Genomic DNA, 126863 nt, shown 5'->3' on the forward strand with positions numbered 1-126863 from the left:
TAAATATTTGCCATCATTACTGAGGTTGAAGGAATTTTCCCAAGAGGACAATGGAGCAAGTCAATCACCAAAGCAACTATGTTATGTAGCTCAAAGAATATCATGGCAGCCTCATCAACCTAATATGATGCAAGAACATAATTCACAATTTCAAGGTTATGTACATCCATCTCCACTAGTAGAAAATGGCTAATTAGTTACTAAAAATATGACTAAAATTTGCATATAAACAACCATTTTTCAGTCTATGAGCAATAGTGGCTAATTTACAATATCTTATAATGCGACAAACTTTTAGTCGTATTTAGCATAGTCATTAATTGATTCTCTTAATTTTATCATCTAACAATATATTTAGTCATAAATTTGGCCATTAATTTAGTCATTGATTTAGTCATTAATTGTCACAATTAATGACCAAATACACAACAAAATATACTACATGATCACTTGAGAAAATAAATTAATGACCAAAGAAATATGACCAAAATGTTGGCCACATTATAAGATACTATAAATTAGCTACTAATAGTCATATACATGCAAATTTTAGTCATCATTTGAAACCAATTAATGACCACAATAATATGACTAAATTTTGATCATGTTAAAAGATACCGTAAATGGGCTACTAATAGTTGTATATATGCAAAATTTAGTCGTCATTTGTAATCACAAATTTATCATTTATAGTAGTCATTTATCTTTTTTTGGTAGTTTCATATTCATTATATAAACAACTGATTTAGTAGTTTATATTCATTTTATTTACTTTTATTAATAATCATTATAAACGACTAATTTAATCATTGTATATTCATTTTATTTGTGTTTATAATTAATCAATTTAAACTACTAATTTAGTAGTTTTAGATTCATTTTATGTGATCATTATTAACCAAAATAAATTAATTAGTATGATTTTGCGACTAAATTAAAACAAGAGGCACAAGTAGCATGTCACTACTTTTTAGTATACATGAATTATATGGTTTTTTAGCTTATTGATTGGAAACATACAATTTTTCTTCCCTTGTTTACTTGATCTTTAAACTATGTTCACGATTAGCGTAGAGATAAGATGTAGCCAAAGAGAAAAGCCAATAGGCTTGGAGTGCATCATATTATTTAAGATGCATGTTATCAAATTATAAAGGTATGCATTTTTGCATGGATAGGAATTAAGCATAATTTCCAAACTATCAAAATCCCCATAGTATGATAATGGTCAAACAATCCATCATGCATGTTCAAAGTGGTAAATCGGTTTTTTATAACCCATACAAGGAATTAAATATGCTCAGTACACACTGTGAAACTGTTACAAACTACAATTATAGTCATGTTATTTGACTTCAATATATATCATGTTTGATACAAGGCCTCACGAAGTATAGGCTCCCAAAAATATGTCTATTTTCCAAATATTGAATTTTCCATGACAATTAAAGTTTATAATTTATTGAATTGGAGCTTATTTGAACATGGTAAAAAAAATGGTTTTTAATGTTATTATAACAATAGGCATCTAATAATAGAAAATCAAATGAAAGTTGTACATATGCAGTGGTTGGTTACCCTTTCAACACTTAAAGCATTGCATCAATACCTGGAAAAAGGTGCAATAGATATTAGCTTCAACTATTGCATTATACCCATCCAACATAAGCAATGAAGCCTTGTTTTGGTAAATTTAAAAAAAAAAATCAGACGGTTAGTAACATATTGTATACCTATCACATAGAGAACTATTCCTCTAAGTAAAATTGAACCCCTTTGTGAATCTCTTTTGAAGTAATAAAAGATGTATTTGGGATAGAAAGCTTAGAGGACAATTGTATCATACTTGGCGATCTTGTAGACACCAATGAAGGCAATAAAGGAGTACCATATCAAAATAATTGGAGCAAATGAGTAGTGAATTTTTCGAGTTCCAAATCTTTGTACAGTGAAGGGAATAATTAAGATCTCCGCAAATATCCTAGCTATCATATCTACAAAACCAATTGCAAATTAAATTTCCTTATTTCCATTATAATTTTTAACAAAAACTCAAAAAGCACCTTGATGAGTACTTACCCTAGTTGATTGAATTGTCAACTTGTTGTATCTCTTAATGAACTATTGACAGAACTATTGCATGGAAATAATATTAGCTTTCAATATCAGGAAAAAACAAAAAAAAATTAAGCAAAATATGGTGTTTATAATGCAGATGTTAGTAATCCAACAATGAATAAACTTAGTAGTACCAAAACCATTAGGTATGAAAGCCATTTTGGATAAAATTTCAGTCAGTAAACTAGTTTATACTATATAAAATATAGAGAATTATTCCATGCTAAATGCGTTTGATTGATGTGCCTCCACATGATACCTATGCATTAGAGTAACGTGTGAGAGTATTGGCAGTTAGAGAAATGACTCATCTAAAACGAATTTTTGAATGTTCTTTAATAAGAGAGAATGTCGATGCATCAAACATATTTCTTCATTACATGTGTTTAAATGTATATACACACATTTTATCTGATTCAATGTGTTTAAGTTGTTTCGTGTACAAAATGAACTTTAATATTTTGGAAAACATGTTAAGATATGGCACCAAATTTTCTAAAGGAAAGACCAGATCTAGGAACCTCATCTAAATAGAAGGTATTCATTTTACCTTATGAATGATTATAATCCATTACATACATAAGAAATGATCCATGGTTACAACCTAACAAAGTTTGGAAATTTTGTGGCTTACCTGGAAATTGCAATACAATTTCAACCAAGATGAATCTATTAAGAAAGGAACAAGAAATCATTGACATATAATTGATACAGACACAAGTATGCCTCGGCTAGCATTAAGAGAAGCTCTTAAGAAAGAAGAAAGAATGTTGCCATATCATTGATAGACCCTCTACTAAATAAAAATTAAGTCATAGGCAAACAATTTTGTCCTATGTTTTAAATTGTAAGGGATTTTGGTTGAGCATACTCTCTCCATAAAGGATTTCCATCTTTATAGTGTATCAAAAGTTGCCAACGGATTTAATAGGGAGGGATCTATAGGGAAGTTAATACCAGTCCCTTACAAAAATTATTTTAGACTATTATATTCTCCTAGTCATAATTTTGTAATTGCATAATTGCTCTTCTTCATTAGATGATAAAAAGGGTCACACATCTTACAAAATTTTCATATTATATGTAATAGTATTTGTACCTATAGCTTAGCTATTTTATTGCCATCTATGTTCATAAAGCAAGAACATGATGAGAAACCTATAATGACCATTACAGTAAAAGATCCTATTGGTGCCATTACAAAACCTACAAGAATATTCATAAGTTTAGTGCATGGTACAGTGAAAAAAATCATAATATAGACTTTCAAAAAGTATAGGTATTCTTACCAAAGAAGGGAATTGAAAGAGATACAATCAATGTTGAGACAACAAGACACTTCCTAAAAATGATAATATAGACTTTGAAATTATAGGTATTCTTACCAAAGAAGGGAATTTAAAGAGCTATAATCAACGTTGAGAGAGCAAGGAACCTCCTAATAATAAATGAGATCCACTCATATTTTATTATAGTTTTTATTACAAGTTTCTCCATACTTAGTGCTAAGTAGTGATGGTAAAATTTTCTAATTATTTTTCCTCTCCATTCTCATTTGTGAGACTCTATTGCACTTATTTGTTGAGATATTACAGTGCCACACAATTTGAGTTTTACTCAGTGTTGTTACAATTAACCTAACAGGTTCTAGTTTAATTAGACTACAATAATATGGTCACAAAAATGCAAGTAAGCTTCTAAAACTAAAAAGAAGAATCTACAAATACAAAGTCTACATAACATAAAACATATTGATATCAAATATTAAATGATAAGTTTCTACTAAATTATTGTATATTAGTCATAAGGTTTCTTTAAAGAATTTAATTATCCATCCCTAGTAGTTTGAAAGATTTCAGTGGCCCTTAGCAACCCCAATTTTTTAGTCTTTAGGGATTGCATGAGGATAATATTTCCATTGACTTGAAATATCTCCTCCAAGGGAAGAGGTAATTTCAAATAACACAATGAAAAATTGATTGTCGTATCTACCTAGATTTTCAAATTACAGTTACAAAAAAAGGATACTCTTGAATATGAAAGGCTACAGGGAAACACAAGAGGTAAATATCACCTCTGCTTCAGAAATGGTTCTAGCAACACTCTTTGTTTTTTATCTCCTTCTTCCAAGATAAATATCTCAGGTTCGAATTCTGAAAATAGACACTTTATATTTTAGATAAATTAAAAATTGTTCTGACAGTTGAAGTCTCTTCTCTAAATTAATCATAGGCAGAAGCCCCATCAGTATAGATGCTTTGATCTAATAAAATTCAATATTCCTTACCATTTTCCTTTAGTCCAAACTATATCTTTTCACTGATTTCAGAGCATTCTTTTGAGAAAATATTGATATTAGCTAAGGATGACAATTGTTCATTTGTATATTCATTTCCAACTGACTCTCCTATGTGTACATTATGCAATGTTTTTTAGTTAGGGGTTAACACAGGTTTAAAAGGTGTGAAAACGCACCTAATAAACATTTATTTAAATTGTTTTATGGTTGAATTGAAATAACCCATAGAATATTCTATTTGAATTTCATTAATACAACTGATTTTTTTATTATAATTCACATACAACTTAGTTTTGTTTAGCAAGGATGATCTACCCTACCATCATAAGAAATTACTATATCTCATTGTGGTCTATATACAAATTGGTAAAGAAAAATAAAGGAGGGGGCTACTAAAGGCCCAAACAATACATCCTAAATGAAAATAATCACTTTAAATGGAAAGAAGTATCATCGTGCATTATCTCTACATCTAGTAGTCAAATTGAATTCATTTTCCATCTGAACATGGGTCATAAAACTCACTATGGCAGGTAGACATCCTATTCTTCTAACATTTGAACTAAAAAGTTCATTATTGGGAAGAGCTCCCTTAAGTAGGGAGGCATAGTCTCTTCTTCTAGCATCTGCACTACTTTGTTCATTATTGGTCATTCTTTAGGGTTTGGTGATATCCACCTGGCTGCAATTTCAAGAATTGTATCAATAATATCCCGTGGTACAGAAGCACATGTTGGATCAACAATCTCCTCCAATTTACTCTCTCTCATGTGTGTCTTTACTTGAATTTATGACTAGACATGATTTAATAACAATATTGAACTTATATGACATAAAATGAAGAAGAAATGGCCATCTAAAAACTTCATAATAGGTTGTACTCCACAAGTAGTTTGAAAACCAAGTATCAAGTATCAAGGAAGTTTTAAGACAAAGAACTATAGTATAACATTCATGTCGATACATAATTAAATTAATGGGAAACACAAATTCACGTTTAAAAATGAAAGGAAATGTGGATTTAGACTCACCCATCCTGCCAAATTCACTCCCTCATTCATAACGGAAGGATAATTTGGTCTTATTCCACTAAGAAATTCCAGCAATACTACTCCAAATATGTACACATTTGATTTATTTGTTGATCTCTCACTTTGCAAGTACTTTTTTTTGACATTGGAGGACAAGAATTAGTGTTGTAATGCATATAATAAATATGAATAAACTCAAGCTCATATGTAGAAGAAAGGGCAACATACCTGGAGCTAAGTATCTAAGTGTACCTACAACAATGGAGGTTATATGTGTTTTTCCATCTTCCGAGAGCTTTGCAAGTGTTGTATTTGTGGGGCCTGATCCAGGTTCAATGTTAGTTAGCCAAACAAATCCCTACACTATTGGCCCTTTCGGCATCAACTCGTGGAGCGCGGACCAAAGTCTCACCCGAAGCAGTATGGGGGGATGCTGGAACCAAGTTTCCACACCCTGATATGGTTGTGATGTTAGTTTTTACCCTCAGCCCCTACCTTCACGCAAGTCACTAAGCCTTAGGGCTCTATCAGTCTACCCCTTTATTTCACCCTTCAGTACCTCCACGAAAGTGTAAGATTGACCTTCGCGTAGCCTTAACCTATGATCTAGGTACTTCCGCACAGCTATGATAACATACTGCATAAGTTCCCAAGTTATCTTAAGTGTTCTACTTATCTTACTAATCAATCACAGTTAGCGCCGCGTAAACTGACATTCTTACTTGCATTCAATTAAACAATACAATCACATATATTCACGCATCACATAAACATTGTAAATTAAACCCAAAACACAATAAAAGAAGATGCATTAGCAAGAACTAAAAACACGGTAGTTCCAAAATACTTCTCTTTATTGATATATTTAAGTTAATACAAACTCTATCCACCCTACGCACTTAGTTGTAGGGGTCTGCGCACTCACCTGCAGACTTCCACCCTAGGCCTCTACACACTCAGCTGCAAAGCCTCTACCTACGCTAAGACCCAAGAACACTTAGACTCCAATGCTTAACTCCTCACTTCATTCTTCACTATCTCTTTAGAGCTTGCTTACTTAGCTCCTTTTTATACAATCCCATGGTTCGTGGACCATGGGTGGATCTTTACAGCTGACTTTACACTTTACAAAATAAGGGTGGAAAACCATTTATGACTCTTGACACCTTCGCGCTCCGTGACCATAAAATGCAAAGACTTTACAACTTTATTACAAAATTGTCCCAAAACATGGGCTTTTAGCCCCAAAATTGTCCTTTGGGGAACCCATTCCCAACAAGCCCCCAACACAAACATGGTGACCCGCCCTCGAGTCACTCTGTGTGCATGGATATCTTGGCATGAAGACCTCCCAGCTCGACCTGTATGATGAAAAGCTCGGCAGTGCACTATGCAGTCGCCTCGCTTCTTCAACTAATTGCTTTGTCGTTGGTCTTGAACTATTAACCTGAATCTTCTGCTGAGTTCCTTGCAGATTAGAAATATTACCTTCAATAGAGGTTGTGACCAAATAAGCATCATCCAACCAGGGCTTCACGCACCTTCAGCACTGCCTCTTTGTGTTGTGTTGCATCTACCTATTCTTTCAGTGCTTTGGCCTCCTGCAGCTTCGCCAATCTCTGCATGAGAGCGATGTGCGCACTGTACCTTTTACTTCGTCATAGCATTGCTGCAGTTCTCTTGCCTCTATCTCTAGCCATTGTACATTAGGTTCCTGTTGCAGGCATGTCAGGACCTCGAATGACTGTTCAAACAACTGTGTGAATTCTGCTACTGCAGTGTCTACCACTGTTATCGCCTCTGTGACAGTGGTTTCACGGTGCTCCTTTAAATTTGGCTGAGTTGAAGGCTGGGCCTTCAACTGTGAATCTGCAATCTGTAGGTTCAGCTCCATCTGAGCCTTAGCCATCTATGTGCGAGCATCATGCACCCCTATATCAAGCTTGTGAACATGCACCTCAACTAGTTCTCCCTCAGGAATGGCCAACTCCGGGACCATTCGGCATGCCTCCTCCATGACCTAAACTATGCATTTGTTTCGGTCAGTTACCTTGGTCACAATGGTGATGGCAGAGTCTCGTTGTAGGGCCAAATGCACATTATTTATCTATTTTTCACCGATTACCTGCATAGCGTGATGTTCATGAGCGCTCAACTCCATGACCACTCCATCCTACAATAGGTGGAGCGCCTCACAAGGGAGCACTGCCAAGTTCAACCCCACTCCCTTGAGGGCACTAACAGTGGGTCTATCAGCTTCATTTTATGTGGTCAGTGCTCCATCCGGCAGCACTATCGCTCGGGAGACCTTCGCACGCAGCATCTCGACAGCTTCTGAAGTACCGATAGTGAGGCTGGTGGACATCATGCTAGCCTATGATGTGTGGGTCTGCAGCTCCTGCAGACCCGTCTGGATGGCCCCCAATAGTAGCTGTTACTGCTGCTCAAACTGCTGTAGTGCCTCCGTGGTGACATCCCGCACCATGTCTCCAATGTCATGCAAATCTCCCTCTGTGAGGGTGATTGGGTCTAGCGATGCCTTACTGGCCTTGGATTTCTTCCTCGACCCCACTTTTTCTTGTTCCCTTGGATGCTTGATGTAGTCCAACGTCATCTGCAGGTCTGCGCTATGATGCTCTATTTTCTCGTCCGTTTCTTCCTCTCTTTCGAGCAAATACGACCTCGCGCCTTTGGCACAACCACACTCTGTGTCACTTGCCTATTTTTCCATCTGTTGGGCAGCATCACACTCCACCTAGGCCTTGTAAGTAGCCTCCTTTTTCATTTTCTCGACTAGTTGCGCCATCTTGAGCTTGGCCTCCTCCTTTTTGCATTGTGCGACGAACTTTCTCGACCCCACCGCCAAGTCTAAGGTAGTGCGCCACTCCGCTGACCAGCGGTCAAGAACTCCATCAATCGCATCATTTGTTGCTAAGTAAGGCAAGTCATACCATGTCTACTCAGCATCCTTATGTGTCGTGATTGATACGCGGTGAAAGTCTGCATTGAACTCTGTGTACTCATGCAGTTTGGTAAATACAGTAGGCAAAAATCGCGGTTTGCGATTGATAGCCATGTGGATATTCATTTCCATCGAGATCCATAAGATATTGTTGTCCTTGATGCACTGAGAATCCTTGGTTGCCCATAGCGAAGCATACTTCGCTGCTTCTGGCAGGTCCGGCGCGACTCATGGGAATTGGCTGTCTTCCGGCAACTCCTAGGCTACCAGCACAATAGACAATAAGAGCCACGCATAGTGGAAGGTCTTGCTAAGCTCCTATGCCTCGCGAAAGTTCGCAAGGAACTCATCACAAAGATAACGTGCCTAATTAAATTAGACTCCTTCGGCGCATTAGGTTGCAAGATCAACAACTGGTGCTAGCACTTCATCTGCATGACACTTCCTCATAACCTTTCCTGCCAAAATCTACATGGCCACCTTGACTATAGGTTCATAGATACTCAAGATGGCATAGCCTCACGGATTCTTTACGAGCTTGAATTTCTCCTTCATGGCCTCCGTGAGAGCATTCTCACCACCTTTTCCACCAAAAACCACGGTTGTATTTTTCCCTGTGTAGGGAAGTTGCGTGATCCTTTGGATCAAGCTATCGGTGATGGGTATTGACTCCTCCAATCATATACATCCATCGTGTACCAATCATAGTAGCTTCTTGATGACCAATATTGTAATGGGGGTGCGATTGTAGTGCAGCACCCATAGCAAGTTGAGCAGCCCTGCCTTGTCTACTCCCCTGAGCCACTTCCACAGTTCCAATGCAGTCATCCTGGTGGTTGTGTCAACAACACTGCACATTAGATGCTTTATCACCAAGTGCGGGAACTTCTCATGGTCAGCTAAGTCCAAATATTCTAGTTTCAATAGAGGAATTTTCCCCAATCACAGTCCTTCAAAGACAATTTCATCTGGTAGCAGAGGTGTGTGCAAGGCGACCTTTCTTTCGTCAATGTCCTTTGGCACTTTGGTCTTACCCTTGTGCAGAGGGATGTATTTGGGAAACTTAGTGATAGGGTCAAAACCCTTGACTTCAACTTTCTCCACTTCCATGCCAAACTCCTCATCATCCATCAGGATGTCCTCAATTTCTTCCTCCTCCGACTCCAGGTTAGTGGCTTTGCCCTTTTCCTATGCAGTGGGCTTGTCCTTCGATGGGTTTCTTCTTGGCAATGCACTCACTGGTATCACAGCCTGCTTGCCCTTCTTATCCTTTACACTCTCCTTGGTTGGGGTCAGCTTCGGTCTAGGTGCCCATGGTGATTTGGGAACTTCAGCTACCTCTGTAATCTCTAGAGAAACTCCCTCTACTTCCCTAACAACTTCTGGCATAGCCCCCTCAGTTGTTACTGCTTCGGTGTCCATAGCTTCGGATTTGGGGATAAAATCATGGATGAATTTGCAGTTGGATTCTGGGAATTGATCAAACACTAGGCAGTCGAGAAATGCTTCTGGGAATATCTGGATCATGCACATCTAAGAGTTGACCAACGCAATGTTCAAAATTCGAAGTGTTTTTTGTTGGGCCTCCACCTATAATTTATAGGGCATTTTGAATTCAAATCAGACCGTTCCCCCCACATTCGATTCATTAATGTCGGATTGACGGAAGATTTTCAAGGATCTTACCCATAAATTTTATCTTAAATGCTGGTCGCCCACTCCATTTGGCCGCATTCCTACCATCAAATCATGAACAATGACTTTAATGATCACTTTTCGGCTATCCTGCATGATTTCCCCCTGGGTAGCGTAGCTCTCTTCATGTTGTCGCGAACCTTGTGACATTTCCTTGTCCTGCACCATCCTCCAATCACGCAGTTCCCCAACCCGAGCAGTGTAGTTTATAGTCCTGCACCTCCTTTCAGCTGCCTAGAGCGTTAAGACTATGCTACCCTCATATAGTCACCTGGATGGATCACCAGTGTATGGCTTCAATCGGCTGCCATTCACCTTTCCTAGGAAGGGATCTCCATTCAATTTAACCAACTGAACTGCTCCGCCATTAGTAATCTCCTTAATGACATAGGGCCCTAACCAATGCATCCTGAACTTCCCTAGAAATTTATCAAACTTACTATCATATCACAAAACCAGATCATTTAACTTAAAATTGTGCAGCTTAATGTGTCGATCATGCCATGCTTTTTCACGCTGCTTTTGGACCTGTGGGTGAAATCCAGCTAGAAATCTCTCTTCCTCAAGCTCAATAAGTTGTGCGAGCCTCTCTTTCAGGGCTCCGTGATCCATCATACCCATGACTACCGCTATGCGCAAACTAGGGACAATGTATTCCATGGGCATCACTGCTTCAACACCATATACAAGCCTAAAGGGTGTCTATCCAGTCAACTTTTTGCATGTCATCCGATAGGCCCATAGTACTGCAGGTATGCGTAGGTCCCAATCACTTCGCTAAGCATTGCAAACCTTGGTCAGTGCATTCTCCAACACCTTATTGAATGATTCCACCATCACATTAGCCTGTGGGTGATAAGGTGTGCTTTTCTGGTGATATACCTGAAATTCCTCCATCAGCACCTGATCGTTTTGTTCAGAAAGTGCATACCATGATCACTCATCAAAATCTTTGGACACCCAAATTGCGTCAGTACATACTCAAAGAGGAACTTCACATAAGTCATGCCTGTGCAATCCTTCACAGGTTGTGCCTCTACCCATCAAGTCAAATACTTAGTTGCAGTGATAATATACCCTGCTCTCGTCTTTTTTCCTTGGGGCTGAATGGGTCCCACAAAATCTATCGCCCATTTCTCGAAAGGTTGCAAAGTCAGGGTTCAGAGGTGGCTCATCTCTCCGCGATGGTCTGCCAGTCCTTTGACACACATCACATGCCTTGCAGTAAGATTTTAAATCTTGATGGAGGGTTGGCCACCACAACCCTGCACGTACAATCGTTTGCATGATCGCCCTTCCTACATAATGTCCTCCCGCTGTGCCCCCGTGAGCATCCACCAGGATACTGCTCCTTCCAAACTCCAGTACATATCGTCGTAATACTTCATCAGATCCAATTTTGTATAGATGTCTGGCAATGATAGAAAAGTCTGTCGCGCTCACCACTAACTCCTTCTTCTGCTGGACAGTGTAGCCTTTCGGGGCAGTTCCTGTCGTTAGGAAGTGTATGATGTCTTCAAAGTGACCATCTGCGACGTGCACTGCAAATAGCCATGCGTCAGGCAATCCCTCCTCCAAATTAGTGGGCTCTTCCCCCATTTCGATGTGCGACAGATGATTTGGTCCAGCATTCAGTCGTCCAGGCTTCACAATAACCTCAAAATCATACTCCTAGAACAATAACAACCACCTACAAATTCTCCCCCCCAACATAGGCTTATTGACCAAGTATTTCAACGCAGAATGATCTGTATACATCTTAAAATTTCCACCCAACAAATGGTGTCTAAACTTTTGGAGCGCGTATACCATGGCTAACCCTTTGCGCTCAGTGGTGGAATAGTTCTTCTCAGCCTTGGATAACCTCTTGCTTGCAAATTCTATAGGATGGTCCAATTCTCCTCTGCTAGCCTGTGTTAGTACTCCTCCCAGTGCTATACATGATGCGTCTACATGTACATGAAACTCCTTCTTCCAATCCAGGAAGACTAAAATCTGTGCGGTGACAATTTTTCCTTTTAATACATCTAATCTTTTCTGACAATCCTCATTCCAACAAAATGTGACATCCTTTTTCAACAACTTCTCCATAGGCGCAGTGATCTGGGCATAGCCCTTGATAAACTTCCTGTAATACTTAGTATTTCCTAAGGTTGCACGTAGCTGTTTCACACTCCTCGGCGCCTCCAAGTTAAGTATCACTGTGATCTTCATGGATCTACCATTAGTCCTTATCTATAAACCACATGACCCAGCAGAGTCCAAAAAGGATCATAAAAAATAAGCATTTCTTCAGATTGAGCGCAATCTAGTACCTTCGATAAGTATCTAGCATCAGGCGCAAACTTTCCACATGGCATTTTACCAACCCAAACACAGTCCAATCGTCAAAGTACACCTCCAGAAACTTATGAGTGAATTCTTTGAATGCAATAATGACTATGCACAAAAAAATCACAGACACATTCTTCAATCTGAAAGGCATTACAGTGTACTAAAAGCATCCCCACTCAGTCGCTAAGGTCATCTTGCTTCTATCCTCAGGTGCGATTTCGATCTGATGGTACCCAGAGAACCCATCAGTGAAGGAGTACACTTCTTGTCCACCTACATTATCCAATACCTCATCAACGAACGAAGTCGGGAAGGGATCATGTACGCAAGAGTCATTCAACTTCCTGAGATCTACACATATCCTTATTTCATCCTTTTGCTTCTTTTCCTGTACCACCATTGGTCTTACCCAATCAGATTCTTCTATGGGCTTAATGATGTCTGTCGCAATCATCATGTCTAGCTCTAAGTTGACCTTCTCCTTATACTTCAGATTGAGATGGTAAGGTCTTTGTTTAACCAGCTTTGTGTCAGGTTTTAACGTGATCTTCATAACGCCCAGGTATCCTATTATCCCCTTTAACTCCATGAACTTGGTAGGGAAAAAATCCTGGTATTTGTGGAGAAATTTGGTGACCTTCTCTACTATCGCGTCATCATAGTAATCTCAAATCTTCACGAATTTGGGCTTCACCTCCATAATAATATTTACATGTTTTGTTTTCAGTGACGCAATTATATCAGGATTCTCAATCTGCGGCCCCTCGACCTCATGGCGACACTCGGTTTTACGGATATTAATATTTCGTGGATCCTCATCTTCTTCTTCAGCAGTCACAATATAGAATTCCAGTGCGTGGCTCAGCTGAGTAGTCCAATCGGGTTGAATCAGATCCAAAGGATCCTGTGGTATCCTAGAGATTGCTACTTTGACTTCTTGTAGCGCTTTGTGAATATAGTCAAACTCGTCTTCGAAGTTGAACGTAATTATGAATCCTTCACGTAGAATACCCCATTCACCTATACCATGGAGGAGCTCTGATTCCATGTACCAATTCATCGGGATGTCATCCAAGGTGTGACAAAACAAGTGCACCCATTCAGGTTGGGGTTTGCTCCATAAGCCTTAGCCCATTTTTCCAAGTGTGTGCACGGATCATCCTTCCCATCATATTTGTCTATCACTCGTACCTTCGGCTTCCCAAAGCATGTTCGCATCATCCTCCTACACTCGCACCAATCGTCAAAGCTACCCTTGTGCATACCCCACCATCTCGCAGGCGTAGCGCGTAGTGCCCAGTCCAAATCATGGAAGTGTTGCTTCTTTGGTACTTCCCTCTTAAATACATCCAAAAATACATCTACATCATACAAGCCATCATAAGTGGGTATATTTCTTATCTCTAACAATACACAGTGCAATGACTGGGTCATCATGTTACAGCCCAGCATGGTTACTTCATGTAGCTGATTCTGTCAGCGCTCTAATTCTTCATTAAAGTCTAAGGCATAGGAACTCTCGCTATCCCATGTAATCTGTCCATCTGCTATTGGATTCACCCAATCTTGGTCTTGCGTTGTTATTTTATATATGTAGTCCAAATCGTCATCACTTTCGTAATCACATACTAGTTCAGTATAGCGAGATCCTTTAGTAAGATTTAGGGGTACTATTACACAAAGAGATTTCTTTTCAAATATCATCTTTCACTTCTTTAGGTTGATTACCCCATTCATGTCAGTAGCCCAATTAATGCCAAGGAGCGTAGGGTAGTGGTAGTTTTCATCCACAATTTCTATCACTTCAAAGTCAGCCAATGTGCTCGTGCCTTCAATATCTACAATTACTCCTTGTAGCCATCCCATGGGGATGATATTCCGCTAATTTTCCATCCTTAACTAAATTGAAGACCACTATAGCGCGGGTCTTCCCATCCGCTCCCAAGTCTACTTTGGTAAAACGTTCGCATCTGACCCCATATCCAGAATAACCTTATCCATTTGATATTCTCCTATTTGTGCAGTCAGTCTCATCTCTCATCCTGTCTTGCTTTATCCTTGCAAATATTCCATACAACATGCAGTTCACCTAGAGTGTTTCCAGCGCATCTATTTATAAGCTCTTGTAACCCCTTCATAACCTTGCTATTGCATAGCAGCTTCATGCAGGTCTCTAGAAAGGTCGAAAGCATAGAAGGGTCCATTTCTTGATCAGGCTTATCCCTGCTCCCTGAGGTAGAGGCCTCGGCGAAGCTCTTCTTTTCTTCCATGAACGTTTCGCGTGCGCACTCCAAATCAAATTTAGTCTCCTTTGCTAAAGCTTTGTGAACCGATGCACTACCTTTGAGTCGTTTCCCCTTATCATCACTCGTTTCAATTCCACTTCGGAGCACTATATTCACATTCAGACCCTCTTCGCGAGGCTCAGCCCTCATCATCTGCAGGTTTTGATTCGGCTAAGGTGGTAGCACCCCTTTGTCATGTATCCTCAATATCAGCATAGGACAGTCCTTTGTTTGATGATCAAACCAAGTACAATATTTGCATGATGGACACGTTGGGTTAGTGCATTCATGGGCATAGTGTCCTGGTCCTCCACAATTACAACAGATCAGTTGTCCCCAACCTCTACCAGGTCCTCCTCCGCCTCGGCCTCGCTCACGCCCCTGAAAGCTTGTTTGCGCCATCCCAACGCTTTGGTCAAGAGGTCGCATTTCTCCCTGGACTCTATAGGCAGGTGTTCTGTCCATCATCAATTCATAACTTTGGCAATTGCGCTCATCATGCCCTACCAACCTGCAAAAGTTGCAAAACAGTTGTTGTGGTGTTTGTATAAACTTCTGCAGCAAATGGAAATTATCAATTGTATGTGTCCCTCCTACTTGACATATAGCGCACCACAACACAGGCCCCACACTCAGTCCTGCTTGGGATTTTGGCCTCAAAGGCATCGATCCTCCTCCTGCAGTATAGTTCGCAAAGACTGAGTAGTGGTTTTTGTCATGCCCCTGACCTTTACATTTAGGCACCATATTTCTTCATGCGCCTCCAATCGAACTGTTCTGTCATGCTTCAAACATTGCATTTCAAGGAAAATATTTTGCAACTACGCATGGATCTGTTGAACCCTTAGATTTGGATCTTGCATCAGCGTTTCATGTAGTCTTACAACAATCTCCAAGGCCTCTACCTCAATCATAATCTTCTGTTGTGATAGTGCAACCCTTAGGTGCGGCAGGATTGAAGCCATAAACCACTCATGGTTTTGTCCATATGTTAAGTTCATATTGACTTCACAGATTTTACACTTCAATCTCTGATTCAATTCCCAAGGTGTCTCACCTAGTTTCATCATGATTTCCTTGAAACCCACAATCGACTATGCCTCGGATTTAGGCCTACTGAACTCTTTATTTAGCGCGGTCTAGATCTCTACCAACCAATGTTTCCTTCTGTTAGAGAATTGTATATTACAGAGCAATGGAACACATAAAATATTGCAGAAATATAAACACAGAAAATGTATAAAACAAGAGAGACACATATTTACGTGGTTCACCCAGTTTGGGCTACGTCCATGGAGAAACAGCCAGTCCTTCTTTTATATTATCCATCAAACTGAAGAGATACAACCTACAGCAAATCCGCTGTAATTCCCTCTTCACTCTCAATCTCCTCTCTCTTCCTCACTCAGAATATAGATATCCATAGACGCAATACAATTCCCTCATATGTAGTGAGGGGTTGCCTTCTAGGGAAAAAAACCCTAAATTAAACATAACTTCCACCGTCAGATCTCCACCTAATGAAAGGCCCAGATTGACTACAAAATTACAAAATTTTACACAGAAATTTTACATCTATTCTTAGCTTCAGGGGCACTACCCCTGATCCCCCCGCTAGGGGGGACCTCCCAAAGGTCGTAGTCGTCCCCCCCTAGACCCCCCCTGCAGCGAATATTTTACGGGTGGCTCTTCCGCCCCATTACGAAATGGGGTCCAATGCGGCGATACCTTTGAATACAGAAGATAATCAAGCTCCACACCCAACACCTTCTTCATGTGATCATTTGTGACACCCTGAGCTTCCCATATAGCTTTCATGATGAACCGAAACTGGTCTGGGTCCTCATTTCCCAAGCCCTTAAACAAAGGCAACTTCACCGAATTTTCCATGTTGAATCCACTTGGAGGTGGTGGTGGTATGGGTGAAGTCCTAAGTGACAGTGGTGAAGTTGGAGGTGGTGTAGGTGGAGGTCACAATCGCGGGAATCCCTGTCTTATTAACTTCACTTCACTTCACGGATAAGCCTACGCTACTCCCTCTTCGACACCCAACGGTAGTGAAATTAGTGGGCTATATTCAAGACCCTTTCTTCCTTCGTTTCTATAAGTCTTTCCACTTCACATAGCTCCAGACATCAAGGTAGCTGCATAACCCGTTTTTCGCACAATAACATCTTAATCTAGGTATTTAAAGACTTCAAGTACTTACCTTGCGGACCTTTGAAAAGACGTCGCTCCACCTCGCTGTAACTAATTGAGGTATCAACCCCAAATTCAATCACAAATCCTCCTATGATGCGATCGAGCCAATGATCGACAGCATGAGTGATCTTATCCTCATAGGCTTCCAGTCTGTACTAACTTCGGGGTCTAGACAATAGGACCGTTAAGTCTCCACCTTCCTTGGCTATCCGCTAGCTTCACAATCCACTCGTATAACTCAACTGGAAAGGAACATAAAAACATCTCATGGATTTCTATATATAGGTACTTGTCTAGCCACTATTCCTTTGTCAGCTGTAGATTTCTGTTCTCCTGCACTGTGAATTCGTGGATCTTCCTATCCAACTAGTCTTCAACCTTTTTCTTAGTTGGATTCTAGAGATTTGACATCACACATCTCTTATGCAGATTTCGATCCCGGAAAAGGAACCATTTTTTGGCTTTGTGGGGCCCAACCCAGGTTCAGCGTTAGTTAGCCAAACAAATCCCTACACTATTGGCCCTTTCGGCATTAGCCCGCGAAGCGCGGACTGAAGTCTCATGCATAGCAGTATGGGGGGATGATGGAAACAAGTTTGCGCACCCTGAGATGGTCATGATGTTGGTTTTTACCCTCAGGCACTACCTTCACGCAGATCACTAAGCCTTAGGGCTCTGTCAGTCTACCCCTTTATTCCACCTTCAGTACCTCCGCGAAAGTGTACAATTGACCTTCGTGTAGCCTTAACCTGTGATCCAAGTACTTTTGTGTAGCTATGACAACATACTGTATAGGTTCCAAGGTTATCACAAATGTTCTACTTATCTTACTAATCAATCACAGTTAGCACTACGTAAACTGATATTCTTACTTGCGTTCAATTAACCAATATAATCACATGTATTCACGCATCACATAATCATTGTAAATTAAACCCAAAATGAAATATAAGCAGATGCATTAACAAGAACTAAATACACTGTAATTGCGGAATACTTCTCTTTATTGATATATTTAAGTTAATACAGACTCCATCTACCCTGCGCACTCAGTTGCAGGGATCTGTGCACTTAGCTGCAGACTTCCACCCTAGGGCTTTGCGCACTCAATTATAGAGCCTCTACCTACGCTAAGACCCGAGAACACTTAGACTCCAATGCTTAACTCCTCGCTTCATTCTTCATTATCCCTCTAGATCTTACTTAGCTCCTTTTTTATCCAATCCCATGGTCCGCGAACCATGGGTGGATCTATACAACCGACTTTACACTTTACAAAATAAGGGCAGACAACCCTTTATGACTCTTGACACCTTCGCGTTCCGCGACCAAAAAATGCGGAGACTTTACAACTTCATTACGAAATTGTCCCAAAACATGGGCTTTTAGCCCCAAAACTGTCCTTGGGGGAACCCACTCCCAACAGCAAGACCAAATTTTGATACATCTGCATCCATCCTTTCATCAATGAGTATATTGATAGACTTTATATCACAGTGGACAATTCTAGGGTCACAGTGATGATGCAAGTAATTCACGCCTCAGCCTGCTCCAAGTGTTATCTTTAGTCAGGTCATCCAGTTTAAATGTGGAGTAGGTTGTTTACAGCGTGAAAAAAATCAGAAACCTTATAAGTAGGCATACATCATGGTTGCAAACTATGGCATCAATAAAAATATTCATCTAATTTTCAAAGTACTAACCATGGAGAAATTCATCTAAGCTTCCCATGAGTAAGAGATCATAGATAAGCATTTTAGTTTATGGAGATTTACAATAACCCTACAAATTAACAATATTCCTGTGTTTAATTCTTCCCAAAATCTCCAACTCCCTCTCAAATATCTGATTGGATGCTACATCACACTTCTTAATTTTCTTCACCACAAATAAGTTGTTATTGTCCATCACCAATGCGTACATATCAATGATGTCAATGTCATCAAGCATCTTTATATTTTTTATAATATCCTCTGTTGTGTATGGAAAATACCCATGGAATGTAACAAGTTGTGTTTTGAAAGAGGAATTTTCATCTATCACAATCTAGTGTTTGGAAAACTTCCAGAGACGTAAACAATTGGTGAATATCACTCCTTATAGCTTTCCACAAGATGTCAATGTCATCAAGCATCTTTATATTTTTTATAATATCCTCTGTTGTGTATGGAAAATACCCATGGAATGTAACAATTTGTTTTTTGAAAGAGGAATTTTCATCTATCACAATCTAGTGTTTGGAAAAATTCCAGAGACGTAAACAATTGGTGAATATCACTCCTTACAGCTTTCCACAAGATGTCAGTGTCATCAAGCATCTTTATCTTTTTTATAAGATCCTCTGTTGTGTATGGAAAATACCCATGGAATGTAACAAGTTTTGTTTTGAAAGAGGAATTTTCATCTATCATAATATAGTGTTTGGAAAACTTCCAAAGACGTAAACAATTGGTGAATATCACTCCTTACAGCTTTCCACAAGAACATAAGGAGAACAGAAAGATTCACTCCCATTGTAACCATTGCTTCAATAAGGAGTCCATTTGAGTACCGTGGCAATTTCCTAGCATGCTCTACTAAATTCTAATGGGTTCCATATAATATGTTTTAAAGTTTATTTATAAACAGATACCAGAAATTTTAGAGAGTCGCCACCAAACTCTGTGACTCTCTTTCGTATAATGTAATTTAGAGGCTGCAAGAAATATTTAAATATAAGTTTGATGCTCAAGGTTTGAATGATTCATTCGCTGAGGTTGAAATTAAGTGTTTGAGGAAAATATCATGCAACCATCCTTACTTTATTGATGTGCTTTGTGATAGTTCTTGTGGGTTGGTAACGGGTCATCTGTGATTAATGAAATGTCACCAAATAAACAAACATAAAATGGTACTATAATTTTATTTTATTTCTCATTTTTATTTTTTACTGATGATCTACTCTTTTTTGTACTTTAAATATGATTTTCAGATATTCAGATTCTATTTGGGAAAGGTCAGGGTGTCGAACTCCATACTTATTATCCAAACACACACCAACTACATTTGAATGTAGAAGAAGGAAAACAAAGAATTGCCATTGAAACTAGATATACCTCTAGAAATGTATAACTACTGGCACCTTACCACGAGACCACAACCCCAACCCACACATAAACTTTAATTGAACAACAATAATACTCTCAAATGATTCATTTGTAGGGACCGAAGTTTAAATCCCAAAAGGATTTATTACAAGAATGGTGCATGAAGGGCTTCAATAGTTTTTAGTTAGGGTTTTCACCTCCCCACCTTGAGGCTTTTGCTCACTAGCGTGAAAATTTACTTCTAAATTCCCTACCATAGAAGACTATGTTTCTCTAAAACCCATCAAGATGGGAGGATGCCAGACTAATGTTGCCAAGTTTCAAATTATTGGACTAGGTATTTGCATCTTCTCTCTTGTCAGAAAGATTTTCATGGCCCTAAAATAAGGATTAGAAGGATATTATCCCCTTGTTAGAAATCAAAGGCCCACTTCCCTAGCAGTAAATTGAAAGGAAAAATCTTTGAATCAAGACAAGACCTTTTAGTACTAAGCCTTGTCAAGAAGGTAAGTAAGGGATGTATGTATTAAGTAGACTCTCTTTGATTGCAGATGAAAAAATAATAACACAGAAAACAAAGAATCAAAAACAAAATGATGCAACATGCCAGAAATGCAGACAACCAATTGAGAAGATACCATGCTATACCACAAGTTCCTTCTCTTCTGATACACATCTTATCTTTGTTGCAAACTGCAAAATTGTGATATCATAGTCTTGTTATTCATAGGAATCAACATAAAGGAGCACATACAGAAGGTTGACGCCTCCTAACTAGTTGATTTTATCTCATAATATGTGCAGTGAAAGCATTATATATAATACTAAGGGGCCTACTCTTCATGAATTCCTTAAGGCGGAAGCACTAAAGCGCTATTTGTTTTCATCTTCTTTGTTGACACAAGGACCTTTTCTTCAACTACCTCAATGGTTTTCTTTGATGTGATCTACGATTCCCATCTGAATAGCCTCCACTAAGTTGTTGGTCTCTCCAAGCATCCCTCCCAATATATCCTCAAAACAACAAATAAAATGGAGAAAGAAGAAGAAATTTGGGCAATTAGCTAGCCATTCCATATGTTGTTGATGCCACAACAAATTGTATGTTAAGAGGAAATAGGAACCTTATTTGTGTGTAGTTTCCTAGCTCACTGAGGCCCATGATAGACATACCTTCTTTTTTCAAGGCTAGGAAACTCAAGTTTTATAAATATATTAGTCCATATCCCATTTGTCCCAACATTAGCCTTCAAAGATGTTTAAATTAAAAAACATTGCAACTATGTTCACATGAAGTCCTTTTGGTCTGCTCAAAATTGCTATTTTGAATGAGAACACTACCCCTGTTTTATATTCAAATATTTCATGATAGATACTCTCAATGGAGAAACATAATTTTCCAGGTAATTGAGAGGTTGTACCTATAAACGGGGATAAACAATACCATGATAGAAAGACTATATCCTTTTTTTATCTCAGGGCTGAAACATTGACTTGTGCATATTAGATGCCAATATTTGGCTAATTAATTAATAATATATTTTTGGTCAATTAACTAAACATACACATTGACAATAGTATTATTTTTAGTTTGGATAATTAATTAACAATATATTTTTGGCCAATTAAGGAAAAATGCACATTGAAAATAGTATTATTTTAGTTTGGGTTATGTCAAATGAATTTAATTTTCATTTTGATTTTTTATTTTAATGTGTAAATCATTGCTCAGACTTCATCAGTACTTATCAAGCACTCGGTGCCCAAACTAAAATAATACTATTTTTAGTTAATTGGCCAAAAATATACTTCATGTGAACATCGCTGCAATGTTTTTTAATTTAAACATTTCTAAAGTGTCTTTTGTGAAGATCCAAGGGATGTTGTATGTGATTAGTTGAACGAATTTCCACAAAGATAAAGCCAAAAGTGCATTTTGTATTCATTTGTTAATAGAATATAATATTGTCACATCCCAAGTTTGTTTTCTTGTCATGACATCCATGATTTTTAGGGATAATATTATGAAATACAAGTTTTAGCTAGTATAGTTATTTGAGAAGATCCCCTATATGTATGAAGGTTATAGGAAAAAGTACCAAGAATCTCTAGAGTATTTCTTTTGGAAGGTTTTAATTCTAAACTTAGAAAATCCTTTAATTATTGAATTTCAATTTAAACGAGCAAGTGTTTTATATGTTTATATGTATCATAGTTATTGTGAATATCTACACTTTTAATTGAAAATAAATAACGGTTACAAGATTTCAAAGTAATGTAGTGTTTAATCTCTATAGCACCTAAGTAGCTTGAGTAATTGTTTTATCTTTAGAGCAAACATTATCATGTTTGGTCTAATTTAATAGGTCATTAGTGGAGGATTCTTTAAATTATAAAATTAGGCAAGTATAATCCATTTATGAAAACTATAATTTGTGAGGAAGGAAATTTGTCCATAATACGAGATGAGGTGGTGGAGCAATATTAACCATATATTATCCCACTTCAATTTGGTTATGGAGTGCTCCACTTGTTGCAATATTTAATCATTTGTAGTGAATCATCTAATAATGTTGGCTTATATGTACATTTTCTTACCTCCACTCCACTTATGTTGTTGTAATGGGTCTCTTCAGTGTCATTTGAGCTAATGTTGGGAAAAATGGGCTATGGTCTAATATATTTATAAAATTTGAGTTTCCTAGCCTTGAGAATAGAAGGTATGTCTATCATCGGCCTATGTGGGTTGGGAAACTTTCCACAAATAAGGTTCCCCTTTCCTATTCACATATTGTTTGTTGTGGCATGAGCAACATATGGAATTGCTAGCTAATCGCTGAAATTGCTTTTTCTTTCTCCATTTTTTGTTGTTGTTTCCAGGATAGATTGGGAGTGAGGCTAGGAGAGACCAATAGCATATTGGAGGTTATTCAAAACAGAATCGTATATCACATCAAAGAAAACCATTGAGGTAAATATAGAAAGATTCCTTGTGTTAACAAAGCAAATGAAAACAAATAGCACTTTAGTGCTTCCGCCTTAAGGAAGTCATGAAGAGAAGGCCCCTTAGTATTATATATAGTGCTTCCGCTGCGCAAAATTATGAGCTAAAATTAGCTAGTTAGGATAGGTCAACCTTCTATATGTGCTCCTTTCTGATAATTCCTATGAATAACAAGACTATGGCATCAAAATTTTGTAGTTTGCAAGAGAGATAATATGTGTATCAGAAGATAAGGAACTTGTGGGGTAGCATGGTATTTGCTCAATTAGTTGTCTGCATTTCTGGCATGCTCCATTTTTTTGTTGACTCTTTGTTTTTTGTGTTATTTTTTTTTCATCTGCAATCAAAGAGAGTCTAATTCATACATACAACCCTTACCTTCCTTATTGACAAGGCTTGGTAGTGAAAGGTCTTGTCTTGATTCAGGGATTTTTCCTTTTCAATTTACTACTAGGGAAGTGGGCCTTTGATTTCAAACAAGGGGATAATATCCTTCCGGTCCTTATTTTAGGACCATGACAATCTTTATGACAAGAGAGAAGATTCCAATACCTAGTACAATAAGTTTAAACTCGACAACATCAATCTGACATCCTCCAATCTTGATGGGTTTTAGAGAAACATAGTCTTCTATGGTAGGGAATTTATTCACACTAGTGAGAAAAAGCCTCATGGTGGGGAGGTGAAAATCCTAACTAAAACCTATTGAAGCCTTGCATGCACCATTCTTGTAATAAATCCTTTTTGGATTTAAACTTTGGGCCCTACAAATGAATCATTTGAGATTATTACCATTGTCCAATTAAATTTTATGTGTGGGTTGGGGTTGTCATCTCGTGGTAAGCTGCCAGTAGTTCCCTACAATTGGCTCCAATTCGATTATCAGCTAGCCCAGTTCAATTCATGGTGTAGTTCCTTTCTCATTGCATATCATTTTGGGAATAATTTCCAAGAGTTACGTAAGTACTCTGACCAAAATGGGATGGTTCTAGGTAATAATTAGAGAAAGAGAGTGATACCATCGTAATTAGAAAAGTAAAATGATAACATCTTAAGATTAAGGTAGTAGTTATCCATTTCTGGAGGAATATCTGGTTTCAATGGAAATTGTTTGTTTTTCTTCATTCAAATGTAGTTGGTGTGTGTATGGGTAATCATAATGGAGTTCAACACCTTGAGCTTTCCCAAATAGAATCTGAATCTTTGAAAATCATAATTAAAGTAACAAAAAGTGTAGATCACTAGCACAAAATCAAAACAAAAAATAAAATGATTGTCCCATTGTGTGTTTGTTTATTTGGCGACGTTTCATTAATCACACATGACCTATTACCAGCCCACAGGTCCTATCACAAACCAATTTGATAAAGTAAGGATTTTCGCGTGATATTTTCCTCAAACACTTAATTTCAGCCTCGGTGAATGACTCGTTCAAACCCTGAGCATCAAACTTATGTTTAAATATATCTCTTTGCAACCTCTCAAGTCCATTGGGCGAAAGAGAGTTACAGAGTTTGGTGGTGACTCTCTAAAATTTATGGTATCTGTATATAAATAAAATTTAAAACTGACTATCTGGAACCCATTGGACTTCAGCAAAACATGCTAGGACATTGGCATGGTACTTGAATGGACTCCTTATTGGATCAATGGTTACAATGGGAGTGGTTATTTCTGTGCTCCTTATGTTCTTGTGAATTTGTTTTTTATCTAAGAAAGGAGTCAAAGAGGAAAAGGAATTTAGAAAGATGGAGCAACTTCCAAGATCCAAACATGTATACACTTTGCAAATTTGAAGTGATATATATATATATATATATATATATATATATATATATATATATCTATATATATATATATATATATATATAATTGTTCTCTTTGATCATCCTTAATGTTGTAGGAAAGCTGTAAGGAGTGATATTCACCAATCGTTTACTTCTCTGGCAATTTTCCAAACACTATATTGTGATAGATGAAAATTCCTCTTTCAAAACATAAATTGTTACATTCCATGGATATTTTCCATACACAACCGAGGATATTATAAATATGCTTGATGACATTGACATCATTGGTATGTACACGCTGGTGATGGACAATAACAACTTATTTGCAGTGAACAAAATTGAGAAGTGTGATGTAGCATCCAATCAGATATTTGAGAGGGATTTGGGGACCATTAAACCACAATTCATTTGTTATATGCCCTAATGAAGTCAACCATAAAAATGCCTCCTTCCCAAGAGATTCCATGACTGAATTCATCCAAAACTGCCCCTAAGAAGACTAGCGCAAGTAGGCCTTTATCAGGGTGCACTACAGTGCAACCCAGTGCAATAATAGCATGCATTGCAATGCACTAGAGCCCTCTTTGGCTTGCACTGGGCGAATTTGAGCGAAACATGCATTGGGGTTTGCAATATTCTTATCCATAGGATGCTTCTTGAAGTTTCCCAAGGTTATCCACTCCTTTGGGCTCGAAATTGGATGAGGGAGGAAGTTAAGGAACATCAATCCCTTTATCCCTTCCTCCATGGAACTAAATCCTAAGTTTGGGAGGGCATTCATTGTCACCATTTATGGCATAACTTCCTTCATTCACCTATAAAAAGACCATTTATCTAAGTGATCAGGGGCTGGAAATCATTGAATTATAGGGAGATGTTGTTAGTATGAGATTTGAGTTGGTTTCAAGTATTGTAATTGTTAGTGTCAGTCTTTCCAGCCTTCCTCTAGTGATCAAACACGCTCTTACAAAGTGATTTTAAGGTTTCAAGGTCAAATTTTGTCATTTCAATGAGTCTTCAAGTAAAATTTGATCACTAGGCATTAGGTCTAGGGTTTGATTTTACCCTTGTCAAAGTTGCCCAAATTTCGGTCCATGTCACCATTCAGCTGAGTGTACAATCATTCAGAGAATTGTCATTATCATGTCAAGTCCCACTGGGTCATTTTACACCTTGTTCATGCTTCCATTGCGCCTAGGTAAGGTCATTTCCCTCTCCTAGGGTTTTGAAGGAAACTTCTCTTGGACAGCCAAATCATCGGCAAAACTTGTATCCGGATGTTCATAAACCTTCCCCTATCCTTAAAGTACCTTATCAAACAATTCCCATCACTGAGATCCCCTAAATTCCTCATTTTCGCACAAACCCTAGTTTCTTGCTACAACCTGGCAATTTTCTAGGTTGGGCCTGTGTTTTGCCTTTTTGGACCCCTTTCCCTCACTCAATTTCAGAGATTCCACTTTCCCCTACTTCCTAAGATCTCTCCCTACTTCCCAAAATTTCCTCAAGAATTTAGAAGCTCCCTATCCCCTTCATTTCGCTTCATTTCGACAAATCCCTTGTTCCACACATCGGGGTAGGTTTCACTCAAATGATGTTTCTGAGCAATAAAAGATGAATTTATAAAAACTGAGAGAGGATTTTCTCCACAACATGCCAAGGAAGAAAAACCTCCTTCACTTTTTACACAGGTGTCATGGTTTTATAGAAATGTCAAAAATACAATTTCGTCAGGAAAATTGATGCACCTCTGAAGTGGGCCAAATGACTTTCTTGATGAGTCAAATGATAACTAGACACAAAATTTCTTTCCAATGAGCTATTATGAGCTCAATTTGGAGTTGAGGAAGGCATTCAAAAGTTGATTTTAACAGCACTCTGCCTTGAGGAAGCCTCACTGGGCACATTTTGACCAGTCTTGGGAGATTTGATTTTTTATAGGTCAAACGAACTCCAAATTGAAAAATTCTGATTGAGTTGGAAAGCAGACTCAAATACCTTTCCAACGAGCTATCTTGCGCCTAATTTGGACACCGGTAAGACTTCCAAAATTCACCTGGAAAAGAGCGCGATGCATAGAGGGAGCACGGTGCACTGGGGGAGATTTTCCAGTGTAAAATTTACACTGGCGCGACGCACACAGAGAGCGCGGCGCACAGGGGAAAAAGGGCCTGAAATTGTGCCAAATTGCCTCAAATTTCTTGTGAAGCCCATCAAATTGCAAGTTAGGCTCCATAAACTCACTTGTGCATCAATTTTGATTGAGATATGGTGGTTTATTGCCTATGATTGAATGCAAAAAGTTTCATAAAGCAAACACAAGAAGACATATAAAAAAAACCGTTCTGCTAGGGTTTTTGCTATAGTGTTTTTGCTGCCAAGGTTATTCTTCCTACCCTACCCCTGCTCCTTATTCCCCTATTCCATTATCCCCATAATCATTACCCTAACATTACCAAGATCATACTCCCTTTCCCCTCCTCCTATTGCTCAATAAACACAAACCCTACCTTACAAACCCTAAAACCCTACCTTGCTAAAAACCCAAACCCTACCCTATCAAAATACCCCAAAAACCCCTGTATATCCCTAAACAAAATTCTCCTATAAACCCCTATTCCCATTATATTATCCCCATCCTAATGCTCCCTATTAAATTGTCCCCTTGGTGGCAAATTGTCAAAGCAACTTCTAGCTTCATTTAAATCAAAGGGCAGCCCAAATTCAACTTTTAAAACAACAGTCATGGCATCCGAGGTTTCATCAGAATATGAGGAGGAGACCCACAGTGACACAGCTTCAGGAGAACAGGCCCACAGGAGAAATCAATGAAAATAGGGAGTTTTGGCTTGACAAAGTAAATTTCCATTTAAACAATCTTCTTAAGAAGGCCAAAAGTGATAACAAATTTCAAAGATGCATGGCTACTCATTGCTACACAAGGAATTAGGTCTCCAAAGTCAAAATCAAGCAGTTGAAGAAAATACTCCAGGAAACCCTAATCAGGAAAAAAGAGAAGGTTAAGTTGGATTTTCTTGCTAATGCTCCCCTCAGAGCAATACAGGACAAGGACAAGAAACCTATGCATGATGAGGGGCCATCAGGTGAACAGGAGGCCGATTTCATCCTCATTTAGGATGATGATGCAGATGTGGAGAGGGCCAAATGGATCATCAAGTATTTGGAGCAGAGAAACAAGCAGCCTGAGGACTAGCATGAGATCATGGAGCAACAAAACATCCGTAAAGACCAACAGGCTGCCCAAATAAGCCTAAATGAGAAGACAAAGCCCGATCTTGGTATGAAAGTTTGCCACCTGCTACCGTTTATTGTCTAAAGGATTTTCATTCAATATTCTTTGAGAAGTATAAAGAATCTTATCCATCATTAAATCTAGTTCATGACTGTTGCAAACATGCTTCTACTTTTATTGAAAGCCTTGAAAAATATTATGAAGATGATAATTTCATGGATGATGAGATCATGGAAGCCCTGTATGAAAATCCCTTTCAGCAGCGTAAAGACAATCATGAAAATTTGTAGCATGATCAAGATTGTAGTACGGTGGAAGATGAAAGAATTCTGCATCTTGACAGTCAACATGAATTATATGAAATAGATCAGCAGGTTGAAGAGTTCCATATGGTTGAAGTTGATGAAAGAAAAAGTGTCAGTTCAGATCTGTCAATAGAAGAAGATGGCATGCAAGTAAGTTCAGTTCTAATTTCAGAATGTGATAATGTCAGGACAGCTATCTCAGTTCCAGATTCAGACTGTGATGACCAAGAATGCCTAGTATGGAATCCTATGAAAGAGAACTCTGCTACTGAAATCATCTGGGATGAAGAAGACAAAGTTTTGGATCCAAATGTTCTCGGTTCATTAGAATACAGCCTTCATGAGGAGGTAATCCAGTCAGTGTATGAAAAACAAGATCAGACCTTCATTAAATACATTCACACCACAGAAGATCAAAACATTCAGGATTTCCATTCAGATTCCTCTTCATATGTTTCATGTGTTGAAATGTTTTTCCAAGAAGATATCTGCTCATCTACCTGTTCAGAGTTTTTGAAGCCCATGAGCATAGTTTTATTGAAGCACATGATGAAGGAAGATCAGAATTTGAAGCAAAGGACACCTTGTTTCTTCAGCAGGAAGAAAATCTTCATGTTCTTCAGGATCCAATGGCAAATTTACTGCAATCAGTCGTGTTATCACTCAGGTTGTTCCCTTTGACTCCCAAGGGAATACGGCCGAGGTAACCACTAACCAATCTTTTGGTCACAGGTTCTAGCCTACCTGTGACTAGAGAGGGCTCTCTCTGTATGCTTTAGCTTTGTTTGTATAAAATATTAGGCTAGCTATGATGCTCAAGGTTTTGTTTTTTGGAATTTGCTGGGTGATGACTTCAGTCAATATATATATGTGCTCACTAGAGTGTTCTAGGCCATTGGGCATGGAGTCAGTGTTCCTTTAGTTGTTTGATATGCTGTGTTGATACAGTAGTGATGCTGCAGAGCCAGATAAGTGTCTGAGAAACAATGTTTCGAAATTGTGATTAAGTGTGATGTAGCCAGGCTATGAAAGGCATCTAAGAATCTTCCAACAAACTGGTATGGAGAAACAGTGAGAATATTATTTAGAAGCAGTGAAGAATTTCTATATAACATTCAGATTTATAGAATTAATGAAAACATGAGCAATTAAGAATTCATGTCCATGATTAATTCTGAAGAAAACATTTACAGCAGTAAAGATTGAGCACAAGGTGTAAGCAAACATATCCTGTACTATTCCTTTTCTTTATTGCTAGATTAGTGAGACATGCGTATGATTTAATAAACATAAGGAGACAAAACAGAGATTGAGAAAAACTTATTATTCCATCAGACAGCACAAGAATTCTGCAACAGCACGCATGGCATCAGCAAGACATCAAACATTCAGGAGATCACTGAGCTTGTCCAGCCCTTTGCATTAGAAAATCTGAAAGTATACAATACATTTGCTTCAGAGTGAAAATCACCAACCCCTCATACGTTGCTAGGGGAAGTATATATACACAATTTACATAAGAAAAATATCTAGCTGAAGAGTAAATGCTTCATTAATGTCACGCCAACTCCTGAAGCGTTGTAGCTGAGGGAGTAAATGCTGTAGTAACTCTTCAGTGCCTTAGCTGTTCAAAATGGTCAGAAGATGTTGACTTTGTGGCTGGTTGGAGTCGGTTGAGGATACGCTGTCCAAAAAGTGCGTATATCTTATTCTTTGCTTGCTGCCACTGTCTTTTGCTGAGTCACCTTCCAGCTGCCTTTAATGTTGTCTTTAATGCTGAGCTGTAGCTGACTGGGATGGAACATCTGAAGTTATTGTGGCAAAATTTGAAGCATTGCTTGCCACCAATCCTCCTTGGGCATTTGGTGTCTTCGGATCTTCACCAAAGTCTCATCTGCTTCCGTATATCTGTAAAAATTTGGAGGAACCTCAAAAAGGTGGTGGATTTCATTTTCAATAAAAAATATATTCTCAAGTTTCTGTAGAAGACTCTGCCCTGTTGGAGGCCCTGCCTCCTCAGAAGTACTGCCAGCTGCAGTAATTTGATTTTCCACAAAGGTGGACATCCTGTTTGCATATTGCTCACGGGGGAGCAGTCTTCCCGTGCTGTTTAGTAGGCTAGGCAGTCCCTTGGCTTGCAGTGCTCCCATTTTGGCCTTGTACTCATCCACCTCAGCCTGAATTTCATAGCACTTCCTCTCCACAGTTTGTACATAATTTCTGAGAGTGAGTACCTTTTTAACTGTAAGGACAGCCTCTGTTCTGTTGACAATATTGATGGCTGCCAGTTCTTCCTTCGTCTGCCTGTTCAAAAAATCTATCAATCTATTGGCCAGCTCCGGCCTGTTTCCCAGCACTATTCTGGCCCTTTGAATCTCTGTCTGTGCTTGGCCAATCAAATCCATCTGCTCATGCACAGTCTTAATTGATTTCCATTGCTTGGTGATGGATTGGTCAATGCGGGCCCACAAAATTCTTTTGATTTCTGCCATAGCAGTCTCTAGTTTGAGCTCCTTTTCCAAAGTCTTTATTTTCTCTTTCAAGGCCTTTATTTCTCTGCCTTGTTCTGCCACAGTCATTTTTGATTTATCATATTTGGCATCTAGTTCTGCCAACTGTTCCTTGGCCTGCCTTATTTCAGTGGCCTGGAGCTCCATTTCTTTAATAGCCTTGGTCAAGTCTTCCATGCTTGTACTGGAGTCTGGAGCTGTTGTTGTTGCTGCTTCTGTTGCGGCTGTGGTTGTGACAGGGGCTACTGCTGCCTCTGTTGTTGCTGCTGTGGTTGAAGTGGTTGGAGGAACTTGGGATGTAGATTCTCCCTGCTTATCTTGTAATGCCCCTTCAAGTTCCTTCTCCAAATCGAGGACCTTCTGGTTGAGCTGCATTATAAGGTCCAGTTGCTCATCGGCCTCCTTTTCCTTTTGTAACTCTGCTGTTTGAGGGTGCTCTGTGGGCAGCAGCTTTAACCTCTTTTTCAGTGCATTGAGGTCATCTTCTTTTTTCTTGAGGAGGGCCCTTACGCCCTTTGGATCCTTAGGATCATGTCCTAAGTCAATGATGATGTCCTCCAGTGATTTTATTCTGTTGTCCTTGGCCATGGAGGACATTCTCTCAAAATCCAACTGAATGTTGGTATTTTTCAGTGATTCTTTTAACTCATGGGCCATGGTTGCCCTGTCCACCAAGGTGGCATAGACCATTTCTCCAGTTTGCTTGTGGAGTTCTATTTGGTCCATGGGATGGATGTCCTTGGCCATGACCTCCACCCTAGTCCTCACAAAATCTGCAGCTGATTTTGGCTGCGGCACTTTAGGCTTGAAATGACTGAGGATCATTTTCTCCTCTTTCAGGTCATAAACCGACATCAATCTTTCTTGTTGGGCAGGTGTTGCATTCAGAAACTGTTTATAGACTTCCACCCTCAGCAAGTCATTTTGTGCCTTTATTTGCTTGAAAGAAGCCTTAGTGCTTTTGGGCTTCTTGCTCTGCTGAGTGGAGGAGGACACTTCCAAACCAAGTTGTAATCCCTGTTCTTGCTGAAAGGAGCTTGTACCTGTATGTTGGCTGCCTTCTCCATCTTTCCTTGAACTGTCAAGGACTTCTTCACTGATTTCTTCTATCTCCGGAGAATCAACCCTTTGCCTCTTGGCCTGGGGTTGCTGGGAGGATCCACTAGCAGGAGTGGACTCTTCTCTGTCTCTTTTCATACCCCTCTCCTCATGTGCTGGGGTCTGCAAAATTGGTGCTGCTGGTGGCTCAGTTTGTGGAGGAGGGGTGTGCTCTTGTTGCTGCCCAAATGAGGAGGCAGGCTGTTCTTTGACTGTTTGTTCTTCAACACCCATTATTCCTTTACCCTTGTCTGTACCTGGTGCTGCTGTGGAAGATGTCTGTGTTGTTGGTGCAGTTGTTGTGCCTGAGGTTCCTTCTCCTACTAGCTGCAGTTGTTTGAAGGGTACCTGCTGCACAGAATCCAAGTCAAGAGTCTTTTCCAAATCCTTGACATTCTTTTGCATTATCTCTTCTTCAGTTAATTTTTCAATTAAAGTGTCTTGCAGCCATTCTTGCTGATTGGCATATTTTTCAATATGTGGGTACTTGCAATGCTCATAGCCTAATAGCCTGTACTTAACTCTTCTAGCAGTGATGAAGCCTTCAGGGTCATAGGGGACCCAACGGAAGCTTTTTGAGAGCATGTACTTATCTTTAAGGATTAGCTCAGCATCTTGCCATCCCTCTTTTTTATTCATTATGAAGGGGCCCAGGTGGTGCTTGAACTTGAGATGGGCTTTCTTTTTGGAGCTATGAAAGTGAGTGAGGTCAGAGTGAATTAGCTGCCTATAATACTCCAAGGCAAATAGCCTCATGGGCACATATTTTGGGAGCCTGTATGGACAGAGCTCACAGCCATAGACTCTGATGACTGTATGATCCTCATATAGGTACCAATCACCTATTTTGTAATTCTTGGAGAGCTGCAGGACCTTCTGTATTTCAAATGATATTCTGGGAGGAGGGGACCTCATTAATAAACAAGAGACTGGATAAACAAACTGATCAACGAATTCACAATATGAATATGGTGACCTTTGCACTTGATGATAGACAGATGTCCAGAAGATAACAGATCTTCTTTCCCCTTTAGAGTCCAGCTTTTTGATGTAGCATGGAAAAGCCTCGGACTGATAGTACATGAAAAGGTGGTAGATATAAGATGAATACTTGAAGATGCCCTCTCTGTCTACTTTGCACAGCTGCTCATGAATCTTGTTAGCTATGAATTTGGAAAAATTATATTTGCGGGCAGGGGGTTGGCCTGGGCTATAAGCAGCTAAAAATACCAGCATTGTTTCATCCACATGCTCACTGGTTCTGTATCCCAGCACATAAGCAATCATGTCCAACAGAAGTCTGCCTATATCAGTAAAATAGACATCCAAGTAGGGAGGTGGCCTTATGGGCTGGCAGTCAAGCCTCATAAATATCTTGGTGATTTTCTGAATGTCTTCACTAGACATCTTGGCACCTGTGTCCAGCAGATAGTTCATGGAGAAAGGGAACAACAGCTCAGTTTGATTGAAGTTAAGCATCTGGTTGATGGATTCAGCATTAATGTGAAAGAGGATGCTCCCAGATGGAGACTTAACAGCTCTGTGCTGCACATCATAATTTTCAGCACATAGGCGAATAATCTCTGGAAAAATGTTGACAGAGGGGAGACAGTAGTATGGCAGATTTGACTCCCATATCCCATATGTATCCTTGCCATTCAGGTAGTCATCTCTCAATTGCCTGAAGGTCTGCAAATGGTCCCTGTTACCCGCAAAGTCTTGGATGAGGTAGTCCCTGTCAGCAAGAGGCAAGGACTCCAGGTCTTTATTTGGTGCATTTATGGGAGCAACACTGAGGGCTGTGGGTGCAGGAGCAGCCATCATGTAGTCTGAATTGAATAAGGCAAGTGTAATAACTTGCAAGGTTCCCGAAAGCTCAAATGACAGATTGAATGCAGGTAGTGCTAGAAGTTTTCCTCAAGTGGAATAGGCAGGCTATGAAGGACTGTCTCTGCTTTGCTTGGTTAAATTCACAGGGATTGTGAATTGATGAAGATGAATTGCAGAGGGTATGAAGGATTCAAATTGGTGAAATGCAGCTTTGGGCATGCACCCGGCAAAAGGGAACAATGCCGGGCAGCTCAAGGATAAATTTGCAACTTTAGCCCGTGAATTTATTGTTTCAATATCAAATTTATGGAGCTGGGGCAATGTGGGTTGATTTAGTTCCAATTTAAGTAATAGACAGCTTCAATTTGGGACTTTGACAGGTGCTTAATGGAGAATTTGCAGAGAAATGGTATGCATAGGGGCAAAACAAGGGAATTGTGGTGAATACCTGGATAAACAGCACGGAAAGCCTTCGGGTCGGACAGGGGTGCTCGATGCAGCTGAATTGACGAGTTGTGGCGGCTCCAACTTTGAATTTGGTGTTTAGGAAGCAATTTCGTGGCGAAAAGGCTTACAACGGCTCAGTCACTTTCGCTCGAAAATGACATAAAACGGCCAAAAACGGGCTTTTTAACGACAAATTTGGACAAAAAGGGACATTGGCGCTTTTCCGCCGATGACGTCAGCATGACGTCATGGCGGGGCCCGGGGTACGGAGGGTGACGTGGACGCTGAGCTTGAGGCCAGCGTGGCTGGACACGGTGGCGGGCGGAGAGCGGTGGCAGGGCTGCGTGGAGGGCCACGAGGCGCGAGGGCGGGCGGAGGCGGCACGACGTCATGATGACGTGCGGGTGACATAGCAGGGAGGTGGTATCGGGGAGGTGGTAAGCGGTCTCCCCGCACCACCTTTGGGCGAAGGCGGTATCGGGGAGGGGGGCTCCGAACAACCCCGCCGCTTGCCACGCGTCCCGGGTACGGCCACCAATACCGCCATCTCCCCGGACGTTAAAGGGAGGCATGTCGGGGTTTGAAAAAGACCGCCCACCGTTGGATCGGGGGCGGCGGATGATCGACGGTTGGCGGGCGCTGTTGATCGATCGCGCAACTTTGGGTTGGGTCCCGCCCGACCATTAAAATATTCAGTTTAATATTTGGGACGCGGGACTTTGGGTTTTGGGGTTTTTGTGGGTTTTTGAATTAATCTGTCGGGGGAAAAAGGGTTAGAATTAGGTTTGAGCAGAGGGAAAGGGGGTTTTTGTGAAATTTTTTTAGGAAAAAAGGGGAAATGAGGGTTTAGGGTAGGTTATCACTCTGACCAGAGGTTAGAGAAATCCCAAAATAGGGTTGACCATAGTCCCTGGTGGACTAATGTCTCCCTTAGACAAACTTATTTAGCTATAGTGCTAAAAGGGGGGGATATTTATACATTGCTTGGGGTTTATACACCATGGTGTTATAATAGTAGGGGAAAGGGAAACATAGGGGATTTGATGTAAATACAGTTAGTAGTTAGTACTGGGGGGGGATGAGAATGGGAAGTGGTAGTTACTAAGCTTTTCAGGAATCAAACTTAGTTAGGAAGTAGATCAAAATGAAAAGAATTTTTACACAAGAAATGTGGCTTCTTTTCAAAGAAAGAAGTCATTTATGACATAAAATTTGTACAAATGAAGAGTATAAGGAGGACTGGCCAGGCAGATCCTGCAGTGCTCATGGGAGGTTAGTAAGAAACTTTGAAGGGGATGAGGGAAGTTAGTGATGATTTGGCACTTTGCCATATAGGCCATTGCTCTTGCCTTTCCTGCTGATGGCCACTTTGATTTGCTCCAAGTGATGTGCTTGGATTTTGCTTTCTGCAACCTTCAACTGCCTACCCTGCCTATTATGCCTAACATTTTTTCTTCATTTTGTATGGGTGCACTTGGTCTTGCAGACCCTGATAATTTTCTTTTCTTTTTGCTGCCCTCCTATCTAAGTCTACCCTTATGACTTCCAAGGGCCCAGATTAAGCAGTTGGGCTCCTTTCTTTCTCTATCAACCTAGTCATCTGTCAAGCTTGAACTGTTTGAACAGGTACTTCTTCTCTAGTCTACAACATAAAATTTAAAACATGGAGAGGCCCAGCTTGAGCTGTTGGGCCACCCATCAAAGTAGCAGTGGCAATTTGAAATAGCCACTTTCATGGTCTTTGTTTGGGGTTCATTTCTTTTATTTTTTCTCTAACCAATTCATTTTCTTGCCCTTTGATTTTTATTTTAAGGCATACCCTCTTTACATTTTTTAAACTGTCTGTTTCTTTCACAAAAATGGAACCTTAGCAGCATGGAAGGTAGACATTTTTGACACTTCCACTGTCAATCATGAGAGATGAGAACCTATTGGTATAGGAGGCTAACAAGTCGTGAAGGTGATTATTGCAATATTCGGTGATGAAGGAGATCAGGGTCAATTAGTTTTTTGGATGCCCAGTTACAAGTATCTATTGTTGACCAGAAGATATGATTAGGAGAATCAATCAAGGAGGCATATACTTGATTGGTTACATTGGAAGACACATTACACATGATTGTACATATTGCATTAGTACGCAGGTGGCTATCATCTTGATTTGAAACCCTCGAATCTTGATGGACTGCTGCCATTGAACAAGCTTTGTAAATACTTGTTTTAGTTAAGTCAGTCATGAGTCATTTCCTTTTGCATAGAGTCAAGTTTTTCAGTCATTTCAGTTCGTATTGAGTCAGTTTGAGTCAAGTTTCAGTCAATAAATTGATTCATGTTGGTTTGTCGAAATAATGGACTCCATAGCCCAATGGACGAAGGCACTTTCTGCTCACCCAAAGATCTGCAGTTCTTGGGACCTCCAAGGAGCTACAATCCCCCATTGGAGCCAATGTTAGTTTCAGTCTTTCCAGCCTTCCTCCAGTGATCAAACATGCTCTTACAAAGTGATTTTAAGGTGTCAAGGTCAAATTTTGTCATTTCAGTGAGTCTTCGAGTAAAATTTGATCACTAGGCATTAGGTCTAGGGTTTGATTTTACCCTTGTCAAAGTTGCCCAAATGTCGGTCCATGTTGTTGGCATTATGTTTCTGGTATGGCTATATGTTACAGATGTTGTACTTGATGGCAACTCCCGTGGCAAGGCTCTCATTTTGTTGAAAATTAAGAAGTACACAGGAAAGCAGTTCAAAAGGTGCGTACACGCAGGTACACCATGCAAGGACCACGTCCAGATACGCAGGCCAGCCGTTCAGGAGGTGCGTACCCCCAGTGCACACATTTCAAGGCAGAGAAAAGCACACGTGGGGGTTTCTTATGCTTTACTCTTGGTATCTAGCCGACGGTACTGTGTTATTATGGTGTCGGCTCGTGGTATTGTTCCATGATTTGAGGAGGAGCTTGCCTATATAAAGCAAAGGAGATCACTTGGCTAAGTATCTTTTGCAATTGAATATCTTTAGATCTGAAATATTGGGTTATGGTCTTAAAAGCTTGATCTATATGAAAGGGAGGTTGAAGGCGAATCTGTGAAGGGTGATCTCTCGAGCGCATGATCAGATCTGAGCAACTGTGCCACTCTGGTGGACTGCCTATTCGGCCCTAATCAGAAGGACGCAGGTGTTTAACAGAAGAGCTGCGTGGGTACGCAGTGCAGAAACAGGATATCTGCGTGGGGACGCAGAGCAGAAACAGGAGACCTGCGTCGGTACGCAGAGCAGAAGAAGGAGACCTGCGTGGGTACGTAGAGCGACTAAGGTTCAGGTGCGTCCGTGCACTAGAAGTACGCGGCGCGATAGTATTTTGGGGTGCGTCCCTGCAGTAATAATACGCAACGCGGTTCAAGGTACAGTGCGTGGGCACGCAGTTCGGCAGAAGGATTCCTGCGGGTATACGCAGGAAAGCAGAAGGTGAACTGCGTCGTAACGCAGGACACAGAAGGGAAAACTGCGTATCTGTATTAAAATGTTCTGTTGACTGAAATTTTATGTTGATAAGGTGTTCTGGGTTAGTTCTGTTATTGTTGATCTGATAACTGTAGTGGACTGTAACTTTTATGTACTTGATGATCATTTGATGCTTTATGAAAAGAAGTAGGGGGTTGTAGCTCCCTTCCAGGAGAGACTGGAAAACGAGAGAGAGAGAGTTGTAGCTCTCTGCAGGTTACAGCCTGCGTACTGGTAAAGGACTGCACCAGTACAAAACTATTGTAAAAGAAGTTTCTAAGTTGAAAGAAGATAGAGACAAATTGCAGCAGGTGGTTTTCACCCACATTGGGTTTCCACCTTACATCTTGTGTTCTTTGGTGTGACTATCTATTTTTCTTTGTTCATGCTCATTATTTTATGATACTGACATGCAAAAATAATTCAAAGAACAAATAAGGAAGATTTATTAAAAGAATTAGATAATACTGATTCACTCCCCCCCTCTCAGTATTATTTCCAACAATTGGTATCAGAGCCAGGTCCTTCAGAGAAGCTTGATCGCTTGAAGGTAGATTGTTCATCATGAGCAACTACGAGAGAGAAGCATCAATCAGGCCACCGGTTTTTGATGGGACAAACTTCAATTATTGGAAGGTAAGAGTTACTGCCTATCTTCAATCTCTTGGTACAGAAGTTTGGGACATCGTAGAGACAGGCTATGCTTTTCCTTCAGCTACTCCTACAGATGCAGCCGAGAAAAAGAAGAATGAAACAAATGCAAAAGCAGTCAGTACTCTATTAGGATGTATATCTCAATCAGAATTCATGAAGGTAATGCACTATAAATCCGCAAAAGAGATATGGGACAAAATTGTCACGAGCTATGAAGGAGATGAACAGGTAAAGCGTGCTAAACTTCAAACTCTCAGAATTCAGTATGAGACTCTCAAAATGTATAATGATGAAAGTGTGGCTAACTATTTTCTTCGGGTAGATGAGGTTGTTAATTGTATGAAAAATTTGGGTGAAGAAATAAAAGAGGCTATTGTGGTTGAAAAGGTTCTAAGATCATTGTCCCCCAAGTTTGAATCTAAAGTATCTGCAATAGAAGAAAAGGAAAATCTACGAATTCTTACTATGTCTCAGCTACATGGAATTCTAACTGCTTATGAAATGAGAAAGGGAGGTCCATCAGACAGAAGAGAAGCTGCTTTCAAGGCATCAGGCAAAGAAGAATCAAATTTTGTCAGAAATCTTCAAAGGGGTTCTGGAAGGTTCAGAGGTAAGTTACCTTTTAAATGCTTTGCTTGTGAAAGAGTAGGTCATTATGCTGCAAAATGTCCTTATAAGGATAAAGGAAAGGAACCTGCTAGATGGAACAAGAAACAGAAAACAAATAAGAAAAGCTACTACACTCATGAAGATAGTGATGGTCTATCAAACAGTGATGAAGATGAACAAGGTAATGAATATAAGTTGTTAATGGCATTTGAAGATGATGATTATATGGATGCTATAGATGTGGATAACCTTTATGATGAAATTACTAGACTCAAGAGATGTATAGAAGAAAAAAACATGATCATTGATACTCTACAATTTCAAATTGATGAAAAGGAAAAACATCTTGAAAAATTAGAAGGTGAAATTGTTGGTCTTAGTAAAGAGATTGAGAAAACAAAAGCTATTAATCTCAAGTTTGTCAAAGGATCTGAAACTTTGGATGAGATTATCAATGTGCAGCATTCTCCACTAAACAAGACAGGTCTGGGCTATAATGGAGAAACTTCTCAAGCATCCACCTCAAAAAGTTATCTTGATGCAGCAAGAAGAAATGAGCAAAAGCAAAATGAAGATCATCAGGTAAAGCAGGGATGAATTACAAACAGAAACTATTAGGGGCAATCCATCTTAAGGGTGAACAAAAGCTACAACCAGCCATAGGTAAAATCTTCTCAATTTGGGTCAAGAATGGATGACAATAGAAATTACAATCATTTGGCCGGTAGATTTGATAACCGCAGAAGTTTCTTCAATGGACAATGCTTTTCTTGCCATAACTTTGGTCACAAAGCAGCTCAATGTGTTGCATATAAAACAATCATGACTAGGGAAGCTCAAAAACAAAGAAGTATGACCGGGATTACAAAAAGGACCTATAACAACTTTTCGGTTCTTGAAAATGAAGTTGAATGTTCTATTTGCAATAACTTTGGTCATGAAGACACTGAATGCAGGAGCAGGTTTCAGCAGAAAAAGGAACAAGCCTCAAGCACCAAAACATGGAGAATAAAGGAACCTCAAACAGAAAGATGTGGGATAGCCTTTTATGCAGAGGGACAGGAAAATCTATGGTACATTGACAGTGGATGTTCGAAGCATATGACAGTTGATAAAGAAAAACTTGAGTCTTATTCTGCTCTAGAAAAGGGAAAGAAAATATCTTTTGGAAATGATACTCCTGCAACTATAAAAGGAAAGGGCACTGCTCAGTTAAAAGAAAAGGTCAAGGCTGGAAATGTTTTATATGTTGATGGATTAAAGCATAATCTTCTAAGTGTCAGCCAGATGTGTGATCAAAGAACCGAGGTTATCTTCAGATCAAATGGATGTCTTGTTCGTGATCTTGATACGGGTAAAACAGTGATCAAAGGCAAAAGAACTCCAAATAATCTGTACATATTTGAAGAAGGACAACAACAATGCTATCTGAGCAAGGATGATGAGCACTGGTTATGGCATCGGAGGTTGGGGCATCTAAGCTTTTCACAAATAAGGAAAGCATGAAAATATCAGGCAGTTCGCGATCTTCCAGATATCAAAATTCCTGACAACACCATATGCAAATCATGTCAGTTTGGAAAACAAACCAGAACTAACTTTCCAGATAAGGAAGGATCAGCTAGCATGCCTCTTGAGCTAGTACATACAGATACATGCGGTCCATTCAGGAAAAGAACACCTAGAGGAGAAGAATACTTGATATTATTCATTGACGATTTCTTCAGGTTTGTCTGGCTAGGACTTATGAAGCACAAAGACGAAGCATTCGAAAAATTCAAATCCTTCAAAGCCTTGGTTGAAAATGAATCAGGTCACAAAATTAAGTGCCTCAGATCCGACAGAGGTGGGGAGTTTACCTCAAATGAGTTTTTTGATTTCTGTGAAGAACATGGGATAAGAAGAGAATTCTCTACAGCTAGAACTCCTCAGCAAAATGGAGTTGTGGAAAGAATGAACAGAACAGTCCAACAAATGGCTCGTGCTATGCTTGATGAATCAGGAACTCCCGCAACTTTCTGGGGTGAAGCTGCACATGCTGCAGTTGTTATTCTCAACAAAACAAATGTTCGGGTGAACAGCACTCAAACTCCTCATGAGCTCTGGAGTGGTAAGACTCCTTCGGTAAAGAACTTCAAAATCTTTGGGAGCAAATGCTATATCAAGAATACTTATGAGCAGCTTGGCAAACTTCAACCTAGAGCAGATGAAGGCATTCTTCTTGGTTACTCTCCACATAGCAAAGCATACAAATGCTACAATAAAAGACTTGGCAGAATTGTTGACAGCATTGATGTAGTGGTTGATGAGAAGGGATACATTCCGAGGCAAGTACATCATGAAGAAGAAGAAGGTGAAGGCTACCCCCAACGACAGAATTATGAAGAAGAAGAACCTCAAGAAGAACCAGAGGAGCAAACAAGAATAGAAGAAAAGACTCCATCCAGATATGTTCAGAAGAATCATCCAGAATCTCAGATTATGGGGCAAAAAGAAGCAGGCGTACAAACAAGAAGAACAGTTGCAGAAGCTTCAAGCTATTTGGCATTACTCTCCTCTACTGAACCACAAAATGTGAAAGAGGCATGCAAAGATGAATGTTGGGTGAAAGCAATGGATGAAGAACTTGAGCAGATCGAAAAGAACAACACTTGGGAGCTTGTTCCTAGACCAAAAGATAAGAATGTTATCGGGACAAAATGGGTCTTCAAAGACAAATTGAATGAAAATGGAGAAGTAATTAGAAACAAAGCCAGACTTGTTTGTAAAGGGTATGCGCAGCAAGAAGGAATAGACTTTGAAGAAACCTTTGATCCTGTTGCAAGACTTGAGGCCATCTGAATGTTCCTTGCTCTCTCAAGTTTTCAAAACTTCAAAGTATTTCAAATGGACGTGAAATCAGCCTTTCTGAATGGAGACTTGGAAGAAGAAGTGTACATTCAACAGCCAGATGGGTTCATTCTTGGAAATGATCCAAATCTTGTATGCAGATTGAAAAAGGCTCTCTATGGTCTCAAACAAGCTCCAAGGGCTTGGTACTACCGTTTGGACAAATATCTTCATCAACAAGGATTTTCAAAAGGATCGGCAGATAGCAATCTTTATATAAAAGTTGAAAACGACAAATTGCTAATACTTGTTGTGTATGTAGATGACATTATTTTTGGGAGCAATGAAGAAGCTATGAGTCAAAGCTTTGCCTCGGTAATGCAGAAAGAATTTGAAATGTCTTTGCTAGGAGAACTGACATATTTCCTTGGTTTGCAAATCCAACAAAAAGAAGGAGGAATCTTTTTATCTCAAACCAAGTATCTCAAACAGATTTTGAAGAAATATGGTATGGAAGATGCAAAACCAGTATGTACACCCATGGTCACAGGATGTAGCCTCAGTGCAAATGATGAATCTGCAGCAGTACATCAACCAACCTACAGATCTATGATTGGAAGCTTACTTTATTTGACAGGTACCCGACCGGACATCATGCATGCAGTTGGAATAGTTGGAAGATTTCAGGCAAATCCGAAGGAGACTCATCTTCAGGCAGTGAAGAGAATTTTCAAATATCTTCAAGGGACTCAAAATTATGGTTTATGGTATCCTAGAGATACAGATCTTACACTTCATGCTTATACAGATGCAGATTGGGCCGGAAGCGTGGATGACATCAAAAGCACAAGTGGTGGTGCGTTCTTTATGGGTTCCAGACTGGTATCTTGGTTCAGCAAGAAACAGAGTTCGATTGCCTTGTCTACAGCTGAAGCGGAATATGTTGCTGCTGCATCTTGTTGCACTCAACTCCTCTGGATGATGCAGACTTTGCAGGATTTTCAAATCACTTGTACTCCACCTATCCCCATCTTATGTGATAACACAAGTGCAATCAACATCTCAAAGAATCCGGTTATGCATTCAAAAACCAAGCACATACCAATCAAGTACCATTTTCTCAGGGAACAAGTACTTGAACAGAAGGTCAAGTTGGAGTATGTTCCTTCTAAGGAACAAGTTGCTGATATTCTCACCAAACCATTGCCCAGGGACACTTTTGAATACCTCAGGCAAAAGCTGGGAGTTGTTGATGCATCATCTTATTGTTGAACCTTTTCTGATTGATGGTACAGGTTCAGGGGGAGCATATAATGCATTGTTGGCATTATGGAGGATGGTCAGAAGGAGATCTTGGAAATAGCTGCAATATGTCTCTATCTCTTTCATGGTGGATTATGGTTCTTTGTTGCAAATCTGATTCATTTTTAGGGGGAGCATGATCTTAGGGGGAGAATACCCCTTTGCCCTTGATGTCAAAGGGGGAGAATGAAGCTGAATTTTGTGAAGTTGCCATCAAGTCCAAAGGGGGAGATTGTTGGCATTATGTTTCTGGTATGGCTATATGTTACAGATGTTGTACTTGATGGCAACTCCCGTGGAAAGGCTCTCATTTTGTTGAAAATTAAGAAGTACGCAGGAAAGCAGTTCAAAAGGTGCGTACACGCAGGTACACCATGCAGGGACTGCGTCCAGATACGTAGGCCAGCCGTTCAGGAGGTGCGTACCCCCAGTGCACACATTTCAAGGCAGAGAAAAGCACACGTGGGGGTTTCTTATGTTTTACTCTTGGTATCTAGCCAACGATATTGTGTTATTATGGTGTCGGCTCGTGGTATTGTTCCATGATTTGAGGAGGAGCTTGCCTATATAAAGCAAAGGAGATCACTTGGCTAAGTATCTTTTGCAATTGAATATCTTTAGATCTGAAATATTGGGTTATGGTCTTAAAAGCTTGATCTATATGAAAGGGAGGTTGAAGGCGAATCTGTGAAGGGTGATCTCTCGAGCGCATGATCAGATCTGAGCAACTGTGCCACTCTGGTGGACTGCCTATTCGGCCCTAATCAGAAGGACGCAGGTGTTTAACAGAAGAGATGCGTGGGTACGCAGTGCAGAAACAGGAGATCTGCGTGGGGACGCAGAGCAGAAACAGGAGACCTGCATCGGTACGCAGAGCAGAAGAAGGAGACCTGCGTGGGTACGCAGAGCGACTAAGGTTCAGGTGTGTCCGTGCACTAGAAGTACGCGGCGCGATAGTATTTCCAGGTGCATCCGTACGCGGCGCGATAGTATTTTGGGGTGCGTCCCTGCAGTAATAATACGCAGCGCGGTTCAAGGTACAGTGCGTGGGCACGCAGTTCGGCAAAAGTATTCCTACGGGTATACGCAGGAAAGCAGAAGGTGAACTGCGTCGCGACGCAGGCCACAGAAGGGAAAACTGTGTATCTGTATTAAAATGTTCTGTTGACTGAAATTTTCTGTTGATAAGGTGTTCTGGGTTAGTTCTGTTATTGCTGATCTGATAACTGTAGTGGACTGTAACTTTTATGTACTTGATGATCATTTGATGCTTTATGAAAAGAAGTAGGGGGTTGTAGCTCCCTTCCAGGAGAGACTGGAAAACGAGAGAGACAGAGTTGTAGCTCTCTGCAGGTTACAGCCTGCGTACTGGTAAAGGACTGCACCAGTACAAAACCATTGTAAAAGAAGTTTCTAAGTTGAAAGAAGATAGAGACATATTGCAGCAGGTGGTTTTCACCCACATTGGGTTTCCACCTTACATCTTGTGTTCTTTGGTGTGACTATCTGTTTTTCTTTGTTCATGCTCATTATTTTATGATACTGACATGCAAAAATAATTCAAAGAACAAATAAGGAAGATTTATTAAAAGAATTAGATAATATTGATTCACCCCCCCCCTCTCAGTATTATTTCCAACACATGTCACCATTCAGCTGAGTGTACCATCATTTAGAGAGTTTTCATTATCATGTCAAGTCCCACTGGGTCATTTTACACCTTGTTCATGCTTCAGTTGCCCCTAGGTAAGGTCATTTCCCTCTCCTAGGGTTTTGAAGGCAATTTCTCTTGGACAGCCAAATCATCGGCAAAACTTGTATCCATATGTTCATACACCTTCCCCTATCCTTATAGTACCTTATCAAACACTTCCCATCACTGAGATCCCCCAAATTCCTCATTTTCACACAAACCCTAGTTTCTTGCTACAACCTGGCAATTTTCTAGGTTGGGCCCGTGTTTTGCCTTTTTGGACCCCTTTCCCTCACTCAATTTCAGAGATTCCACTTTCCCCTACTTCCTAAGATCCCTCCCTACTTCCCAAAATTTCCTCAAGAATTTAGAAGCTCCCTATCCCCTTCATTTCGCTTCATTTCGAAAAATCCCTTGTTCCACACATCGGGGTAGGTTTCACTCAAATGATGTTTTTGAGCAATCAAAGATGAATTTATGAAAATTGAGAGTGGTTTTTGTCCAAAACAGGCCAAGGACGAAAACCCTCCTTCACTTTTTACACAAGTGTCATGGTTTTAGAAAAATGTCAAAAATACAATTGCCTCAAGAGAATTTATGCACCTCTAAAGTGACCTTGGGAAAATCAAGTGTTCTCCTATCTAGGTTGACCAAATGAATTTTTTAATGAGTCAAATGATAACTAGACACAAATATCTTTCCATTGAGCTATCATGAGCGCAATTTGGAGTTGAGGAAGGCATTCAATCGTTGACTGTAACAGCACTCTGCCTTGAGGCAGCCTCACTGGGCACATTTTGACCAGTCATGGGAGATTTGATTTTTGATAGGGAAAATGAACTCCAAATTGAAAAATTATAGTTGAGCTGGAAAGTAGACTCAAATAAATTTCCAATGAGCTATCTTGCGCCCAATTTGGACATCAGTAAGGCCTCAAAAATTCACCTAGAAAAGAGCGCGACGCACTGGGGGAGATTTTCCAATGTAAAATTTACACTGGCGCGACGCACACAGAGCGCGGCGCACAGGGAAAAAAGGGCCTGAAATTGTGCCAAATTGCCTCAAATTTCTTTTGAAGCCCATCAAATTGCAAGGTAGGCTCCACAAACTCACTTGTGCATCAAATTTGATAGAGATATGATGGTTTATTGCCTGTGATTGAATGCAAAAAGTTTCATAAAGCAAACACAAGAAGACATCAAAGAAAGACTGTTCTGCTAGGGTTTTTGCTACAGTGTTGTTGCTACCAAGGTTATTCTTCCTACCCTACCCCTGCTCCTTATTCCCCTATGCCATTGTCCCCATAATCATTACCCTAACATTACCAAGATCATACTCCCTTTCCCCTCCTATTGCTCAATAAACACAAACCCTACCTTACAAATCCTAAAACCCTACCTTGCTAAAAACCCAAACCCTACCCTATCAAAATACCCCAAAAACCCCTGTATATCCCTAAACAAAATTCTCCTATAAACCCTTATTCCCATTATATTATCCCCATCCTAATGCTCCCTATTAAATTGTCCCCTTGGTGGCAGATTGTCAAAGCAACTTCTAGCTTCATTTAAATCAAAGGGCAGCCCAAATTCAACTTTTAAAACAGCAGTCATGGCATCTGAGGTTTCATCAGAATATGAGGAGGATACCCACAGTGACACAGCTTCAGGAGAAATCAATGAAAATAGGGATTTTTGGCTTGACAAAGTAAATTTCCATTTAAACAAGCTTCTTAAGAAGGCCAAAAGAGATAACAAATTTCAAAGACGCATGGCTACTCATTGCTACACAAGGAATCAGGTCTCCAAAGTCAAAATCAAGCAGTTGAAGAAAATACTCCAGGAAACCCTAATCACGAAAAAAGAGAAGGTTAAGTTGGATTTGCTTTCTGATGCTCCCCTCAGAGCAATACAGGACAAGGACAAGAAACCTATGCATGATGAGGGGCCATCAGGTGAACAGGAGGCCGATTTCATCCTCATTAAGGATGATGATGCAGATGTGGAGAGGGCCAAATTTATCATCAAGTATTTGGAGCGGAGAAACAAGTAGCCTGAGGACTAGCATCAGATCATGGAGCTGCAAAACATTCGTGAAGACCAGCAGGCCACCCAAAGAAGCCTAAATGAGAAGACACCTATTCAGCAGGAGATAGATGCTGATTGAGAGATTTGGCTCGAGAGGATCCACATCCACTTAGAGAAGTTGTCGACGAAAGCACACAAGGACATGGACATGCTCAGGAACATGAAAAACCACTCTTGGGCACGGAACAAGTTTTGCAAGGCATGAATAAGGAATTTGAAGGCAAACCTAAGGAAGGCATCAAAAAGGGAAAAATGGGAAAAGGAGCAAGATAGACTTAGAATCTTGGATGAGGCTTCCTTTGCTCAGCATGGCATCCCATAAGGAGCCTCTAGCCCAAATTTCAGCAAATTTGGGGAAGTTTTGATCAAATTTTGATTTTTTGGGCAAAAAAAGGAAAATTCTCCCTGTGCGCCGCGCCACTAGCGCGACGCTAAAATTTTAGAGCTCTAATCAAGGAATGGCTTGTATATCTGGATTCAGCATCGAAAAATACTACTACTGGTGTCCGGGCAAGAAATTTTGACAAGTTTTGGGTCTCCTAAAGGTCAAACAACACCCAAAAATGGCCTCTCTGCCACTTTTTTGACACACAGAAAGCAGTCTTGGGAGAATGACGATTTGGAGGGGAGAGTGAGCACCAAATTGAGAAATTCCAGTGGGGTTAGGAAGTAGACAGGACAAGCTTTCCAACAAGCCCACGTGGGCACATTTTGGACACCTGTAAGTGCCCCAAAACAGGCTCTAAAGTGGCGCATGCACAGAGAATTTGGCGCGACGCACAGAGGAAAAAACTGCCAAATTGCTTCCATTTCATGAAATTTCGGGTCGTGACTTCTCCAAGTGGGCCCGTTCATCTACTCTTCAGTTTTTTGGCACCAAAGGCGGCATTTAAATATTTTTCTCTCCAGATGGGCATCTATCCAAGTGGCAAAAGAATGCAAAGGGTCACCTCAGCCAAATGTCATGCTTGAGAGCGTTGCACCTGTAGCTGATGGTTGGCTCTCCATCTCCATTTCGAAATGATTTGAGTAACTTACCAACCCCTGGGAATTCCATCTCTTCTCCAAACATTCTATATATTGTATGCAAGTTATTCTCAAAGGGTTGGCTGGCTTGTAACTTCTGGGAGACTGTGGGAAAGAAACTCTGTTTCTGCACTGTGTATTTTTGACAGAGAATTAATGAAAGGCAGCGGCTCTGTTTCATGAGATTCTTGTGGTTGTGAGTGTAGAAAATGTGTTCTTATGTTCCATATGTATCTTGTTATGTTTCATAATTCATTTCATGTTTCATTTCAGTGAAATTTTCTAAGTGAGATTAGGTAGAATTCAATTTATATTGCTCTACCTGTGGGAAAATTTCATGTACAGTGTTACTCTTCCGTTGAAAAGGATTCATGCGACCATGCCCTTTTCACTCTCTTCAGCAATCTTTCCATTCTGCGTTACCTTAAGCCGAAATTGTTGCGCTTGCCGCCTACCTTGCCTCATGGAATAATCTGTGCTTTCATATTCGATTCTCTGTTCTTTGCTGAGCGCCAGTCCCATATACATCCCAGAAGCTCAGTCACTTCATAAAATCTTTTCCAAAATCCCTTTTCACTTACTAGCCTAAGGTAAATATCGCATTGTAAGTCATCTCAGACCATTTTGCCTATCCATTCGCTGAGTGTGACTCGGAGAGAGCCCTCTCCTGCTCTGGTAGGGCTAGCTACCAGACTGAGCGTGGTTTGTGGTTACCCTAATTTTTGCCTTCCTTCAGCCTAAGGCAGATTTAGGTGCTAACAGTAATGATGTCAAAATTTCTTGCTTGTTATGAGGAGAGGATGGGATTGAACTGGAGGAGTGGCACTGAATCAAGAAAATTGGTTTGTAACTCTTCCTTTTACTAATAAAGTGTTCAAAGCTTTTTCCATATGTTTGTATTGTTTATTGATGCTTTCATACGTGTATTATGTACTTGATTCCCTTTTATATTTAATCAATAGATCATTATCATATGCTTTGATTAGTTTTTGTCTTCTGTCTGTGTGCAAGTACTTTTCAAGCAGATTAAGTATGGAAAGGAGCGACAAAATGGGTCGAGGGAGATCAGGAGTAAGCAAAAGCTTCAGGTAGGCTTCTTTACTGTCTTATTTAATCTATTAGTTATAGAAAAAGTAGAGAATGCTTTGCACTGTTGTTCTAGACTTAGCTACTAGTCTAGGGGTTTAGGCGTTTATCCAAAGACACTAAAACTTCCCCAAAAAAAATTAGTGACTCCACTTGGGACCAATTATCCATCTTATTAGCTTATCAGCGTCTTAAGATATTTTTACATACTGTAATTTTGGTCATTGATTGAATTTCAGTCTTATTTCATTGAAAATTGAGACAAAATTGTGTTAAATTGCCTTCAAAAATGGCTTACTATCACTAGCGCAGCCCAGTGAAAGACATAGTGTGCTGCAATGCACTTCCTGCATAGAGCCAATGCACTGAAGTGCACTGTCTCTCACTGCAGCCTGCGCTAATCCCTTGAGGGTCAGTTTCCCATCTAGGAGGTGAAGTTTTTTGCCAATTTTCTCTTGTTTGAATGATTTGTTGAATGTCAACGATGTCTTGTTTCTGAAAATAGTTTTTCATCTCCTTATCTGGCCCTACTTAGACTAGGATTTATAAATGTTTCTTATGTATTTACTTTTTCATTTTCAATCTATAGTCGAAACTTAGTTTTTTGGTCAACTGATATTTGTCGAAAGAAAGTGTCGTAAAATCGTCTATTCCTTCGAAAATTTAATTGTCGTAAAGTCTTCATTCATGAAAGATCGATTGATTGATGTGTGCTTATGATTAGTCTTTTCGTTGAAAGTGTCGTAATTCCTCATTTCTTTGAAAACGAAAGTGTCGTAAAGTCTTCCTTTCCTTGAAAAGAAATTGTCACAAAATCGTCGTTTTTATGAAAAGAGTTTATTGATCAATTGTGCATTAGTTTTCCTTTTTGTTCATTCACATTAAGGGAAATCGAAAAGAAATACATGCATGTTGCATTGTCCATATTGTAGTTTGTGAATGCTTGAAAGGAATAGCTAGGGAAATTGCATTAGATGTGCTCTTTGCTCTTTGTCAAAAATATGATTGCTCTATCCCAACTAGCTAAGGATTTTCATTGCTAAATTGAATGGAAAGAATGCTTATCATATTAGTAGCATTTTAGGAATTTCAAACATACATCACGTGGTGAACCTTGAAAGGAAAATTCTAAAGATGATCAACTTAAAATTTATTTGAATTTACTTAATGGAGCATTGTCACTTAACGAAAAACATTTAGATGTCTAGGCTAGAGACGTGTTCTGGCGTCGTAAGACAAAGTAGTTGTCGCGAACTTGTCTGCAATACATCCCGAGTGTGATACCTCATTCCATGTACATGAGTATATCGTAGCTCATCCACGTACCTTCGGGTATATAGGGTGGTGTTACAGTATGTAAAGTATATGGGAATGCTCTCACTGTGCAGTTTTGCATTAGACAACGCTTATACGGATTGGGCCTCCACATACTTTCGGGTATATATGGGAGGACAACACTAGGTTTCTATCCATCCTTAGGTAACCGAGTCAGCCACCTTATACACTATGATACACCGAACACATCATTCGGGTAGATTTCCTGCCTGTACTTCTTAGTTCTCCAGGAGGTATTCTACAATTCACAGTTGCTTGGTAAACCTTTTGCCTAGATTATCCATCTTTTGTTTTGTTATGTTACTTTGATTAAAATAATATTAATTGACCGCAGATAACATCCTTCATGCTCTCTCCCTAGTTCATCTTAGGTTGAAACATATGGCGACAAATCCAGAGTCAACCAATTAAGAAATTCCTTTTGATGGGAATCCTATTCCTTTTCCTTCTTTCAGAAATATTGGTGCTCCTTACATGGCTACATTGTCCCTTCTGGGATTTACCATTGGGTTTCCAGTATGGTTGTTTTCAACCTCCTTGGTTCAAAATGTCGTGATTTCTCTATAATCGAGTACACCTCCAACTGGAAAAATCCAACCTCCAGTTGATCCTAAAGTTGACCCTTTGCCTTCTTCCTCGATTGTTTCTTCCTCCCCTTCTTCCTCTTCGCCTGGTGAAAGTATTGGTATTAGTAACCAAGTGGCTAAGAAGAAAAAAAAGGGAAGAAGAAGAAGAAGAAGCAAATTCAGCAGAAGGGCAATCAAGAAACCATTGCTTTGAATGCAACATATAATGAGAAACCGTCCATCAAGCCTCACAAAGTTCGATATCCATGTAAACTTTGTGCGGGAGACCATCTTCTTCAAAATTTTCCTGATATTCCTCAGATCTTAGAAGAATGGTCTTCTCATTCACATCATCTTGCGTCATCAACTTCTGGAGATCATTTTGGTGACACACCATCAACTAGTGGTAGTAAAGTTCATGGAAGGAAGGGTAAAATTAAGTCTCCATGTAGGTTATGTGAAGGGAATCACCCCATTCACATTTTTCCCTATCTGGATGAAGCCAAAAAAGTGTTGGATAACCATCCTACTTCACCGCAGCAATTTCCATCTGGTTACAGGAGACTCTCCCTTAATCCTTCACTAGTTGATGAATTAACTGACCAAAATCAACCGTCGGTCAAACCCACTCTCTCTGAAAGTGAATCATATGAGTCTATACCTGACCCAAATCAACAGATCGAGGTAATAGTTGACTCGATTTCACCTTAAGCTAATCATACCTTTCCTGAAAAGAGTGAATATGATACCAAAGGATATTTAACTACCCTTTGTTCATGATCATCCTTTGTTCTTGATTTTGATCCTAGTCCAAGGATTCTTAAGTGCCCTTCCACCCTGGTTAGAATCACTTCACCCATTAGGCCTAAATATTTTCCTTTTGCTTTGCTAGCCTACCCTATGAACATTCCCTTTAATGATCTAGTCCAGTTATGCTATCCATTTGTTGACTCCATAGCCCAATGGCTTGAATACCTATCTCTATCTATCTGTTCCAAGAATTCCACCACCTAACCTTCAATTCAAAACCAAAACCCCATGAACACTAAGAACTAGCTTAAAATCACATAAAAACAAAGCTGAATTATAAAGAGAGAGCTCTCTCTGGACTTAGGTTGGCTAGAGCCTAAGCCTAAAAGATTGGTTTGTGGTTACCTTCGTGATTTCTTTCTTTAACCTTGAGAAAATACTGAGTGATAACATAGTGGCAACCATACTGGGGAGAACTAACATTTTCTTCAGAAATATTTTACAGGTTTAGATCTGATCTATGATGGTAAACAGTGATCAGACACACAAAGGTTAAAATCATCCACCTGGTGACTCCAAATCAATTCTACAATCAAGACTCCACTGGAGGAATGAACCTGAAAGAACTGTATGAAAAGATCGGGCTTTTAACTTGGATAGAGAAGATTTTAGATTAATTTTTGATTATTTTCCTTTGAAAATTGTAAATATAAAATCTCCTTACACACTTGAGCAGTAGTCTTCTAACTGTTATTAAGATCATTTTCCAATTGAGGAGCATCAAGCAATCAAGACTAATCATACAATCCATGTACATATTCCAATACCTCATAAATTTCCTGATAGACATAAGCCACTCATCTTACCCTCTACACTCCATGCTTTCCCTAACGATTGTTACAAGTATCTCCCTAGGTTTGATGGAACTGCTCAAAAACATATTCAAGGTTTTGAGAATTATCTAGACTTATTCGAAATTGATGAAGATGATGTTATTATCAGACTTTTTTCTCTTTCTTTGCAAAGTAGAGCAAAAAGTTGGTTCAAGAATTTACCTAATGCAAGCATCTCAAATTTCCAACAATTTGTCAAATTTTTCCTTGATAGATGGATAATCAAATTCAATCTTCTTGTGATCATAGAAGAATATAATCAGTTAAGAAGATAGCCATATGAAACAATACAACAATTTTCAGACAGATTTAATCAAGCCTATTATTCAATGCCATCAAATATAAGACCTCCCCCTAATTCAGCTCTTTTGCATTACCTAAGAGCATTTGATCCAGAGATAGAATTTCAGCTAAGAGAAAGAAACCCCTCAACGCTGGAACAGATGCAGAACATTGCAGTATATGTAGAAGTTAATTTGCAAATTAGAAGAGAAAAATTGAAAGCAGAAGCAGAGGAAAACAACATTGCAGAGGTAAAACACGACATTTTGGTAAGAAAGATAGGTGAAAGGATATAGAATATCACCATGAAAGATGAATTTTTTTCTCAAAATCACCATGACACATTTATTTCACAAAAGGAAGAAGTTGAGAATCATGAACAAATTCTTACTAACTCCATCTACCATAGATTAGAAGATATATTTATAGAGCATTATGTGGAGGAAAAATCTCCTGATCTAATGTGTATGTTTGATGACATTACTTCTTTTGATGATTTGCCTAAATATGATCAGTATGATGATAATTATGTTATTCAAATCCAAACTAACTTTACAGAGCAATTAGAAACTAGTTTGGGGAATAAGGAAATCCAGTTTCACCAGCTTGAAAACAATGACCATCTAATCCATGTTAGCTATGAAAGTGAAGAAGAAAGTGTAGAAAATTTGGCAATAAGTGAAGCTTCTTTGCCTCTTTTTTTTGAATCATTTCAGTTATTAAAGGAAATGTGGTATAATATCTCTAAAGAAAAGGATGAGAAGCTTGTAGAAACCTATGAAGTTCCATTCAAACCTATATGTAATAAGTTGCAGCAATCCTTCCAAGTTGTTTATAGTCCAGTAGCTGATAGGTTGGATAATGAATGCAATCAGAAATTTTCTCCATTAACAGACTATGAGAGTCAAAATCAAGAGGATAATAGTTTCACCAAACAGACCTTTCAATTAGTAGAAGTATCATCAGAAAGCTCATCTGAAAGTCTGCAGGGTGTTAAAGATAAAAGTGACATTTCAGTTTCATGGCATGGAAGCCATCCAGAACAAGTGTGCAGTTTCTTAAATCAGTTGAACAATAGTGTATATATTTTGGAAGATCCTTTTGTACAGTTTTTAGAGTCTACAAAGGAAAGCAAGTATTTCCTTATCTTCTCTTTGGTTGACAAGGTTATATTTGGATTTAGAACCTTAGTTTTAATCACAAACAAGCCCAAGCATCAAAATCCATCAATGTATATAATGCTTGAGTGGTTGCATTGGTTGTTTCATTTTACCTAACTAGTGGTCAAAAAGCTGATTAGAGTAAGTAGGTAGGATTTCAGTTTGAATAAATTCAATTTTCAGTAGCAAGTTTATGTTAGATCAGATTTCAGTTTATAGAAAATGGTGTATTTTCAGTTCAAAAATTTTAGTCAAAGATTATACAACATAGCATATACATGTGTGGGATTGGCCCAATAGATCAGGCTACTAGTCGACGGTGTTCTTAAAATTTCACAAGGAAATTCCATCCCCAAATGGAGACACTGTTAGGTTCCTATACCAATAGGAGTCATAATTTTTAATGGCTAAGGTTAAGCCATGTAATATGTACATAACTTTTCTTTCTGCAAATGTTTTCCATATTGAAAAATAAAAAAATGAAAAGAGGGTATGTCCTAAAACAAAAATCAAAGGAAAAAAAGAATAAGAGAAGGTCAAAAAACATGAAAGTATATGAACCCCAAAAACAAAAATACCATGAAAGTGTGCAAGTCCAAATGCCACTACTATTTACTTTTATGCGTAATAATGATTGTGTGAAACTTGTTATTCATGCCACAATCCATGTTAATCAAACCATTAAATCTTGATTATTCCATGATTTGAATTTCATGTTTATAGATTAGAGAATAAAATCTGACCAAACAGTTTAATCTTGGCGAATCATAGTTAGATAGAGTGAATAAAAGGAGCTCATCAGTTTAATCTGAGCCCTTGGATGATATAAGGTTAGAATTAGATAGTTTACTTTGTAAAGAAAAGAAAAAGATTGATAAGGGTTTGCTTGCCTAAATGCACCCTAATAAAGTGAAGAAAAAATGGTAGGCAGTAAGTGGGTAAGTAGCAGAAAGGTTGCAGAAATATCATGTGATTACATAAAAACACTTATGTCATTGTTCCAAGTGCCTCTTTTAAATATGCATAAGTGGTAAACAAAGCAAAGGCAATGGTTCACAATATGATTTAGTTAACATCCCCATCATTCATTTTAACCCCTATGGCACTCACTAACTTCCCTTTCATAATAAAAATATTAATACCTGTAGTTTTTTAATCGAAAAAGGCTCTGAGAATTTCTCTGAATTCTGGTGGGACAAGACCCTCGGCTTGATTAATTAAGAAGGAAAGGTGTTAAATTCCCTAGCAACTCATTCATCCCCCTCACAAGACCCCTTTCCTAAAGGTTAAACTCTTTCTGCCTAGGAAACCCCCTTGATAAACATATTTTATGCAAAACACCCACCAAATTACATTTATCCTAAGTACTAAGTGTATGGAAAGCACATAACATTTCATGTACTTAAGTACAATACCCCTTCCACTCATTTCACCTCATATTAACTTTTTAATTAAATATATAAATTCCCAGAAAACCGATTTTCCCGTATATATTTAACTCCTTTATATAAATTAACCCCACCCCTTATTTTATTTATAAACTATATTACTACCCATATCCCAAAAAATACATTAAAACCCCACACTCAATCCCTAATCCCTCATTACAGACTGGATCGATCCCCTAACCCTAGATTAGTCCTTAAACTAATCCCGAAACCACCACAATTAAATCCCCGGGCCCCCCATTAATTCCTGTCATTTACCCCCGCACAATTTCACCTCCTGATCACTAATGATTGTCCCCTCCCCCCCCCCCCCCCCCCCACATCCAATGGCCCGTAATCATATCGTCTGCACCCGATGTTCGCCCTTTAACCACCCGATAGAATGGCTTTCCCTCTAACCCCCGATGCTATGTGTCATTCAATGAATGGAATCAAGCGACCCTCCCGAATACCACAAAGCCCACAAAAGCGGTGTGAAATAAACCACTTACTACCCTCTCGCTAAATGACAAAACCGTCTACTGTTCACTTTGTGCCAAAATTCAAAAAAATCAAACCTTTACCCGTTTAAACACGAAAACCCCAGTTTTGCTCTTTTTCGCTTGTTTGTGCAGTAAAACCAACAACCTGAAGCGTCTACTAACCAATTCAAGCATGGTTTACCTCCCGAAAGCACTTTGGACTCACTCCATAGACCTATCAAGCTCGATAAATCCATTAATGACCCTCCCTGTCAACCCAATGTTTTCCTAACAGTTTGTTTTATTTTACAGGCGATCAAAACACAGCAGCCTTGGATAAACAGTATTAATACTAGTCATAAGACCTTTTTACTCCGATATTGTTATCAAATCTATTCAAACAGAGATGGAAAATAAACATACAGTTAAAATACAAACAGAGGAAACATGAAATTAAATGATTCACTATTGAAATAGATAGTAAAAACCTAAAATATACAGTGAAGGTAAAAGGACACGGTAAATAATAGTCAAAGTGTATCAGGGTTAAAGAGTATTAGATTAAAGACCATGTCAAGAAAATCAGCTAGCATGAAGACAAACAGCAGGGAAGCCAGTTACAAAGCATACATATTCATGTTAAAGTGCATATAGATGAAAAAATAGAGCAGTAAACAGTAAACAGTAAAAGTAAACATGGAGGAAGTAAGGGTTAAATAGAGATGAAAACACTTTCACCAGCAACAATTAAGTTTATCCAAAGTAAAAGTGAAAAAAGTTAAAAGAAATCTAAGGTTAAAAGATGAAATCAGAGCAGAAATGGTAAATTCTTCAGAAATTTCTTGTTTAAGTCATAGTTTTTCAGAAACTAGTTCGGCCAATCCAAGTTGCATTTTGAGAAACTGGAAGAGGTTTGTGTTCTTAAAAGGCTAATCTACAAAACCCTATCTCACATTTTGCACAAGAATTACCAAAAGTGAGATAAGTGCATGTCTTCATAACCTAGTTTTCGGACTGTGCAAAGTCATGTTTTTGACATCTTTTTACAGAGAATATTGTGAACAGCTGGAGCTGACATTTTTGAAAATGAGAGAGGTTTATCTCAAAAAAATACTTATCTAAAATAACCTCTTTCACTTTTTACATATCTATCTTTGATTAAGATATACAAAGGTATCAATGGACCCTAATTTTGTAGAATTGTTGGGGCAGAATGCATAAAGAAAGGATGCAGTTAGTGAGTTGGATGCCTCATCATCAATTAAGAGTTGCTATCAAATTTGAATTTCTCTTCTTTTTCACCCTCAATCCATAAATATAGTGCCAAATAGATTCATTAGTTTTGAGTGTCCTTTATTTAAGTTCTATTAATGTAAAACGGTTTGAGATATTTGTAAAACCAATCTTGATATTTTTTCAAAATATTTCAGTTTAGAATTTGTATAAATACGTCTTCATTTGAAGTATTTTGTGTGGATTCCAAGGCATTTCTATAGACTTTTTCTCTTAAATCAAAGTTATATTGTATCAATGACTGGATTGGCTTGCTAGATCCAGGAATAAAGATCATATATTTTACAGGATTCTTGTGTAAAGCGAAATACAAATAAGTATTCTTCCATGTTCAATGTTGTTTTTCCTTATGTTTTTTCCATAATCTTTTATGTAAATTTCTAAAATCTAAATGTATAGCAAGGAATGATATTTCATAAATTGCTTGAATGCACTCTGTCTTAACTACTTTAGATTCTTAATATTTTCTCCTAAACTATCTTAGATAGGGAATTCTTAACTGCTCCTTAGCTTCCGTAGTTTCTCCTCTGGTCTATAGCAAAGGATTCTTAGCTGCCCTTTGTTCATGATCATCCTCTGTTCTTCATTTTGATCTCGGTCCAAGGATTCTTAAGTGCCCTTTCACCTTGGTTAGAATCACTTCACCCATTAGGTCTAAAGATTTTCCTTTAGCTTTGCTAGCCTACCATGTGAACATTCCCTTTAATGATCTGGTCCCATTATGTTATCCATTTGTTGACTCCATAGCCCAATGGCTTGAAGATCTTGCTCTATCCATCTGTTCCAATAATTCTACCATCCAACTTTCAATTCAAAACCAAAACTCCATGAACACTAAGAACTAGCCTAAAATCACATAAAAACAAAGCTAAATTATAAAGAGAGAGCCCTCTTTGGACTTAGGTTGGCTAGAGCCTAAGCCTAAAAGACTGGTTTGTGGTTACCTCGGTGATTTCTTTCTTTAACCTTGAGAAAATATTGAGTGATATCAAGAGTTCCTTTGCGTCCCTTTTCAAACTCTCTAAACATGAAAAGGACCAGGTTATCTTTGTCGTTAAACTCATTAAAAACATCAAATAGTGACAAACTTGTCCATCTAGACAAGACCAAGTTTCACCTTCACTAGAATTGTTAAATCATAAAATAGCGATGGATTCACTCGAAGAGTGAAATTATACAACAAGCATATGTTATCCTCCTCAATCTTGATAAAAATAAAGAGGTATTGGTCAGCAATGACTGGGGAAAATGGAAAAAAGGGGAAAACCACTTTATGGTAGCAAGTTTCTCTTGAACATGACACTTTCACTTTATCTTCATGACTATTTGGGTTGGGTTATTTTCTTGAAAGTTATCATACTCATGGTCTATCACACCATCCATCACTTTTTCTTTGGGTCAATGCTACCAATTCATTCATACTATTTGGGTTGGGTTGTTTGCTTGATGGTTATCATACCTATGGTCTATCACACAATACATTACTTTGGTTTTAGGTCAATGCTGCCAATTCATTCAGTGTCACCGATATGTTCAAGAGAAATCATTCAATTCAAACTTCATCCTTTTCAATACCGTAAACCTTCATTTTCATGACTGCCATTCCTGAACCTTTTGTCTTCAGTCGATTTTCATATCCAAAATCATTTACCTCATTTTGTGTCATTGATGTGGGATACATCAAGGCCCTCCTGAGACGAGTCGCTTCTTATCGACATCAGCACATTATCCAAGAAGTTGACTTAGGAACACCCCTTCAGTACCTTGAGGCTTGCATACATCAACGGCTGGTTTCTCACTTCTGTTGATAAGTTGATATCACTGGCCTTCGACTGAAAGACTTTGTTTGTTGTTCAACATCAAATCATTTATTCACACATTGCGAAATGTACTATAGTACCTTGAGGGTCATTATCATTATCGGTGATTCCTCTCACGTTTGTTAACGACTTACATCATTGGCTGGTAATCAGACGATGTCTTCCCATGTTCGACTTCAGATCATCTATTCACATGGTTAGACTTGTACTTGAGCGAAAGATTGAACGAGATTGAAGACCCCGGATCTAGTTTCATCCATCTGGGCTGCGATATTTTTAGGAGTACTAAATCAAATGTACAATGGCCTTACATTCATGGTCATCCATTCATGGGTCTACATCTGTAGATGACTATATTTGTACATGTAATGAAAGTTTATAAGCTGAGCATGGGAATGCCTTCTCTCAGTAAGTTCATGAGAAAAAAACAAATTATCATGATATATGTATTGTAATTGATGCAGGTCACCTTCCACTTCGAAACCTCCTCTCCACATAGTAAAGTATTTCACTCGAAATACATATTTATGACTTCATACTTTAGGGGGAAACTGTTACAGATCCATTTGTGCACATCAACCCTGACTTATAGATCAGTACTATTAGGGCCCATCAAACCCTAATTTGGTTGTTATATGCCCTAATGAAGTCAACCATCAAAATGCCTCCTTCCCAAGAGATTCCATGATTGAAATCATCAAAAAACTGCCTCTAAGAAGATCACTGTAGGCAAGCCTTTATCAGGGTGCACTGCAGTGCAACCCAGTGCACAGCCAGGGTGCATTGCAGCACACTTGAGCCCTCTTTGGCCTGTGCTGGGCGAACTTGAGTGAAATATGCATTGGGGTTTGGAATATTCTTATCCATAGGATGCTTCTAGAAGCTTCCCAAGGCTATCCACTCCTTTAGGCTTGAAATTGGATGAGGGAGGAAGTTAAAGAACATCAATCCCTTTATCCCTTCCTCCATGGAAATAAATCCTAAGTTTGGGAGGGCATTCATTGTCACCATTTATGGCATAACTTCCTTCATTCACCTATAAAAAGACCACTCATCTAAGTGATCAGGGGCTGGAAATCATTGAATTATGGGGAGATGCTATTAGTTTGAGACTTGAGTTGGTTTCAAGTATTGTAATGATGTCAAAATGTCTTGCTTGTTATGAGGAGAGGATGGGATTGAACTGGAGGAGTGGTACTAAATCAAGCAAATTGGGTTGTAACTCTTCCTTTTACTAATAAACTGTTCAAATATTTTTCCATATGTTTGTATTGTTTATTGATGCTTTCATATGTGTATTATGTACTTGATTCCATTTTATGTTTAATCAATAGATCATTATCATATGCTTTGATAGGTTTTTGTCTTATGTCTGTGTGTAGGTACTTTTCAAGCGGATTAAGTACGGAAAGGAGCGATAGAATGGGTCAAGGGAGATAAGGAGTAAGCGAAAGCTTCGGGTAGGCTTCTTTACTGACTTATTTAATCTATTGGTTATAGAAAAAGTAGATAATGTTTTGCATTGTTGTTCTAGACTTAGCTACTAGTCTAGGGGTTTAGGCGTTTATCCAACGACACTAAAACTTCCCAAAACACCATGGTTAGTACTTTGAAAATTAGATGAATATTTTTATTGATGCCATAGTTTGAAACCATGATGTATGTCTACTTAATAGGTTTCTGATTTTGTTTAGAGTGTAAACAACCTACTCCACATTTAAACGGGAGGAAACGATTGAATATATCACTTGGAGGAGGTCGAGGTCTGGATTACTTGCATCATCATTGTGACCCTAGAATTATCCACTATGACATAAAGTCTAGCAATATACTCATTGATGAAAGGTTGTAGGCACACGTATCAAACTTTGGTCTTGCAAAGCTCTTGGAACATGGTTAAACACATGGCACCGTTTTTGTAGGCACACTTGGATACTTAGCTCTAGGTATGTTGGGCTTCCTTCTACACATGAGCCTGAGTTTATTTATATTTATTATATGAATTATAATACTAATTTTTATCCTCTAATGTCAAAATATAGTACTTTCAATGTGAGAGAGAAAAAGAGAAATCAAATGTTTACATCTTTGGAGTAGTATTGCTGGATTTTCTTAATGGAATAAGACCAAATGATCCTTCCATTATGAACGAGGGAGTGAATCTGGTAGGATGGGTGATTTTAAATCCATATTTCCTTTCATTTTGAGATGTAAATTTGTGTTTTCCATTAATTTAAGTATATATGCACACGAATGTTCTACTGTAGTTCTTTGTCTTAAAACTTCCTTCATACTTGATATTTACTTGGTCTTCAAACTACCTGTGGCTTACAGCCTGTTATGAAGTTTTCACATGGCCATTTCTACTTCACTTTATGTCATATAAGTTCAAGATTGTTATTAAATCTTATCTTATCGTAAATTCAAGTGAAGACATGTGTGAGAGAGAGTAAATTGGAGGATATTATTGATCCAATATGTGCTTATGTACCACAAGATAGTATTGATAATATTCTTGAAATTGCAATCAAGTGCATATCACCAAACCCTGAAGAACGACCAACAATATGAACAAAGTAGTGTATATGCTTGAAGAAGAGATTATGCCTCCCTGCTTAAGGGAGTTCTTCCCAATAATGAACCTTGTAGTTGAAATGCTAGAAAAAGAGATTGTCTACCCGCCATAGTGAGTTTTATGAAATATGTTATGATGGAAAATGAATTCAATTCGACTACTAGATGTAGAGATAATTCAAGGTGATAATGATTTCCATTTAAAGTGATTGTTTTCATTGAGGATGTATTTTTTGGGCCTTTAGTAGATGCCTCCTTTGTTTTTCTTTACCCATTTGTATATAAACCATAACGAGACATAGTAATTTCTTATGACAGTAGAGAAGATCATCCATGCTAAACAAAACTAAATTGTATGTGAATTATCATTAGCAGGCAGTTGTATTAATGAAATTCAAATAGAATATTCTATGGGATATTTCATTTCAACCACAAAACACTTCAATTAAATGTTTATTAGGTGTGTTTCCACACCTTTGCAACCTATGTTAACCTCTAACTGAAAAACATTGCATAATGTACACAAAGGAGAATCAACTAGCAATGCATTTACAAATCTTAATGAACAATTGTCATCCTTAGCTAATATCAATTGTTTCTCAAAACAATACTATGAAATTAGTGAAAAGATATAGTTTGGACTAAAGGAAAATGGTAAGGAATATTGAATGTTATTAGATCAAAGCATCTATACTGATGTGGCTTCTACCTATGATTGATTTAGATAAGAAACTTCAACTGTCAAAACATTTTTTAATATATCTAAAATATAAAGTGTCTATTTTCATAATTCAAACCTAAGATATTTATCTTGGAACAAGGAGATGAAAAAACAAAGAGTGTTTCTAGCACTTCTGAAGAAGAAGAGGTTAGATTTACCCCTTGTCTCTCCCTGTAGCCTTTCAGAGTCTAGAGCATCCTTTTTATATAATTTTAATTGGAAAATCTAGGTAGATACGACAATCAATTTTTGGTTATGCGTTATTTGTAAGTCCCTCTTCCCTTAGAAGAGATATTTCAAGTCAAAGGAAAGATTATCCTCATGAAATCCCTAAAGAATAAAAATTTGGGTTTGTTATGGGTTATTTAGCTCTTTCAAACTACTAGGGAAGGAACATTAAATTCTTTAAAGAAACCTCATGAATAATATACGATAATTTAGGAGAAGCTTCTCATTTAATATTTGATATCAATATGTTTTTTGTTACGTAGACTTTGTATTTGCAAATTCTGCTTTTTAGTTTTAGAAGCTTGGTTTCCTTTTTGTGACCATATTATTGTAGTCTAATTCAACTAGCACCTAACAGGTTAATTGTAAAAGCACTAAGTAAAACTCAAATTGTGTGGCACTCTGAGTTCTCAGCAAATAAGTGCAATAGAGTCTCATAAAATGAGAGGTGAGAGGCAAAATAATTAGAAAATTTAACCATCTCTATTGAAGCACTAAGCATGGGGTAGCTTGTACGTACAACTAGAATAAAATCTGAGTGGATCTCATTCATTATCAAGAAGTGTCTTGTTGTCTCGAGATTGATTATATCTCTTTTAATTCCTCTCTTTGGTAAGAATACCTATAATTTCAAAGTCTATAGTATCATTTTTAGGAAGTGTCTTGTTGTCTCAACATTCATTGTGGCTCTTTCAATTCCCTTCTTTGGTAAGAATGCCTATATTTTCAAAGTCTATATTATCATTTTTTTCACTATACCCTGCAATAAACTTATGAATATTCTTGTAGGTTTTGTAATGGCACTAATAGGATCTTTGCCTGCAATGGTCATTATCAGTTTCTCATCATGATTTTTCTTTATGAGCATAGCCGGAAAGAAAATAGCTAAGCTATAGGTATGACTACGATTACATATAATATGCACATATATTTTCTGAGAATTCCTTCCTTCACAGAATCATTAATCAATTACTTTGTGTTTGTTACATTATTTTGTAAGTTGTGTGACCCTTTTTATCATCTAATGAAGAAAAGAAATTATGTAATTCCAAAATTATGACTAGGAGAATATAGTAGTCTAAAATATTTCTTGTAAGGGACCGGTATTAACTTCCCTGTAGATCCCTCCCTATTCAAGCCATTGGAAACTTTTGATACATTATAAACATGGAAATCCTTTATGGAGAGAGTATGTTCAACCAAAATTCCTTACAGTTTAAAACATAGGACACAATTGTTTGCCTATGACGTAATTTTTCTTTAGCAAAGGGCCTATCAATGATATGGAAACATTCTTTCTTCTTGCTTCGAAACTTCTCTTAATGCTAGCCAAGGTATATTTATTTCTGTGTCAATTAGACGTCAATGATTTCTTTTTCCTTTCTTAATAGATTCATCCTGGTTGAAAATGTACTTCAATTTCTAGTTAAGCCACAAAATTTCCAAACTTTGTTAGGTTGTATCCATGGATCATTTCTTATGTATGTACTGGATTATAATCATTCATAAGGTAAAATGAAAACCTTCAATTAAGATGAGGTTCTCAGATCTACTTTTTCCTTTGGAAAATTTGGTGCCATATCTTAACATGTTTTCCAAAATATTAAAGTTCATTTTCTACATGAAACATCTTAAGCACATTGAATCGGATAAAATGTGTGTATATACATTTAAACACATGCAATGAAGAAAGATATTTGATGCATGGATATTCTCTCCTATTAAAGAACATTCAAAGCTTTGTTTTAAATGAGTCATTTCTCTAACTGTCAATACTACCACACGTTACGTTAATGCATAGGTATCATGCGGAGGCACATCAATCAAACACACTTAGCATGAAATAATTATCTATATAGTATATAACATAAACTAGTTTACTAATTGAACTTTTATCCAAAAGGGCTTTCATACCTAAAGGTTTTGATACTATTAAGTTTATATGTTGTTGGATTACTAACATTTGCATTATAAACACCATATTCTACTCGCTAGTTTTTTAGTTTTTCCTGATATTGAAATCTAATATTATTTCTATGCAATAGTTCTATTAACAGTTCATTAAGCTATACGACAAGTTGACAAAATCAGCTAGGGTAAGCACTCATCAAGGTGCTTGATGAGTTTGTGTTAAAAATTATAATGGCAATAAGGAAATTTAATTTTCAATTGGTTTTGTAGAGATGATAGCTAGGATATCAGTGGTGATTGTTGTGACAGGGTCCCCTGGGGTCAATTTTGTAAATGTTGGCTTGAGGGGGTCTGGACGCAAGTTCATAGTTTGTCGTGACAACCAAAAAAATCCTACGTTGTTAGCCCTTTCGGCAACAACCCACGTAGTGCAGGCTATAGTCTCACCCGAGGTAGTATTGGGGGATGAAAAAACCAGGTTTTTGCATCCGAAAGTCTGTGTGATGGGTTTATGTTACTTCTAGGGCTTTATTCGAACCTTCGCGAACCCTAATACTTAAAACGCAGAAATTACAATAACTTGCAGATAACAAATTCTAACTCTGTGTTGATTTCTTTAAACATTCATAACATCAAGCAAACTAACATATCTATCACTTTTGTGCATCTACTAAGTGTTTCTTATGATAATTGCAATAAATAGAGTGAGTTCTCAATAAATGTAGAAGTAAACATAAACACAAAGATAAAGAGACATTGCTCCAAAATATTCTTTATTATGTTTAATCCTTCTTTTACGTACTCTTTCTTCCCTGCGCACACAATTGTAGGGGCCTGCACACCCAGATGTGAACTTACCAAGGTCTCCATGCACACAGTTGCAGGAGCCTTCCCCTTCACCTAAGTATAGAAAACAAACTCTTCTAACTTAGATCACTTGCCCATACATAGATATTCAATAAACTGATATCCCTATCACTCTCTATGACTCCTTTTTATAGCATCTTCTTTTATAATATCATGGTTTGTGAACCATAGGCAGGTCACAAAACAACTTATCCTTCTAAGAGCTAAGGGGATTTTACCTTCTTAAACCCCTTTGACTTCTAACGACCTCTGCACTCTGCTCCTCAAAATGCAGAGACTTTACAAAATTAACAAAAACTATTACAAAATTGACCCCATGGGACCCTGTCCCAACAAGCCCCCAACACAAAGTCGTGACTCGTCCTCGAGTCACTCTACTGGTGGCACCTCAATCTTCTCCTGCAACTCACTGAATTCAATCATTAATAATTACAAGTTTTTTGTCCCCTACAGAGCGGCCTGGAGAACTTCTTCAACCAATTTTTCTGTGGTGGGGCCTTTCACTGCAAGGGCCACGGTTATTTGCATCTGCTACATCGACTTTAGCTTACCCTGTACTGACATTGTCAACTAACTTGCCTCATCCGCCCAGGGCTATGTCCTTGAAGATATGATTACTTTCTTTGGAAAAATATCATCAATTTCGCTCTAGATGAGCTTGCCCTTTTGTAATATGGTGAACCTTTGCACTGGTGCAAAGGGTCGTGTTGTAGATCTTATCTCATCGAACTCCCTCTACTTCTCTCAGATATCTTCTTCAATTTTCTACAGAGTTGGATCCTCTTGCAATGAGGTCCATGTTGGGTTGTGTTATTTTTTCTGTGACTATCCCACGTAGTTAACCGAGGGATTAGAGGCGGGGCAGAGCACCCCCTTCATTGCGCCGATTGTGCAACGGCGGGGTTACAAGGGGGGCAGCAAGCCCCCCTGTCCAGGGGGTTTGAGGGGGTGGGTGGCATCCCTCTACAAGGTCCAGAGCAGCGCCCCGGGGAAAATTTTTTGGACCCTATATTAGGTTGGGCAGACCTACCTATGGTTTTTTGCATGGTTTTCACACATGTTTTTGGACGTGATGGTTTTCGGTCCATGGTTTTGGACACGATGGTTTTGTTCCATGGTATTGGATGCTTTGGCATGTATAAATATGTATTATAACATTGAAAGAAACATAATGAAAAATCAATCTGGTAGTCTCGATTTTGGGATCCAGGGGCAAATCTCTGTGTATATGTTTTTTATGTGTTATGCTCTCGCAAAGTTTATTTTCTGTGTTTTAGAATTCGTATGCAGGTAATTTCAATACGGAGTTAAAACCTACATTTGGTATCAGAGCTATTTTTGCTTCAAGGGGATGCCTTTGTTGTTGAGGGGTTTCGCTTGGGCCTATGGTAGACCCTATTCAGTGGGAGATCTGTGGGATCGATTCTAGTGGTGAAAGAAGATGGCGAGTAGTGGAAAGATAGAGATCAAGAAATTTAATGGTCAAAGTTTTGAGTTGTCGAAACTCAAGATGGAGGATCTATTGGTGGATAAAGATCAGTGGATCGCGATAGATCTGGGTACTAAACCAACATGAGTGTTCAATGAAGAATGGAAGAAGTTGGATCAAAAGGCAAAGAGAACAATATGATTGTGTGTCTCAGATTCAATATTGTTGAATGTATCCGAGGAAGCTACAACTAAGGCTTTTTGGGAAAAGTTAGGGACTTTGTACCAATCTCTGACTCTAGTGAATAAACTATTCCTATGGAAAAAGCTGTATAACTTGAGTATGAAATATGGAGACTCGGTGAGAGAGTATATGAACACATTTAATACTATGGTAAGTCAGTTATTATCTGTTGATATTAAAATTTCAGATGAAGATAAGTGCATCAGTTTGTTGTGTTCTCCACCAGATTCGTGGGATAGTCTGGTTATTGCAATAGGTAGAAATGTAACTACCTTGCAGTTTAATGAAATAGTCTCATCCTTGCTAACAGAGGAGATGAGACGGAAAAATATGGAGAGCCAGAATGGTGATGCCTTGTCTATACGAGGACGGTTCTAGAACAGAAACAAAAATAAGTCATCGAGCAGGAGATATAAATCTAGAGGGAGATCTAATTCTCTAGGAAAACTTGTAAAGGTGGTGTGTTGGAAATGCGGAAAGGAAGGGCACTACAAAATGGACTGTAAATATAAAGCTCCTCACAAAGGAAATGGATCTGATGATGCTCCTTCTACAGAGGCAAAAACCAGCTCAGATGAAGGTAGGGATGTGTACTTGGATTCTTCAAGTACACATGTGGATCATGAGGCATGGTTGATTGACTCAGGTGCATCCTTTCACTTAACTCCCCATCGAAAGTGGTTTTACGAGTATGAGAAATATGATGGTGGTGATGTCTTCTTAAGGGATGATAGGAAGGCTAGAATCATTGGTCATGAAAAATTAAAGTTGAAGTTGCAAGGTGGAAGGGTTAGAACACTTCTGGGTGTTCTGTATATTCCTACATTGGCCAAAAATCTGATTTTTGTAAGCAAGCTAGATGATGTAGGTGTAAAAACAGTGTTTGATAAGGAAACCTGCAAGATGGTTCGCAGAGAACTGGTATTGACGTGGGGAGTTTGGATTGGAACTCTATACAAGCTACAAGGTAGCACTTTTTTTTATCAATGCAACAGTTCTGTGGTTCCTGAAAGTGGAGCAGAAAATATAGTGGTCTCTAGAGAGAAGACCATGTTGTGGCATCAAAGGTTTGGATATATTAGAGAGAAGGGTCTTCGAATACTTCATGGTAAAGGTATGGTATAAGGTATGAGTAATAGCTCTATGGATTTTGATTTCTATGAAAATTGTGTATATGGGAAGCAGAATCGAGTGAGTTTCCCCTCTGGTGGTAAGAGGGTGAAACAGATATTCGAGCTTGTGCACAGTGATGTGTTTGGACCTGTGAAGGTTCCATCACTAGGTAAGTTTGTGTACTATGTATCATTTATAGATGAATTCTCAAGGAATACATGGATATATGTCCTTAAGAAGAAATTTTAAGTCTTTGACAAGTTTAAAGAATTTAAGGCTCTGTTGGAAAACCAGACAGAGAAAAAGATAAAGGTGTTGAGGTCAGATAACACTGGAGAGTTTTGCAGCAATGAATTTGAATAATTTTGTAAGAAGTGAGGTATAGCACGGCATAAGACTACTCCATACACACCTGAGAAAAATGGAGTTGCATAAAGAATGAGCAAGACATTGATGGAAAGGGCAAGAAGCATGCTCAATGGTGCCGGGTTAGGACAAGAATTCTAGGCAGAGGTGGTGGAGACAGCATGTTACCTGGTCAACAGATTACCTTCATCAGCGTTGGAGGATAAGACTCCACAAAAGGTATGGACTAGTAAGAAACCCTCTCTTTCACAGCCGAGGGTATTTGGATGTGATGCATATGTACATGTTCCAAAGGAGAAATGAACCAAGTTGGATAGTAAATCTGAAAAGTGCATCTATATTGGGTATAAGGATGGTTTAAAGGGTTATAAGCTTTGGAACCCAGTAACAAGGAAGGTTGTGTACAGTTGAGATGTGGTGTTCAGAGAGGTGAAATATGATATTAAACATGAATTCCAACCAAAGGAACCTAAGAAGATAGAGTTTGAGCTCAAGCAGGAAGAATCAGACTCTATAACGGAGGAGGAATCAAAAGATGAAGAGCCACAAACTCCAGGTGTGAGAAGATCAGTTTGAGAAAGAAGGCAGCCAAAAAGGTATAGTCCATCTGCTTTTAGTTCAAATTTTGCTTTATCTATCACTGATGACGATCCCAAAATTGTGAAGGAAGCAGCAGATTCAGAGGATGGAAAAATCTGGAAAGAGGTCATGGTTGATGAAATGGCATCTTTGCACAAGAATGAGGCTTGGGATCTGGTGGATTTGCCAGCTGGAAGGAAACCCATTGGTAGTAAATGGGTGTTCAAGAAGAAAACAAATGCAAAAGGAAATGTGGAGAAATGCAAAGCTCAGTTGGTAGCAAGAGGTTATTCTCAGGTGTCAGGAATTGATTTTGGTGATATTTTTTCTCCTGTTGCCAAGGTAGCTTCTATTAGATTACTTTTATCTGTTGCTGCAGCTTTTGATTTTGAGGTAGAACAGATGGATGTGAAGACATCGTTTCTTCATGGGAATCTGGAAGAAGAAATCTACATGAAACAACCTAAAGGATTTGTGGTGAACGGTAAGAAAGAACTGGTATGCAAATTAAAGAAGTCTCTATATGGGCTAAGACAGTCGCCAAGGATGTGGTATCAGAAATTTGATACATTTATACCGGGACTTGGCTTCACCAGAAGTAAAGCATATCACTATGTGTATTTTAAATTAATTGCTGACTATGTTATTTTTCTAGTTTTGTATGTGGATGACATGTTGTTGGTTGGAAATGACAAAGAAATTATCTAGGATTAATTATCCTCCAAATTCGACATGAAAGATCTTGGTGCTGCAAACTATATTTTGGGCAACGAAATTAAAAGAGATCAGGCAAAGAGGAAGCTCTAGTTAAACCAGAGGAAGTATATTTAATTAATGGAAACACCTGTGAGCAATTTTGAAACCAACGTTTCGGACTAGCTAGGTGAGTCCATCATCAGGGTAATGAGATCTGCATTTTGAGAAAGAGAGAGTCAAGAGAATGAGAACCTATTAATAGAAGGATGGATAGATAACCTAGGTTTGGAGAGGTCGGCTAGATTTCAACACTTTATTAATAAATGGATAAATAAATTTTTAATTTTGATTTTAAATTTTAATTTAATTAATAATTTTAACCTATATTAAAAGTAATTTTTTAATAGTAGATTGATTTGATCTAATATTAAAAATAAGATTAATATAAACTAAATAAAATCAATTTAATAAATTAATTTAATTAATTAATTAAATAAATTGGTTTTACATTTAAAAGTATATTAATTAATTAATTTTTAAATTTAGTTTAATTAATAAATTTAATTTTTTTAAAAAAATAAATTCATTTAAATTAATTTGACCTAATTTAAAAATAAAATTAATATAAACTCAATGGATTAAATAAATTTTAATTTTGTTATAAATTTTAATCTAATTAATAAATTTAAAAGTAATTTTTGACCTAAATAAAAATAAATTAATATAAACTAAATTTAACGAAAGATTAATTTAATTAATTAATTAAATTAATTTTAAATTTGGTTTAATTAATCAATTTAAAACTATGTTGATTAATTCATTAATTAATTAATTTTTAAATTTGAATTAATTAATAATGATTTTTTTTTGAATAAAATTAATTCACTTAAATTAATTTGGCCTAAATTAAAATAAACTTAGTTTGAACTAAATTTAAAATAAAATCAATTTAAATTAATTAATTTCATTTTAAATTTAGTTATTTTTTTTTATTTTTTTTAATTAATTAATAGAATTTGGTTATTAATTTATGCAATTATAATTATAATTATATATATATATTAATTGTAATTTATTTATTTATTTGAACTGTAAATGCTGTCTTAAGGGAGAATTTGTATAACTCATTTACAGTTCAAATAAATAAATAAATTACAATTAACACATATATATATATATATATATATAATTATAATTGCATAAATTAATAACCAAATTCTATTAATTAATTAAAAAAAAATAATAACTAAATTTAAAATGAAATTAATTAATTTAAATTGATTTTATTTTAAATTTAGTTCAAACTAAGTTTATTTTAATTTAGGCCAAATTAATTTAAGTGAATTAATTTTATTCAAAAAAAAATCATTATTAATTAATTCAAATTTAAAAATTAATTAATTAATGAATTAATCAACATAGTTTTAAATTGATTAATTAAACCAAATTTAAAATTAATTTAATTAATTAATTAATTAATTAATTAAATTAATCTTTCGTTAAATTTAGTTTATATTAATTTATTTTTATTTAGGTCAAAAATTACTTTTAAATTTATTAATTAGATTAAAATTTATAACAAAATTAAAATTTATTTAATCCATTGAGTTTATATTAATTTTATTTTTAAATTAGGTCAAATTAATTTAAATGAATTTATTTTTTAAAAAAAATTAAATTTATTAATTAAACTAAATTTAAAAATTAATTAATTAATATACTTTTAAATGTAAAACCAATTTATTTAATTAATTAATTAAATTAATTTATTAAATTGATTTTATTTAGTTTATATTAATCTTATTTTTAATATTAGATCAAATCAATCTACTATTAAAAAATTACTTTTAATATAGGTTAAAATTATTAATTAAATTAAAATTTAAAATCAAAATTAAAAATTTATTTATCCATTTATTAATAAAGTGTTGAAATCTAGCCGACCTCTCCAAACCTAGGTTATCTATCCATCCTTCTATTAATAGGTTCTCATTCTCTTGACTCTCTCTTTCTCAAAATGCAGATCTCATTACCCTGATGATGGACTCACCTAGCTAGTCCGAAACGTTGGTTTCAAAATTGCTCACAGGTTTTTCCATTAATTAAATACTCTTCCAGCCTGTATGGAATCTCTCTTCAACAGAGGAAGTATGTCGAGACAATATTGCAGAGGTTTAATATGTAGGATAGTAAACCAATGAAGGTTCCTATTGCTGTAGGTGTAAAGTTATCTACCGAACAATGTCCCAAGACACAAGAAGAGGAAGAGGACATGTCCCGTGTTCCATATGCAAATGTAGTCGGTAGCCTGATTTATGCGATGGTTTGTACTAGACCAGACATTGCACATGCAATGGGAGTATTGAGCAGGTTTATGTCAAAACTAGGGAAGGAACATTGGACAGTAGTGAGGCGGGTTTTCAAGTATTTGCGCGCCACTAGTGATTATGATTTGTGCTACCAAGGAAGACCAAGATTGGACAAAGTTTTGGATATTCGTGGCTTTGTTGATGCAGACTAGGCTGGAGATCTGGATTAGAGAATATCTACAAGTGGGTATGTGTTTAACCTATTTGGAGGTGCAGTCAGTTGGATGAGTAAGAAACAATCTATAGTGGCACTATCAACTACAGAGGTAGAATACATGGCAGCCACTCACGCAAGAAAGGAAGCGGTTTGGTTGCAAAGATTGTGTTCAAGTATGGGGTTAGTACATGGAGCTATAAGGATAGACTGTGACAACCAAAGTGCATTTTCTTGGCAAAGAACCCTACTTACCATTCAAAGACAAAGCACATTGATGTTCAGTATCACTTTGTGAGGGATATGATAGAAGAGAAAAAGGTGTTGCTAGTAAAGGTGGACACTTTGAAGAATACCGCAGATGCATTGACAAAATCTATGAGCTCTGAGAATTTCTCTTGGTGTAGAGAAACAATGGGCATTTGCAGGGTTGGATAAATGATTAAGCTCTCCTGTGGCCCCCTATGGAAAGAAAACAACAAGTGGTAGAATGTTGGGTTGCATTATATTCTTTCCATGACTAGCTGACGTAGTTAACCGGGGGGTTAGACGGGGGGCGGAGCCCCCCCTTTGTTGTGTTGATTGCACAGTGGGGGGGGTCACACGGTGTTTGAGAGGGGTGGGAAGCCCCCCTCTATGAGGTCCAGGGCAGTGCCCCGAGGAAACCTTTTTTGGACCCTATATTAGGTTGGGCGAACCTACCTATGGTTTTGTGCATGTTTTTCGCACATGGTTTTGGACGCAGTGGTTTTCGATCCATGGTTTTGGACGCAATGGTTTTCGGTCCATGGTATTGGATGCTTCGGCATGTATAAATATGTATTGTAACATTGAAAGGAACATAATGAAAAATCAAGCTGGTAGTCTTGGTTTTGTGATCCAGGGGAAAATCTCTATGTATATGTGTTTTATGTGTTATACTCTCACATTGTTTATTTTCTTCGTTTTAGAATTCGTATGTAGGTAATTTATGTACGAGGTTAAAACCTATAGTCCATAATTCCATGGCTTCTTCGAACAATTGAGTGCAGCCTTTGACTATAGCTTCTAATGTAGCCATCTCTCCCTTATTAGTAGCCTCATGATGCTCTTTGACTTCTAGAGGAGTGGTCGACTACAGCTTGAGTTGGAGCTCAGAGATCTGCAGCTGCAGCTCAAATCTTACTTTGCCAATTTCCTCCTTCAACTCCTTGACTGCGGCAATGATCTTCTGAATCTTCTCCACAGGGGCCATTTCTATGGAATCCAGAGCTTGGGAAGCTCACTCCAAGCCTGTGCAATTGTTGCTTCTAGTTGTTGACTTCGCGCCATCACTTCCTCCCTTTCCTAGAGGGCCTATGCCTTTTCCTTGAACATCTACTGATTATTGGTTCTGAACTTGTTGATGATCAAAAGTGTGTGTTTTTCCCAAATTCAGAGCTAATAAGACACCCCTTGATGTAGCTCGTTCAATGTCTAAATAGGAAGCACCACCAGATTCAGACTTCAATCCTTCATGTGTATGAGGTGTGACCTGACATCTGTTGAGTCAACGTGCACGAACCCCTCTAGTAGTTGTACTGTGCGGAGGTCCAAGCTGAGTTCTGCTCCTAAGTCTGACCCTCTCGCTTGTTACAGGCTCACCTATCCCACGCTTGCTTGAATAATACTTGTTTGCACCTGCAATTCCCATAGGCCCTTCCACACCTTACCCATTATTTTTTGGTATTGTTCTTCGATGTGGCCCCAAATATTCTTTGTGGCATCATGGACCACATTGTCGATTTCATTTAGGTGCCCCTGTATGAGGACCAAAGGCATCGCGCTCATTGATTTGTCTAACTTCTGCTTCTTGCACATCCCTGTAGAACTCCTCTTTTGCCTATTTTTGACGATGAAGGGGGACTCCAAGCTAGTGCCACCTTCCTCTTCTCCCCCTATCTCTTCCTCCACATTTTTGTGCTTTGTATCAGATTCACCAATGTCAATAGTGGCCTGCGACGTAGTGGAAATCTCTTGTTTTGGCACATTAGTCTCTTTAGCAGAGACCCTTTCTTGGGTCATTTCTTTCTCACTTGCAGCAACTTCCTTCTGCTGTGTGACCTTTTCTTTTTCCATTGCCTTCTCTTTCACAGAAGCCTTCTATGCTTCCTTCTTCTTTTCCGCAATTGGCTTTGTTGTGGTCTACATTTCTTCACCTTCAGTAGCCTTACTAGTTCCCATGACGACATTAGAGGGGGCAAGCCAGTCACTCGTCCATTCACTGACGACCCCCAGAATATCATCCTCGACGACTAAGTATTGCAACTTGTGACATGTGCGCATGACATCTCTCTTCATGCGAATGTGCAGATTATGGAAATCTGCCTTGAAATCTGAGACATTGAGGTACTGTGTGTGCAAACTTGGTGATAACCTTAGCCACTGGTTAATCACCATCCTCAGCTCGGACTCAAATAAAACCCAAAATATTTTCATTTCCATAATGTGCTCAGGGTCTTTGGTGGCCCACAGCAAAGTGAGCTACGCAGCCTCAGGTAGGTCTGGATTGTGCTAAGAGAACTGACTTTCTTCTGGCATCCTCCAAGCCACTAACCCGATCAACAACAACTGCCACACATAGTGGAATGCCTTTCCCTCATCCTAGGCTTCGCTGCAGTCCTCCAAAAATTCATGACATAAGTATGGATCCCAGTTATACTAGACTCCTTTTGCGCACTGCGAAGCCAAATAGATTATTAGTGTAGATACTTCATCCACGCTACACTTCCGCATGATATTTTGAGCCAAAATTTGTGTAGCAAACTGCACTCTGCCATCTGATATGGAACTTAAGGCGTAGCCATGTGACTTCTTCATCAACTTGAAGTCATTGTTCATTTGATCTAGTAATTTCTTCTCCTGTGACTTTCCCACAAAAGCCTCCGTAGGGTCCACTCCTTGATACAACAACAAAGTTATTCTATGGATTAGCATATTAGTGAGCAGGATGGGCCTTCCTAACCAGAGGCACCCATCATGCACTAGTGTCAAAATTTGACACACACAGATTGTGTTTATAGCGCTGCGGCTAAAGCCACAACATATTCAATAGCCTACGTACCCAACTCCGGCCACCCATTTCATTGGCTCAAGCCGCATGATGTCTGAATCTTCATAGTATACCTTCTTTAGTTACTTTCTCGACTGCAACTGAGGAACTTCACATCGTCCCCTAGGTCCCAATCCTCCATTTTCAAATATGGTACTTGTGCCAACAAATTGCCCTCAAATGTAACATTCTCTGGTAGAAAATGTGTCGAGGCCATGAACTTCGTTGAATCCAGGTCTTTTGGCACTTTATCCGTGGATTTTATTGGCGGTATATATGGCGGTAGCTGAGTTATCGACTCAACCTCCTCTACATCAATCTCCTCAACATCCCTAGCTAGTTCTTCCTCATATAAGTCCAGGGGCTCTGTCAGCTACCTAGATTAGTCCATCTTTCCCTTCTACTAAATCTCCGATGGGTTTTTGCATGACAATTTTCTTCACCGGTGCTTGCAGAGGCTTCTTCTGCTTCTTATCTCCCATTGTGGAAGGAGATGTCTTCAACCTTAGTGACCTAGGAATTGTAGTAGGAAACCCTGTAGGGATAGGTTGAGCTGGCTCCATCTCAAGTCGAGTTGAAGTCATTTCTCGATGAATATCTCACACTGTTAGTTATTTAAATTTGCGAATCCCAGCTGTGAAATCTGCTCCTTAATTCTTTCCCACTCCTTCTCATACATACAACATTACTTTTGACACAAATGAAAGTGCAACATCTTAAGGAAAATTATTAGGAAGAAAAGTGTTCGAATGTGGAGCGGCATACCATATTTATAGCTCAATTTGAATTCAAATCCATCCGTTCCCTCCAAATTCTTGTCATTAATGTGTTTTTGTTCAAAAATTTCCAAAGATATGCTCCATAAAATCTCCCCCCCTGCTCCCTTTAATGAAAAAATCATCATCCAATCAGCTATAGTGCTTCTAATGGTCACTTTATTGGTCAGGTTGTGTGGGACCCACCATCCTAGCACAGCTCCTCCTTCGCAACTCTCATTTGTGCCTTCCCTTGATTCGTCGTGCAACCCCATCACTTTGTGCAATCATCCTTCTAATAGTGTAGTTATAGTCCCGCACCCCCTTGTAACTGCCTGGATTACTAATTCCATATAGTCATTATGCAAGGGTGGGATCACCCCTATACAACTTTAACCAACTCCCATTAACTTTTCCTGGAAACAACTCGCCATTCAGCTTCGCGAGCGGAACTGTGCCTCCATCCTTAATCTCCTTAATAACATACCGCCCCAGCCAATGCATTTAGAACTTCCTCAGAAACTTTGTGAACTTACTATCATACAACAATACCAAATCTTCGTTCCTAAAGGTTCATTGTTTAATATGGAAATCATGCCATGCCTTTTCACAATCCTTTTGCACCTGCTGATAGAAACCTGCCAAGAAGCGACCTTCCTCCATTTCAATGAGCTATGTGAGGTGTTCTTCCATGGTATCTCGATTGACCATGTTTGTAACTACAACAATCTGTAAACTTGGCACGACGTACTCCATCACCATTACAACTTCCTATCCATAAACTAGTTTGAATGGCATTTGTCTCGTCAACTTCTTACAGGTAGTTCTATATGCCCATAGAACAGCTGGTATGCACACATTCGAATCATTTGGCTTCACATTGCAAATATTCGTTAAGGCGTTCTCCAGGATTTTGTTAAATGCTTCCATCATGTTGTTCACTTGAGGATGATACAGTGTACTCTTCTGGTGATATGTCTGGAATTCTTTGAGCAAAGCAATAACTATTTCATTTAAGAAGTGTGAACCTCTATCGCTCATCAAGATCTTAGGGTAGCCAAATTGAGAAAAAATGTATTCTAAAATGAACTTCGTAGCTGTAATTGCACTACAATCCTTTACCAGCTGTGCCTCAACCTGCCTAGTTAGATATTTGGTCATTGTAATGATGTATCTAGTTCCTGTCTTCTTTCCTAGTGGTTGAATTGGCCCCATGAAGTCTATCACCCATTTATCAAACACTTGTAATGACACATGCAGGCTCAAGGGAAATTCATGCCTTTGTGACAATCTTCCCATTCTCTGACAGACATCACATCTCCTGCAATAAGCCTTGGAATCCTTACGCACAATTGGCCACCATAGTTCGGCTCGTAGAAACTTCTATGCAGTTGGTCTTCCCGCATAATGTCCTCCCACAACCCCTCCATGCACTTCAGCAAGGATGCTTTGTCGTTCATACTTCAAGACATACCTCCACAATATTTCATCAGGCCCCATTTTATATAAGTGTCCTGCGATGACATAGAAATCTATAGCTCGGACTACCAATTCCTTCTTTTGTTGTGTCGAATACCCTTTAGGAGTTCTTCCTGTAGACAAGAATTAGATTATGTCTGCAAAATGGTCATTTGTGACGCGCACAGAAAATAGCTACACATCAGGTAATCCTTCCTCCATATTTATAGGTTCGTCACCATTCTCAATCCGTGAGAGGTGATCTAGTCCAGCATTTAGGCACCCTAGCTTCAAAATTACTTCAAAGTCATATTCTTGAAAGACAAGAAGCCATCTACATATTTTACCCCCCAACACGAACCTATTAACCGCAAAGCAGAATGGTCTGTGTACATCTTGAAGTGTGCACCCTACAAGTAGTGCCTAAATTTATGTAGTGCATACACCATTTCTAGTCCTTTGCACTCTCTAGTTGAATAATTCTTTTCTCCCTTCAATAATTTTCTAATCACAAATGCTATTGAATGGTCGATATAACCTTCACTTGGTTGGGTCAGCACAACTCCCAGTTCTATGCAGGATGCATCTACATGGACGTGGAACTCCTTCTTCCAGTCAAGGAACACTAAAATTGGTGCAGTGACCATTTTTTCCTTCAAAACATACAACTCTTTTAGGAATCATCGTCCGAGAAAAACGTCATGTCCTTCTTCGACAATTTTTCCATGGCTGCAGTGATCTACGCATATGCTTTGATGAACTTCCTATAATATCATGTATGGCCCAACGTCGCGCGCAGTTGTTTGACATTCTTTGGAGGCTCCAGATTAGTAATCACTACAATTTTGGAAGATTCCACCATCAACCCTTTCTTACAGACCACATGGCCCAACAATATCCCATGTGGTACATAGAATATGCATTTCTTTAGATTAAGCGATATCTGATACCTTTGGAAAGTATTCAACATGAGGCAAAGACTGAAAACATGTCTCTTTACTAACCCAAACATGGTCCAATCATCGAAGTAAACCTCCAAAAACTCGTGAATAAATTATTTGAAAGTTGCGACTACCACCCTAGAGAATATTGTAGGGGAATTTTTAAGTATGAAAGGCATAATTGTATAGTAGAAACAACCCCATTCAGTTACGAAGCTAGTCTTACTCCTATCCTCCAACACCTGTGAATGGTGTAGGAAATGGATCGTAGACACAAGCGTCATTCAACTTCCTTAAGTCTGCGCATATCTGAATCTCACCCTGCATCTTATTACACAAGCGTCATTCAACTTCCTTAAGTCTACGCATATCTGAATCTCACCCTGTATCTTATTTTCCTGAACCACCATGGGACTAACCCAGTTTGATTCCTCGACAAGTTCAATAATCCCACCTGCAAGCATCTTATTTAATTCTTCTCGCACTTTTTCCTTATATTTAGGATTCAACCAATAGGGGCGCTGCGTCACTAGCTTTGCATCTGGCTTTAGAGTGATTTTCATGACGTCGGGATACCCTACTATCCCTTCCAGATCAGATAACTTGGTGGGAAACAAGTCCTAATACTCTCGCAGTAGCTCCGTGACTTTGTCCACTTTGTCTTCATCCCAATAGTCATCTATGTTTGCGAACTTCGACTATGCTTCCGATCCAATTTTCACGTGTTTGGCCTTCAAGGGTTGTGAGATATGAGGGACTTTCACCTTACGCGCTGCGACTTTGCGTTTTCCTTCTGACTCAGGAATGTTGATGTTCCTAGGATCTTCTTCGCCTTCTTTAGTGGTCACATGGCACAGCTGCGTACTCCAATCTAGTTGTACCCACGCAATAGGTTATTTAGGCATTCTGAATATTGCATCTTTGATCTCCTGTAATGCTTCATCAATACACTCAAATCCATCTTCAAAGCTAAAAGTGAGTAGAAAAATTTCCTTCATAATATCCCATTTTGTTGTTCCATCTCGCAGCTCTGTTTCTAGATAGCATTTCATCGAGATTGTATCCAAAGTGTGGAAGAATATATGAACCCATTATGGTTGTGGTTCTTCTCCCCATGCTTTCGTCCATCAAGCCAGATGCTCGCGTGGATTTTCCTTCCCTATATATTTCTCCTTGATGTAGGTATTGGCATACCCAAACCATAGCTTCATCATCCGTCGATATTCCTTACAATTTGTGAAGATGTTCTTATGGGTACCCCACCATCTGGCATGCATAGCTCTCAACACAATGTTTAATGCCTAGAACCGATGTTCCTCTGGTAAATCCCTTTCAAATTTATCCATAAATAAATTGACATCCTCTAAACCATCACAATACAGTAAGTTGCGTACCTCAATGGATATACATCAGAGTGACTTTGTAATCACGTTGCATCACAGTGAAAATACCTCATGCAACGTGTTTTCCCAGTGTTTGAACTCTTCATCTGAATCGAAATTGTAGGAGCCATCCTTCTCCCACGTAATTTGCCCATCTGACATAGGATTGATCCAATCTTCATCTCTCCCAATCAGCTTATAGATCTACTCACTATTGTCCTCCTCATCATAATCGTGGACTGATTCGGTATATCTTGCACCCTCGGCTGGATCCAATGGAACAATAACCCTAAGTTCCTTCTTTTGAAATGTCATATTGTGCTTATTAAGGTTAATGATTGTGTTCATATCAATTGCCCAATCAATTCCAAGCAATGTTGGGTATGGGTTACTATCATCCATTATTTCGATCACTTCAAAATTGTCTATGGCGTGCACCCCTTCAATATCCATAGTCACCACATGTAGGCGCCCCATAGGAATAATCTTTTGTGGATTTTCCATTCTCAGCTAGATCGGGGACCACTATAGCACTAGTATTCCCATTCTTTCCCAGGTTTTCTTTGGCATAACATCTGCATCAGACCCCAAATCAAGGATTACCTATTCCATTTCGAATTCTCCAATCTGGGCAGTCAATCTCATCTTGCGGCCAGTCCTTTTCTTACCTTTGCCTACTTTGTGTACTGTGCACTACTCAAGCATGAGCTTATTCTTGCCATTGAAGTTATCTATTAGATCTTGTAGTCCCTCTATTGCCTTCTTATCCCTTAGGAGCTTCATGTAGGTTTGTAAAAATGATGTTAACAATGAGGGGGTTGCCTCCTACGCGGTACTAATATCTTCAGTCTTCCCCGCGTGCACACTCTGAGCCCTTGAGGTGGAATCCCCCAAATTGGCAAAGGTATTCTTTGCCTCCATAAAGTATCCCTTACCTTATTCAAATCGAATCCAACTTATTTATCGGCAGCCTTGCATAGCCACCCATCTTCCTCTGGTTGTTTCCCTTTATCCCCTTCGTAGCTATACCGCTTCGTGTGACAATATTGACACTAGGTCCATCTTTGCCAAGTTACGATCTCATCATCTGGATATTTTGAGTAGGCTGCTGAGATTTGGTCTTCTTTTCTTACATCTTTGCGATGAGCACAGGACAATCTTCTATGACATGATCAAACTGTCGATAATATTGACATGAGGGGTGCACTGGATTTTGACAATCTTGCACAAAATGACCTGGTTCTCCATAATTATAACAAATGATCTGGGCATGACCTCTCCCAGCTCCTCCTCCTTGCCCTCTTCCTTGTCCCTGAAATCCTCCACGCACTGCAGTTGCACCTTGATCTTGGGGACAAGCCTCCATCTGTACCCTATATGTTGGTGTTTTGTCCATCATTAATTCATAACTTCGACAGTTGCGCTCGTCATGACCCAAAAACTTACATAAATTATAGAATCGTTGTTGGGGAGTCTATTTTCCCCTATACCAATAGGTGTCATATATCATGATTGACTTGATGAGCTATGTAATATGTTCATACCTTTACTTGTTGCAAAGGTTTTCCATATTTTCAAAAAAACAAAAATTAAAAAATGTAAAGAGGGTATACCCTAAAAGTAAAAACAAAGGGTGAAAAGAATAAAAAGATGGTCAAAAAATGAAAGAAAATGAACCCCAACAAAAAGAAGGACCAGGAAAGTGTGCAAGTCTAAATGCCACTACTTTTTACTGTTGTATAATAAACAATTGTGTGTAGTTTTTCACCTATGCCACAATTTATGAATAGTCAAACAATTTAAACTTGGCTAGTTCATATTTAAATTTTATGTTGTAGAAATAGAGGATAAAGATCTAACCAAACAATGTAATCTTGGTAGATAAGTAGATAGGTAGAGTGAAAAAGGAGCTCAATAGTTTAATCTGAGCCCTTGGATGTAATAAGTGTAGACTTAGATAGGCATTTCCATGTAAAAGAAAAGAAAATTTGATAAGGGTTTTCCAGTCTAACTGCACCCAAATAAAGAAGTAAAAATGCTAGGTTAAAGTAGGTAGGGTAAGTATATGATGGTTGCATATTTAAGTGGTGAATGATGATTCTAAATGTGTTAATCTTTTACTTTCATCACAAGGCAAAGGCATAAATCACATGGAAGGCACATCAAGCAAGAAAAGTCAAGTAATTAACTCCCCTATTCATTTTCCCTAAAATTTTCACTAATTTCCCCTAAGTACCAAGGCATCTATTAAATTATAGGGGCTCAGAGCATTTCTCTGACTTTTGGAGGGATCGAACCCTCGGCCCAATAATTTATAAAGCTTAAGTACTTAAGACCAATCATTAATCATCATAGCCCTTCATAAAAATCATTCATACCCTGGATAAGCTTTTCCATAAAAACTCTTTTCTCACCTTAGCCTAAGTTTAAATACGCACTTTAGTGTTTTATGCTTAGCACTTTTCCACTTCATAAATTCATATTAAATACTAATTTATGTTATTAAGTAATTCCCATATACACCTGCTCATGTATTATTTAAACTATTAAAATCCCAAATTTCTATATATCCCACTCCTTTGGTTCGTTATAACCATAATACATTATTAACCGGGATTAATTAGTTAATCAGTAACTAATTAACAACCCTTAATCCCCCGCCGCATTAATAAGGGATTAATTAACCCTCACGGTTAATTAACAACCTCCCCGTCTAATCCCGTCAACCCCGATATGATTAATTAATTCTTAAATGTATCGGGCCCGCCTTCATTAAATCCCTGCCATCTCGTATTCCTGATAGTCATCTAATCAAGACCCTGAGATCTGACGGCTATTATCAATATCGCACGACCCTTTGCGACCATACATTAGCGTGCGATGGCAAAGCGGTTTTTGAACAGTGCCTCCACCACACATCGAGTAATCTATGGAATCGTTGGCTCGAGGCTAAATACCACCCCTTCCCCATAAGCGGTGCGATATAAAACTGCTTACCACCTCCGAACTAAACTAAAAACATCATGTCGCTCTCCCGGTGACGTCACCCATCCAAAACCCGCCAAACCTTGACTTTGTGTATAAAACAAAATAATGTCGTTTTCATTGTTTTATCCCATGAACCTGTACGCCCATGCAAACGATACGTCGAGGTCAACTAGCTTGAGTTTTCAACCGCCAACCTGCTCCAAACTTCATAGCCAACGCCGCCTAGAGCCAACCAGTTACAACCAGCACTTGCATTCTATTGCTCGTCCCCAAAAAGCAGGTATTTACCAATTCCCCAACTAGAAAACCTTGCAAAATTCTTGTTTTCTCTGTAGATTGATTAAAAAATCAAAATTCACCACAATTCTACTATTATATTTGTAAATTCAAGCACCCGGACCTGCTATTTCATCACTTCCATCTAAAAAACCTCAGTTTCCCTCCTGAAACCCACAAGAACCAATATGGAAACTCTGGTAGCCCTAAATGTTGCTCCCATCAACACTCCTCATCGTGATTTGGACTATTTGCCTCTGGCAGATAAAGATTTCCAAATAAAAGACCTAACCACTAATAAAGACCACCTCAAAGTCTTCTGCCAATGTTGAGATAACCATTTGAATGGATATGATGCCATGGGACTCTAGGAATCCAATCTCCCAATGTACTTTCTCCCCTCTATCCATGTTTTCCCTGATATAATTCATCAATGCCATGCAAACTATGACCCCATTCATAGAGCATTCATGTCTCCCAACCAAACAGTCTTTTTTACAATAACTGTTGAATCAATTAATGAGATGCTACAATTTCACCCCAGTCAAGATCTTACCCCCATTTCCATTGGGAATTTACTCGAAAAATCAACTCAATTATCCCAAGCTGATCTCACTCGCCTCTGCCAAACTTTCATATTACCACAATATCAAACTAAAGATCCCCCACCTTATATGTCAATTTTCTTCATAGATACAGGCAACCTCATAGTTGACATGATATCAGTAGTCATGGGGTTCAACACTAGTGAATATGTAGATGAATTGACCCTAGTGATGATGTCTATCTTTACCCCAGGACAGCCTCCTGTTGTCAATAATGATTATGCCTCTAATATTGTTGATAAAATTCATGACTAGCTCATGAGACTGGAGAATGAAAGGGCTTTCAAGTTTTCCACCTTCATATATCACCATATTCTCTACTATCAATCAGACCAATTCCCATTTTCTGTCAAGAAACTTGATACCAAGGGTAATCCAAGGTCTGTCATCTTTTGGTCTTCCATCTTTCATAAAGCTTTTGATTGCCCTTATTCCTTTAATCAGTTCATTGATCAGTTTGTCCATCCAGTAACCACCTTGCTGACAGGGAATTCCCCTCCCAAAATAAGTGATGACATCAAAAGGATCCTTCAACTCTCTAAACAATACAAAGTGGGTGATTGGTATTTATACCAAAATCACACAGAAATCAGGATATATGGGTGTGAGTTTTCCCCATTTAAGCTCCCTAAATATGTTCCAATGAGACTGTTTGCATTGGAATACTTTAGACAGATGATACATTCAGATTTGACACATTTTACTAAGGGCAAGAAGAAAGCCCAACTCAGAATCAGGGATCACTTAGGCCCAATTTTCTGCAATACTAGAGAAGCATGGAGAGAGGGAGAACGAATTCTAGAAGATAATCTAAAGTTAAGCAAAAGTTTTAATTGGACTCCATATGACCCTCATAGTTTTATTTGTGATAGAAGGATGAAAAACAAACTATCACCATACTTGCATCACAGAGTTCCAAAGATTGAGCAATTTTCTAATATGGATGAATGGCGGGAAGGAACCCTAGTATAAAAAGATAATGAACAGGTCAATATAGAAAATGTAATGAAGGATCTTGAAAAAACAATTGACTTGGATTCTTTTGGGCAGGTACATTTTGAGACTTCTTAAAAGACAGCATCAGGCATCAGTGCCTCAACAGCTGATACCTCACAAAGGCTTCCACCAGAGACCAGTGCACCACCAGCAGAAACATCACAAGGAAGAGACAAAGAGACAAGCACTCAGGCTACAGAACAGTCAACCATGTCTAACCAACCTGAAACTCCTCAGGAACAGGCCCAAACACAGGCTCATCCAACTCAAGTCAAACTAGGAGAGCCCCCAATTTTGCAAACTCCTTTGAATGAGAAAAAGAACAAAAAAGGAGACAGGGAAGTAGCTACCCCTGCTAATGGCCCTTCAGACTAGCCTGGTGCTAAGAGGCACAGGTTAAATCCCCTTTAAGAGGAGGAATTTTTTGAAGATACTACAGAGAGTCAGAAAAGAAGGTGTAGACAGTCATCAAACTTTCCCAGCAGGTGGGACACCTTCTAGCTCACAGATACAGGAGCTGGAAAGACAAAAAAGCGCTAAAGTGTCATCATTCAGGCCCCCAAGAAATGAGAACCTGGATATTAAAAAGAAACTCAAAGAAATAAAGGCTAGGAATGAGCCATTAAGGATCTAGGTATACAATCAGTATTTGAATATTGCTCCCACTAATCAGAATAATTTGATGTCAGCCTATGACATCAAAGAAGGTAAGATGCTAATGAGCTTTTTCAAACCCAAAGTACAATAGCCTCAATCAGCTGCAGATTACCTCAAAACCGATTTTGAGGTCACGGCAAAGGACATTCATCCCCTGGACTAGATTGAGTTACACAAGCAGACAGGGGAGATGGTATATTCAACATTGATTGGTAAAGCTATGATGGCCCAATGATTAGAAAAATATTTAAATAATACAACTGCCCAACTACAGCTAGAAAAAGCCTCCTCACAAGCTAAAGATAACAGAATTAAATCTTTGGAGGAGTTGTTGATTGGATTAGGTCATAACCCAAAGGATGTAAAGGAAGCAGAGGCCTTAATAAAGAAGAAATATGAAGACATAGCTGCCTTAAGAAAGCAGCTAAAATTGCCACCATCAAGACATCCACAAACTGCAGAAGTTGTCCAAAAGAAATCTGAAGAAGAGCTTATGGACTTAGTCCTAAAGCTTAATGAACAGTTGAAGGAGACTGAGCAAGAGTTAGAAAAATCACTGAAGAGCAAGCAGGGAGAGTCGACCTCTCAGCCTCCAAATGTGATACCAGTGGTTTCCACTGTAGTCCCCTCAACACTTGGAACAGCTCTGGCACCAAATGTCCCCATGGTCACAGCAGAAGTAATCACAGGTACAAGCACAGGAACAACACCAGCAGGAACTTCAGGTCTAAGTACAGAGGAATTAATAAAATCCATGGAGGAAATGAAACTACAAGTTTTTGAACTCCAGAAGGTAAAAGAAAAATTTGTCACTTTAGAACATAAATATCATGTTTCAAAAGCTAATTTTGCTTAAGAGATGAGGAAAAATAAAAGCTTAGCACAACAGGTGAAAGCACTAGAGAAGGACCTCACCTTTGAGAAGCCCTTGGCAGACATCAGGAAAATTCTTTGGGCCAACATCACTCAGTCAATAAATGATGCTTGGCCTTCCATACAAATAATTTTTGAACAGATTGACTTGGTAAAAGTAGCTCTTGAAGAAATTCAAAGAACTAAAGAAGAATTGGGAAGGAAACCTAAGGAGGCCATCAGGCTAATAAATTTTTTGAACAGCAAAAATAAGTACCAGCTAGAAGAACTAAATATTGAAGACAAAACAACAACTATCTTGGAAATCAAAAAGGTATTAACTAAGAGAGGACTAATGTAGAACTTAGAAAGGAAATGCCAGAACATGCAAGAAGAAATTAATGATTTTATGGAGAATTTGGTATCTTACAGAGCAAAGGACTTCCCAATCCTTTGGTGATTAATGATAAATTGATGAGACATGAGGACTATGTGAACAAACTAGCTCAATATGCCAATAATCAAGCTAGTTCATCAGTTGGTGCATCTGCACCAAAGGCACTACCCACAAGCAGAGTTCTCTATGACAGCCTAGAGAACCTTTTCGATGTGGAGCATGAAATAAAACATCTATTCCCAGTTCAGCCTAATTTTTTCAAATACACTGAGGCTGATGAAATCTTCAAAAAACTTCAAAGGACCAGAATACCAAAGGAAGATTGGTGGGCAAATATGATAGAAATTTTGTAATTTATTCTTGGTGAATAGGTAAATTCTCATTATTTACCTTAGTAAATCTTGGTAAAAGAGGGTGAACAAAGATCAAACAGGTAAAGAGTATCAGAACAGGTCAAAGAGTATCAGTAAGAAGATGAAAAGCAGAACAGCCATCATAGAATTACAAAGAAGACACCAAGATGCCGAATCATAAAGCTTGCCTCCAGCTCATTCACAAGAATAGCGACAGCAAGCCATCAGTTTACCTTTATCTTCTATATTCGAGACCATCTGTCTCTACTTTCATGTAGCATATAGTTAGTCATCCTAGAATATATCTCTCTTTGTTATGAGATATGTTATTGTAAATTTTTGTATAAATACTCCCTCATTTGGAGTATTGAGTGTGGATTCTTATACATTTTTGTAAGTCTAATTATTTTGGAAAAGAAGTGTTGTTGGACAATTTTTTGCATCGCTAGCTGGATGAAGGAATAATTCAAATGACTTTCCACAGGATTCATGTGTCAAACACCGAACAAATAAGTATCTATATCTCATGTTTTATTGTTTTCTTGGTTATATATTTCAATTATGTTCCATATCTGAATATTAAAACAAAAAAGTGTAATTCAGAAAGTGCTTAAGTGCAATGTATCTTTAAAAGCGTTTTTATTCTAAATGTTTTCTTCTAAACTATCATAGGCAGTGAATTCTTAATTGCTCCTGCTTCTTAGTTTATCATTTCGGTCATTTAATAAAAAATTCTTAATTTCTTTCTATTGGTGATCAGTTATTTTCCCTCTCTTAAAACATGATGAAGGATTCTTAACTACCCTTCTTCCCTTTTAAGTCCATCCCATCCTTTCAAGTTACCATTTGTTCCCTGTTTAGCTATCTTGCCCTATGAAGCCATCCTTTTGTTGAAAAGCTAAGTCCAGTTAAGCCATATTTAGATTGACTCCATAGCCCAATGGCCTGAAATACTCAATTCTATCCATCTGCTCGTGAATTCCACCACCAAACACAATCAAAACTCCCAAGCTTTCATAACTAGCCTAATATCTATCTAAAAAAAGCTAAACCTTAAAGGGAGAGCCCTCTCTAGGTACAGATTTGTCTAGATTCTATACCTAAAAGTTGGTTTGTGGTTACCTCAGACCCCTTTCCTCTTTCCAACAACTTCTAGGGAAATCTGAGTGATAACAGAGTCTACACAAACTTCTGTAGAAAATGACATTTGTTTGTCATGTGTCTCTCTGTAATTTGACAAATAGCACACCAAGGTACCATTCCCGTACTTGGCCCAGTGGTTTTTTCTGGCTTGAGGGGGACAAGACCCCCCCCAACTAGATAATTTTGGCACATTGGGAAATGATCCTTATCATGACCCTGGCCCTTACATTTCAAACACCATACTTCCGTGTGGACCTCATTCTAGACTTCCTTTCCCTTCTTGAGACTATGCATGCTAGCCAATTGTGACTGAATCTTCTGCACTCCCAGGTTTGTATCCTAAATAGGTGAGGCTTCCAATTTCATAGAAATTTCGAGTGCCTCAACTTGCATTCCAATCTTTTGTTGTGACAATGGCAATCTCAAATGGGGTAGTAGCAAAGAAATATACCAGTCCTTGTGCTAGTCATCTGTGATCAGCATATCAGCCTGCGATAGAAGACATTTCAACCCCTAATCAAAGTCCCATATGGACTGATTTACCTTCTCTTAGACCTCTTTGACCTTCGTTACTGACTGGGCTAGCGACTTAGGCTTCTTGAATTCATTATTTAGCATGTCCTTCGTGTCTTTCAGCGTCGCATTTGGATGAGTCAAACAATACTTAATTTACCAGCTTAGTGCTCTATCTTGCAACGTTGTGACCAGCTGCACTTTATTTAGGTCATCATCTATAATCTATCGTGACTTCCACACAACATCTACCACAAACCAAAATTGTTCAGGGTCTTATGTCCCCAAACCTTTGAATATGGGCATATTCATAGCATTCGCCATGTTGAATAGTGGAGGTGGAGGCAGAGGTGGAGGTGTAGGTGTATGAGGTGGAGCTAATGGTGGAGGTGGAGTGGATGGATGTGGCATTCCCGTGATGCCATGATTTATCGTCTGCAGCACACCTTGAGATTTTTTCAGAATACTACTTTCTTCATCACTATCAAATGCTCCCAATAGAGGAATTTGACTTAGAACCTGAATCTTCTAAACATTAATTCAATGGCATACCCTTTTCTCGCAAAATAGCATTTTAATCCAAGTTTTCAGGGACTTCAGATACTTACCTCATGATCCTTTGAAAAACCAGCGTTTAGCTTCGTTATAACTGACAGATGTATCGATCACAAATTCAGTATCAATCTAGTAATCGACATCCCTTGCGATCTTTTTTTCTAAAGCTTCCAGGCGCCTCACCAACTCTGGAGTCCACACAATAGTGTTACCCAACTTCCACGTACCTTGATTTTCTGCCAATTTATACAACCACTCGTGTAATTCACATGGGAAAGAGTAGAAGAAAATTTCATGTTCTTCTATATATAGGTATTTATTCAACCACTCTTTCTTTGACATGTGCAGATTCCTATTTTCCTGTCCTGCAAATTTGTGCATCTTCCGATCTATCAACTTCTCGATTTCCTTCTTAGTTGGGAACCATTTATTCAACATCACACATTCCTCAGACAGATCCTGGTTCCAGAAATGGAACCGTTTGTTTGCTTGAGGGGGTTTGGACCCAAGTTCAGAGTTAGATGTGCCAACCAAAAAACCCTACATTGTTGATCCTTTTGGAAACATCCCACGTAACGCAGCCTGCAGTCTCACCTGACGCAATATTGGGGGATGAAATAACTAGGTTTCTACATCCAGAGATCAATGTGATGGGTTTCTGTTACTTCTAGGGCTTTTTTCGAACATTCGTGAACCCTAATCCTTAAAACACAGAAATTACAATAACTTACTGATAACAAATTCTAACTCTGTGCGGATTTCTTTAAACATTCATAACATCAAGTAAACTAACAAATCTATCACTTTCTCACATAAATTAAGTGTTTCTTATGATAATTAAAATAAACATAAAGAATTCTCAATAATTCAGAAGTAAACATAAACACACAGATAAACAGATATTGCTCCAAAATAGTCTTTATTATGTTTAATGCTTCTATTACAGACTCTTTCTTCCCTGCGCACACAACTGCAGGGGCTCGCGCACTCAGCTACAGAATTACCAAGGTCTTTGTGTACATAGCTACATGAACCTTCCCCTTCGCCTAGTATAGAAAACAGACTCTTCTAACTTAGATCACTTTCCCATACATAGATATTCAATGGAATTATATCCCTATGACTCTCTATGACTCCTTTTGATAGCATCTTCTTTTATAATACCATGGTTCTCGAACCATGGGTGGGTCACAAAAAAACTTATCCTTCCAACAACTAAGGGGCTTTGACCTTCCTAAATCCCCTTTGACTTCTAACAGCCTTCGTGCTCTTCTCCTCAAAATGCAGAGACTTTACAAAATTAACAAAAACTATTACAAAATTGACCCCAGGGGACCGTGTCCGAACAGTAAATAGTTTTGTTATCATTGTAAAGTCTTTGCATTTTGAGGAGCAGAGTGCATAGCTTGATAGGAGTCAAAGGGGCTTTAAGAAGGTCAAATCCCCTTAGTTTATTAGGATTTAAGTTGTTTTGTGACCCGCCCATGGTTCGTGGACAATGGTAGTGTAATAGAAGATGATATAAAAGGGAGTCATAAGAGAAGTCATTCAAGTAATCTATGAGTGAATAATCTAAGTAAGAGAAGTTTGTTTTCTGTACTTAGGCGAAGGGGAAGGCTCCTCCAGCTGTGTGCACAGAGACCTTGGTAAGTTCGTGGTCCCCTGTAGCTGTGTGCGCAGGGTAGAAAGAGTATGTAATAGAAGATCTAAGCAAAATAAAGACTGTCTTGGAGCATTAACTGTGTATCTGTGTGTTATTATTTACTTTTGAAATTACTGTATGTTTTCTCTATTTACTACATTTATCATGAAAACTACTTAATAGATGCACGAAAGTAGTAGATCTGATTAATTATATGATGTTATGAATGTTTAGAAACATTAGCGAAGAGTGTGGATCTGTTATATGTTAGTAACTATAATTTTCGGGTTTCAAGGGTTATGGTTCGCGAAAGTCGGAATAAATCCCTAAAAGTAATAGAGAGACATCACATAGTCTTTTGGATGCAGAAATCTAGTTTTACCATCCCCCAATACTGACTCGGGCGAGATAAAAGCCTGCACTACATGGGTTGTTGCCAAAACAGATGGTAGTGTAGGGTTTTGTTGGTTAGTGTAGTTAACTCTGAACCTAGATCCAAGCCCCCTTAAGCCAACAAATGGTTTCGTTGTCGGGACCAAGATCTATATAAGGAATATGTGATGAGCCATAAGTGGATACCAACTAAGAAAGAGATCGAGAAGTGGATATATCGAAAACTGCACGAGTTTGGAGCTCAGGAAAATAGGAATCCACACTTGTCAAAGGAAGATTGGTTGAATAGATACTTGTATACATAAGAACATGAAATTTTCTTCTACTACTTTCCGCACGAGTTATATGAATGGTTAGTTATATTGGCAGACAGTCAAGGTATGTGGAAGTTGGATAATCTTATTGTTTGGACTCCAGAGTTAGTAAGGCGCCTGGAAGGTTCAGAAAAAAGATCATGAGGGTTGTCGATTATTGGATCGATAGTAATTTGGGTGGATTCATTACTGAGTTTGCGATTGACACGTATTTCAGTTATAACGAAGTTTAATGCCATTTTTCAAAGGACCAAGAAGTAAGTATCTAAAGTCCCTAAAAACTTGGATTAAAATGTTATTGTGTGAGAAATGGGTTATGCCATTGAATTGATGTTTAGTCGAGACTTGACGGGAGCTACATGAAGTGGAAATCCATTCAGAAGAGATCTAGATTTAGGTGCCGAGTACAGTCCCTTGTTGGGAGCATTTGATAGTGACGAAGAAATTAATAGTTTGAAGACACCTCAAGGTGCACCACAGACGATAAATCAAGGTATCGCGGGAATACCACATCCATCCACTCCACCTCTACCATCACCTCCACCTCACACACCTACACCTACACCTCCACCTCCACCTCCACCTCCACTATTCAATATGGAGTATGATATGAAGATGCCAATATTCAAGGGTCTGGGGATAGAAGACCTTGAACAATTTTGATTTGTAGCAGATGTTGTGTGGAAGTCACAGCAGATAATGAATGATGACCTAAAGAAAGTGCAACTGGTCACAGCATTGCAAGATAAAGTGTTGAGCTGGTATATTATGTATTGTACGACTCATCCAGCTACGATACTGAAAGATACGAATGATGCGTTGAATAATGAATTCAAAAATCCTAAGTCACAAGCCCAATCAGTAACAGAAGTAAAATAGATCAAGCAGAAGGTGAATGAGTCTACATGGGATTTCGATCAAAGGTTGAAATGTCTACTAGAGTAGGCTAAAATGAAGATCAAGAATGAACAACACAAGGATTGGTATATTGCTTTGCTATTACCCCATTCAAGATTTCCACTATCACAACAGAAGATTGGAACACAGGTCAACACTAGAGATTACTATGAAGTTGGAGGCCTCACCTATTTAGGATACAAATCTGGGAGTGCTTGGCTAGCCTGTATATGGAATTACAGAGTCTCAAGAAGGGAAATGAAGTCCAGAATGAGACCCGTGCAGATTTATGGTGTTTAAAATGTAAGGGCCATGATCATGACAAGGATCATTGCCCAGTGTATCAAAATTATCTAGTTGGGGGATCTCTTGTCCCCCTAAAACCTAAAAGTACCATTGGGACGAGCACTGGTGTAGTGCCATGGTGAAATATCTGTCAGATCACAAGAAAACATACGACAGACAATTGTCGTTTTCCGTAGAAGTTTGTGCAAACTCCCCAGCAATTGTTTTGCAATTTTGGTAAATCTGTAGGTCATGACGAAAACACCTGCTGAAGTTATGAATTAATGATGGACACAACACCAACATATAGAGTATAGATGGAGGCATGTCCTCAGTAGGATAAAGGCACAACTGAAGCATGAGAAGGATTCTAGGGACAAGGAAGAGGTCGAGGTGGAGGAGCTGGAAGAGGTCATGGCCAGATCATTTGCTACAATTGTTGGGAGCCATGTCACTTTGCGTGAGATTGTCAGAATCCAGTGCACCCTTCTTGTCAATATTCTCAATAGTTTGATCATGTCATAGAATATTGTCTCGTTCTCATTGCGAAGATGCAAGAGAAGAAGACCAAAACTCAGTAGCCTACTCAGAAAATCTAGATGATGACATCAGAACCTCGTGAAGATGGACTGAGTTTAATATTACTATGTAAAACGGTATAGGTACTGAGAAGGATAGAGGGAAGAAACCAGAGGAAAATGTGTGGGTACGCAAGGCTGTTGACTAGGAGGTTGGATTTGATTTAAATAAAGAAAATGAAACTTTTATGGAATTGAAGAGGAGCTTTGCAGACATTGGAGCTTCTACATCAAAGGCTCAGAGTACACAAATGAAGAAGCCTGAAGAAATCAGCATTGCGCAAGAAGCATATCCTCCATTGTTGACATCTTTCTTATAGACCTACATGAAACTCCTAAGGGACCAAAAGCAATAGAGGGACTACAAGAGTTGATAGATAATTGCACTGGAAAGGGTAAGACACTACCAGAATAGCGCGTAGTGCATAATGTGGACAAAGGTAAGAAAAGGACTAGTTGCGAAATGAGATTGACTACCCATATTGGAGAGTCTGAAATGAACCAAGTGATCCTTCATTTGGGATCTGATGTCAATGTTTTGCCAAAACAAATCTGGAAAAGAGTGGGAAAACCAGCACTACAGTGGCTATAGCGTGCGCCCCTTCAATATCCAAAGTTACTGCCTGTAGGTTCCCCATAGGAATAATCTTTTGTTGATTTGCAATTCACAGCGAAATAGTGGATGACAGTAATCCATACTCGGCACTTCTTGGCATTGATTGCGAATTTGATATGAACGCAGTTATCAACCTCAAGAAGGGCATCATGAAATTTGAGAAGAAGGAACTGCGGGTTATTTTTCCATTAGATCCGGTTGAGGGTGCGCGGTATACTGAACCAGTCCGAGATTCTTAAGAAGAAGACGATATTGAGAAAATCTATAAGCTTACTGTGTGGGATGAGGATTGGATCAACCTTACAGTGGATCAACGCATTACCTGGGAGAAGGCCATCTCCTGCAATTCAAATTTAGATGAGGAGCTTGAGCACTGGCATAATAGACTGCATGAGGTATCGACATTCCTATGCAACAGGCTCACAAAGTCACTCCGATGTATATCTACTAAGGTACACAACTTACTTATTATGATGGGTTAGAAGATGTAAATTTATTTTTGGATAAATTTGAAATGGATGTACCAGAGAAACATCGGTTCTAGGAACTAGGCATCGCACTAAGGGCTACGCCTGCCAGATGTTGGGGTACCCATAAGAACAACTTTTCAGACTGTAAGGAATATCAACGGATGATGAAGTTGTGCTTTGGGTATGCCAATACCCGCATTACTAAGAAGTATATGGGAAAGGATGATCCGCGCGAGAATCTGGCTCGATGGACAAAGGCGTCGGGAGAGGAACCACAACCAGAATGGGCTCATATATTCTGCCACTCTTTGGATACTATTCTAATGAACTAGTATCTAGAAACAAAATTGCGACACAAAACCATAGAGTGGGACATTCTGAAGGAAAGTTTTCAGTTAACTTTTATTTTTGAAGATGTATTTGAGTGTATTGACAAAGTTTTATAGGAGATCAAAGCTGAAATATTCAAAATTCCCAAAGAGCCTAACACATGGGTACACCCTGACTGGAGTACACAGCTACGAATTGCGGTGGAATGTTATAATGTGACCATAGAGGAAGGTGAGGAATATCCTAGGAATATTAATATTCCTGAGTTAAAAGGACATCGTGAAGTCATGGGGCCTAAGGCAGAGGTTCCTGATATCTCAAAGGCCTTGAAAACTAAGCAGGTGAATATTGGGTCGGACGAGCAGCAGAATATTGCAAATATAGGTGATTACTGGGATGAGGATACAATGGACAAAGTCACAGAGTTATTGAAAGAGTATCAAGACTTATTTCCCACAAATTTCTCTGATATGAAGGGGATAGTAGGTGATATGGGTGTCATGAAGATCACTCTGACACCATATGCAAAGCCAGTAAAGCAACGCCCATACCAGTTGAATCCTAAGTACAAGGAAAAAGTGTGCGAAGTATTAGATAAGATGCTTGCAGCCGAGATTATTGAGCCTGTCGAGGAATCAGACTGGGTTAGACCTATGGTGGTTCAGGAAAAGAAGACGGGGGTGAAATTTGGATCTATGTAGACTTAAGAAAGTTGAATGATGCTTGTGTTCATGATCCATTCCCTACGCCATTCATAGATGAAGTATTAGAGAATGTTGGATGTCAAGAAGCCTATTCATTTACTGATGGATTCTCAGGGTATCATCAAATCAAAATCATGTCGTAGGATAGGAGTAAGTCTACATTCACTACATAATGGGGTTGTTTTCAGTATTTGGACTAAAGAATGCACCTGCAAATTTTTCTAGGGTGGTAGTCTCAGCTTTCAAAGACTTTATTCATACGTTTTTGGAGGTGTACTTTGATGATTGGATAGTTTTCAGATTAGTAAAGAAGCATGTTGCAACTCTGTGCCTCATGCTGGTTACTTGTAGAAAGTATCAGATATGCCTTAATCTCAAGAAGTGCATATTTTGCGTACCTTACGGGATACTCTTGGGCCATGTTGTCTGTAAGCAAGGGTTGATGGTGGACCCTGCCAAAATTGCAGTAATTATTAATTTGGAGCCCCAGAGGAATGTCAAATAATTGCGCATGATGTTGGGCCATGCAGGATATTATAGGAAGTTCATCAAAGCTTATGCACATATCACTTCGCCCATGGAGAGATTATTGAAGAAGGATGTGACATTTTGCTAGGATGATGATTGCCAGAAGTGTTTGGATGTATTGAAGGAAAAAATGGTCACAGTGCCTATTCTAGTGTTCCTTGACTAGAAGAAGGAATTCCATGTACATGTAGATGCATCATGCATAGCATTAGGAGTTGTGCTAACCCAACCAAGAACAGGTGACATTGACCACCAGATAGCATTTGCAAGTAGGATGTTATTTAAGGTAGAGAAGAATTCTTCAACTACAGAGCGCGAAGGATTGGCAACAGTGTATGCGCTCTAAACATTCAGGCACTATTTGTTGGGTGCGCACTTCAAAATGTACATAAACCATTCCACTTTGAAATACTTGGTCAACAAGCCTGTTTTGGGGGGGGATTTGTAGATGGTTGTTGCTCTTTCAAGAATATGATTTTGAAGTCATTGTGAAGCCCAGAAAATTAAATGCTGGACTGGATCACCTCTCGCGGATTGAGAATGGAGACGAGCCTACAAATTTGGAGGGAGGATTTCCTGATGCGAATCTCTTTGTCGTGCATGTCATAGACAAACATTTTGCATACATAATCTGGTTCTTGTATACGGGTACAACTCCTGAAGGGTATACAACACAGCACAAGAAATAATTGGTGATCATGGCAGCTGATTTCTCTGTTATTGTAGGACACTTATATAAAATGGGATCAGATGAAGTAATGCGTAGGTATGTCCCAGATTATGAAAGAAAAAGTATCCTCGCTGAAGCACATGGAGGAGTTGCAGGAGGATATTGTGCAAGACAAGAAACTACACAAAAGATCCTACGAGCGGGACTATGGTGGCCAACTGTGTGTAAGGATTCCAAGGATTATTACAAAGAAAGCGATGTCTGTCAAAGAACGAGGAGGCTGTTACGAAGGGATGAATTGCCTCTAAACCCACAAGTTTCGTTACAGGCATTCAATAAGTGGGTAATAGACTTTGTGGGACCAATTCATCCATTAGGAAAGAATACAGGAGAGAGATACATAATTACAGCAACCGAATACTTGATTAGGTGGGTTGAGGCATAGTCTGTAAAAGATTGTAGTGCGGCTACAACTGTGAAGTTAATTTTTGAATACATCTTGTCTCAGTTTTGCTGCCCTAAAATTTTTATGAGCGATAGGGGTTCAAACTTCTTGAACGAAACAATTACTGCCTTAATTGAAGAGTTCTAGATGTATCATTAGGAAAGTACCTTGTATCATCCTCAAGCCAATGGGATAGTGGAAGTCTTGAATAAAATCCTGGAGAATGCTTTAACAAATATTTCTAATGCAAAGTGCAGTGATTGGGATGTGTGCATACAAGTTGTTATGTGGGCGTATAGAACTACCTGTAAAAATTTGACTAGACAAACACCATTTAGACTGGTTTATGGACAAGAAGCTACGATTCCAATGGAGTACATCATGCCAAGTTTGCAGATTACTGTAGTAATAGATATGTTTGATCGGGATACCATGGAAGAATGCCTCCCACAAATATTTTAGCTAGAAGAAGATCACTTCTTGGCTAGTTTTCATCAGTAGGTGCCAAAGGCTCTCGAAAAGGCATGGCATGATCATCACATTAAACAGCGCACCTTTAAAATTGGAAATTTAGTGTTGTTGTAGGATAATAAGTTCACAAAGTTTCCAAGGAAATTCCAAATGCATTGGTTGGGGTTGTATATCGTGAAGGAGATCGGATCGCGGTGCAATTCAACTCACGAAGCTGAATGGGGAGTTGTTTCCAGGAAAAGTAAATGGAAGACAGTTAAAGTTGTAGAGGGGTGATCCCACCCTTGCACAATGACTACATGGAGGTGGGACAGTCTTAGTAATCCAGGAAATTGCAAGGAATTTTGCAACTATAAACTATGTTGCCAGTAGGATATCTTGGTGAAGTGAATGGGCTATGCAACGAATCAAGGGAAGGCGTAGAGGAGAGTTGCGACGAAGGAGATACACTAGAATGGTGGGTCTCACATAGCCTGGCCAAAAAGTGTCCGTTGGAAGCACTGTAGATGATTGGATGGTGATTTTTCCATTAAAGGGAGCAAGGGGAGACCATTTTATAAGGAGCATATCTTTGGAAAATTTTCGCCAAAAGAGCATTAATGACAAGATCTAGAGGGAAGGGATGGATTTGAATACAAATTTGGCTATAAATAAAACATCCTGCTCCACATTCAAACACTTTTCTTCCTGGGATATTGCCTTGATATTTTGCACTTTACTTTGCACCAAGAGAATTGATGTATGTCTGCAGAGGATTGGAAAATACTTCAAGAGAAGATTTCTCAACCAAGATTCAGGAATTTAACTAATTGGAAGCGCCAAAGATTCCTGGAGAGAATCTTTCACCTACACCGCCTAGGTCGCTGAGACCTAAACCATCTACCCCCGTGGTAGGATAAAAGAAGCAAAAGAAGCCCCAGCAAGCGTTGATGTGGAAATCACCACACAAAAACCCAACGGAGGTCAGACAAAAGGGTAAGATGGATAAAGCCAAGCAGCTGATGGAACCCCTAGACTTAGACAAAGAAGACCTCACCATGGGGATTGAATAAATTGATGCAGATGAAGCCATGTCGATCACTCGGCTATCGCCTTATATACCACTAAGGCAATCCATTGCCAAGTTTACTGAAGACCCAGATTCTACAAAATTCATGGTCTTGACACCATTGTTGCTGAAGAACGTAACTTTTGAGGGCAATCTGTTGGCCCTAATATTGTATTTGAAGATGGAAGACTGGGACTTGCAAGATCACGTGAAGTTCCCGCAGTTGAAACTGAGAAAATACCCGAAGAAGGTATACTATGATGAGTCAGATGTTACACGGCTCAAACCAATGAAGTGGGTAGTCAAAGTTGAGCACGCGGGGTTTCTCAATATGTTGTGGGTGTCTCTTTTTAGCCACAGTGCCATCGACATTGTCTATGTGTGTCAACTATTGACGTTGGTTCATGATGGGTGCCTTTGGTTGGGAGGGCGCATCCCAATTACTGATATGCTAATTCATCGAATCACATTGTCGCCTTATCAAGGAGTAGACTTTGTGGATGCTTTTGTTGGAAAATCGCAGAAGAAGAAATTGGCAGACCAGATGAAGAGTGACTTCAAGCTAGTGAAGAAGTCACATGGCTATGCGATTAGCTCCATAGCAGATGGCACAATGTATTTCACTGCACATATATTGGTCAAGAAGATCATGAGGAATTTTCATGTGGATGAAGTGCCAGTGCCAGTAGCATATGTGGCTGCACAGTGTGCCAAAGGATTCCAATATAATTGGGCTCAATATCAATGTCATGAATTTATAGAGGATTGCAGAGAGGCCCAAGAAAAGGGCAAGGCATTCCACTATGCGTGGATACTCTTGTTGATCACGCTGGTTCCCATAGCATGATTCAGACCTATGCGAGGTCATGAAGTTTGCCTCACTATGGGTGACGAAGGACCCTAAGAGCGTTATGGAGACAAACATATTTTGGGTCCTATTTGAATCAGAGTTGAGGATGATGATTAACCAACGGCCACAGTTATCACCAAGTTTGCACGCTCAGTATGCTAATGTTGCTGATTTCAAGGAAAATTTTCATAATTTGTCTATCCGCATGAAGAAAGATGCCATAGGTACATGGCATAAATTGCCATACTTGGTTGTCGAAGACGATATTATGGGGGTTGTCAGTAAATGGTCGAGCGATTGGCTCACCCCATCTGATGCAAGCGTAGGAACCAATAAGGTTTCCAAAGGAGAAGTAGAGAAAACAACAACAGCAGCGAAGGTAAAGAAGAGGAAGCACAAAAGGATTCTATGAAGGAAAAGTGCGTGGAAAAATAAAAGGTCGCGCAATAGAAAGAGGCTTCTGCAAAGGAATAGGAAGCACCGAAAAACAAGGTCTTTGCCAAAGGGATAGAAGCGCAAAAGGAGAAAGCTACCACGATGTCACATGCCATTATTGACCTCAGAAAATCTGAAACAGAGCGCACCAATGTATAGGCCGAGGTAGAGGGTGGAGAGAAAGGGGGCGCAGACTTGGAGTCCATGTTCATTATTAATAAGAGGCAGAAGTGGAGTTCCACAGGACTATGCAAGAAGGATAAGTCCGACAAGTCTACAAGCATGACACCGATGGTCCTCACAGAGGACGAACTAGATGAGATTGACGATGTGGTCTGTGATGCAACGGAAACTATTTGGAGCCACATTGAGGACCAGTACCATCATACACTGGACAATATGCAACAAGGCCTAAGGGAGTTGCAGGTCCAAACAGGCGTTATTCAAGCGAGCGTCGAACAAGAGAGCCTGAGGCAAATGAGTGGGTCAGCCTTAGTAGCACGTTGAGACTTCATAAGATAGGGCATGCCTATTTCACTTGAAAAATTTGAGTCTGGACCTCGTGGCACTCCTTATTCAGACACTGCATGAGCTCCATCAAGGAGTATCATATGAGCTCAAAGTCTGGGAACAATGATCACTACTGGTGATCAGCGAAGTAAATACCAACAACCACCATGTGTTTGAGGAAAAGGTGTAGGAACTCAAGGAACGGGAAGAAGTCATTGCGTGTAGTTAGCAGCTAGAAGCAGTAATAGCACAGGCCTATAGTGAGCTTCTTGAGCTCCAGATCCCAGTAGAGGTGGCCTCGGCCCTCTACATAAAAGATATAGAAGATAGCTACCACAATAAAAGAATCAAAGGAGGAAATTGGTAAGGTTCACTTTGAGTTGCAGCTACAGATATCTGAGCTCCAACTTAAGCTGCAGCCAACCACTCCTCTGGAAGTCTGAGAGCAGTGCAAGGCTACTATTAAGGAAGAGATGACTACACTAGAGGCCTCGGTGAAGGATTTCACACAGTTGTTTGAACAAGCCATGGATCTATGGACCTCACTGTAGGAAGATCCAACCTTGCAGAGAATCGAAGTAGATATCCGAGAAAAGGAAAGGCAATTCAACAAGATCAGAGTTACAGCGCAGACCTTACCACTAGCGCAAAGGTTCACCAGATTATAGGAGGATAAGTTTATCCAGATAGGAAATGATGAGCTGCGTTGGAAGGCATCCACCATATCTTCAAGGATGCAGCCCTGGGCAGATGAGGTCAGTCAGTTGACACAGACGGTGAAGAGCAAGATGAAGGCTATGCAGTAGACACAAAGAACCATGGGCCTTATAGTTGAAGGTCCTACTACATAGAAATTGGTTGAGTAGGTTTGTTAGTCCATTGCACAAGGAATAGTAGATATTCAAACATTAAATATAGAGTTCAACAGTCTGTAGGCAAAGGTTGAGGAAACACCAGCAGAGTGACTAGGGACGAGTCACAACTTTGTGTTGGGGGCCTATTGGGACAGGGTCCCTTGGGGTCAATTTTGTAAATGGTTTTGTTATTATTGTAAAGTCTCCGCATTTTGAGGAGTGGAGCATGCAAATTGATAGGAGTCAAAGGGGATATAGGAAGGTGACAGCCCCTTAGTTTATTAGGAGCTAGGTTGTTTTGTGACCCGCCCATTGTTTGCAGACCATGGTAGTGTAATAGAAGATGATATAAAAGGGGGTCATAGAGAGTCATAAGAGAAGTCAGTCAAGGAATATATGAGTGAATGATCTAAGTAAGAGAAGTTTGTTTTCTGTACTTAGGTGAAGGGGAAGGCTCTTGCATCTGTGTGCGCAAAGATCTTGGTAAGTCCGCAACTAAGTGCGCGAGCCCCTGCAACTATGTGTGTAGGGGAGAAAGAGTCTGTAATAGAAGATCTGAGCATAATAAAGACTATTTTGGAGCATTAACTATGTATTTGTGTGTTATTATTTACTTCTGAAACTACTTTATGTTCGCTCTGTTTACTGCATTTATCATGAAAAGTACTTAATAGATGCACAAAAGTAGTATATCTATTTAACTATATGATGTTATGAAGGTTTAGAACAGTTAGCAAAGAGTTTGTATCTGTTCTTTGTTAGTTACTATAATTTCTGGGTACCAAGGGTTAGGATTCGCAAAGGTTAGAATAAATCCCTAAAATTAATAGAGACACATCACATAGTCCTTTGGATGCAGAAACCTGGTTCTAGCATCCACCATTACTGCCTCAGGTGAGACTGCAGCCTATGCTATGCAGGTTGTTGCCAAAAGGGTCAGTAGTGTAGGGTTTTGTTGGTTAGCGCAACTAACTCTGAACCTGGGTCCAAGCCCCCTTAAACCAACAATGATCTTAATTATTCCCTTCACTATACAAAGATTTGGAACTCAAAAGTTTCACTACTTATCTGCTCCAGTTATTTTGATATGGCACTCCTTTATTGCCTTCATTAGTGTCTACAAGATCACCAAATATGATACAATTGTCCTTCGATCTTTCTATTCCAAATACATCTTTGATTACTTCAGAAGAGATTCACAGAGGGGTTCGATTTTACTTGGAGAAAGAGTTCTCTGGGTGAACGGTATACAATATGTTACCAACCGTCTGAATCTTTTCTTTTTATTTACCACAACAAGTCTTCATTACTTACGTTGGATGGGTATAATGCAATAGTTGAAGCTAATATCTATTGTGCTTTTTTCCAAGTATTGATGAAATGCCTTAAGTGTTGAAAGGGTAACCAACCACTGCATATATAAAACTTTCATTTGATTTTATATTATTATATGCCATTTGTTAGAATAGCATTCAAAAACAAAAGTCTTTTTTTTACCGTGTTCAAATAAGCGTGGATCCAAAAAATTCTAAACATTAATTATCATGGAAAATTCAATATTTGGAAAATAGACATATTTTTGGGAGCCTATACTTGGTGAGGCCTTGTACCAAACATGATATATATTGAAGTCAAATAACATGACTATATTTGTGGTTTGTAACATTTTCAAAGTGTGTACTGAGCATACCTAATTCTTTGGATGGATTACAAAAAACTGATTTACCACTTTGAACATGCATGATAGATTGGTTGACCATTGTCATACCATGGGGATTTTGATAGTTTGGAAATTATGCTTAATGCATATCCATGCAAAAATTCATAACTTTATAATTTGATAACATGTATCTTAAATACTATGATGCATTCCAAGCATATTGGCTTTGATCTCTAGCTACTTCTTATCTCTATGCTACTCGTGAACATAGTTTAAAGAGCAAGTAAACAAGGGAAGAAAAATTGTGTGTTGCCAATCAATATGCCAAAAAACCATATAATTCATGTATACTAAAAAGCAATGACATGGCACTACGTGCCTCTTGTTTTAATTTAGTCACAAAATCATACTAATTAATTTATTTTGATTAATAATTAACGCATAAAATCAATATAAAACTACTCAATTAGTACTTTATATTGGTTAATGATGAACACAAATAAAATGAATATACAATGACTAAATTAATCATTTATAATGATTATTAATAAAAGTAAATGAAATGAATATAAACTACTAAATCAGTTGTTTAGATAATGAATATGAAACTACCAAAAAAAGATAAATGACTACTATAAATGATAAATTTGTGATTACAAATGACAACTAAATTTTGCATATATACGACTATTAGTAGCTAATTTATAGTATCTTATAACATGACCGAAATTTAGTCATATTTTTGTGGTGATTAATTGGTTTCAAGTGATGACTAAAATTTCCATGTATATGATTATTAATAGCTAATTTATAGTACCTTATAATGCGACCAACATTTTAGTCATATTTCTTTGGTCATTAATTGATTTTTTCGGGTGATCATGTAGTAGTATATTTTATTGTGTATTTGGTCATTAATTGTGACAATTAATGATTAAATCAATGACTAAATTAATGACCAAATTTATGACTAAATATATTGTTAGATGATAAAATTAAGAGAACTAATTAATGACTACGCTAAATATGACTAAAAGTTGGTCACGTTATAAGATACTGTAAATTAGCCACTATTTGTCACCAACTGAAAAATGGTCGTTTATATGCAAATTTTAGTCATTATTTTAGTAGCTAATTAGTCATGTTGTACTAGTGGGGAGAAAATTGTTTTACCATATCTTGAAAACAATGCATCCATTGGCCGAGTTGTTTCATGTGTAGATGCATATGGATGATGATAACATGCTCAAACAATTTTAGCAAATTCCAATACAATTTTTTGAGATATTGGCCTCCATCACCTACAACCATTTTAATTTTTCTTGATATTTGTGCATCCATTGGCCATGATATTTTATGGGGAAGCACATAAGGATGATGGAAAAATGCTCCAAAATTTACAATTCAATCTAGTCCATCGTTTAAGAGATATGGATAAAATAATTCTGCTACAAGAGATTGTCCTCAAATGTTACAGGAGCAACCAGAAGTGCTACAGGAGGCAGATTTGATTAGAGGAAAAGGAAAAAAGGGCATGTATTCTTTAGGAAATGTTGGGAGAGGTCCACCAACATCACACTCATTACTCATCCACTCCATCTAGCCAAAATTCAGCTTCAATGTCCACTCTACCATACATAAACACACACACACACACACATAAAGGCTATGCTTTCAATTTTTCCACCACTTACACAACTTCTTAATGATTTTAACCCTGTCCTTATACCTATTATGATTCCCTCAATCTTACATGCAATATGAGGCCTCAAAAGAGTAATTAAGTGACTGCTACAGGAAGGAGATTCCACGTGTAGTAGCTTGTACAGTTACAACAAAACTCAACATCAATTCTTTTTTCACCCATAGAGAAGAAGATCCAGCCACCTTGAACATCATTTATCAGGTGCTCAAAAATTTGCTTGAAATTCAAAGTTTTTGGATTGGTGTGGAACCTGAATGACCTCGTAGTGCTCGTCATCCTGAATCCGACACAACTTGTTTCGTGCGAAGCGAACTCCGTATGCTCCCAGAAACATGTTCTTTTCATTTTCCTAAACAAGCGAATTTAAAAATATATATGCAAGCAGCCACGTCAGCAATCCGTACTGCTGACGTGACGATGACTGGGCATGCCTACGTGGTAGGATGATTGTGCAAGTGATTGTTTGACCTTCGGCGAATGTTGTTCTGACACGTGGCAAGTTCCTAGGTGGAGTTTTGGACAAATTTCATTGGTTGGTTGGTGGCCAACCACAGGCTGCCACATGGCCCAGCCAGGGCCCACCAAAAATCAGGTTAAGGTCTAACCATCAGCAAGCGGTGGTCAAACCTGCAACCTCCAAGTGACAAGTCTAAGCCATTAACAACACACCATACTTTTAGTTCTTATTAACTATGGTGCTCGACATATATTTAAAAATTACGTTTGGCACCATCTGGGAAAAGGGCTAGCCCACGGGGGCCAGCCCTTGGGCGCATGCCACTCAACATGACCACATCGGGGCGGGGAGGGGCTAACCCACACAAGGGCCAGCCCTTGGGTGCATGCCACCCAACATGACCACCAGGGAGCGGTGTGGGGGCTCAGCCGGCGGGGGCAGGCGGTTGGCTTAGCCCCGAGCACATGGCCCCCCATGTCGCCCAAAAATTCAGAATTAAGTGTTTACCAGATGATTTAACATGCCTGAAAATTCACCCAAAATCTTGCAAATTTGGCATCCAGTTAACATAATTCGGGGTGGATTTGTAGAACCAATGCCAGATTTGGAGGAATTTGTAGAGCGAATAGTGAAAGAGCTAGGGAAGCTCATAAATTCTTTAGTGTTTGACCAAATCAGGAGTAGAAAGAGGCTAGACATACATTTTTGGGCATTTTGGAGCCATTGGAACAGGTTTCAGAGCTATCTGAGCATTGTAACTTAATGTATTCACATGTTTGAGCATAATAGAAAGGGTCAAGCCATTGGAAGCTGGACCAAGGAGATGTAACCCAGGCGAGGTGAACTCCTTCATCCTGTGTTGTTGTGATACTATTTTGGTGATGTTCATGTATGTTATATGTTGTTGTTCAGTCATTTTTTTATGTTAATTTGTACATGAAATTTACATAAAACACTCAAAAATGTTGAAACTTGCAATTAACCTCATGAATCCTTAAGAACTTTTACATATTTTGAAGAGGAATTTAGCACAACAAAACTAATTTTCCCATTCAGATCAAGTTTGGAATCAGAGCTCTTGGTTTTATTTGTGCAAGGAGGATTTAATTGTTTGCAAGTGAATGTGATGCTTACAAGGTTGAAGCTTAAGAGAGGATAAGGAAAGTTGGTTGAAGGTCCTGAAGTTGGATCAAGGAGGAGTGCAAGATTCCCACAATATCCACCACCAGTTATACCTCAAATTGTAGTTGAAGCTTCAATAAGCATGTCACATGAAGGAGACCTTGCAAATATGACAGAGGATGCAAAGGTTTTTAGGAAATATGACATGACAGAGATGGTAAAAGTCCTCTATGAAAAGTGGAATACAATACTGTAGGGTGAAAGCTCCAAGCCTCCAAAAGGAGAAGGTTCTTTAGGAGGAGGAGGTAATGGAAATTGAATTAAACCTACACCATCTCCCCCATCATCTTGATCTTCAACTTCACAGGCATTGTCATCCTCTTCCACTAATACAACCCTTACTCATACTCATGAACATACCTCAAAAGGAATTGGTAAAACACCCCTGTAAAAACTTGATGTTAAATTTGAACTGCCCATGTATAATGGTGAAGTGAATGTAGATAAGCTTGACAATTGGGTTCGTCAGTTGGAGGTCTATTGCAGAATTCAAAACCTTCAAGATGATGATACAAAGATTCATCTAGCTTCCTTGAGGCTGGAGGGTGCAGTATTAATATTGTGGGAAGCCAAGACAAAAGAAGATATTAAAAAACATGGTAAGATCTCAATTTCTTGGTCTCATTTCATTGCTGCAATTAAAAGACAATTTTATCCTCTAGAATATATGTAGAAATTCATCATGAATTGGTATAATTTTAGACAACTTAAAGGTCAAAATGTGCAAGATTACACCTAAGAATTAGAAGAAGATATCTAATGTTAGGTGTATATTTGCAATCACAATATATGTTGTTGAAGTATATAGGGGGTTTACACAGTTACATTAGGCATACTATCCTTATGTTTAATCCTAATAATCTAGATGAGGTATGTGTGCAAGCCACTCTTCTTGAGGCAAGAGGGAAAAATACTCTAGAAGAGGGTAGTAAAAAGCCATTTAAGGGTCAAGGAAAAGAAAAGGGTTTCAAAGGGAAAGGAAAGAAAAATGCATCCATTAAGAAGGAAGGAGAGAAAATAACATAAAAGCATTGTTCCAAATAGGGTCACAATGAAGCTCATTGGTGGAAGCTTCATCCTGAGATGAAACCAAAGAAATTCAACAACAAGGGAAATCAAAAGATAGCTACAACCACTCAACAAGATTTGGGATCTGATTCGGGCGATGAAACTAAAATTACAGCCATGGGTATGAAAGGAAAAGAATCCATTTCTAGAACTAGTACTTCAAATTTACATAATTAAATTCCAAACGAAGAGAAGAGGATATAAATTTTTCACATAAGGGTAATCTCAAAACATAGAAAAATTGATACTCTTTTTGATAATGGCTCTCAAGCCAATTTCATCATTGAAAACATTGTCAAAATTTTAAACTTGGAAACCATTCCACATCATAAGTCATATCCATTAGGATGGGTGTGTGACAATGCACAATTGCAAGTAACTAGAAAGTCTAGACTAAAGTTCGCCATTACTACAAATTTCGTGGATGAAGTGGAACTTGATGTTGTTCCATTAGACATATGTGGTATAGTTTTGGTGATCCGAGTTGACTCAACTCCCAGATTTAACCAAGATATTTTTCTTTCATGACGTGATTATAATTGCATTTAAAATAGCATAAAGGAACATAAATGCATGTTGTAAAGAAGAAGGAGCATGACAAGAATCAACAACATAAATCACAAGACATTGATAATGGAGTTCTTCCAGGAGGGACTATGTCTCCGAGCCCCGGTGTCAAGATGGTGTAGGCCGCTGCATTAAGTGTTGCAAAGAGTGATGATGTACATGCATGTGTTTTCTCTATCATACAAGGAATATTCCCTCACGCAGGAGTGGCTGCAAGAGATGTTCCACTGCGAGAAATCTCATTCAAAAAGGACTCCTATCAGCATGACAAAATTTCACGCATGTTAATAATGAGCATCCAGCCAATAGGGCATCAAGGGATCTCAACTCAAACACACATGGTGACACATGAGTATCCCATCAACATGATGACAAAAGGATCTCAATTAAAACATGACAATAAGTACATCTCACATCAAGTACAAAAACAAGATCCCACATCAAACATCAAACAGGGATCTATACAACACAATGTATCTCAAGCAAAGAGACAAAGAAGTACATGATCACACTACATATACCTCACCTCAAGGAGTTATCTGAAGAAGAGGATGATAAACTATTGGATCTGGCTGTACCATCAATCTCGTGGCATTGAATCTCATGGAAATGACTACTCACACATGAATGTTGACACCTACACTCCACTTTGAAAAGTGGCCGAAAACTAGAATGATCAAATGGAAAATCTGATTACACCATCAGATTCGTGGCGTCGAATGGTGTAAAATTGATTGTCGAATTTTTGAATTTTGACAAAGTGAAAATCTGGGGCTACAGTAATCTTTTAGATTCCCCCTAGATTCTTCAAAGATTCCCTCCTCTGGTACTTCTGAAGATCTGATGCTCAGATCAAAATTTTGTATGCGCCATCAGTTTGTGTCATTGAGAGGTGTAGGAACAACATAAAGTTTGTCCAATTTGGACACTAGCAAAAATTCGCCCACCTAGAAATTGGGCTCAATCATGGCTCCGCCTACCTCTTCTCCAGGCTCATGGTTCCACCTGCAAAAATTAATAAAAAATATGTGTCTCGATTTTCGTGCTCTCCTTGGCCTCCGTTTTGCTCTGCATAACATGGTTCCGTTCCTCCGTACGACGCTTCCATCCTCCTTCCATGCGAATGAAATTAAGTTCATTTACCTTTTCGTGGACGGAGTTATCAACAAAAGGGTCGTTGGTGTATTGGTTAGGCATAGAGGCGACAAGGCGGGAGGTCGGGAGTTCCAACCTTGCCCCTGCCAAAATTACACACAACAATTTATTATTATTATAAAAATGGGCGCAGTTTGTTTTGTGGGTGCGTTACGTTTTTTGGATATGCATTTTGTAACCGTTTGAATGCGTGTTTAATGTTTTTGGGGTTGGTTGTTGTATTGAATGGTGCATTTAAGTTTGGGGTAGAGTTTTGTTTGGTGTGTGGGTTGGTGTAATTCCATATGGGGTCACTGCATGGGTGGGGCCAACGGAGCCGCCGGCCGTGGGTTCAACTCCCACTGGCCTCCTCATTTGTTAATACATATATAGAAGAGGTTAGGGTGTGGGTCAGGTCCACCGAAGGTGGCCCACCCACCCCACTTAAATGTTTTCGTTAATATTAAATGGGTATGCGGGTAGGGCTAGTAGGGATCACAGCCTATTAGCCCACATTTAGTTAAAATTTGGTTTTGATATAGTGTTGGGTTCGGTGGAGGTGGCGTGGGTCATGGCTCGCCACCTAATTTTATATATATATATATATATTTGATGTAATAATATATTTTTCGATTTTGTCTAATATAGGGGGTATTAGACAAATTAATGATCCAACAAATTTGCCCACTTTCGAGAGCTAGGTTTCATGCCCCGGGGTTGGTCAAATTGTAGCACACTTAAACCTAGCTCACAGCCCAACTTTGACCAAAATATTGACTAGCTCGTTCTCCCTCATACAAGCTTGGATTTGAGTGTCATTCACACCATTAGAATGAGGGTGACGAGCACTTCGATCTGGTGCTAGTTTGGGAGCAATCTGACCACTTTGAATTTTTCCCCCTTCTGAGTCCTCTGGGACTTATGCCTATGTCTGGACCCACCTAGATCATTTTGGCAGCATGTATCTCTATGACATAAACATTATCTTCCATAGACATGAAAACAAATACCATTTGTTCAAATATGGAGTAGAATACATTGTAAGAGCCCATAGATAGAAAATAAATCTTTCACTTGTAAATGCGGGGAAGATGAAAAGACTAGTGAATTCTAGCAAGAATTTTGTGCTTCTAATGATCAAATCCAAAAATGATATCAATAATGAATATTTTCAAGGTTGTGACTGAATATTGAAATCTGAATTGGTTGATGTTGTTAACCAATATGATGAGATGTTTCAAGAACCAAAAGGATTGCCTCCCAAGAGAGGAATCCAACATGAAATACAGTTACAGCAAGATTTTCCTCTTCTTAACATTGGCATGTACAAGATGTCAGTGATGGAAAGTGTAGAAATTAAAAAACAAATTCAAGAGTTGTTGGATAAAGGGATCATCAGGCCAAGTTCTTCACCAAGTGGGTCACCTATTGTTTTGGTGCCAAAGAAGGATGGAACATGGTGCATGTCTGTGGACTTCTGTGCATTGAACAAGATTACGGTAAGAATCGTTACCCACTGCCTATAATAGATGATTTACTTGATCAATTGAAAGATGCAAAGTATTTTACTAATTTGGACTTAAGGAGTGGCTACCAACAAATTAGAATTGTTGAAGGAGACATTTCGAAGAAATCATTCAAGACAAAACAAGGTTTATTTGAATGGCTAGTTATGCCTTATGGTTTATGTAATGCTCCCGCTACCTTCATATGTGATGAATGATGTGTTGAGGCCATTTCTTAATGAGTTTGTTATAGTATACTTAGATGACATTTCAATTTTCAGTAAATCTTGTGATGAACATGTCATGCATGTGAGAAAAGCACTTGATGTCTTAAGGAAAGAACAATTGTATTTGAAGATATCAAAGTCTGAGTTTGGAAAAAATTCTTTAGTTTACTTGGGTCATATTGTTGGAGGAGGTGAGTTGAAAATAGATCCCTCCAAGGTTGATGTCATTTTGAGTTGGCCAAGGCCCAAGGCAGTTATTGACGTAAGAAGTTTTTGGGAGTAGCCCAATATTGGAGGAAATTCATTGCTAATTTTTCTTCCATAGCAGCTCCTTTGCATGCATTGACTAGTGTGAAAAAGGTTTTTCAGTGGGAAGGCAAACAACAAAAGGCCTTTGATGCATTGAAGGAAAATATCAGTTCAACCCCAGTACTTGCACTTCCAAACTTGAGACAATCATTTGAGATCCAGAATTATAATAGTTCCTACGCCATGGGTGCAGTCCTCATGCAACATGTTAAGCCTATATGTTTTCATTCGGAAACTTTCAATAGTGCAATGATTAATTATCCTACATATGACAAGGAATTGTATGCATTGATGCAAAGTGTGAAAAAGTGGAAACGATACTTGATGGGTAAGGAAAGAATCATTCACATTGATCATCATCAGTTTCAATATTTGCAGTCTCAATCTAAGTTTTAGCAATCAATGCACTTCCAGTGTGTTATCACAGGTATATTTGAGTATCAAGAAATCTGAAAATTTTTGATGTAGTAGATGGCACTCCCTAAATATGGTAAAACCATCATTTTTTCCTATACTATGTTTAACTAATAGTTTTAGAATTATGCATAGTTGAAAAAACTACTAGAAGTGATAAGGAGACACAACAAATCATAAAAAATCAAAAACTCATAAATTTCATAGTTTCGTAGCAACTCCCCATAGTTAAGTTGGATATTTGCTACGAAATTGTTGTAGCTTTTCATGGAGGAGAATGCAAGTAAAAATATCAGCTAAGGGAGTTCTAATGGCATGTGTTTAGCTAAAAAACATCAATGAAGACCTCAGAACTTTTAGAAAGATCAGAATGGTAGCAGAAGGGTGTTTTTTGTAACTTGCTACCAATTTTTGCTACGAAAATTCTGGAAATTATTGTTTTAGTAGTCAACTTCAAGCTCACTTTCTGACCAAATGGAAAGGAACTTTGGAACTCTGAAGGAGGTTTTTGTTCTGAACAAGATCATTTATAAAATAATCTCTCTGTTTTTACACATCTATCATGGTTTGAAAGATACGCATTTATCTTTGAGGCCTATTTTATAGAATGTTTCCTAGCCAGATTTGTTGCAGAAATTTTGAAATTTGACTTGGTGGAGGTCCAACTCAGCAAGTTTGACTCCAAATTGATTTGGATAATGAATATTGATTGATATTCTCTCAAATCCCATAATTTACTCTTAAATTTGCTCATTTTTAGGGGGTCAAAAATCAAATCTTAGATAATAGGATATGGACAGATTTTTCAAATATTTTATTCCTGAAGTATTGTAATAGGACTCTATCTTCAACAAAGGATGGATTTCGACTCCCCATACTAGGATTTGATATTTGGGAAGTCAAGAGGTGGTAGCATGAGACAACCAATAGTTTGAATACTTCTTTTTCAAATACGATTTGTCAAGTATACTCATAATTCCAAAATTTTATGAATGACAACTTAGCTCAACTAGATTATGTGGAAGCATAGTGTTAAGATATGTGTCAAGTATTTCTCAGTAGTTGATTTGTATTGGGAATTGGATTTTGAACCTCTAATTGTATATATTCATGGGGACAGATGAGAAGTTTGATCGATAATGTGATAAGTTGACCCTATGTAATCTTTTGATCTACTTAATATATATATTGCAGCAACTCTGTTTTTATACCTGAGATTCATGTTATGGCTTTATTTGTTCTTACCATACTTTCTATGTTGCTATTATTATTCATAGTATTTTGATTACTTGGAATTCCTATCAAGTTCTCCAATTTCCTTCACTTACTATGTATGACTGTGAATGTTTATTTGATATCAATTTTAAAGCTAGAAATTCCTCAACTTCCATTAAACATTGTTGTTTGCCATGATTTTATTTTATTTGACTCCATGCCCAATGGTGGAAGCCATCACATTTTCCTTCACCTATAAAACCACATAAAAAGAAATCAGAGTTAGTCATTTATAGTTTTTGTGAGTTGATTAAAGTAAACTTGATAAGTGTTTTGAGAGAGCCCGCTCAGATTGGAAGGGCTAACTTCCAGTCAAAGTGGTTTGAAATAGTTATGTTGGGTTGAAGGTTGACACAACCCAATTATTTTAGGTCAGTGATAACACGATGGATGGGTTTTCTTTGACAATTCCACTTGGGGATAAGGTATAAGAAAGGTATCTACAATAAAGTTGTTGATATTCTTTCTAAGTCTATTATTAGTGCAGTTACTTTACTCAAGCATAATTATATTTTGCATGAAAGTTATATTGAGCAATATGCATTAGACAATGACTTTCGAGATGTTTATGAAAGCTTGAGTCAAGGTAACCAAGTAGAAGAATTGGATTATCATTTGCATGATAACTTGTTGTACCATCTTGGTAAGCTTTGTATTCCACAAGGAGAAAGATTCAACATCATAAGAGAGGCACATACTTCTCTTATTGTTGGTCATTTCGGTATAAGTAAGACGGTGGCACATCTACAGAGGTATTGTGATTGACCTCATATGCTTGAAAGTGTGTCATATTTTTTTAAAGGATGTTCATTATGTGCAGTCAGTAAGCCTAGCAATAGGAAGTTAGGATTGTACACACCACTTCTGGTACCTTCACAACCATGGGAGAGTGTTTCTATGGATTTTGTAGGAGGTCTTCCATTGTCAAAAAGAGGTCATGATTATTTGTATGTAGTTGTGGATAGGTTTAGCAAAATGTGTATTTTGATGCCATGTAAAAAGAAAATTATAGCTGAACAAACTGCTTAGATATTCTTTCAAAATGTATGGGTGCATTTTGGATTTCCCACATCCATTGTTAGTGATTGAGATTCTCACTTTGTTGGGAACTTTTGGTTAAGCTTGTGGGGATTCATGGACACAAAATTGAAAAAGAGTACAACATTTCATCCGCAAACAAAGGTGGTGAACAAAACCGTGATACATCTTCATGGGTATTGCAACAAGCATCCTAAGTTGTGGGATGAACATTTTCACTACATCCAACATGATTACAATCGGGCCAAGAATTCTTAAACTCAAACATCATCATTCGAAACATGTTTAGGATACTTTCCTAAGTCTCCTTCGGATTTCATTTTTGGAAAGGATGTTGCTATTGATGGTCATAGTGACATAGACAAAGAAAGAAGGTTCATTGAACAAATCCAATTGGTACACCAAAGAGTTCAAGAACAACTGGAAAAGAGCCAAGGCAAGTACAAGTCAAGGCACGACAAGCATCGGGTAGATCACAAGTTCCAAGTTGGTGATGAAATTTGGATTCACATTAGTAAAGAGAGGCTCGAAGGAGAAGGTAAAAATCTTAAACCAATTAGATATGGTCCATTCATAATTCTGGAAAAGATTGGTGACAATGCCTTCAGGTTGGATTTGCCTTCATATATGAAAATTTATGTTGTTGTTAATGTGGAAAATTTAAGGTTGTATGAGCCTCATTTGATTGAATATCAACGAGAGGATGTTCAAACTCCATCCATTGAATATTTCTCTCCTGAATACTTTGATGTACTATAACAAGACATCATTCTTGATAGAAGAACAAGGTCTTCAAAATGAGGGAATGCGGATTACCTTCATGTGGGGCTCAAAGGAACAAATCATTCCAAATCCAAATGGATCAAGATTGGAAAGGTGAAGGAATTGTAACCTCACCTTCTGAACAACTGAAAGTGATATTTTGTGGTCCAAATGCTTCTAGTGGGGAGGAATGATCAGGTGCTCAAAATTCAAAGTTGTCAGATCTATGTGGAACATGAATGACTATATAGTTCTCGTCATCCTGAATCCGGTGCAACTCATTTTGTGCCAAACGGACTCTGTATCTTCCCATAAACATGTTTTGTTCATTTTTCTAAACAGGCAAATTTAAAAAAAATATATGCAGGCAGCCCAGTCAACAATCCGTACTACTAACTGGGCATGCCTACACGCTAGGGTGACTGTTAAAGTGACTGTTTTACCTCCAATGAATGGTGTTCTGACATGTGGAAGGTGCCTAGGTGGAGTTTTGGACAAATTTCATTAGTTGGTTAGTGGCCAACAACAAGCTGCCACGTGGCAGCCCGACAGCCACTAAAAATCAGGTTAAGGTCTGAGCAATAGTAGGCGGGGGTCGAACCTGCAACCTCCAAGCGAAAAGTCCAAGCCATTGCCAACACACCATACGTTTAGTTCTTATTTAACTATGGTGCTCGACATATATTTAAAACTTATTTTTGGCACCATCTGGGAAAAGGGCCAGCCCACAGAGACCAACCCTTGGGTGCATGCCATTCAACACAACCATGGTGGAGCGGGAAGGGGCTATCCCTTGGGCACGTTCCACCTAACATGACAACCAGCGAAGCGGAGTGGGGGCCCAGCCGCTGGGGGTGGGCCTTTAGCCTTAGCCCTGGGCACGTGGCCCCCCATGTGGCCCAAAAATTCGGAATTAAGGGCTTACTGGATGATTTAAGGCGCCTACAAATTTTACTGAAATCATGCGAATTTGGTGTCCAGTTATCACAATTCGAGGCAGATTTGTAGGACGAGTGCCAGATTTGGGGGAATTTTTAGAGCGAATAGTGAAAGAGCTAGGGAAGCTCATAACTTCTTCAACTTTTGACCAAATTAATAGCAGAAAGATGCTAGACAGGGATTGCATTCTGGAGCCATTGGAATAGTTTTCAGAGCTATCTAAGCATTGTAAACTGATGTATTCACACTTTTTAGCATAATAGATAGGGCCATTCCATTGGAGGCTAGACCAAGGAGACTATCCCAGGTGGGGAACTCCTTGATCATGTGTTGTTGTGATATTGTTTTGGTGATGTTCATGTTTGTTATATGTTGTTTTTCATTCATTTTTTATGTTAATTTGTGCATGACATTTACATAAAAACAAGCAAAAGCTCATGTTAAAACTTGCAATTAACTTGATAAATCCTTAAGAACTTTTACATGTTCTAAAGAGGAATTTAGCACAACAAAACTAAGTTTCCCATTCAGATCAATTATGTTAAAAATTGCAATTAACCTGATAAATCCTTAAGCACTTTTACATGTTCTGAAGAGGAATTTAGCACAACAAAACTAAGTTTCCCATTCAGATCTATCATGAAACCATTTATGAAGTTGAGAAGGGGTACACCCTCCTTAGAAAGAATTCCATCCACTCCACCAGCAGCAGATTGGACACTTGGAAGAAACCTGCACACAAAACAATTTTATCAATCAAAGAATCATCAATCTATGAAGACCTATGTAGAAGCAAGCAAAGGAAATCTACACCTTCAAGATTATCATGTTATGAGAACCAGGTCTAGCATGCAGGAATCTCGAACAATTCGAAATCGAAGGTGGGAACATGTATGCATTGTTCTTCACCTCTCTTGTTGAGCATATTATGGTTAAAAAATATTATTTTCAATGCACACGAGAGAAGTTTTATAGGTTGAAGGTGGCTAGTAAACTTTTCCACCGTCGACTATTAAGACTGTAGTTTACTCAAATACCCATGTAACGTGGAGAATTCAAAGTGGGGAAAGTAATAATTAAAAGGAATGAGGACCATATCACCAAGCGCACCGAACCCACTACCACAGAAATAAATAAATAACAAGGCTCAACTTCAGTTTTATCGATGATCATTCCCAAAAGAGTTAGAGAGGCTCGTTAAGGCATCCAAAGTCGAGCTAGATTCTACCAAGGGATTCCTAGGGTACTAGAAAAGAGATAAAGTGATGAGGCCAGCCCACGTGGTCCCGCTGTTGGTAAGCTGAGGTGTAACAATCTGCGGTGAATGTAATAATGTATTGGGCCTGTTGTTTATCTGTGTGGTTTAATTCGGAATTGGTACCATGTAGATTCGGTTTAATGAGGCAGTACCTCAACCCTCCATCCGCTTAACAGCTGTCCGCCTCGGAAAATCCGCAAGATTGTTTTGGGGTTTAGGGTTCTCGACCCTTCGCGCCCTCCTCACTTTTGCCGTTTACAGTTGGTGTTGTTCCTCCTTTGCTCTGCGAGCTCTGTGACCTACGGTCGATGCCTTTGGGTGCGATTTTTCTCCGTCGCTTGGCTATTCGGTCCACTGTTCCGATGCCCGGTTGCCCCTTCAATTCTGGTCGTGGCTATGTGCCTGACACAGCCTGTTCTTCCGGCGTCTTATGCTTGTGCTGGTAAGGTTTGAAGGCGTTGCTTCTCGGTTTGCTTATCAGATGTTGTTCTGGTTTGAGCTTTCGTCGTTTCAACTCCTTAGGGTTCTGTCTCTGCATAAATTATTGGTGCCCTGTGTATGATTCGGTTTTGTTTTCTCTCTGTTGGCAATGGGTACTCCTGGAACTATTGTGGACTTCCGATACTGGTTCGATTCCTCTTCTCCGTCCTCAGTGGTTCGATGGCGGCGTTCTCAGCTGGAAGCTCCGCATGCAACCAGGGTAAGTTCTGAGTTCTATGCCGGAGTCTTTTGTATTCTTCTTTTTCTGTTATTAATGTCACGGCTCCTTCGTGAGCAGGAAATCCTTCTGGGTTGGCTGGAGGTTCTGGTTCCGTGAACAGGTAAGTTCAGTTTCGGTCTCGTTTGCTTTTCCCTTCTTGTAGTTTTTCTCTTGTCTTTCTTTCACTGGGTTATGGTGCCGCCCTGACTAATCTTCTCTGCACATTTTCTTGCAGGTGGGGCTGTTCATGGCCACCGTTATCATGCTCTCGACAGTCCGCAAACACGGGTAGCTCTTTCCCCTTGGTGTTTGGTAACTGCTCTTAGGTTGTTTCGACTTCCAATGTTGGACTTGCGTGCTGGCTTTAGACTGTTCTTCTCATATGTCGGCCTTTCGTTGTTTTCTGGTTGTAATTGTAATATTGAACCTCGGTGTGGGTTGGTTCTTGTTCACAGTAGGTTAGCGACTTGTCTGTGGTCCTAAATTGATTTTCTATTGCAGACAGTATGTAATGAAAACTTGTAACAGGGGTTTGTATATATAAATGCTTGTCCGGCTATGCGGTTTATTTATATGAATTGTTGATTTGTAAAACGACAAGGCCTGTGTTATGTTTTCACATACCTGTGGTTCTGGTTGTATGAACTCGGCTACAGTTCTTCCTCTAGTGCGTTATTACTCTCCTGAATACGACACCTGTAGCACACTTTACTTAACAGTCTTGCTTATTATTCTTGTTTGCACGAATACGCAGCTTTGAACACAATGTAAATATATGCACAGAATGTTTATTTCTTTATTGTCTCTGCTCTGTTTGTTTACACGAAGTCGAACCCTGACAATGGTTCGTTCCACCCTTTTTGTAATTCTGTCTACAAAAAAAATAGTTTTTCATTTGGTAACTGTTGTTAGTTATATCGTTAGTCTCAACAGTTGTTCCTTTTGCGGTTGCCTACAGTTAATTGATACATTCTGTCTTTCTTTGTATTTTCCAACCGTAATATGGTTGTTTGTAAAGCACAGAAATGCTACCTAATCACTACTGTTCCTAATTAAAAGTAAAAACTATAACAGTATTGTTTTTCCTTGTTTCTGGCAATTTAAAGAGTACATTAACATAGTTAATAATAATAACAATAAAAGAAAAAAAAACAAAGACAGTTCTACTGCCCATCCAACAAACCGTGTCCTCTGTCCTTTTCGGAAACCACTGCCCTGTTAACCAGATGCTCCTGCATCATAAAGAGTTGATTTACAAGTGCTATAGGATCAGACATAGCTACTACACTAGAAACAAGGTTGCTACAAGAGAAACAAGGATGCTATAGGAGAGATAGTCTATGATCTACAGGAAAAATAGAGTTGCTACAAGAGAGGACAGTGTGCTATAGGAAAGTCCAGAGAGATGCAAAAATCCTGGTTTTGAGCAACTTTTCCCTAAATTTGAAGAGGTACATCTAAGAGAAGGGTAAGTACACATTTTTGTTTTCCATCTATGGACAAGAAACCTACAAAACCTCTCATTACTTTATCCAAAATTTTGATAGTAGTTTGAGAACAAAAAATAATTGAATGAGAATGTTTCGTTTGAGTTAAGAAAGATAAGAAAGGAAATGGAATTGATTTTAAGTTGAGTCTTAATTTTTCCTTCCTCTAACCAGTATGGATAAAATTTCTCCTTCACCCCTATAGCAGATTTGGGGTATTGTTTCTCCAAACCTTGAAAAATCGCAGTGGAAAATCATGGGGGGAGTAGTTTCAATTGAAGAGAGTCCACGAACTCATCAAGGATTATAATTATCACATATTATGTGGATAATGATGGGAAACATTGTGGGCATTAACAAGGAGACTTTTCTTAAGACACAAGCAGAAGCGTAATTAGAACTTGGTGAAAAAGATGGATGTATAGAAAAAGGAGTTGGAGAAGAAGAGGAAGAGGTTGGAGAAGAGAATATGTGCCAAAATTACTTATGAGGTAGCTTTGGATGTTAAGGAGGCCACCAAGGCCATGAATGAGGCATAATTAGGTCACTAAGTTGCTACGCAGATGAAAAACACTTTCAACAGGGGGTTATGATGGGCCTCCAAATTAGACATAAATTAAGGCCCATATGACCATCCTTCAACAAATTAAACCTCTATTTTTTGAATTATATGAGATATTTGTATCTTTAATATGTTCATTAGGAAGGTTTAGAGATAATTTCGTATGTGTGCCTAATATTATTTTATTTTGTATAATATTGTGAGAATATTGGGAAAATTATGAAGATTTGGAGGATCAGATAATCTAGGGACTTTCTCCCCACTACAGGAGGATAAATAATGGATAATCAATGAAAAAAATATCATGAAATTATTGACAAATTTTGGAGCTCCGGTGATTGAGAAAATCTAGGAATGTGTTCCCTATCATTAATGCAAATTCCTAGTGTTGGGAACCAAATTCACTATTTGAGAGATTTTTTAGGGGAAAGCTTCCTCCTTTCAAGGACAATGCTTCCTCATAAGTTCTTTTAAGTACCAATTCGAATTGGCCTCCAGAGGCATGTATTTATTAGTCTTCTTGTGGAGAAAATGTGTTACTCAGCAACTCCACTTTCATTTCTAGAAAGGATGTACTTGGATTGATTCAAATAATGAAGTTTGGTGCCACGTTTAGCTTCTAAAGCTTGGTTTCCTTCATAGGACTCTGATTTTCCTTGGGCTTGGCCATCCTAGGAGCCTCATATCCCTCTTTTATAATTTATTTATGTCCTTTGAATGTATTTTTCACTTGCATCTTGTATTTCTGCATTTACTATTCATTCTTATTTTGTTGTAAGTTACATTGGTTAAATGATTGAAGTATGTTGTTTTGAAGGTTATTTAAAAATTCAAAAGCATGATTCATCCTTATAACAACTTTGAAAATTAATCTTCTTCATTGATCTACTTGGATTGGGTTACAAGTTCACGAATCTAGAATTTCTGGAAGTCCTTTGTAGCAAAAGAGTAGTAATTTTCTGTTATTTTTTAGAACATGTTAATGAGCTTCATTTGAGTTTTTTTTAATTGTAATTGGTTATAAAAACATTCAAGTTAACAACAAAATTTACCCCATAGCATTTTCACTTAGTTCTTGAAATTCCAGTTTTTAGAGTAGTAATTTTCTGCTAATTTTTAGCATGTGTTAGCAAGGGTATTTTGGAGTTATTACACTTAGAATGGAGTCCTAAGACACCCTACTTAATAAATAAAAAATTCCCATTCTATTTTCATTTGATTTACTTGGGAATTTGGCAAGTTATCTCCTCTTGTAGCAAAATAGGTCATATTGTAGCACTCCTGTAGCACATGTGAACTTGACCATATTTGCTCCAAATATTACTTTTTTCCTCTTAGGCTTGAATCAAGAACCCTAGGCTCTGAATCCATGATTGAGGAATGCCAAATACCACTCTAGACCCACCTTTCCTTCACTGCAAGTACAAATAAGCAATTAGAATTAGAAGATAGATTTCCATGTTTGAATAACAATGAATGTTTTCTTATGAAATGTACATGGATTATGTTACTAAAGCTAAGTTTCCTTGAACACAGTGATAAGAAGGGTGATTCATCAATACAAAGTAGATTAGACTTGATTCTTGAATTTATGCTTCCTTAAGGTTTCAGGTACAAGCATTATTATTGAAAAGATCAAATTTCCTTTTTTAAAACAACATTCCACATTCTGCAATTAGAGTATTAATTTACATTATACAAGTAGACTAATGTTTCCATTTTTTAAAATAGGTTAGTTTTTAATTTCATGATATTCACTTCATTACATCATATCAACGAAATAATGACGCATTGCATGTTGCACATACAATGTTGATGCCTATTAAGTTTGTACGAACCTTGGGTTGATAATTTAAGTTAGTAGCCTTTGGAGTTGCAATATTATTGTTGCAATATTGGGGCTCATCATCAACAACACACCAAGTGTGGTAATTTTGGATGAAGGAAGGGATGAAGACAAACGAGAAGGGGAGCTTCTCTAAACGAATGGGAAAAGGCACATGATAAAGAGTAAGTGACCTATCATTTGTCAAATTTCTACACAGTAATTGTTTACACTGAACTTCATAATGCATATTTTGATCTCATATGTACTATATATATTGGTTTGATTTCATCAACGAATTCAAAAATTGAAGCCATCAACAAATCAATTGTTTACAATTTGGAAGCGACATGGTCATGGGTTGCATTGTATGAATAGAACATGAGGAAATGTCATAGTGATAGGAAAGAATTCAAATGGTTGAATGGTAGAAGCATGTTGTATCCTAATCATTTAAAAGAAAATAGGCCAATGAAATTCCTTATTAGTTGGTTTGTTGATCAAGTCAAAAAGAAATATGGTGCATTTGATCAATACCTGCGTGCTAAGGAGCATGCGCTAAACATAGGGATTTGGTGCAACAACTCAGTAATAATATCTTTTTGTACATTTTTAACTTCATAATGCACCTTTGAATTGTAACATCTATATTTTATATTTTAATTATATTCGGGCTATTAGACATGTGACACTGTGATTTTTTCACTTTTTTATAGGTGCATTTGTTCCCATCTATGTGGGAATATGAAAATAATTTTCACACGGAGGATGTCGATGATGGATGCATGACACAAGACTGTGGAGTGGAAGTCGATTTCAAACAATCTAGTCGTGTTAGCCACCACGATCAAAACCTAATGCAAGGGTTGTTAGGCTACATTGGAAAGATACATGGGACCATTCAAGTGGACTTCTCTTCATTCCAATGTGTTGTTTTTAGGTGCAAGTGGGGGGACACCTTTGATCAAAATAATGTAAAGGAATATCATGATAGTGGGTTGGTATCTATCAACTCTAGAAAAATGTGGTATGAAGCTAGGGAGCCTTAGGTTTTCCCAAAATACTACAACCAGGTGTTTTTTTACCCATATGTGTTGGATAGGTATTGGTAGTTTGTACTAAGACATGACCCTAGATCAAAACATACTTTTGAGAACAATAGTGTTATCATGCCAAGCAAGGAAGAAAATTAGGGTGTTGACAATGGAGAGTGATGTGTACTTGTATTATCTCATCATTTATACTATCGTTGCATGTTTTTGTTTTCTTTATTTCGCAAATTATATTGTTTTTCTATTTGTCTTTTTTCCATTTTATATAGTTGGTATGCTTCACAAACATTTTTACATGGGTTTTTGTAGTGGAAACATTTTTACACATAAAACTAAGATTTCCAATTGTGTAATTTATAATTTAAAAATTAAAATTTTAACATATTTGTTTAATTTGTTTAAATTTAAGTTACAGCGGACTTCTTCTATAGGCTTTGGATAGACATCATGATGGATCAAAAGATTGTAATTCTAAGCATGAGTTATCAATTTTGTACTCTTTTGTTGTACTTTTGTGACCCCAAACATATATTTCTAATATAAAATATTTTCTACTCTAGATAATATAAAAGTCCATTTTTGAATCCTAAAGGTGAGCACTTCATTAAGAATGCTTATTTATAACCTTTTTTTTTTAATATATCAATCTAAATATACTCATTATCTCCTTTCTCAAATGACATTGTGAGTATCAATCTAAAATAACTCACAAAGTGATAGAAAATGGAGAAGGAAAATCATATTTGTGTTATATATGTGTACTAAAAGGCCTATTACAACCATTGTCAAATTTTTTCAAAATAGTAAAGTAACCTCCCTTATTTTCAATATTAAACATATCTCCATAAATATAAATATTTAAAACATGGTGTACAATATCTATGATAATAAGTATTCAAGGTGACAATCCTTCTCATATAGGAAAATGTGAAGAAAAACCTAAAAATGAGAAAATAGGGAATTTGGAAACAACATTGAAGATTTATTCTAGAAAGGTTCACAAAAGCACTCCATAATTTCGATAAAATAAGGTGATCCTTCTCTACTTGACATAAAAATGGTTGAGATGAAGGAATTAAAGGGAATGAATGTATAATTAGATGTTAGATACTTATTAGTTTATTAATCATTTCAGAGGTTTTTTTTTTCCAGGTTTATATCAAAATCAATATAAATCATGTAGTGATAAATCTCTAAGGACTTTAACAATGAAAAAATTGTGTATTAATATGTAAGATTAAATTCTTGACATGAGAGGTAAACTCATGTTTATATATTTAAAATTCATGTTCTTTCAACATTGTGTAAACTAAAAGGAGGTCTTACGTGAATGTGTAAAATGTTGATTACATATTTTTATGGACCATAAGAGAAACAAATGGGCTTACATGGATGCCTGAGAGTTTTTAATTTTTACTTCATGGATAATGGAAGACTTTTTACTTTTCTTTTCAATAAATAAAAGTTGATTTAATAAATATTTTATGGCTAGGAATTAAATAATAAATAATATGATGGTGATTAAGAGGCATTTGTTTGAATTTCTAATAGACTTGGTGATGCATTTTTCTTTCCTATTTAGACTATGTAAAATAAATATATATTTTTATGTATTTATAAGTAAATTATTTAAAGTAGACATGTCTTTATCATTGTAAACATGATGTATTAGCTAGGAGAAATGTGAAAACATGAATTTTAGTGACTATCTCGTGATAAGTATGTGGAAAAAATAATATTTCTTGAGTTCTTCATTAAGAAATAATCAAATATATTATTTGTCAAAAAGTTAAATCTAATATAATATGATTTTTGTACTATTTAACTCATATTCATTATTAAAAATATATAAATTTAAACCAAAATAGTAAATAAAGAACCGAAATAGCACCAAAATGTTATATCTTTATTATTAGAAAAAAATTCACTTGCCTCTTTAAGGGAGAACTTCCAATAGAGCAAATCCCCAACTACAAGTAACTTCACAAGCCTTATTTTACATTTCTTCCTCATCTTTAGAGAGAGAAATTTCTAATTTAAACTGGTAAGAGTTGCTATAAATATAAAATTTAAATTTCTTAAAACTCTCATAACTTTACTGATAAATTAATTTTTTTAAAATAGAATTTTTTAAGTAATATTAAATCTAAATTAATTATAAAAAAATTGACTTAAATTTTTTAAATTTAACAATAGATTGAATTTTATAAACCAGTATAGATCCATCTTAACAATAGATCTACCAAGAGTCAAGAGGGATCGAATCTCATTATATGAAAATCTCTTTTTAGAATGAAAAACTTGAGAAAAGATGTATATGTCAAAAGATTTAATCTCTTTTAGTGCTTCATAAATCTGTGATTACGATGGATCTATAGTGGTTTTTTATCTCTATATATAGACCATGTGTAATTGTTCATTTATGAAAATTTTACAATTGTATTTTCAACCATATTAAACTTTGTAATTTATAAAAATATCTTTGCGTTTTTTAAAGTAAGTCTTTTGCATGTAAATTCGTATATAAAATTTGGATCTAAGTTCATCAACACATAATCTATAATAAACATTATTTCATAAAAATAAACATCGCAGTTATAACTATCTAACAAACATAAACATCGTCTAAAATACACACTCAAATTAGCTAACATCATATAATTATATATACCTCTAGTGCATATAAATGTCATCAGCTGGCACACAAATCTAATAATTTAATAGGACATCATCATCGTGATGACATCTAACAAAACATAAGCATTTTCGTCTAACATCATCACCACACACATCCTCAAATATATATCTCATGTCAAATAACTATTAGCACATACACATCTATCTACAATCACATTAAATGAACATATCTAACATGAACTAACAATATAGACATCAACACCAACATGATATAAATTAAGTACATCAACATGAACAAAAAATGAACCATATATATATCTATATATATATATATATATATATATATATATATAAACAATTCAAATAAATGTTATAAAATATCTTATACAACAGTAGTAGTGGTAACCAACTGGTCTGTGGTAGAAGACTATGGATGGTCAGCTGCCTCAATAGTTGAACTATGAGGTGGGGGAGAAGGTGGTTGGTATGCTCTTTGAAGAGGAACATGAGGTAGTGAGTGATCATACGTTCAATGACGAGGAGGTGGAGTACTAACAGAAGGATCACCGACACCCTAATCATGATTCAATGGGGTAGTACATCTGTGTGAAAACTATGTATCTGAGGCATGACCATCCCGAGATAGTGGATTACTACCAAAAGGATCATCACCCTAATCATCATGATCCCATGGGGTAGTACTAAGTGAAGACTCATGTGTATATGTTGCATGCACATCCCTCCTCACTACCAATATCCTAGTAACTCCAATGATATGATGCATAAGACTCATCATATTATGAAGACAGTCCCTTAAGAGCTCCAGGAGCCTAGGATCTGCCCTTATGTCTCGATTTGTCGCAGGTGGACTCCTTCCTCAACCAAAATTCTAGAGAGTCGATCGCAGTACTCCATCTTAAATCTGACACTGGCCCTATGCACCTACATGCCCGTGCCCATCTACATCTAAGGATGTGCCTCACCGTCTACGACATCTCCCTCTGGTGGGGGAGGTGGCATGTCCCCAACGAAACTTTTGCATTCTATAAAATATATAGTACACAACAATAATTCGAAAATTTCATTAAACAATTTAATCAAACAAGTTAAAGAATGTGCTAGAATAAATTTTATTCTAATTAATTAAGACAATAAAATGAAACTATATTAATTTAAATAAAACACTAATATTGCCTCTATCATTGCAGGCTTATCCGGTGTGAAGAGGATGTTGGGACATTGTCTCCAATCTATCCCCATGTACATACATGACACCAAGACAAACATGTGGTCAACCTCACTAGTCAGTAACCTCGGTGCCTCAATGAAAATCCTAGTCAGAAACTTTGGCATGCCCCTCTTTGGCATCATCTTGCCCCACATGCACATCTATAGCTCAATAATCGACCTAGGAGGGAGACAGTCGAAATTAGGCCTTGTTTCCATAAACCACTTAAAAAATAAACAAAAAATATCTAAGGCAAAAAGGAAGTTTTCCCTCCCATGTATCATAGCACGACATTTATCTAAAGCGATACAAAATTGCCACAAAAAAATGGAAAACTATTTGATACATCATGGCCTTTGCACTAAAGAATCAACATAAAACAAAAGAGGGAAACTAATGTGTTGCCCAACACTAGTATAGTGTGTAATGGTACTCACTAATAATGAGAGGCACCTAACCTCCTTTACACCAAAAGAAGCGATTCGTAGTTGTTCACCATACATCTGAATGACATCAGGGAACTGGGGAAAATCCTCCCCTCTCTTGAATAGGCCATTGATAAAATAAATGTCCTCCTCAGTGGGTCCATACCATGTGCC

General features: G+C 38.2%; 1 pseudogene; it reads right to left on the reverse strand.

The window, feature by feature from the left end:
- Positions 1-15050: 15050 nt before the first annotated feature.
- LOC149159558 (LRR receptor-like serine/threonine-protein kinase FEI 1) lies at positions 15051-73526 on the reverse strand (annotated as a pseudogene).
- Positions 73527-126863: the final 53337 nt, after the last annotated feature.

The sequence above is a fragment of the Pinus tabuliformis genome, chromosome 5_2 (assembly GCF_031772625.1).
Source record: "Pinus tabuliformis cultivar Carrire ecotype Pingquan chromosome 5_2, CPIR1, whole genome shotgun sequence".
NCBI lineage: Eukaryota > Viridiplantae > Streptophyta > Pinopsida > Pinales > Pinaceae > Pinus > Pinus tabuliformis.